At 41.3% G+C, this 144179-nt stretch overlaps 1 long non-coding RNA gene and 1 other non-coding gene across 2 annotated transcripts; one reads left to right on the top strand and one right to left on the bottom strand.

Annotated features, from left to right (window-relative positions):
• Positions 1-50850: 50850 nt before the first annotated feature.
• On the bottom strand, positions 50851-139958 carry LOC138824558 (uncharacterized). Its single transcript, XR_011371133.1, has 2 exons — positions 139899-139958; positions 50851-50944 (listed from the first exon to the last, which is right to left on the bottom strand). It is a non-coding gene; the product is annotated as an uncharacterized lncRNA (long non-coding RNA).
• LOC138824916 (U6 spliceosomal RNA) lies at positions 95324-95430 on the top strand. Its single transcript, XR_011371228.1, has one exon. It is a non-coding gene; the product is annotated as a U6 spliceosomal RNA (small nuclear RNA).
• Positions 139959-144179: the final 4221 nt, after the last annotated feature.

Genomic DNA, 144179 nt, shown 5'->3' with positions numbered 1-144179 from the left:
TCTCTTCCATTTCTTGAAGAGATTGTGTGGCAATTTTTGAGTCTGCAACTCCCTGGACATCATCCTACGTCAAAAGAAGAGAAAGAAAAAAGAAAGAAAAGAAAAGAAATGCTTCCAGGTACTGGTGGCTCACACCTGTCATCCTAGCTACTCAGGAAACTGAGATTTGAGGATCACGGTTCAAAGCCAGCCTGGGCAGGAAAGTCCCTGAGATGCTTATCTCCAAAAAAATCCCGAAGTGGAGCTATGGCTCAAGTGGTAGAGACTATCCTTGAACAAAAAGTAGCTCAGGGACAGCACCCAGGCCTAGAGTTCAATCCTCAGAAATAGAAAAAAACAAAAACCAAAAAACCTTGCTGTTGGCACTTTCCTCCTGTCGTCTTTCTCTTCTCCAAACACTGACGATACATATGGGTAACATAAACCCAATGGTATTGTCCATTACTGCCTATGAATGACATCAGCCATGAGCTCTACTATTTTAAGTGTACTGGTACTATTTCAGGTGTATTCTTTCTCTTAAAGGCTCAGTAGCAAGACCACTCAGACAAAACAAACCACCAGAATGGCAACACCACCAACAGAAACCAGATACAGCATTACAATTAAAATCTATTAAAATCCAGGCATTGGTAGCTCATACCTGTAATCCTAGCTACTCAGGAGGCTGAGATCAGAGGATCATGGTTCAAAGCCAGCCTGAGTACATCTATCTCTGGGCTACAGGTTGCAAAAATGATTGTCACTTTTTGTCTTGCACATTGTGACCTTCATCTTCAAGAAACATATTTTGTGGCCAGGTATGGTAGGACATCTTTGTAATCCCAAGAATCAGGAGGCTGAGGTAGGAGGATCTCAAGTTCTAAGCTAACCTGGGCTAGCAGCTAGTGACATACTACTGTCACAGGCATACAAAAGAAAAGAAAATGTGTTTTTGTCCATATTTTCTGGGCTTTTCTAAGACTTGGCTCTCTCTTTTTTTTCACTCTAGTTCCTCTTGTCTGGCTTCTGCATAGAGTCAGCTGCATGTGAAAGATGTATTTCCAGATTTGATCAAACACAGGGAGTCTGCATCTTCCTCATTTTTTCTGGGTATTTCTGGGCAGAGCCGATGCTAAGTTAAGCATGGATGGGAATCTCTTCTCCTATTCCCCTCAGGTGACTGAGCTTGTGTTTGCACTACCTACAGAACAATAAAACCACCAACAACAGATCGTAAACCAACACAAGGGCAGTTAAATGACTTTCCAAGCTGTAGGTGTCAAGTTTTCTGATCTTTAAGGGAGGGCTGCCTTCTTCCAGTTGGATGCTACCTTGAAGTTCTGCAAATCCACTGAAAATCAATCACAACACCTGTAGTGTTTTGTCAAGTTAGAGGAGAAGAAGGGATGTCAATCTGAAATCTATGAGCCCCCTGGCTCTCTTACAACCTTGGGCTGTACTTCAGAGAAAAATACACCTTGCAGTCAGAGAATCTATCAAAAGATACCTTCGTCTTGATTGAGTAAAACAGTGTTTACTCTCTCCACAACAATTCTGCTGTTTGTTCCTGGCTTAAATTATTAAGACAATTCTACCTACCTACCTCCTCTTTTTTTCTTTTTTCTTTTTTTTTTTTTTTTTGGTCTATGTTGACATCCAAGGAAAAGCTCCATGAGTGTTCTGGAAATACATTATCACAAGCACTTTTTAAAAAACTTCCCACCGAAGTTCCTGCGCTTAAGCTCATTAAGTGTGGTTTTCCAACTGCCAAGGGAAGAGTAGAGTTTCAAAAAGTAAAATGATGGAGTGGAGATGTAGGGAGCTGACTTAATTACCAACACGATGCAAGGTTCACGGTATTAAACATTTAAAGGCTAAGTCACTCTGAGCAAGAGCTTACTGCTTACAAGGATGTGACCACATTCTCTGTATTTAAAAAAAAAGAGTTGTCATTAAATGAAAAGGCAAGAATTCAGGAAAATGAAAAATGACGTAATTATCCAACAGCCAGTGGTTATATTTTACATTTCCAGTAAGCAGTTTTGGAAAGGACGAGATAAAGTGTATGGGTTACAAAGCTGACTCTCTTGGCTCCCAGAATTGGACACAATGAAGAGAATAATTTGTCCTTGGTCAATAAGTGTAATGGGCTGTGACTTCCCACTCCGTGTGGGGGAGGACTTTTATCGTTTCTCTGCAATGCGAAGGCTTTCTCTGAAGAGTCTGTACAACATGTCATGCAATCAGAAGAAAGACACATTCTGAAAAACTAGACCTGCATGTTCTGCTGTAGGGGGTAGCTTTCATACCAAAATAAAAATAAAGAAATAAAAAAACTAGACAAATAGTTGTCATGTCCTTTGGCCCTCAGAGACACTAGCCAGGTATAAACAACCTATCAGCTACACAGGGAATTCCCTCCATACAAATGACAATACAGCCATGACCATCCGTGATAAATCTCACTCACTGCCTACTATAAAACTTTTGAAGCTGCCCTGGTACTGATCTCAGTGCACCACATGGCTTTAGAATCCAAATGGGACATCGTAGCTTAGCATGGCTACAGAAGACTGCCCATTGCCTGATACAAGCAAAGGATGCAGAGACCATCTGAGATAAAAGCAGGGCTTTGTTTGAAACAGGGTGTATATATCAAACCCCACTTGGGATCCCATGCCTTTTAGGAAACAGAGAAAAGGTTTTATGTCTGTATGACAAGTTACTATCTGAATGACTTTTTTCCCAAGAGTTCCAAGAACACAGTACAATATCAAAATATGTCAGCCAACATCCTGTAGGAACTAAATGCCGCCAGTGCCCAAGCCCGCAGCTCAACTCACATAGGAAGCTTTCACTCCAGATGTTCAAATCCATCCACCCAGCCTCCTCTCATTTTATGACCTGGACAAAGCTCAGTTCTAATGCTAACCCATTTTTTTCTTTTTGTGCTGCTATTGCAGGTTGAACTCGAGGGCCTGAGCACTGTCTCTTAGTGTTTTACCACTTGAGCACCAGCTCTACTTCTGGCTTTTTGGAGATAAGAATCTCACAGACTTTTCAGCCCAGGCTGGCTTTCAACAGTGATGCTCAGATCTCAACCTCCACATAATTTAGGATTACAGGCATGAGCCACCAGTGCCACTGAAGACTAACTCTTCCAGCCACTCCTCCTTCATCCCTCCTTCACACCCAACAAAGAAAGGACAAATCACCCTTCTTGAAGAGGCCACTGGACTTTGGAGAAAACTGTTATGAAATGTGTTCCATTTGCATGCAGTTATAGTGAGACTCTTTTGCTTCCTCAATTATCTCTGTTTGTAGATGGATCCTGATTGAAGACTAAGCCAGGTTTTACTTATAATTCTATTCCACCAGGTGAACCCGGTGATATCATTGTCTAGGAAGAAACTTCCAACCAAAGAAGTTCCATTTTGAAAGGTAAACAACACAACTGACCAGCATGTCGAGTTCTTACTGATCAGCATCAATCTAAATGATCAAACTCAGGGCCTAGAAAAGTGCTGAATAAAATGAAAAGGGGCAACAGCATCTTCAACTGGAGAACTGGATTCCTTCAGAGATTGAGCAAGAGGGAAAAGGAGAGAGAAAGACACAGAGAGACAGAGACAGAAAGTGAAATGGAGAGGACCTATAGATAAGGTTATACAGTACCTAGGTTCAATCTACTCACACTCAGAGTCTGGGCCCCATCAGCTGACAAACATTTCAAAGGAGCACTAGAAATACTCTAAAAGACCTTTAAAATGCAACTACTGAGGCTCACCTTCAAAGAAAACCACACCACCCATTTAAGAAACACAGATTGTCAAGGAAATGGTGTCCACTTCAGATCACAGAAAAGGAGTTTTCTATGATTTCCCCCAAAGAGAAGGAGAGCAGGTGTGACACTGCAAATTTCATGAAGTAGTTAGAGAGTGCTTCTGATTTCCTGGATTCATACAGTGTCTTCTGGAATTCTGAGGACCAGGGGAAGAAAAATGAGGTTAGCTGAGCAGCAGGAAGCCATGCTCCTCCAGGACCCCACTGCCGCTCTCCGGCCAGGCAGCTCTCATTCACAGACCTGTGGCCATTCATGTATGCCACTAATCACCGCAATTAAGGACAGAAAGAACTTTATTATTGCTGCAGGTGGACAGCAAGAACAAATTGTCTTAAACATCTGTCTTAAACATCTTCATGTCATCATTACTTCTCAATGACAATCTCTGGCCAGGTGCCCGTGGCTTGCACCTGTCATCCTAGCTACTCAGGAGGCTGAGATCTGAGGATCGCAGTTCAAAGCCAGACAGGCAGGAAAGTCATGAGGCTCTTATCTTCAATTAACCACCAGAAATCCAGAAGTGGGGCTGTGGCTCAAGTGGTAGGGTACCTGTCAGCCTTGAGCAGAAAAGATCAGGGATAGTGTCCATGAGTGCCAACCCTAGATTCAGCACCAAAAATAGAAAAAGAAAGAAAGAAAAATGGGGCTGTGAGCATGATTAGGCAGGAAAGGTATCTGTCTAGCAAGCATGAAGATCTGGGTTCAAATAAATAAACAAAGAGTACTTCTCTCCATTAAATGCTGGTGGAAGTGATATATTGAACACATCAACACATATATGACATATTAATTAAATGTAGATATCCAAGGAGCAGACAGATTTGAGGTTGATTTCCGTATGTTCAAGTGAAAATAGAGAAAGCAATGACAAAAAAGAAGAATTAGTAGAGTCCTAGAATTAAAGATAAAAGAGCAAAAAGAAATAAAATACAGCAAAGAGGCAAAAAAAAGTAAAGAAGAAGCAAGAAAGGACTAATTTTTCATCTTCCTATTCCTGTGTACATTTATGTCCTCCCCAAGAAAAAAAATCCAAAATTAGAGGTGTGGCTAAAGTTGTCAAACATCACTGGCCTTGAGCAACTAAAACTAAGGGACAGTACCCAGGACCTGAGTTCAAGCCTAGTACCAACACATAAAGAAATAAAAATGTAGCTGGGTGCCAGTGGTTCACATCTGTAATCCTAGCTACTCAGGAGGCTGAGATCTGAGGATCATGGTTCAAAACCAGCCCAGGCAGGAAAGTCCATGAGACTCTTATTTCCAATTAACCACCAGAAAACCAGAAGAGTCACACTGGCTCAAGTGGTAGAGCACTAGCCTTGAGCTGAAGAGCTGAGGGACAGCGCTCAGGCCCAGAGTTCAAGACCCACAACTGACAAATAAATAAATAAATATAAAAATTTTAACCCACTGAGTTAAAAAAAATGAAAAGGATGACATTGATCAAGGTATATTTTATTCATAAACTGCTTTGTTAAATGGCAACTCCTTTTTACAACTACTTAAAGATAATATATATACAAAAATATACATATATACTATATATAGTAGATATAAATATATATATATATACATATAAATTGAAGCAAAGGGACAAAATTTCGTTAGAAACAGTTCATTCTTCTTGGTGTCCATTATGTTCTCTCATTCAATGCTATTTCCACTTCCTGTTGACCTCAGTAAGAAAAATCCAGTCTCTCTGCCAGACAGATTTAACACAGTGATTTCTCAGAAGTATAGGAAATGAGAGGCATGAGAAATGGAAGAGGTAGAAAAGAGGCCATGAGAGCAAACACACCGAAAATGAGCTCAAAGGAGCCTAGAATGAGATGGGAGTTCAGCTTCTAGACAAAAAGTGATCATTCTAGTCCTGACAAAAATAAGAACAGGACAGAGGCTTTCAGAGAGGAAGCTGAAAGTGAATTATAAATAGCCAAATAACATCATTAAATTTTAATCCCTCATACACACCCCCCCCCCACACACACACACATATGCACACAGAGAGCACCACATGTCTGTCTATAAATACAGTGCCTGGAGGTCAAGAGAAAGAGATTCATGTTTGGGAGAAATTTTAGCTCTAAGAGAAACCTATACAGACTTCCTATGTCCAGTCTCTAATTCCTGCCTTTCTCCATGGGCCGGTATCCTTCTTGAGCTGTTGCATGGCCTGTCATGAGATGGACTCGTTTGTGACTCCCCTAGCAGCCATCAGCACTGTCCAATCGAACTTCTCGAATATCAAGAAGGAGCCCTTAGACTCCTCTGCTCTGGCCTGGCTCACTTTCTGGTGCCCAGAAACTCTGTTTTCTTTTCACTCACAAAGTCTGCATGTGGCACTTTCTTCCCCTAAGAGACCAATCAAACATACAAGTGGACAGGGACTTCCAACCAGATGCCCGACTCTTACCTCTCTTGGCTTTGTAAGAACAGTAGTTACCTAGGTGTAGTAACACAAGCACTGTCTATTTAGAACCAAGCTATAGAAAATGCACAGGAGAGACTGGGAAGGTGCTCAGTGTTAGAGTGCTTGCCTTGCATGCATGAGGCCCTTGGTTCAATTCTTCAGCACCACATAAACAGGAAAATGCCGGAAGTGACACTATGGCTCAAATGGTAGAGTGCTAGTCTTGAGCTAAAGAGCTGAGGGACAGTGCCCAGGCCCAAAGTTCAGGCCCCACGACCGGCAAAAAAAAAAGTAAGAAAGAAAGAAAGAAAATGCACAAGAGCTTTAGTATAAAATCCATGGAAACAACAATTAAACATTAAAATCTCCCAATGCAGCTGAGAGGAACTGGGAGGATGGAGGGGTGGACAGAGAGTTAGGAGGAAGCAAGCATACAGGATATGTAGAGAACAAGTTCCACTTCATTAAGGACTTCTTAACACAAATAAAGTTTCCAGCCATTCACACTTGTAAGCTACTAGGGATATATATTACTTTTGTGAACATAATGCCCACATTTTTGTGTAGACATGCATCTTAATTCGAGTAGATTCCCAGGAGTGAAATAATGAAGGCCTGTGGTAACTCTGGGGTTAACAGTGGGAGGAAGGGCCAAACTGTTTTCCAAAGAGACTCCATGATTTCACAATGCATCCAGCAATGAGGGAGTGTTCCAATTCTCTCCAGGGAGTTTTCACAAATATATATTTTTGGTCAATGGTGGAGCTTGATCTCTGGGCCTGGGTGCTGTCCCGGAGTTCTTTCACTCTAAACTAGCACTCTACCACTTGAACCACAGCGCCACATTTGGTTTTCTAGTGGTTAATTGGAGATAAGAGTCTCACAGACTTTCTTGTCCAGATTGGCTTCAAACCGTGAGACTCAGATCTCAGCCTCCTGAGTAGCTAGGATGACAGGCGTGAGCCACCAGCGCCTGGCCTTAACTGTATTTTTAATTGAAAGATTATATGTACCTGCCAGAGGCTGAGAATAACACAAACCATTCTACTTGAACAACTCAGAATCTGGGTCTTATAACTCACAAAAACTCAACAAACCCACTTTGAAATCTCATGATTAAAAAAAATGTAAAAACGTATCTTTTACAGAAGCCCTTCTGGGAAACAATAACAGCCCTGTGATGGGAAATAAAGGTAAAAACTATCTTTTAGGGGAAAAAAGTAATAAGTAAGCAAGTAACTTAAATATCAGGAAGAAAATGCAAGGTTAGGCCACTTGGAAGTTTGTAATTTATTTAATATTAAGATCTCAAAATCAATGTTATACTTTACCTTAAGTTAGAGAAGTTATCACAGCATAGGGGGGAAATATTGAAAAGTTTCCTTTCTCTAAGTACTATAATTTCACTCACAGAACACTTACCTAATGGCTGACAAACAGCAAGGAGTAATGCAAAGAATTAAGGTAATAAAGGTATCGGAAATGCTATAAACACAGCCCTGAGGGGATGGAGGGCTGAGAAAACGCTGGCATTGCACCCAGGTCTGATGCAGAAGCATTTCCATAGGAGGTCCAGCAGAACCACCACCCTCTCCCTTCCCCCCCACCACCACCCTGAGTCAGCTCCAGAAAGAGTTCATTTGCCATTGACTTATATCTACAAGGACTACCAAGGAGGCTGAAATCTGAGGATCATGGTTTGCAAAGTCTGTGAGACACTTAATCATTAAAACTCCAGAAGTGGATTATGGCTCAAGTGGTAGAGCACCAGCCTTGAGCAATAAAAACTATGGGTCAGCACCCAGGCTGTGAGTTCAAGCCCCCAAACCAACACACACACACACACACACACACACACACACACACACACACACACACACACACACACACACACACACACACACACACACACACACACACACACACACACACACACACACACACACACACACACACACAGCACAAGGAAAGGATCTTTTCCATTTTTGTTCTATCACCAGAATATTCATCCAGATAATATCTGGAAATAAAATTCCCTGTGCTGTAACTTGAGCTAACACCATAATGGCAGGCGTTGGGGAACTGAGGACAGAACTCTCCTCCCTGTTTCTGACCCTTTCTCTCTTTTTTTTTGTGGGGGAGACATTAAAATATTTGTTCTATTTTATTTTATTGAAAGTTGATGACCTGGGGGGTCACAGTCACCTAGGTGAGGCAATAAGTACATTGGTTTTTCATCATTGTTACACCATCCTTCTTTATCTTCTACTTACCCCTCCCTCTCCCCAACCCAAGTTGCAACATCCATATCCAACGGAGTGTCAAGTAAGTATCAATGGTGCTGTGGTTCATCCATTGTGCTGCTGTTTCCGTGATTCCCTTTCCCTTTCACAAATTGCATCATCTATTATGCAAAACCCAAGGTACAAAAAACTAAGAGAAATGAAGAAAGGAAAAGAAAAACAAGAATGGAGATAAAAATGACCCTTTCTCTCTAATGTCTCTTTCAATCTCTCTTTCTCTCTCACTTTCTCTCTGTGTTTTGTGCTCTTCTTCTAGTTGAGATCACAAGGTTTTGCTATCACTTTATTTTTTTATTTTTGATACTTAATACTTACGCACTTGTCCATCTTCATCCTGAAAGTTCACCAAACACACCAGGCTGCCGGCCCTAGAATGGCAATTGTGGTGAGTTTTTGGCTGGGTGCTGGTGGCTCACACCTGTAATACCAGCTATTCAGGAGGCTGAGATCTAAGGATCAGGGTTTGAAACCAGCTCAGACAAAACCAAAAATGTCCCTGATACTCTTCTAATAAACTACTCCAACAAAAGGCAGAAATGGAGCTATGGCTCAAGTGGTAAAGCTCTTGTCATGCACAAAAGAAGTACAGGGACAGTGCCCAGGCCCTGAGTTCCAGCCCCAAGACTAGCACACATACCAAAATAAAAATTAGTTTTGGTTTAGAGCAATGACATGCCAAGATAGAACCCCAAGGCTCATTAGCAACCAGCTTTTGGTATTTCCAAAATATAATGTCAGTGCTCTATAATACCTATTCAACAAGACTTACATTCTAATTAGTAATTGACACTTTTAGACATCCTATGTTGCATCCTCATTGATATAAGGGTATCTAAGGAGAAGTATGTCTTTAGAAAATGTTTCAGCTGATTTTAAGAATAAAACAATGTGGTTAGTTAATTAACCCCTTCCTACTCCCATCATAAATTTCTTAATCCAATGCAGCATTTGGTATCTCATTCTAGTACATAAATAGTTCTATTAACACAGGTTTTTTTCCTTTGTAGTAAGTTTATCTCCTTCATTAGATAGAAAAACTGATTGATGAACAAAAATGTACCATCTACCTCACAACAATATGTTTAAGATGCCTAGGCATGGCTGGGGGAAGGAGCTGTAAAATAATTCACAAGTACCTTGTTGGAATTAGGGAAACCCATGTACTATAACTCACCCCAAATATATCCAATTAGCAATTGTGCATCTAGTTGCTTTTGGGGTATAACAACTATAGGTAATGACTAGTCTTTGTAGCCAGAAAGAGAAATTTTCATCCAGATTTGTCAGATGCAAAAAATAACTACCTACCCCAATCAAAAAAAGAAGAAGAGTAACTATGAGACATCTCAGAAAACAGGTATCAATCCTACATGAAATTGTGAAGAATGCCACATAGGATCCATTCCTTACAGAAGAACCAGATTGAACAGGTGAAATGATAAGAGTCCAAATGCGTATGTTTCAAGCCTTCAGGTACATTTTATTTATAACGTTTGAAAGTTTGAGGAACTAAACATCACGAGTTTTCTGATTCATTGATGCCTATTAGTTTTTAATTCCATGCTAGTATTTGCTCTGTTTCTAAGTTTAGGCCAAGAGAACTTAGCAGGTAGATGAAAATACAATGCGATGAAGTAATCTTCATAGATATCCCACTGCAGAATGTTGATGTCTAGGTGTAAGATACTGTCATTCATAAAGGTGAAGGCCCATCAGTGAGGTTTTCTGAGATTTGCTTCAGCAAACATCTAAGGCTACTGCCAAATGCTTCACGTCTGGTACAAGCAAGACATGGCTCCTCAAAATGTCTCATTTCCAAGGATTCCATTACCTTTCAAACACTAATTCATTCTGATGTCCGCAGTTGGAGCCAATGTAATATAACCTGTACTCATCCATAAAGTCAATGAGTTAAGCTAAAACTGTGTGGTAAATTTATATTCAATTCTTTAGACTATCTTATGAAATGGAAAACAAATATGGTTCCTGTGTACCCCAAACTCTAGTCATCTTAAAAACGCAAACATTAACAGGATATAAAGTAGCCAGCGAACTTGATGGTTCTAGTCAACAGAGCGTTAAGGTCTCATAAGGATGTAACTCATTGATCCACATAGAGCAGCCATTTTGAATTTTCTCCAAAAAAAAAAAATATTGTTTTCTTCTCTTATGCTCCAGGGGTGAAAACTCATGGGCAGAACAAAACAATAATAACATGGAAGAAGGACTAAAGAAACCATAACAGCTATCATCAGCAGGAATGAAAGGGGAAAGATCTTGTAATGTCAACGGAGAAGTGAATTCCCCAAGAAATTATCCAGTTAAGTCAAGATTTGTGGTTCATTGTTATCTTCACCAGCCACACCATTCATTCCTTGGGAACTTCAAGGAGATACTGGAAGAGAGCTCTACCAAGCCCGAAAATAAGTATCTGTTCACATCCCATACAATTGTCTTCTTTGGAAACTATTTCTCAAAAGGAGAAAACACTCACCATAGAAAGCATCTCTGGGGAAACCAGGATGTGTTCCCATTAAATGTTTCTCTGTTTAAATAAATCATTTGCATGATTCCTGTGGAGCCTGTGAGCCTCTTACCAAAAGCCATCCTTATTCACCATGATGTTTCTTAGACTGCTCCGGAAGGGTGCCAAAGAAACCCAGGTGCCCAAAGCAGATTCACTTGATGCATGATTTGCATTTCATGTGGAAACAGCAGTGGTAAAGATCAAAGGAATTCATTCTGCTAAGAAATAAAGGCCTTCTTCGTTACAAAGTAGCACTCCTAAATGACATAACTGAGACAGATGGCGCTCTGGGTATCTTTACTTGACTCTTGATGGAGTGGGGGAAAAATGAAAACACCATGAATAGAAAATGTAGAATACAAAGTAAGCTCGAAGTCAGGGGCTACCATCTCAGTTTTTTCAAATAATTGGGTGGCCTTGCAGTGTCATCATCTACAAACACAGGAGTATTTGTACTTTGTCTCCCACCACACCATTAACTGAAACTGTATCTGTACCTGCATCAGAACCCTGGGCACAGGCTAGGCCTTGGGACCTGTGGCTCCCTGGTTGAGCTGCCTGTGTTAATGAGCTCGCTCAGAGACAGCTCAATGTAAATGCATAGGAAAACGCAGAGGTAACTGTAACTTAACCTCTGTATAGTCACTTTACAATAAAGAAATACATATTTTTCTAAACTCAGCAAAGCTCAACAAATAATTGTCTGGAAAAGAAAGCCATTGAGACTATAAGACATCATCTAGAGAGGCTGACAGAGGACACAGTTCATTCAAGACCTTGAAGGCCATAGAAAACCTGTTTGTTTTTTTCCTTTATTCTAAATTGGTGAGAAGTTCCTTAATGGTTTAAAGTAGGGCAGTAACAAGAATCCATGAGCCAGTTTCAAAGAATACATGAGGAAATAAAGTCCTGATTTGTGTGGTATTACCACTTCATTTAAAGCTTATTAGATATAATATACATAATATATATTTAAAGTTTTAAATTCACAGAAAATTAACATAACTAACATGTATGGTTTGCAATGTGCAGGATATATAGTTATATAACTAGTGGAATATGTGACACATATATAACAGAGTTATATATATAGGTTATATATAATTTTGATATATATCTATATATTAGGCATTTTTCCCTTCTTGCCTGGATGCCCTAAGAGAGTAACAAGCAATCCAAGCCTACATTTTTTTTCTTAACCTTTTTCGTGCCTTCCTCCTTGAATAAAACTTGATTGATGTATTAATGAGCTGTTTGTACCCAAATCTCCAAAAGGAGGCCAGAGAAGACTGAATTGTTTTCTCACACTGGAGCAAGACTCACTGTGTAAAGAATGCATACCACTATTATGTTCCAAGAGAAGAATTCCGCCCTGCATCTCCTATATACATTTTGCTAGTTTGGGGAGGGGAAGGGAAATAACAAAATGTTTAAATAAGGATACAAGTTGGCCCATTGTAACAATGAGATATACAAGACACTATGTTAAAAAAAAAAACTAACTTTACAACTTTGGTGGGAAGGGAGGAGTTGGGGAAGTAGGGAAGGAAGGGGACGGACGGTAGGGGAAAAACAAAGGAGGGGGTAACAATGCTCGATAGGAAATGGACTCATTACCTTACTCATGTAACTGTAACACCTCTGTACAGCATCTTTACAATAAAAATGTATATTGAAAAGGAGAAGAATTCCAGACTACTCTAAATTAAGATATAGGCTAGAGGACTGAGGGAGGTAAATTTCACTGACAGCTTCAAGCTAAATCAACAACAAAGAAACAACAGGAAAAAAAAATCCTGCTTCACAGGCTTCCTCTGTGCATGTAAACAATAGAGATGATGTCACAGTATGCTTTTAGAATCAACATCATATGATACTTTCAGCAACAAAAAAAATTCACTTTATGGACAATCCTTTGGCCCCAGCCCTGGCCTGCTTTACAAAGTCCCACTTAATTTATATATAATGTGCTATAAAGTCCCTCTTATTTACAACCAATGTAGGTTCCGTGTAATGATTCCTGTTTTCTTTTCCTCCAGTTTCATTGCCAAATACTCCGGCTCCTTAGATTTAGTGGACATTTTCCCAATTGCTACCTAGCCTGGGAATGGGCCCCAGGTCTGAGCTTTTTATTTGGCTACCATTTATCACAGCTTAATACACCTTTATGTCCTAGAACTCTTAGTTTCAAAAGTTTGACTGAACACACTTTCTTCTCTGTGAAATGAATTTCCATGGTACAGCAACAAGCCAGTACTATACAATGTCTCTGTAGGGTCCTCTCCACCTGTGGGGTTTGGGGGTTTCTTTAATTCCTTTGGCTGCCATCCATCCTTCTTCTCACGATGTCATTAGCACCTCGGGTACGCTGATCATCTTCCTGATGCGCCTCCCCGCAGGTTCTTTGAAGCCTAACGAGGACCTATCTCTGGATATGCCCAGTGAAATTCAGCCTTAACAAGACACCTGCGAAGGCTTCTTGGAAAGAACGCTTCTCACGTTGAGCCCTCGCCACATCTGAATTCCCTTCCTCCTCCTCCACCATGCCCAGGCCATGACCGCTCACTCTGGGCTGCCTTCAGCACAAACCTTGTCAGCTCCTTTTAGCTCTTACGCTCCCTCAATTTTCCATTTACTGACCTACTTCTTATTCCTTGGCTAAAATTCTCACTTTTTCTTATTGTATCTGGAGTTGACCCAAGTCTCTCTTCTCCTCTACAGACCCCACCTTGCAGGAGACCCTATATCTAGGGTAAGAGTCCCCATAAAGAAAGCTGGTCTTGTCATGTTTTAACACATGTCCTAAATACGGTACTTCTTTAACAACACACAGAGACCCTGGGGCATCTTCCAAGAACCAAGACAATCTTACTCTTTGAAGGAAAAAAGAACAGCTTATAGCTTCTACTGGCTTTTATTTTTTGAGGCAAGTTCTTGCTAATGTTACCTATACTAGCCTTGAACTCACAACCTTCCTGCCTCTGCCACCCAGGTGCAAGGATTACTGTATGTGGCACTAGCCAAAGAGCAAAAAGGGAAAGCTTTATAATTTCTGATTAGGAAAGATAGAACCAGAGGAAGGCCATTTAGATACATTTGATATGAGATCATGCATAGAAGAAACAAGAGGAATCTTCTGGTAAAATACTCTGGGCTCAGCATATATTCAGTCCAATGTCATATCAGCATTGTTTCCCTGTTTGGTGAATCTGACAGAGCAAGCCACCAGCAATATTTGTTAATGATGAGAAATCTGAAAGCTCCGAAACCTTACTTTTTAAAAAGTTTTAATTAAGTGGTTGCACAAACGGTTTTAATTCAACACATTGGTTGATGAGTATAGTGCAACTTGATCAATGTCACCTTTTATACAAAACCCTTCAGCCATCATGGATAATGCATACATTGCATGAAAATGTATACATCTTTTATTTAATGCAGAGAGAAAAATTGAGACTTTACCCAGAAAAGAAAGATATCTAAGATTTCAATAATGTAACTGAACATTTCAGCTTTCAAAAACACCCCACTGAACATAATAAGCCTTCTTGTTGATCTAGATCTTTTTCTGTCTATGAACAATCCTATTTCACTGTCAGACATAGATATATTCTTTGGAAATATAGATTTTAAAACATTCTATTGACCTTTTCAAAAAAAAAGAAAGAAAAATAAGTAAGATTATAGGAAAATAAAATTAGGAGAATTCAACCTGCCATTGGACTAAAGAGACCTTATCATGAATTCAAAGATCTAGCAAACCAATGTTGTATTAAAAACTGGGCTCATGTGTTTACTGTTTAATCTGTGACAACAAGTTTTTTCTGGAACTTAATTTAGAAGAAACTTTTGTAAAAAGCAAAAATCCACCCCTATTTCATTTCCCCTTAGTAACCAAAAGTGTTCCACTGAAAATCTCCACTGTGTACTCCATATATTTATCCTGGGTATCTTCAGTGTGTTGCTTTACCCCAAAGTCAATGTGGATTTCCATTTGCTGTAATAGGCAGTGCTCACAAAGCCTTGCATGTGAAAAGCTACCCATTCCATTCACCAAGATGACCAACCCAGGAGAAATTTTACCGCCACTCTTAGATCACAGCATTTTTAATATAATCATATTTTTAGAAAAGACTCAGATTCATGGAAATAGCTGATACATTTAAGGCTCTTATTTTAAATTTGTTTAAAGATTTATTGATACAATTCACAGTCCATACAATTTACAAAGTGAATGGTTCTTAGTATTTGGGATTCTGCAATTGCCACCTCGACCAACTTCAGAACATCTCTGTCGTCACCTTCAAAGAGACATCTAGGGTCCTCTACCCTCCCTTTGTCAAGCCTTTGACAATTATCAATCTTTTGGTCTATAAATTCTGGGCATCTCATATAAATGCAATCAGCCACATAGTCTTTTACAGTGCTTCTCTCATTTAACATAAGGGTTATGGAGTTTTTCCATATTTTAACATGTGTATGGCCCTTCTTTTCTTTGTGCTGCCAAACAGTATCCCATTGTGCAAATGACCCACATTTCATTGTCTCTTCATCAGTTAATGACATCTGTGTTGTTTCTTCCTGGAGCTATTGTGAACAACCCTTCTAAGAAAGTCAGTGTACATCTTCACCTGTAGATGTCAATCATTGTGAGGAAAGTGTGCAAGCCTGGTTTCTAAGATGGCTTCAGCACTTTGGGTCTCACTAGTAGTGTTCAAGGGTTCTAATTTCCATCTGAGAAGATTTCATGGTATGCTATTTTTCTGTTTATGTTTGGAAATACTGACCGTAAACTTAAGGTTTTGCTTCAACTATGCACCCCTTGTCCTTTTTGCTTTTTTTTTCCAATAAAGTTCTTTTCAATAATTCATTCCAATAACTTTAAGGTTTATGCCCTGGTCAAACTACAATGTGATCCTCCTATTTATACTTCTCATGTAGCTGAAATGATAGAAATGAGCCATCATGCCCAGCTTTCAATGACTGAGATGGGATCTCCCTAACTTTTTGTCTGGATTGGCCTTGATCCAATATCTTCCTGATCTCTGTCTTCTGAGAAGCTGGAATCACAAGCAACAGCCTACCTTGTCTGGCCTGCCCCTTTTCATAACGCCTTGTGCATCGATGTAGAAAATTCAGATGCCCATCTAAATTTCTTTCCTTTGCAAATAACCTAAGCTTCCTGTCTAAACCTTGTATGATTTCTTTTTCAAGATCAAAAGTAAGGATCCTACAAGTTATATGTCTTTTCTTGTTAATTTTGCCTAGAAATCTAGAAGAGCACTAAAGGTTAACATGGACAAAGCTTTTCAGTTTACAAAGACCATCCGTATTCATTCTCTCATTGGAACAGTGTAATAGTCTCATTGTTTGTTCTCTCCATCTTTGTGATGAAGAAATCCAGCCTCAATAAGGCAGTGACTTCCTCAAAATATCAGAAAGAGAAATGATACTGTCCTGATTCCAAATTTGTGCTCTTTACTCTATTCTTTTATGACCCTACTGTGGTATGAATGAACCCTAATACGATTTCTAACTTTCTTTAAAATAACCCACCCACTGGGTCAGGTAGAGTTTAAGAGGCAAATGATGCAGGATGTGTCTGATCATTACCTTCATAGCTCCACGGTCTCAATCCTTTTAACAGTACAGATATGGCTTCAAGGCAGCTGAGAACATAAATGGTTCACAAAAGTGGATTAAACTTCCCGTGTCCCACAGGAGATGAGTATAGGACATGAAAAGGTAAGAGGGCAAATTTCTCCAGGGTAAATGTATTCACAGACCTAGAGGAAACTTCTGAGATCCTTAGTGAAATGAGGGGAGCTAATGTCTTTATTTCATGGAAGGAAAAACTGCTCCAGAGAGGAGACAGTCTCTACCTGGCAATCACATTACAAAATTGATATCATCCTAACCAGTCCCTGGCCTTCCAAAGCCACACTGAAAAACATGCAGAATAAGTTTTAAAAATATTTTTTAAATATTAAAAAACATTAAAAATCATCTTTGGTTCCTCTACTTAGACACTGATGATTCATTCAAACTATATTCTCTTTATTGCAATATGGCTGACAAACCTCCTCCACCTCTTCTTCCTCTTCCTCCTCCTCTTCTTGCTACTCCTCCTCTTCTTCCTCCTCCTCCTCTGCTTCCTATTCTTCCTCCTCTCCTTCCTTCTCCTCTTCCTCTTCTTCTACCTCTTCCTCCTCTTCTTCACTCTTCTTTTCATGCTTGAGAGTAAACTCAGGACCTAAATCCTGCTCCAGTCCTTTTGTTTTTACTTTATTTTTTAAGATAAGGTCTTTTGCCATGCTTTTGCCCAAGTTAACCTTGCACTCTGATCCTCCTTTCTCTTCTGTGTGTATAGCTTGGATGACAGGCATGAATCTAGCAACCTGGCTTTTACTTGATCAACAAGTGACTCTCATGATGTTGAAGGAGGATGGCATAACCCTGTGACAGAACTAGAACTCAATCCCAGATACTGATATGGTGGAGGAAGTAAAGATGGAATATAATATTTGACTTGGATTGTGTAAAATGGATAATGAATGATTTTAAGATATAAATGTAAGTGTGCTGTGGATAAGACATTCTGGTAATTAGCTATTTTAGCTAGTAACTGTAATTGTAACTCTGTAACCCTGTAACCCTGTAATTCTGTAACTCTGCTTTTGCTATTTTCTGAGCAATGTGAGCCATAACCCAGCAGAACCATCACCACTCTTTGTTCTAGTCCCCTGCTTCCTGCCAGCAAGACCGTGGCAGGAAATTTAAACTTAAGGTGCAAATTTCTTGTAACAATCATTGACTAAAACCAACACCCAACCTCCCCCTTTCCCTGCCCTAGTCCAAAATGCTTAAAAGCCACTGTAGGCTGGCACTCGGGGCTGTTTCCTGGGATCCTGACTCCAGGTACGATCCTGGCACTTCAGCACTTTTCGCTCAATAAAATCTTTTACATTTTCACTGCAGACTGAATGGTCTCACTGTCCCTCCCCACTACACTACAATGAAATATCCAATCCATGTTACTAATCACCACTACACTAGCCCCTTTACTATGTTGCTATTTAGTAATTTACCTCAAATATTACTTTTAGAAACTCTCCCTCATTTTCCAAGTCACTAGCATTGCACTCCCAACCAATTCTTCACTTTCCATAGCTTATTCACCACTGCCTACACACACCGGCAATTAACAGTCACACACATACACTCATACGTGTATATGTAGATACATACACACATGTATAACGTCATTCCTCAGCAGACATCCATTGAGAATCTACTACATGCCAAGTCCTGTGTTGGGCATTTATTTCTCAGCACACAGAAAACATTTGATACTAATTTGTTTCTAAATAAATAAAAGCTCTGAGTGGATAGGTAGACCAGTAGGGTTACAAAGTATTCCTGACTTGTTAGACAAAGCTCAAGACATCTAGTATTGGTGTGGGTTGAATTTCATACCTTAAAAATTCTTGCAAGGGGCTGGGAAGGTGGCTCAGTGGTAGAGTGATTGCCTTGCATGCATGAAGCCCTGGGTTTGAGTCCTCAGCACCACATAAGCAGTAAAAGTCAGAAGTGGTGCTGTGCCTCAAGTGGTAGAGCACTAGCCTTGAGCTGAAGAGCTGAGAGACAGCGCCCAGGCCCAGAGTTCAGGCCCCACAACCGACAAAAAAAAAAAAATCTTGCAAGTCCTTGTAGGAAATGAAAGAAAGAGCACATTGCCTTTCTCTCCTAACATAGGGTGAGAGCTAACAGATGTGCACAGGAGCACGAGACTATAAAAATTAGACCCATTTATTCCTACTAAAACAATGATTTGGACAAATAATTTGAGAAAGGAAAAGACTTTGCTTCAGCACCCTAACATTATTGAACAATGCTCGGTAATGGCTTTGCAACACACTGTGGGGGTTTCTGTTTTGTTTTGCTTTCTCATTCTGCATGACTTGTAAGGGCCATTGGCGGCTTCTCAGCCTTGACTAGAGCCCACAACACAGACGTGGGCCAATGAAGCTTTAGAACTTCAGATTGTATAAATCATTTCTCCCCCTCTCCTTTTATCACAAATAACTACCAAGCTGGGGGATCTGGCAAACGACCCAGAGCTAGAGACAAAATGGCAGACAGAACATTCTCCAGTTACTCACAAGAACATGGACAAAATTCTTATACTGAGAGGCCTTACCCAAAGAACTTATTGTAAAGACTTTTACTGAACGTAAGAAATCAGGTTCCTTGAAAAACTGCAAAATGCCCCAATAATGTCCTGCCCGTAACTCCCCTAGCAATAGCCATCAGTAGATGACAGGAAGATACCTAAAGCTCCAGATGTTTCTTAAGATAGCAGTTAACATAGTTTGCTGCTTAACCTCTTAGCCCACAAGCCAGTAAGATTGTTACAAGATTCACTCACTAAACGTCAACCAATCATGTAACCGCTAAGTTGGAAACCCCCTACCCTTTCTGTAACCATAATGAAAACCCTGCTAACCTGGAAGTCAGGTCTCTCAAGTCTGACTGGCTGCATCGGTGATGGGTGTGAGTCTAGGCTGGAGCCTGTAACAAACGAGTCTCGTGTGCTTGCATCGGAATCAGCTCCTTGATGGTCTTTGGGGATCCTTATCTGGACATAAGAATACAACTATTCCTTTGGGGATTTTTTTCTTCTTCTTCTCTCTATGGTCACGAATAAGAAGCTGCACAGAGAGCGTCTAGAGAATAGAATGTTCTCTCTAGCCTCAATCTCTTACATCACAGGGGTGAAAGTTACTGAGAACATCTGAAGAAGAGGTGGGTCATGCCCCCCACCCTCACCCCAAAGAAATCTTCACATTCCCTTCTGAAGAAGGTATGCTGTGGAAGTAGCTCAATACATCACTCTCCCTCCCTGAGAGCAAATACAAAGGCCACAGTAAGAACCACCCACCTTGCTCACCGGGGTTGCATACACAAACCTAAGAGAATAGTCACCCCAGGAAAGAACAACTTGAAAAACAGTCAGGAAAGTAGAGGCGGGGGCTGGGTGGGGGGTGGATCACAAGCCCAGAAACAATGTCACCACCTCAGAAAGCAGGAAGCCAGGCTAGAATGTCAATGTGTAGATATTAGCGATTAAAGATGTCTCCTGAGCCCAAGTACTCCTTGGAATATACAGCCAGACAGGGAGCATTGTTCTCCCCTGCACAGGAAAAGACAGAGGCAGGACAGCCAGTAAATTCACAACTTTCTTCAACAAATGAGAAGTCTGTGGCCACAGAACAAATGACAAACCCAAAATGTCAGCAAACCAGGGGCCTGTAAGGACAGACAGAGCAGGATAGTAACTCCTGCTGACATTTCTGGTCCTGTGTTGGGTATATAGATACTGTCAGCTACAGCCACAGCTATCCTGAGGTACTAACCAGATTCCTGGACAATCATGGTTTTCCCCCAGGTACCAGAGCATGTGTCTTACTTTTGGATAAACTGGATCCATCTCATCACCCCATCAGCATGCATGCTGCTCCTTCTCATCCAAATCATAAGGAGACGCATGGACTTACCGTGGTCCAGGATGACGATTCTGTGAGTCCTCCAATGAATTGCATTCTGGGAAGTTCTGGCTCTGTCAGCCTCATTTGCTTGTTCTGGCAGTGCCTGCGGACCAGTTCTTATACATTGGGACTAAGATGTTCCAGAACATGCAAGAAAGATTCCCCTGTAATCATTAATGCACACTGGAAAAGGCTGAGGGTAGCCTAGTAAGAGAACATGGAGTCCTTGGGAACAAGAACGCCTCTTTATGCTCAGGCTTCTCTGCTAGAAAATGATAAATCAGAGTCTTGAGAAAGCATCCTTTGAGCTTTGAGCCTGAGAAAGAAAACAGGAGCCCTAAGGGGGGAAAAAAGACCAAAAACTGGAGATTGGGCAGTAAAGACTGTCACCAGCACCACAATGTGCCTTGGGGGTCTCAGGCACTAAGCAAAACTGGAACCATTCGAGATCATCGTTACTTAATAAATCTTAAAACCTGTAAGCCAAAAGAGCCAGTTTTACAACGTGTCCACTAGACAGATAAGTTATCTCCTAGTTCCCGTATAAAAGAGCTCTGACTCAACCTGTGGCCATCTGGAGGAAGCCAGCCTCTGTCCTTCTCAGGGATGCAGCATGGCCTTCTCTAGTGACAATTCAGGAAGTTCAGCCATACCTTGGGCAACCATTGGTCCAAAGTGGACAAGACTTCATGAATCACCAACAACCTCCCTAATTTTTGTACCCACTTTCAACCAAAAACCAGCCAGGGAAAGCCATATCTACACCCCTTTCCAATCGCACAGGGTCCCCCATTTCCAATGAGCCTGCCTCCAGTCTTCCCCTTACTGACAACATCCAATCAGAGCAGCTGTAGCCCTACTTTCTCCCAACTCGAAGGATTTCCCTTCCGCTTACCCACCCTTGTGGCTTTGCTAAAAATAATAATAATAATAATATAATGTGGCGTGGCTGATTCCCTGACCCTAGCAGGCTCAGAATAAATAGATTGGTTGGTCTGAATTTCTACACAAGTTTAAGATAAACTCAGCTAGTAATGCATTCATGCTTCTTTCCCAATGTGTTGAACTAAATTTGACATCTTGTCCTAGGCCTCGGCCAAACGAGTTGTCATTAGACCCAGCTTGCTTAGGAGGAAGGAAGATGTGGGAAGAACAAGGACCCAAACTCCCCTCCACCAGTGAAAAATTTAACTGGACATTATTCATTGAAGGATCGGTGTCGTGTGTTTCTTTTTGGCAGAGACACGATGAGCTGTAGGGGATTTGAAAACCTTCAAATACACAAAATGCATTCTTTGTGCTGCTTGTCCAACTCCCTATCACCCAAGTTACAATTCGCTTGGAACCCGGATAACGAGAGGGGGAAAAGATGAAATTATGAACGTGCCTTTGCCCTAAATAATTCATTTCATCACGGGGATAAAATAGTAGGAAAGTTGGTTTAAAAAGGAAAAACAAAGATGCTTCCGCTGATAGTAATTGATATTTATCTCTTCTGTCTTCCTCACTATTAAAACCTGCTCATAACACTTATTACTGTCACCGAGAGAAAGAATGTTTAATTCATCATAATTCCCGGTGATTTATATGTAGACGGTGCAGGGGGGAATTCTGCTCGCTCGCCATTCACAAATTGGTAGGCTTACCATAAATCACCCCACACAGATTTCCATTCACGTGGCCTGTTCCCCGTGCTCTAGCTGGGAAAGGAACGGGTCCTTGAGGTGATGATCGTGCCTCACACCCCCGTGGGCAGGATTGGATCCATGTGTCTGTTCTCCATTCAACACGTCTCAGATCTGAGTCACTATTGCCAGGCTCCTGCAGACGTTCAGCCCTGCATCTATCCATGAGCAATACAAGCTCCCCGGCCCTTCCCTGGTATCAGGGTATGGAAGAACCCTTTTTATCCTTTCTTAGTAACTAATATTTTACCAGCTCAGTCACCGATATCACTGACACTGAGACTCACCATAGAACACCAGCGCCCAGGCCAAGAATGATCTACCCAGCCCAGGGTTCTCTAAATCCTCAATCTCTAAGGCAACAGAGGGAATTCTCTCCTCCGGGCCTCCTTTCCCATATTCTAATTCACACACATGCTACAGATGGACGGTGACTCCTCCAAAAGCCATACAGTTAAGGTCCCAGGCAATAAATAGTAAGAAGAGGCGGAGCTCTGGGGAAGGGACCAGGTCACCAGGGCTCCCTCCCTGCAGAACAAGGCCAAGGCCCTGCGCACAGGACCTCACTCAACGTCTGCGCTCCTTTCACCTCCTCCTTCTCTTCCAGAATATGAGGAACCCTGCTGTTCTCTCCAGCAGATGTAGCATAAAGGTGTATACATTAGAAAGAGACACTGCACTGGACAGAGAACCTTCTAGAACCTTCTAGCCATGTGGGCCTTGGCCTGGCTAGCCTTCAGAACTGTGAGACATAAATTTCTGTGGTTTGAAAATCACACCCAGCCTGTGGTATCTTGTTACCAAGGCAAGAAGTTAGTAAGATGTCGTTGCCTAGACAAAATTGACTGCAGTTCTTGTTAAAATGATTCGGAAGACTTCATCCAGGCTAGCCCAGTGGACAGGAAAACAAACATAAAGGGGAGAGAAGCAAGCACAACCAGAAATACAATTGCTATCCAACCAAAGAATCAGGACCGAGATGCCCCCTGACTGGGAGGAGATAATACAGGTAGAGGGGTACTTGTGTCACTGACTTCACAGCATTTCTGCTGGATAGACATACAAATACCAAGTGATCACATCCAAAGGGCAGTATTTCTCTCTAAACTGACTTCGTAGATTGTTACAAATGGCAGAACACAGAGGAAGGTTTGGGAATGAAGTCTGGTCCAAAAAAAGTGGGCTCAGAAGAGCCTGTTGAAAGTTTAGTCAGCAAGGAAGTCTTTATTACATCCAACCAGCTATTTGTCCCCCATTTCTCACAAAGTCCCTTGTAAAAAATCACTGCTGCCCCAAACCAGGACAGGTGAGACTCTGCTGTGCTTTTTATCTGCAAATCTCTTCTCAGCAACTTAAAAAAAAAACCTAATGCCAAATGATTTCTCGTGGCTCATCCTGCAGTTCACCGAGCCTACACACACACACACACACACACACACACACAGAGAGAGAGAGAGAGAGAGAGAGAGAGAGAGAGAGAGAGAGAGAGCCTTTAATTTTCAAAGCCAACTAACTTGCCTTTCATCCTGGCCTTGCTCCTTTTCCCAGGACCAGCCAAAGTGCTCCACTGCTCTCTACTACAAACCTGCCATTTGCAATGTTCATGAGCCCAACTTGCTTAAGACAATTGAGAACAATAGAAGGGAAAAAATGGCCTTTTTCTCTTCAATTCTTTTGCAAAGTATATGAATAGCCTGGCACTGTTTTCCACCTAGCCATGTAATTTCTGATATTCATAGCATATTCGCATGAGTCATCTCATCAGAGTCTGACCAAAAGTCTATGTAAGAAAAAAAAAAGGCACAGTATGTACTTCCAACACACGGAGGCTCAAGAGGCTGAAGCCACAAACCAAATCCACATTTGAGCCCAAACTAGACCCTGTCTGTCTGCCTGCAGAACACTTCTTTCCATTATAAATCACATACGCTCTTTCTCAACAAAGCCTCTGAGTTGTGGCCCAAAAGCCTTAAAATATCAAACATATGCCCCAAAACTTATGGTTGTATTTCTTTCCCCCTTTGAAATAGGATATTTGGATTTTCCATGCAAAGAGGGGAAAAAAGAAGATGAGATTTAGAGGAGAAAAAAAACTTAATTCTTAGCATTTGAGGAATCTGAAGACAATTTTTATGCCGCTTGAGAGAAATGGGACTTCACAAAATTACTGCTATTTCCTTACAAATGTACCTTACTGTGGGATCACGGTGCATCAAAATCATGTAGAGCATTCAATAAAAATAATTCCTCCAAAGTCTTGCTGTATCCTAAGCTGTACTTTGTCACACAGATTTTTGAATGTGTGTGTGTGTGTGTGTGTGCGCGTGCACTGACACTGGGGTTTGAATCATAGCCTGCTCTCCCTTGGCTTTTTGCCCTGACTCTACTACTTCCATATCTGGTTTTATACTGGCTAATTGAAGATAAGAGAGACTTGTGGACTTTACTGCCTGGGCTGGCTTTGAATCCTGATCCTCAGATCTCAGCTTCCTGATTTCAGGAACTAGAGACTTGAACCACCAGTGCATTAGCTTAAATTTACTTTTTTAAAAAACAATGATAATATGCAACATTTATTGTTCCTCATGTGTCAGGGACTGCATTGTGCTACCTCACAATGCAAGGCTGCATTAACCTTGCACGGTTTTATTAACATCACTGGTACAAACAGATTTCATTGTGTTAGTTCCATACCTGCATATAATGTACTCATCAAATTCACTTTTTATTAGTCTTTGTTATTTCTCCTTTCTGCGTTACTAAATAATTTTCATGGGGTTCATTATTCTATTAAAGTTACTTTTAAGAAATCCCATACATTCCACAGTTACATTTTTTAGCAATGACCCTGTGACATAAATGGAATACTAAACATCTTCCTCCTAATGTCCCTGATTTACATGTTGACTTTTGTTTTTTGTATCCTGGAAAAAGAATTTCTTTTTTGTAGCTTTCAGTCTTTTCTTCATAAAGAGAATGAGTAGGTATTTGCAATTCAAAGCCGATAACCTAAAATTAAATGTTAAACACGGTTATTCCTATAGTGTCCACAAGGTGGCAGAAGAGGCAACGTGGCAGTCGTGATGAAAACCTTAACAACGCAAGGACCCTGACAGACTCAAGGGAAGCCTGGCAAAACATTTGAACTCCACAATTGGTCGTCTGTACAGTGGGACACATTCTGTGTACTCAGCTGCGAATTTATCCTGGGGCATGTGGCGAACGCCTAGCAAAAAAAGTACCAATCATTATCTTCACCTGAAGAGTCAAGGGTAGCGCACACAATGAAATAAAGTAGATCCACTTCCTACAATGTAAAGCTGTAAGGATTTTCATATTCTTTTCTTGATGAGCTGGAACAGATAAGATCATCTTTCCTTTTGTTTCTTTGGGTTGGTGGGAGTGTCCTATGAGCTCATACTTCCAGGATAAAGAACATCTGGCCATGGTAACATCTGGAATTTATCAGCTTTGAATTTCTTTATCAAAGCCTACCAAATGTTCACCAAGGACTTACAACTATTCTTCAACTGTTGGAACACAGACAGTGTCTCCAAGACAATGTTCTTAGCAAGTAAACCAAGAGCACTGAGACTTAAGTCTACAGGGCTCATGATCTACCAAACATTGTACTAAGATTCACTCTCTCTCTCTAGTAATGCATGTGAAACACAAAAGTCCTTAGCCTGTCTTTCACAAAAATCCTACTAGGCTAATTTACTGAGAATCAATTGTTTACATGAATAGGAAATAATATCAGGCAGAAAGTACAGATTTAAAGACTAGGAAACTGGAGCTAGGGGCGTAGTTCAGTTGGCTTAGCATGTACGAAGTCTTCAGTTTAACCCTCAACGCTGTAGAAACAACCTAGAAAACTGGAACAGTTAGGGAAAAAAAAGTAGACAAGGAAAACTCCCACTCATTGGTTGGTTACAAGAATTTGGATTACTGATGTTCCTAAAGAATCAATACACACAACCTCAGAAACACAATTCAATAATGGAAATTTCTCTGTTAAAGGGAGGAGTGAATATGATTCCTCAAAGCAACAGAATATAATAAAATATGGGGAAATTTGACATTGATTGTTCAATCCAGAACTCTCTCTTGGCCTCATAAACTACGCTCAAAGCATGAAGAAAACTTTAAGTTATCCAAGAAAAGAAACAAATAATGAACTGGAGGGAAGCAAGCAGCTGGCTTCACAGGTTCACACAAGCGACATGAAACAGTATGAATTTTCAATTTATGACAGCACATTAATATTCGATCTGGAGAATGCAAAATAAACCTAATAAAGAGTATATTCCTATGTTTATTGCACCATATCTGAAATAGAATGGTTTCTAATCGATGACTGTTTCCACAAATCCTTTGACTTCGATTATTTGGGAACATGAATGTGCACGTGGTAGAAATGGAAGGTTCACTCACTGGCCCATCCCATTGCTTTTGAGAGAAAGCGCATGCTTCCCGGGTATGCCTAGGGAGCTAGACAAAATTTCAAGGTCAATCAGATATCATCTGAGAATAAATTCATTTCTTACAGTTGCGTTCATTTAATTCCTGAGGCCAAGGATTGCCACATCTTCAAAAGGACAGTGGCAAATACTCTAGGCTTAGCAGTTGCAAATATTCAGCTCTGCTACTGGAAGCCACAAGTGGTCCTAAGACAGTAGGTGAGTGAACAGAATAGAGCTTGTGGACATGATAAACCTGGCCCCCAAACAGGCAGCAAATTAGAGAGAATGATACTGGGCCATTTGTAAGGAAATGGAAATGGCCTATAAACCCATCAGTGAACACCCTGGGTGGTATGCAAGCAGTGATGAATGAACTGAAATATGGTAGATTCGAGGAAGAATTAGTAGAGTGTCATTCCTGAGAAAGGCCAAGGGAAGGCCAACAAAATAAGCACCAAGAAACAGGTACTTGCAAGAATGAGGTGGGGTGAAGGGAAGGCAGGTGGATGAATGAAGAGAAGGGGGAAATGCAGTCATTGTATCTACTTCAAAATGAAGGGAAGTAAGGGAAGGGGTGGGGAGTGGAGTGGGAATGTTGAGAGGGAGAGACACTGGTCAGGATGCACTGTATTCGTAAACGACTTGGTTAAAGGGCAACTCCTTCGTGTACCTCCTTAAAAATAATACAAACCAAAAGAAAAAAAGAAAATTTAAAAACAAACAGATGGCCAGTCCAAGGCCAGACCCATAAAGCCCATGGGTAACAGTCATTAGTGTACACGTGCTCCTGAGTCACAATTCTTGCGCAAATGTTTCTAGCCTTTTCCAAAGATACTCAGATCCCGTATCTACATTTTCCCTTTGGGGCTGGTGCCAGTGCCCGGAACTCAGGGCATGAGCACTGTCACTTAGCTACTTAATCCATACCTTCACGTCTCTTTTTTTTTTTACTGGTATAATTGGAGATAAATGGGCTTTCCTGTTCAGATTGGCCTCAAAAACCTCAATCCTCAGACCCCAGGCTCCTGGGGAGAGCTACAGGTATGAAGCACAGGTGCCCAGGATCTACATTTTGTGATACTTACTTTAAAACCACGTAAAAAGTTGAAGGTTCAGAAGAATATTTCGAAAAGAGAATAAAAATGATCCATAGCAATGTGTTTCCATCTTTATATGTGTGCCTCTTTTCAAATGATGCTACATTTATAGGCTGAATACTGATGTGCTTAACATACCCAATGTTGTCACATAAAGAGCTCCCATAAAAGTAAACTTTTGTCAACCTGATTTTTAACAGATGCATCAGATTCTATCATACAGCCAGCTCAAGATTTACTTATTTATCCCCTTTCCTTGAGTATTTGGTAATTCAACTTCATTCCCTATCTACTTCTAAAATGCTCATCTTTGTACTTAAGATTCTCTATCTCTTAAGATTTCCTATCTCTAGCTTTATTTATATTGATTGATTGATTGGTTGCCTGACCTGGGGCTTGACCTCTGGACCTGGGCACAGTCTCCTGAGCTTTTGTGCTCAAGGCTAATGCTCTACTACTTGAGCCACAGCTCCACTTCTGGCTTTTTTGTGTGTGGTTAATTGGAGATAAGAGTCTCATGGACTTTTCTGCCCAGGCTGGCTTCTGAACCCTGATGCTCAGATCTCAGCTTCCTGAGTAGCTAGGATGACAGGCGTGAGCCACCCACACCGGGAACTAACTTTTGTTTTTTCCTTTTTAGGTACAGCCTCACATACGTAAAATTACAGAATGTGAGCATTTTCATGGCACACAACAAACTTGTCTAAGTTCCTTCAAGCCTCCTGTGTATGGCATTGAAGATAAAGTGATATGATCCCATTTCACATTCTCTTCTTTGGGGGATAGAAATCCAGGTTTACACATGGATTGCTCACACGCTCTGTGTCAATAGAGGCTGACTACCACTGGGTTACGGGAACTTTTTAACTGTTTCTCTATGGCGGGACAGGTAGCATTTATTAGCTTCCGATCGGGGGCTGCAGAGGCCCCGCACCGCTGGGAAAGGTAGACACGCCATTCATCAAGGCAGACGTTTTCCTGCCAGAGACATAAATCAAAAGGCAAACTCTGTCCCTCCCTGAGTGATATGGAGTCAGCAGAAACATGGAGAAGAATCCGATGCTTGTCAGCCGCTGATACGTACTTTTCATTTCTCCCACAAATACGTAGTAGAACAGCACCCATGAACACTTTCAGCCCTGTGATTTATTTCCTCTACTGAATATTACTCAGCTAGAAAGGGAGGGGAGGGAAGGGAAAGCAACAGAACTATGCTCCCAGCCTCTTGGATTTAAAAAAAAAAGTATATATACTAACAGATAACAGAATCTAAATACTCGTACCAATCTGCCCAGGGAATACATCAGGCTTCCAGTGATCCTCGGACAGGCTGACAATTCAACCACTGAGAAGGGTTGCCCATCGCAAACAGATGGGGAGGAGAGGGTCTCTTGCAGGTTTTGAGCTGATGAGAGGCGGAAGGCAATACAGAAGGCCCACCCCTGAGACCTGGATGTGAATCTCACGGCCGCATGGTATTGACACGTCATTTGCAGCACTTTTACCCCTTTTAGCCTGTCTCCCTGCCAGGGAGGAAAGAACCATTCTCATAGATTAATCGATGGTCGAATGAGTCAGAAGCTCTTCCTGCATGCAGATAGCCAAAAACATCTTATTTTACATCCATCTGTAATAATGCAGTGTCTCTCTTCAGAGGAGTAAACGTAAGTGACCCCTTTTTATGTCACTGAAAACTGTATCCCAAATTCCTACCGTCCTGATTGGTGAGTCTTCAGGAACCCTTTTTTCATTCCACTGAACACAGCGCCAGAGAAATAACGCTAAAGCCTTGTCACAGGGTTAGGCAGCTATGAATGTCTCTGTTGCTCCTGGAAACATTGCTGAACCTCTTTGGGGGGTGGAGGAGATCCCCCTAGCCACCAGCTACCTGGGAAGCCTGGGTGTAGAACAAACGAAGGCAAAGACACAGCCCTTCTTCCCCACGTCTACTCACACATCTTTAGACAGAGCACAGGAGTCTGGCATCTTCCGTAGCCTGCAAACGAATAGCCTTCTCTGGAGACTTCCAGAGAACACGGGCTCATGGGAACGCGGCCTTGTTTGGTGGAGTTGTGGCCTGCTTGGGGACCCCTTAGGGAACTCTTGAAGTTATTCTTCCTGGAACCAGCAATAACTTCAATTATCGTCATTTAGAAACTGGCAGACTCGAGGTGTTGGTTCTGGCACTTTCTAATGTTTTGCTTTATGGCGTGAAAAGTGTGCACTCCACGGCAGCATATGGAGGATAGGAATGTGTTCTAAACACATTGGCGAAGGGAGGCTTGGTCACAGCTTAACCTCACCCCCAGGATCTCTGCTCAGGGGTTTAAGCCTGTAAAGGAAATAGTCTAGTTCCCTTCTAACACACTTCATTTTCTCTCCTCAGGAACCTTTTGAGAAGTGAAAAAGTTCAGTTTAATCTGGCCACTGGTGGCTCATATCTGAAATCCTAGCCATTCAGGTGGCTGAGAGCTAAGGACAGTGGTTCAAAGCCAGCCCGGGCAGGAAAGACTATGAGACTCTTATCTCCAATGAAACACCAGACAAGAGGAAGTGGCACTGTGGCTCAAAGTGGTAGAGCACTAGCCTTGAGATGAAGAGCTCAGGGACAGCGCCCAGGCCCTGAATCCTGAGTTCAAGTCCCACAAATAATGAAAACAAATGCATTGTAAAGAAGTGACTAAGTATATTTAGAAATTATCTACAGTTAACATTTCTGACACTCTCCAACTCTACAGAAAATACAAACTTATTTTTTTGTTGGAAGAAAGTTCTGTTTAAATAATAATAATATTGCACAAGAGCCCAGGCAGAAAAATCCATAAGATTCTTATCTCCAGTGAACTACTGAAAAATCTGTAATTGGAACTGTGATTCAAACAGTAAGGCACTAACATTGAGTACAAAAGCTCAAAGACAGTGCCCAGGCTCAGAGATCAAGTCCAAGGATTGGCAAATTAATAGTAATAATAATAATAAATTAATCCCCAACTGGCCACTAGGTGAGGAACACCGTAGCTGATGGAGAAAGGACAATGCAGATGCTTGAAATGTACAATTTCATTTGTGAAGTGCTGAGATGGATGTAATGGATGCATGTAATGTCACGGTGGTTCCTTCTTCCCGTTATTTTCTGCTTCACATTGAATCCAGAGCTTTGTTTGCAAGGACTGGTCATGAGTTAACTTGTAAAATGTGACTGGTTCTGTCATTTCCTGCTACACACTGCTCCCTAGCCACCGATTCATGTACACACAGGTGCAACATCAATTTGGTTTGTCTGGGTGGCTCTTTGGCACAGTGTGGGAAGTCTGGTGAAATGTCATCATCCCTAAACGGGGCCTGAACGTTCCCACGTGTTCCCCTCATCACCACAATTGCGGCAAGGTCACGGAGACACCTGCGGCAAGGTCACAGAGCCATGTGGGCCTCCGCCTTCTCAGCTCAATATAACTGACCTAAGGGACTGTGAGTTTCTTCCCATTCCTAACATCTCTGAGTTCTGAGTAGGTTTAGCTGGCCTGATATAACCCAGGAATGCTTATTATTTGGCATAGTCTTACTCAATGATAATCAAGGTGAAAATATTAACCAATCATTTATAGAAAAAATAAGTTACCACATTTCTTTTTTTTTTCCTTATTTGACTTGCCATTTACATTCCTTCTTTTTTTTTTTTTTTTTTTTTTTTTTTTTTTTTTTTTTTTTGGTGAAAATACCGTACAGAGGGGTTACAATTACATGGGCAAGGTAATGAGTACATTTCTTATCAAGCATTGTTGACTCCTCCTTTGTTTCCCCTTCCTGTCCCTTCCCATCTCCCCCCCCCCGACCCCTCCACACACACACACACCGCCAAAGTTGTAAAGTTCGTTTTTCGATGTAACGTCTTGTACACCACATTTCTTATACAGATGAAATACTGTTGATCCGCTCCAAATTACTGGAGAAATCATACAGAGGCCTGCCAAACTGTTAACAATAAAGACACAAAGATATTCTCTCTCATTAGTCCTCACAAGATAGCTTATAACCCCCATCCCCTGTATGGCCTATAAAATCCGATTCAGGGCCCCTATTAAATCAGATGGAATAGGTGGTGGCAGGAAATCTCAATTTGTAACATTTCTCCAAGGAATCCTGGGGTCATACCAAGAACCCATGATTTAATCTAACCCATCCTCCTCCTCTCCTCCAATGGCCCACAGGTGAAGAGATGTGGGGGGTAGAGGTTAGATCTCCCAGTGGTCCAGGTCCTGAGCCTTTACACTATTCTACACAGCCACCCTACATTGTCTTAGCTTGTCTCAACATTTGGATACAAAAAATCGGTCCTAAGGGGTGCTGTTGGCATGTTTTCCTGCCTCACAATGCTACATGTAGGGTCTTGTGTGGACACAGGAGAGTGTAAGCCCTGAGCAAAGACTGAGGACACAGAACATGAAACACAGAGAAGAATTACACAGCACTTGTCCTTAGCTCAATATAACTTGGCATCTACATGGTTTACTTCAATCTCTTATTTGTAGCCAGCTCTGGTGGCTGACACCTGTAATCCTAATTATGCAAGAGGCTGAGATATGAGAATCAAGGTTCAAAACCAACCCAGGCAGGAAAGCCCATGAGACTTATCTCCAATTAACCAGCAAAAAGTAAATAGAGCTGTGGCTCAACTGGTAGAGCACCAACCTTCTGCAAATAAAAGACAGTGCCTGGGCCCAAAGTTCAAGCCCTAGTACTGGCATGCGCGCGCGCGCGCACACACACACACACACACACACACACACACACACACACACACACAAGAAAACAAAGAATCTCTTATTTGTAACCCCTCTAACTTTTCAAAAGTGTTAACATTCATTCAATTGCCAGAAATGTCAATTAAAATAATAAAGGCAAGCAAGGCACCAGTGGGCTTATGACTATAATCCTAGCTACATAAGAGGCAGAGATCAGAGGATTACAGTTCAAAGCCAGCCTGGGCAGGAAAGTCCAAGAGTTATTCATCTCAAATTTAACAGCAAAAACCTGGAAGTGAAAAACCTGTGGCTCAGGTGGTAGAGCACCAGCCTTAAACAAGAAAAAGCTCAAGGACAGCATTCAGGTCCTGAGTTTAAGCTCCAGACTAGCACCAAAATAATAATAGTAATAATACTAGCCACTTTATACAATGATTTTTAGTATGGAAAATTAAAAGGGAATTTATATAGAGAATAGATGTAATATTCCAAATATCATCTATCCCATGAACAAAATAAATGAAGAGGCTTCAGTGTGCAATGCTAGCATGTGCCTTAAGATGAAAATAATCCAGATATCCCAATTTCTGAACCTGCGACCCCTGGATTAATCTGGACACAAAAGATGTGTTGTTAGTCCTATCTGGCTTCATGGGAACATACAACAAAGCAAACAGGAACGCTGGAATGCTGTTTATCATATTTTGTTTCATACACACACACACACACATCTCCTTCAGCTTGGCTTCTTCCTTGTAGAAAGAGGAGAGAGAGAGGAAAGGGAAAGCGCTGCAGAAAGAAAACAAGGCGACTTCTCCCACCATCAGAACCTGAAAAATCTAAGATCTCGGAACCAAAAAGACTCTGCAGCCAATCCAAACAGCAGGCTCTACTAATTGAAGCATTTCATGGTCACTTGTGCTAGAGCTTAGCAATAAATCACAAGCTGTGAAAGAGCTGGAGCTTTAGAACTCCAGGTCAGAGGCACCAGACCAGATTAATAGGGTTCCAGGAAGTGAGCTAATTAAATCAACATTCTTAACCATCTCAGAAGTTTATTTCTGATTTTTTTGAGAGACCAAGTATGGAGATGCCTGACTCACAAGTCCTTAGAAAGAACAGTAGCTAGGTGCTAGTGACTCATACTTGTATAATCCTAGCGATTTAGGAGGCTGAGATCTGAAGATCACAGCAGGAAAGCCATGAATAGCTCCTATGAACCAGTAAGCAAAACCAGGAAGCGGAGCTGTTGCTCAAGTAGAGCACTAACCTTGAAGGAAAAAATAAAACTCAGAGATAGCACTTGGGCCCTGAGTCCAAGCCCCAAGACCAGAACACACACACACACACACACACACACACACACACACACACACACACACACACACACACACACACACACACACACACACACACACACACACACACACACACATATTGCCTGGACATATTTAAACAAAAACACACCTGCCCGAGGCATCAAACAGGAACAATTACATGAAAATCTCTGTAAAGGTCCTCTTCAATACAGCTTAAGGAAGATTTATCTCACTAAAAGTGAACGACACACCAACATCCAGTCCTATTTCTCTGCCCTGTGCAACATCAAGATGCATTAAAAAATGTGGAGGAGAGAGGAAGAGTCATGCCTGGCCAAGAACCCAGCCTGGCCTGGGACATAGACTGCAGGGCCTGCGTTAGATGTTTGACCTTGGTCAAGTCTCTTGACCTTCCTGTAGAAGGAGAACTTTAGTCATCTATAAAAGAAGTCTGCCGTTTTTATTTATGTCATAAGATGTTGTAAGATTAAATCACTTAAATCAGTACTTGTTGCACAGTAAGTACTAACATAACCTCCAAACTTCTCCAGGAAAAAAAGAATAGCAGAGTGATCCAAACATTCTTCAGACTGCCTAATGAGATCTGCCTAATGATCCTGCAAACACTTACCTTCAGATATGAGGGAAAGGGGGAGGGTGGGGGTGAGAGGGAGGGAGAGAAAGAGAGAGGGTCAGGGAGAGAAGGAGAGAGAGAGAGAGAGAGAGAGAGAGAGAGAGAGAGAGAGAGAGAGAGAGAGAGAGAACAAAAGTACCTGTATTAGCCAGGTACCAGTGCCTTATACCTGTAATCCCAGGTACTTAGGAGGCTGAAATCAGGAGGCTCTCAGTTGGAGGCCAGCCTAGGAGGAAAAGTTTATGAGGCCCCTTCTCACCCCACGGCTGGACATGGTGGCCTATGCCTAACATCTGTGAGAGGCTGAGACAGGATGAACCACACCTTCAGGTCAGTCCTGGCAGAAGATACTTAGAAAGAAAGAAAAATAAACAATGATGCTCTGGTGTCTGCCTGTAATGACTGAGAAACCTTACAATAGACAAGTTTCTATCCAGGCGCATTTCTGGGTGAGAAGCTATACCTTAGCTCAAAAAGAACCAGTGCAAAGCAGAACCAAGGCACCATTGAGTGATACAGTGTTTGTCTAGCAAGCACAAAGCCCTGAATTCCAACCCTACTACACACACACACACACACACACACACACACACACACACAATGTGTACCTTACTGGTGGACACACCTGTAATCCCAGCACTTGGGAAGCTGAGGCAGGAGCATCATGAGTTTGAAGCCAGCCTGAACACAAAAAAGTATCTAAATGGTATGACATGGTATGAGCAGGGGCTTCGCAGAGCTGCTGGCTCAACCATCCCTTAATCTAACAAGAGGCGACTGGCTTTTCCATTTCAGGTGAGAGAGGTCATTGTGTTTGCAGAGGTCACAAATCCGTTCTCCAGCGGGAGGTAAAAGGAGTTCAGTCCACTAAAGAACTGGTCAAGCTTGCAACTGCACACCTCAGCCATCCCTGGGAGAAATGGGGCTTTCATCAATTCACGGCGGCTCTCTCCAGCACAGATGGGAAAGCCAGAGGCATCTTAATTATAAGCATCTTCCCAAATTAATCTCCATAATTCTAATATTTCAGAAATTAACCTCTTGTCCTGAGAAGGGCAAGGTAAATGTCAGTCCTGGATAGAACCCGGAGGGGCATTCAGATCTCCATCAAACCCACAGCTGGGCACATGGCTGTAGGGGCTCCTAGAAACTGCCATCGATCTTTCCAAAAGCCCAAATCTACAGATGTTCAAAAACAAACAATAGCACTGAGGTGGGATTCTTTTTTTGTGTCTCTGTCTTAGTCAGAATGCAGCTGAAAACTCAATAAGGGACAAATCTCTGCTTAGCTCAAAGCCTCTTTCTGTGGAGATGACAAGAGGTACTTACAGGTCAATAGAACAAAGAATATTATCTGATCTTTGCTGATTTAATGGTGTTGCTGTAGCTTGCTCATTGGCTTAAGGCTAAAAGATGAATACTACTTTCCTAACTGTGAAAATGAAGAAATATATACATTAAACCTTTGATTATCAGCAAGAAAATTAGGATGTACAAAACAATATAGCTGGGTTGGACACAGTGCCTCATACCTGTAATCCCAGCTACTTGAGAGTAGTCATAGAGGGACATAGTTTGGGGCCAGAAAGTGAGCAAGTCCCTACTACAACGACAAGCTATACACAATCCTACATCTCTACAATCCTCACTACACAGAAGGCAAAGGAAGGAAGATCACGGCCCAAGACAGGTCCAGGCAAAAAAATCTTGAGACCCTAATAGAAAAATAATTACAGGTAACAATGCTAAGGGTGTGGGTCAAGTTGTCCGGCCTCTGCCCAACAAAAACAAGGCTCTGAGTTCTAAAGCACAATGTTACATACATACATACATTCATACCTACATACATCCATGCATGCATGCATGGATGTATAGACAGACAGATAGATGCATATCTATCAGACAGATAGATACATAGATGATGGACAGATGGACAGAGACATAGATAGATAGATAGATAGATAGATAGATAGATAGATAGATAGATAGATAGATAGATAGAGATGTTCCTGTGTTTAGGAGTTAAGCATCTCAGTTACATGTATCAAAGTAGCTATCAGGTCAAACATTTGTGATGAGACCAGACCATCCACTATGAAAGGAACCTCATTTAATCATAACAAGTATTTGTTTACTGAGATGGACCCTTTAAAAACACATACATTTTAGGTACCATCATTCACCTGTCAAGAATGAAATGCAAATCGCAGGAATGAACACGAGTAATATCACTTCTGTGGTTACCATGACAAAGACAGCCAGAGGAAGCCCCAGCCCCCTGCAGAGGGGCCTGAACCCCCCCAGGCTGCCCTCCCACCAACTCTACAAGAACTTCCCTGTCACCTGCCCGATTACCTAGCCCTCATAAGTAATTTGCACAAAATTTAACGGAGTTTAATACCTTCTTTTCAACAATGGAAACTCAAGGCTCAGCCAAGTTAAGGCATTTGATGGGTCATCGGGAGGGTTTTCATCATGCTCACTTGAGGGCTCAAACTCCCACCGTTAGCTGATGGAAGTGAAGGATCTCAGGTCTGACAGTAGAGCTCTACCCCAGGAAGGCAAACTTCTTTGAATACAACACTCATCATTTTTAGTAGCATTTGCTGCTTATGCTGCCAGGGGACCTGATTTCCTTTATCTCATTAAAGCACCAGCAAAGAAAGGTAAGGGGCAGCACCCAGGCCCTGAATTCAAGCCCCAGTACCAACCATCACAATATAGACAGATAGGTACTTAGGTAGGTAAGTAGATAGACATAGATATATATAGAGAGAGAGAGATATATATATATATATATAAAAATTACACAACTAAATATATATAAAACCATATGTGTTATTATATATCATATATGTTATATTTAATTATATATTATATATATATACAACTATATATTAATTATACATAAAATCAATTTAATTATATATAGCTATATAACTAAAAGAGTCAGAGCTTATGGAGATGAAGATGTCCCCTGCTTTATAATCCCCCAATGAATTGCGCCTGACATAGTCTATGATGCTTGCATTTAATTTATAACATGACAGAGACAGTATGCAAACACACTTGCAGCTTATTTTTAATAAGTGCTAATATGTTCATGCCATTCTTGCTAGACTCCCCCATACACGCAAACATTTGGCTTCCCAGATTATATCCATGAAAATTAATGATCTGCCACCGGCTCGCCTCCATCCTAATGAAGTGGTTACTCTGAGTGACTGAAGCCAGGTGTGCGACTCTTGCTGTTCCTGAGCATGACAAAGCCCTTTCTTCATTCTTTGCACAAATTTAATTAGGTGAAACCAAAAAAAATTAATTACTGCCACACAATGATTTTGCATTTTTCAAACAGTGAAAAGGGGGCTTTGTCGGCCTGTGAAAGCCTTTTCTGCACAGAACTGGCAATAAACAGAAGACATACCTATCAAAATTTCAAACGTGTTTCTAATTTCTTTGCTTTGTAAGAAGCCAGATATTGGTGCCTATCTTCACTAAACAACTTATAAATAGAAAGGTTTGGTTAAAAAAATGCCTGAAGGACAGAAGGAATGTCTGAAACTAAGGTGAACCATTGGGGAAGGCATTTATTCCAAAGGGAAGGCCTTCCTTCAAAATCTACATATCAAGCCCAGCATGGTGGCTCTTGCCTATAATCCTAGCTACAGCAGGCTGAGATCAGAGGATCTCAGGACAAGAAGATCCATGAGACTCTTCTTTACAATTAACCAGCAGAAAGCACTAGCTTTGGGCAAAATACAGCTAAGGGATAGCACCCAGGCCCTGAGTTCAAGCCCTAGTACAGGAACAACAAAAAAACAAGAAAGGAAAGGAATCGAGGCAAGGCGGGAGGAGAGGAGAGAGAAAATTAAAGTCTATATGTCACAAAGATCCAGCCCTGGGAAGGTACAGGAGAAGAACCAGACAGAGGAGAGACCCAGGGTGAAGACCCCAGAGGTGGGGGCCATTCTATCCCTCTAGGCAGAATTTGACAACTGTTGGCACTCGGGCTGGATAATTTGTCACTGGGCATTTTCCTGTGCATTAGGACCTGTTTGGCAGAATCCTTTCCCTTCCCCAATAAATCCCCTTTTTGTGGTCATGACAATCAAAATGTCTCCAGGAATTGCTAAATGTCCATTTACCCATCTCTGACACCCTCCCCTGCACAGCAGGGCGGCATAGAAACACGGTAATTGAGAAACAGTGCATTCAAGCAAAAGCCCAGATCATGCAGGCCGTGCTCAAGATAATGAGCAAGGGAAAATTAAACTCTACAGCAAGATGTAACATGAAGGCAGAGCTCATCTTTCCCTGCTAGCCCCACCCCAGGCCTCCTAAAGCTGAGATCCTTGATTGGGGATGTGGTCGCAATTCTACCACCAGCTCACTCTGGGATGGTTGTAGTCTGACAGAACCATGGACTTATGTGTCTCCAGGAACCAGGGGCCACCGGCAGTGTTGGCTGTCCTGCAGCCTGTGTACTGTGTCAGCATTCCTGTCTGCCCCCTGTGCCCCTGTACCAAGCCCCGGGCTGGGGTTTAGCTGAGCTGTCCTTCGCCAGCTCTGTCTTCAGCTCTGTGCAATCCATTATTAGCCTGGGTTGCTCTGCAGAAAAGAAGACAAAAAGAAGTCTCCCAGATGTCAAGAGTGGTGAATGAACCCAAGCTTTTAGGAAAACGATTTCATGGAAATTAAAGATTGTTGAGGGTACAGTACTAGGGTTAAGGATTAAATCATGAGGGGAAAGCTGGGGGAAAGCAAAGGAAGGCATGAAATTGTCCAAAACAGTAATGTACTCATTACCTGGCTTATGAAATGGTAACCCCTCTGTACAACACCTGAAGAATAACAATAAAATGATAGTTTAAACATATTAAGTACAAAGAATTAAATCACCAGCAAATAAGGACTCCACAATTCAATTTACATCGTGTGCATATTTTGTAAACTAGTTTGTTTCTTTGGATTATCTATTTAATCACCAGACAGGTTTATTGAGGGGAGCGAGGAAGGACTGCAAAAGCATGACCCTAACTATGCCAAGAGAAATCACAGAGGAACTGGTGGAAAGGAAGCAGAGAAGAATGCAATGTGGTGACCATAAAGTAAAAAGATAATTGAGCCGGGCACTGGTGGCTCATACCAGTAATCCTAGCTACTCAGGAGGCTGAGATCTGAGGATCACAGTTCAAAGCCAGCCTGGGCAGGAAGGTCCATAAGACCCTCATCTCCAATTAACTACTGAAAAGCCAGAAGTGGAGCTGTTCCTCAAGTTGTAGATCACTAGCCTTGAACAAAAAAGGGCAGGGATAGTTCTCAGGCCCCAAGTTCAAGCCCCAGGAACAGTACTAAAAATTTTAAAAAGAACCCAGATTCTCCCAGAATATATGAGACTATTACTTTACATACTACTGGCTCAAGATAATTCCAAAGAAGGAATGTTTCTTCACTTTTGTTTGTCAGTATGGATGCACATCAAATCAGAAGCACCAATGTCCAAAGAGTCAAAGGACTAAAGGCAAAAAAAAAAAGGCATTTAGGGCACACAAAAGGAAAACAATCCCTGGCTATTGGGGTTTGATGATCTCCACCAGATTGTATCCACCATTATGTGGTAGATTTCTGTCTCTATAAATGTAATACACAAATCACAAGTTATTTATCCAATTCATCAGGGGCAATTTCTAATCAGACACCTGTTCCACTGATACCTCCTTGGTTCCTCCTGACAGAACCCAACACCAAGCACACGAGACTTCAGCTTCCAGAAGTCCTTCTCTATCCCAGCACCCCATTTCCTGCTCCCTGGACCCTCAAGACTACTCATGCAACATCCTTTTTTTTTTTTTTCATTTTCCTCCATTTATAAACCATAATGAGTAGACAAGATCTCTCAACAGTTGTATTTCAGCTTTGGAAAGCAATGAATAGCAAAATACTCACTTTCAGCCTTCAAACCAACATATGTCCTAATAAAGGAAACATTACAGGCTTCCTGTGGGCGCGGCTGAAGTCCTAGTCAGCATTAAGAAAGAATATCATTTGCATATAATTAGAGTTGAGAAAGTATTCAGGGCTGAAAGATGCTATCTATACATTTTATTTTTCAAGTGTTAATGTTAAAAAGAAAAGCCAATTAGCAGCTATCATGGACTCCTTTACCATTATTTGTTTTAATACCCCTGGATTGCCACAGTCTGAGAACCTGAGAACCAGAGAAAGGCTTCTTGCACCTCTTGCTAAACCAATTGTGCTTCAGTTGCCACACGTATAAATGACTAATATTGCAATAATGCTTCGGCCAGAGAAGGAATAGCTGAGGGTTATTAGGTGTTTCTAAAATAATAGGGGAGGAAAATTGGGAAACAGAAACTTGAAGAACATGACAATCCATACATAAACTAAGATGGATGAGGCTGACCTGCAAAACCCAGATCATGTTGCAGCTTCTCCATTCATCTTCACCATGCATACCCCTCAACCATCCTGTTCATCTTAAACACACAGGTCTGCCCATGTCCCAACCAGGGCCTTCTCACTAGAGACAACCATGAGGAGAATACACTGCCATCTCAGTGTTATTATGCAACACATCTCAATAAAGACTACTGACTCAACGAACCAAAATAATCCAGTCAACACACCAATGGAGTTCCTATTAGGCAAATGGTTGAGTATAAGTTATATATGGAGAATAGAGACGCAAGCCTGGTGTTTCTAAACTAGTTTCATATGGGTTATGGAATAAGACGATACTGTTAAACAACCACTTCGACGTGTGGATTCTCTGCTTGGAATTCTCCTGATTTCCTTTTTGACATAAGTAATGCATATTACAGTTAAAGTCTCAGGTAGATCTCCATTTCCTCCAGGGCCTCCTCTCCTTAGCCCCAGCATCTCCTCTGCCAGGAGAGGAACCCCTATACAAAGCTCACCACAATCAAGGATCCTATTGGATGGATTGCCCATATTTTTTTTTCCTGCCCTTATTTTTGACATGACTATTATCAGAGCACATATTCCCCTTTTGATGGCAGAGGCTGCCTTGGTTTGGGGACACTATGTGTCCACGTTAACCTAAATAGGTGATACAGGCACCTTTGGAATGATTTGCTGAATAGGAGAACAAAAAGTCCCATTCCTGTATTGACAACTAACAAGCAGAAACACTCACAAATCAAACTGTTCCAGGATCTCCATGACCTACTGTAACAAACGTAATGAAAACACTAACTTCTATATGTTTATTCTCTGCCCCGATCAGGGGCAATGACAGACAGCCAAGAGAACCAGAGGAACAGATCAACTGCATACACTACCACCAGAGCATACCAGGCAGGTGGAGGCAAAATAGATCTGATCGAGGTATTGGGGTATAAGAGTGTTTCTGGAGTAAAGCCACCCACCACAGCTCTGAAGGGAAAAAAACCAAGGTACTGGTGAGTCTATCATCAGTTTGCTTCTATTAAAGAAAGCCAGGGGTTAAGCAATGTTCCCAGATACTACATCACATTTCTATTTGAACCCAAGAAGGCTCTCTCCCCCAAGAGCACAGTCTTCAACCTCAGCATGGGAAGGATTCTGTTTCTTCATGACTAGGTGTTCTTTCTCCATCCTGGGCTCTCTCCTTAGCCAGGAATTAAGGGATTCGGTGAAGGTAGAGCTAGGCTGCAAGGAAAGCCTTTTAGCATGGTATCATTTGTCATAGCACCATCCATTTTCATCATCAGCTTTATGTCTCAGCCCACTGTTGGAGCTGCCTCTCAGAGTCTCTCAGAAACTACAGCCTTTTTGTAAGTATTGCAACCATTGCCACATTGGATGGACTTTTACTCACCCATCTCTGTCTCTCCATGAGTACCTCAAAGGCTGCTGGATGAGGTTCTTGCATGTGTGGCCAAGCCTTGGGTGGTCTTCACAGAAGCAGATGAGGCTTTGAATACTAGCCTTGAATCCCTGGCTATGCTGATTACTCAAAGGTCTACATTTTCTTTCTGCAAGAGAAAAGATAGTAAACATTTTCAACTTAGAGGGATAGAAGGGCTCTGTCCCAAATACCAAACTCCACACACACACCAAAAAAACCCTAGGCCTATGTGTAAATGAGCATTTCAGTGTTCTCACAAAATTTTAATCAATAGAAATTTGTATTTCATATAATTTTCATGTGTATTAGTTAATACATTTTTTCTAGCCATAAATAAATAGGAAGGAAGGAAGGAAGGAAGGAAGGAAGGAAGGAAGGAAGGAAGGAAGGAAGGAAGGAAGGAAGGAAGGAAGGAAGGAAGGAAGGAAAAAGAAATGAAAGAAAAAAACTAATTGGACACCAGAGGCTCATCCTTAGCTACTCAGGAGGCTGAGATCTGAGAGATTTTTATGTCCAGAAAACCAGCAAAAATCTAGAAGTAGAGGTGTAGAGCTAGTGGTAGAGCACCAGCCTTGAGCAAAAGTGCTCAGGGACAGCACCCAGGCCCTGAGGTCAAGCCTCTAGTATTGGCACAGAGAGAGAGAGTGAGAGAGAAAATGGTAGGTATAGCAGGTCCCTCTTTGGGAGTTTTAGTCTCTAAGAGACTAAATCCCTAATCCCTCCCAAGGGTCACACCTCCCAATCCCATCACCTTGGGGTTGGAGATTCCACAAATGAGTTTTTTAAGAGGGACGCACACATTCAGACCATGTTAACATTGTAGACAACATTCATTGTTCAACGCACTGAAGTAGCTGATTTATTTGCTTATTTATTGGGGGTGGTCAAAGCAACTCTTGGGATAAGTATTTTACAAAAGACTGAGAAATCCGTGCATGTTACTCTCCAACAATCCACGACAGCGGAGCTCTGAATGGTCAAGCATGGAGAGCCGCTGGATCTCATTTGCAGAATGACTGCTTCCCTTCTTACTAGCAGCGTCATTCCAGCCCACTCAAGCCTTCTGTCCCTGCCCCTTGGTTGGACTCCCCACAAGACAGCCATGGGGGCTGACGGTGCAGTTGACAGCTGATATCTGTCCGGGGAAACACCTGTCTTGGTCCTTCATGTCCACAGCAGTCCGCGTTATCTGATCTTTCGCTTACGGGAGAAGCCACAAAAATCTGATGTTTCACAGTCAGATTACCAGCATAGAATGGCCCATAATCAAACTCCCTGAGCAATGGCAAAACAGATGGAGGCATCTCTCCTTCCAGGTTGATTGTTATTGCTATTATGGTACAATTCGGTCTCACTCCATATCATTATGTTTGATAGCTGTCATAAACCTGAAATCACTGCTTTTTGGTGTCGGCACAAAAGTCATTCCCTGAGACGAACCAGGCCAGCCCAGATCAGCAAGGCCTTGTCAGCGTCCAGTCCCACGTCTAGGTAAGTAACCTGCCTACTCAGTCATTCTGCCTAACACATCAGGTACTCATCTGGTCTCACAGCCTGGAGGAAACAAACTCTGCCCTTCATCTCTCTCATGAAGGGAAATCCACAAGGAATGCAATTTTCTTCATCCCATATTCAAATTTTATGTCTTGAAGATTAGAACAAAATGAAGGTATTTATAGAGAATCTTAAGTGGAATTTGGTTGTGATCCTTAGCTTTGTTTGTTTTTTTCTCAAAATCAGTGAAGAGTTGAGTTGGTTTTAGTTCCAGTGTTCTAAAGTTTACAGTCTAAGACTCAACTCAATGTTCAAGACACCCTGTGGCTCTGTTAGCAAAATCCCAGAGAAAAGCTCTAGTCCTCAGTACAGAATTCATTCATTCCTTCTCTTCCTACACCCCCTGAAGAGAAAAACCTATGGTTGTTGCAAGAATATCACATGCCCAGCAGGAGAACAGGTAAATAGTGTCATGTGGTCAGAATTTGCCTCTGTACAGATAATGCAGGTGATAGATTCAAGCACATACTAAATGTCCTTGCTGCCATTGTGTATTTCCCGTAGAACATCATTCAGATCGTAATAACCAAAATCAAGAGCATCACTTCAAGGTGTCAATCTGCTACTTAAGTAACCAAATCTCTACTCAGCTTTACCATGCAAGAACTCAAAAGAGTTGTTATGATGCTTTTCTGTCTCTCTCTTCAAAATGTAAAACTAGAACCTTGGAGACATGAGCTAAAAATACAAGCTGTGATATAAGACAGATCTGGATTTAAATCCTGGCTCCATGGCTTTCTAGCTGGATGACCTGGTACAAGCTTTCAGCCTCCTAGGCCTTGGTTTCCTCCTGTGTAGGAAGAGGATAATATGTGAGACTCCCTGAGTGGATGGTGATATGGAAATAAGATGAAGCATACAAAATTCTTAGAGCAAAAGAGAAAGAATGAAGCAGAGACAGGCAGGGAAAGACAGAGAGAGGGACAATAGGCAGAGACAGAGATTGAGAGGGCAGAGATGGAGATAGATACAGAGAGACAGGCAGACACAGAGTGGCAGAGAAAGGGAGGCAGAAAGACACAGAAAAAATGCAGAAAGAGATGAAGAGAGAAACAGAGACACACAGAGGCAGAGAGGCAGACAGAGAGACAAATACAGATACACTGACACAAAGAGAAATAGGTAAAAAGACAGAGATACAGATTTTTATTTTTTTCAAATTAAGCCATACTCTCAGGGTCCAAATTCTGATCCTGTCACTTCCTTACTGTTTCATCTTAGAACAATTAGTAAAATATCTGTGTTTCAGTCTCCCCATCTATAACACTAAAATAGTGTCGAAGGTGCCAGATCATTTGGGGAAATAAATCAAATGTATGCAGAGTGCCTAGAGCAGAGCCTGCCCCTTAGCAAATTCTATGTGTTACCTATTACAATCTAAACCCACATTTCCAACATTGTCAGTCCCGGCTGTTCTTTCCAGTGAGGAATCCAAGTAAGATGACCTAAAATGCACTGATGGTGTAGGAATCTGGTGTCCTAAATACCCTGTCACCTTGATGATTTAAGGTCACAATAGGTATACAACATAATTAGAGATGTTCAATAAATAAAACACAACTTTGGGTCACTTAACATAGAAGCCTTGAGAATCCGAAAATCACGGCTTTGGTTAACACAACTTACTGTTTCATAGCAGCCTGAAACATGGAGAATGACAGACATGTGTAATGGATACTGTGGGTCTCACCATATATCGCTCATCTCAGAGTCTGTTTCCAGGGAAACTAACCTACCATAAGTGGTCCAACAACCAGAGCTAAGACCAGATAAATATTGTGATTGAGCCATAGCATGTACGAGGCAAGCAACAAAGAGTCTAGTACAAGATACAAAAGTGAAATAACTTCTTACATGATGAGCGCTGACAATAAATACTGCAAGGTAGAAATAAGCCAGGTAAATAAGCCAGAGATCAGAAGGGATCCCTTAATGGGAGATCAGAAGAATCCTTTCCAGGAGAAAAATAAAAGTTGTGTTTTTTAAAATTGGTCACCAAAAAACAAGCTTCAACATTGATCGAGACATCTTTTTCCCACAAAAAGAAAATGTACCTGTTCTTGACCAATAAAATCAAACGTCTGAAGTGGCACCAAAAAAAAACCTTGTTGCTTGCCTAAAAGCCTCTGATTATAATTGAAACTAGATGATCTGTCCTTAGCTCTGAACATGGCCTTTTCTGAGAATGCACTAAATGGCTTTGGTCATCTATAACCCACTTGGTTGCCATTCCAAAAGACTGGCTGAGTTCTCATTCTCTCATCCAGGCCCATGGATAACACTGTATCTCCAGCTGGATGGTAAAAGGAGGACGTGGGAATTCTATACGGCACCACTATGCCTCATTTAGATCTTTAGGCAGTAATTCCCTCTGTCCCATGTTTTTGTTCCACATTGACTACAACACCCCCTGTCTTCCTGAATCTCCTCACTTCTTTCTGGATAACAGGCAAGGCTAGCCGATTCAGAGCTAAAATATGAGCAAGTCCAATTGGATTCAAATACCAGGCACCATCTTCACTAGCTAACATGATTTCTTTGTCATATCTTAAGAGACACCTCAAAACTCCCATAGTTACAATGTTAAAATCCTTGTTAGATTCTGAAATGGGAATTCTGACAAGGTTATGACACTAAGATTCGATGTAGGCTGTCACATTACATTTCTGACACCTTTAAACATGGCAATACAAGATCTGACAACTCTCGGGGGGCATTCAATTTTCATACACATGAAGATAGAACCTGGCTTCGTATTAACTATGCTGCTTTGTCTCCACTTTGAAGATTAAATATCTCATAGGATGTTGGGACTAAAGGGGAAGGCGTAGTGAATAGCCAAGAGAAAAAAAAATTTAAGTAGTATATCTTAAATCTCGGAGAGTCCAAGGAGATGAGCAGACTTATTGGTCTCATGGACATGATTTTCAGGAATGACATCCTCATCCAGATAGCCTAGAAATTATACAAATCATCATTTATATGGTCTACTGCACTCGTAAATAGCATTTCTCTCTTTTTCTCATTCAGATTTTATAGAAGGCACATTCCCAAACAGAAATCAAACCCCATATTTCCTCTGGGAGGAGTTTATCAATAATGAAGCCATCCTCAACAGGTAAAAGCATTTCTTGAAAGCAACCATCGTCATCATAATCAACCCTTCTAATCTAGCAGTGACAAGGTGGAGGTATCTTTGTAATTCTCCAACTCTCTGCAAACGAGAGCTTTCCAGGACCAAGAAATCTGCTCAGTGAAGTTAGTATTTGTGAGAAATTTTCCTTCCTCATTACCCCAGTTATAACAAAGGACTGATGAATATTTTGCATTTTATCAATTACTTCTGTGTCATAACTCACTTAGCAAAGATTAGGGTCTAGGGTCCGGATGACCTGGACTTCATTTCATTTATTTTGCATCCTCAGTAGTTTTCAGGACCATGTATGCCTCGTCACTTACATCACAAAGCCATCAACAGCTCTCCTGTTTTCTCTAGTAATGACACCAGGGTGAGTCTCCTTGCCTCTCTTCTTACTCCCCGTTAGCTCAGTCTCCACACAGATCAGACAGGTCACATCTAATGAAAGACGGTGGAAGAGAAAAGGCAGCCCTAAAAGGGAGCAATGGGCCTGAGCTAGCAGCCTAGCACTAACGAGGGGACCGGGGGTTCTCCTGTGACCCATAAACAATCTTACAGAACGCTCACATCCAAGGAGGCTGCCATGTGGTGATAAAACACCTCTCCCTAATTATGTCTCAGCACAGACACAAGGCAAAGTGACAAACCAAAGCAGAACCAGAGAGTTCCCAATCCTGGATAACGTACCGATGGCAATCCTGTCTTTACCTCAGTCGTCTCTCATAAATTAAGATAACCTCTCCCACCCCCACGAGGGCTCCCCTTGAACTTTCTTCCGTCTTTGGTAATGCCAAAATAAGGCATTTAAGCTAATTGTTGAACTAACCAAGAGCGTGTTTCTAGTTTTCTTCAGGTTCACAATTAAGCTAGAAAGAGGGAAAGAAAGAGGGAAAGAAAGAGAGAAAGGAAGAAAGAAAGAAAGAAAGAAAGAAAGAAAGAAAGAAAGAAAGAAAGAAAGAAAGAAAGAAAGAAAGAAAGAAAGAAAGAAAGAAGGAAAGGAGGGAGGGAGGGAGGGATGGAGGGAGGGAAGGGAAGGCAGGCAGGCAGGCAGGCAGGCAGGCAGGAAGGAAGGAAGGAAGGAAGGAAGGAAGGAAGGAAGGAAGGAAGGAAGGAAGGAAGGAAGGAAAGAGAGAGAGGGAGAGAGAGAGAGAGAGAGAGAGAGAGAGAGAGAGAGAGAGAGAGAGAGAGAGAGAGAGAGAGAATAGAGTTCCTGGGATCAAATCCCACATCTACCACGTAACTCCCCATCTCCCCACATATTTCCTAAGGCATCCTGCATCCTTTCTTTGACCCTTTGTCAGAGTTTCCCTGTCATGTATGTCATGCCTACAGAAGGCAGGATTTAAAACCCACATCAGATCAAATCACTCCTGCTTAAACTGAGAGCTGCAGTCATCACTGAGACGTAGAAGACCCTTCCTGTTGGCTGCTGCCACTATCATCAGCCCCATGGCCACCTCCGTTTTCTCCTCTATGATGTGGAGCAATAGAATCAATGCCGCTACTACCATAAATAATAATGATAATAAGAATAGAGATAGGGGCTGGGAAGGTGGCTCAGTGGTAGAGTGCTTGCCTTGCATGCATGAGGTCTTAGTTCAATTCCTCAGCACCACATAAGCAGAAAAAGCCAGAAGTGGAGCTGTGGCTCAAGTGGTAGAACACACACCTTGATCTGAAGAGCTGAGGGACAGCACCCAGGCCCAGAGTTCAGGCCCCATGACTGACAAAAAAAAAAAAAAAGAATAGAGAATAATATGGACACAGATGCTACCACAAAGCTATGGTAAATGTCCTAAGTACTGTTGGCTGTGTCTTTGAAATGTTTCTCAACACCACCACTTCATAGGGATATCATATGTTGTTTTTACCTTCCTGCTTGAACAAAGTGCTAATTCTTTTTTTTTTTTTTTTTTTTTTTGGTCGGTCGTGGGGCTTGAACTCTGGGCTTGGGCGCTGTCCCTCAGCTCTTCAGCTCAAGGTGAGCACTCTACCACTTGAGCTATGGCACCACTTCCGGTTTTCTAGTGGTTTATTGGAGATAAGAGTCTCATGGACTTTCCTGTGCAGGCTGGCTTTGAACCCCGATCCTCAGATCTCAGCCTCCTGAGTAGCTAGGATTACAGGTGTGAGGCACCGGCGCCTGGCTACCATGGCGTATTTCTCATGGATGCCAAGACACACATCAACACACACAGAGAACAGAGCCAGATTCACCCACGTCTGCACACAGAGAGGCAGTGTGGGAATAGTACTTATAGACACACTAATGACAAGCTCTTGAGAAGATTGCACTCTCTCCTGCCTGAATAAGGCTATCAAGCCATACTAAATAATTTTGTTCTTAACAATCCGACTTTCACCTGGAAAAAAAAATTCAACCACACATCATTCAGCATGCTTCTGATTTCACTGGCTGAGATGTTGAAATACCATGAGCTGTTGGGGGAAAAAAGTGTTGATGATACCAGAAATGACATTGAGAGATGTTTTGATAAGCACCTCAAAACATGGGTGATGAAGCAGAGTTTCAAACTCTCAGAGGTGATCTAAACCAACCCTGTCACTGAAAAATAAAGAAACTAAGGTCCAGAGAAAGAACAGAGTTTATTTATATCCAAATGCCATCTGTAGTACAAGTACTAGATGATAACTGATGATCTTGGTCTCTCAAGTCTCCTTTAATCCCCTGAATGTTCAATGTGCCTCATTTTAATTGAGATCTAATTGATTTGCAATGACACACACACAGCCAAAGGGAGGAGATTTCTAGTAAACTTATAATCTAAGTGATCTACTAAAATTAACAATAATATACTGGTGAGTTTTTTTTTAATCTTCAATGGAAACTGGGTGCTAATGGCTTATGCTTATAATCCTAGCTACTCAAGAAACTAAGATCTAAGAATCAGGGTTCAACGTCAGCCCAAGGTAGAAAAATCCATGAGACTGTCTCCAATTAACTGCTAAAAGGCCTGAAGTGCCAATATGAGACTCAGTGCCAGAGCACCAGCCTTAAGCAAAAAAAAAACCTCAGGGATAGCATCTAGGCCCTGAGTTCAAGCCTTAGTACCAACACACACACACACACATACACACACACTTAATCTTCAATGCAAACATGATTAAGAAATACAATAAGCAACACAGAAGCTAAAGTACAAGTCAATGAAGGCAGAGAGATTGAAATCCATTTTCGGGAAGAGTGCCATTATTAAACCTGTTCAGATTGACGATTACATTTCACATTCTTGTTTATGACCACAACTCATCGTGATCAATACCACCCTAGCTAGCCAGTTCTAAAATTTTCTCAAAAGGTTCCACTGAAGGTATTAGTTCAGCTGTGGTCATTTGAAGGCCTGGTTAGAACTAGAACAGTCTGATTCTAGAATGGTTTGCTCACACACAAGACAGGTTTACCCTGGATGTTGCCGGGAGATCTGGTGACATGGACTTCTTTGATTAGATTGTTGGAGTTCACTAGAGCAGGGGTGGAGGGCTATTTTTCTGCCAAGGACCATTTGGCTCTTTATAACATCATTATGAGCCATACAAAATTACCTAAAGAGACAGGTGAACCAAGAGCAGCTGACAAGAAGCGTACATGTCTATCCTGTCGTGCACAGACATTTCTCCATCCTTATATTGCCTGACAGGCCTGTAGAACCTCCAGGTGAACAAGCCAAGAGAGAGCAAAAGAGAAGCCACGAAGCATTACATAACTTACCCTCAAAAGTCAGTCCTTCATTTCCATAGTACTGGATTGGTCACCCCGGGCATCTCTATTCAGTGTGGGTAGGTTCCACAGACAGCTGTGACTTCTAGAATCAAAGAGAATCATCTTAGGGCCTGGGTACCACATGGGGGTTAATAAAACTGAGCTAAAGTCCCAGCTCTGGAATTTGTTAACTATCTTTCCTAAATATCTCAATATCTTCCCTTGGGGCAACGTCCTTCATCTCAATGATGAGAAGGAAAGCAGCAAAATAATCTCCAACCTTCTTCCCACCCGCATTAAGAGTCCATACATTCTTTATGACAAACCCCTTTTAATGTATGATTTAGTGTGTGCCAATAATTTTTAAATAAAAAGTATGTGCATCTTTTAGCATAAATAATGGCTTTGGGTATCTCTCTTAGCAAGACATATCTTGGGGAGGGGTTAATCCAAAATAGAAACATAAGAAGGCTCACTCTCTTACCTCTTGTGATTGAAGAAACTACATATTGAGGGTGAGAAAGGAGGAAGGTAAAAGATGAAGAAAGGAGGGTCAAGTGTTATCTATCCCAAACGGCTTATTGTCCAGAAAAAACAAATGTCATCTCCTTCAGGGAAGGGATGACTTTCCCAAGTCGGCTTTTCACTAGGCCAGGCCTGTGACTTGCTTTAAGAAGCCGTTTATAGTTGCAATCACAAGGAGATGTAAAAAGCTGCTTGTTCCTTTGATGTGTCTTCTGGTCCCTACATAATTATGTGAGAAGAGTCTCCTCTTGTAGTTCTCTGTGCTGGGGCTGCACAAGAAAACTTGTTGAGGAAAGCTGAACCCTAGTGCTACTACATGAAGCTGGGTCACTCCAAACACCTGTGGATGGATGAGACCAACCCAGCAAAAGCTAGTTAATCTACCTAGCTTTACAATCACCGGATAATGAAGCCAGGTGGTGCCAGTGTCTCACGCCTGTCATCCTAGCTACACAGGAGGCTGAGATCTGAGGATGGAGGTACAAAACCAGCCCTGGCTGTGAGACTCTGATCTCCAGTTAACCACCAGAAAACCAGAAGTGGTGCTGTGGCTCAAGTGGTAGAGTGCTTGCCCTGAGCTGAAGAGCTCAGGGACAGCACCCATGGCCAGAGTTCAAGCCCCATAACTGACAAAAAAAATCACCTTATAATGTTTTTTAAAAATGAGATTCCAGGATACAACTTTGAATCTACAGATTCAAACTCTTTCCAAAGATGAAACCCAAGGAGCAAACAGTTTCCCTGCATGATTCTAATACAGGCCATCCCCCACTGTGTTAAATAACAAGTGCTTTAAAACAGGTCTTTAGTAGGTAGCCCACAAACAACCCACCTCAAAACTAGGAGAAGAGCAGGATTCATTAATTTCTTGGTGAATATGATAATAATACATCACAAGTATGCACAGAAACACATCATAGGTACATCCATGCATAGAAATACTAGCTAAATAAAGTGTTTTGGGGATTACCATGAGAAAGAAATATCCATTTATCTTAACCTATTCCAGTCCAGTGACTCAGAATGAAAAGCTTTCTTTAAAAAGTTCTAGAAGCCATTTTTTTTTACCAAATAAGAAAAACTAAAAGGCCATAACGTCTTAGCTCTAGGCTGTATCACCCTGCTGCCCTCCAGTGGTAAATAAAGCTTTGCATGTTGTTCTGAAAACTGGGTTGAAGCCAACATACTCTAGGCATCTCACATAATCAATGATTTCGTTTATGATAGCAACAGCTGAATGGCATTAATTCCATAAAATCCACACGTTGTGGAGAGATAGAATTGATAGGATGCATTAACATACAAAGTATCAAATTTTCTCTCACCCTGATATACCAATATTGGAAATAAGGGACCGTGTACAGAATAAAGAACCCGATCAATGATGATGGCGGCTAGCAAACTAGAGTCGGCCACCCTGGCTAGCCCAGCATTCTGTGTATGCATTTCCAAGCAAGCCTGTGGAATTTCACGAATCCTACGGCCCATTAATAATGCAAGCTGTTTTGTGAAAAATCGTGCAGTGAATAATACATCAGATGGAGAAGATCAGAAACCCAGAACAAAGGACAAAACTGGGAGAACTTCAGGTGACTTGAACTGAAAGCTCCCAGCTAGCCAATACTGCTAATGTTGACACTCCCTAATCCAGAGTGTATTCTAAGGAAGAAGGATGGAAGGAAGGAAGGAAGGAAGGAAGGAAGGAAGGAAGGAAGGAAGGAAGGAAGGAAGGAAGGAAGGAAGGAAGGAAGGAAAAAGGGAGGGAGGGAGGGAAGGAGGGAGGGAGGGAGGGAGGGAGGGAGGGACAACAGCTTTAATTTCTTTTTTTTTAATTTAATTTTATTTTATTTGTGAACATACTGTACAGAGGAGTTACAATTACATGGGCAGGATAATGCGTACATTTCTTACCAAGCATTGCAGCCTCCTCCTTTGTTTACCCTTCACATCCCTTCCCAGCCTCCCCCCTCCCCCCCAATCCTAATCCTTCTCCTTCCCCCCCCCTTCCCCCCTCTCCCGCACTGACATTGTAAAGCTCGTTTTGGACATGACAACTTGTACTTCTCATTGTTGCAACAGGTCCACCTGTATCCTTAAACAACTGGTTTTTCCCCATCTCCTCCACAACTTATACTGACATCAAATATAGTGAAAGCAGGGGTTATACTATGGGGGAGGGACATACAAAGCAACAAAGAGATAATCTTATAAATAACAGCTTTAATTTCTTAAGACTTCAAAAAAGAGCAATTCCTGTTTTAGAATTATTGATGAAATGATGCAAAAGAAAGCATCATTGGAAGGATTGTATTCCTTGGACAGCCAGATCGTAAGTTATCTGTGAACATTAATTTGCTGTTCTTCACCAGGCCTGAAGGAGTCAAGGAAAGCAATCTACAGCAATATAAAAAGAATAATGTTGCTATGGTTTCTGTAGCCATCTATAGGGAAGGAAACATTTGCTGCCTATCTTTGGCGATGGCTGGCTGAGTATGTATCATGGTTTAGAGTCGCTCATTTGCTGTCTTTTGCTTACAGACTTAGCCCTGGCTAAGGACATGGCATTTAACCCAAGTCCAGCCAATGCCAGGGCTCCCACTCCTCTGAATGAAACAACTGATCATAGTCTTAACACTAAGGCAGAGCCAGCCAGACTCCATCTTTCTATGTCCTGGGAACTTTCCATTTTTTAACTTATATTTTCCTGTAGAGTTCTCTAAACAGAGGGCAGGTGAATCTGGAACGATATGCAATAGGGGAGAGGTATTTTGCTGATGAGTTCAGAGAGAGAGCGAGAAAGGTTAAAAAAAATGGAGACTTGATGACAGCCTTTGGACCCCGGGACCCAGCCACACCTGATGCAGCCGTGCGAAAGATTAAATGATCTCAAGATTCTTCCAGATGTTGGATCAGATCAAAATTCTCTTAAGTTTTTAAACTATATGCAATGGGAAAACCTCACAAATACACTAGAGGCAGAGGAGCCCACAGTGGAGATGTCTATTTGCCTAGTTTACATGAATACTGGCTTATTAGCTTGGGAAAAAGAAATGGATTAAGAAACAGCCACTACTGATAAGCAGTGAAAATAAAATCACAAACAAACATAGGAAGGAAAATTCAGAACCTGCTTAAAATTCAACCAGACAACTTTCATCATTCTTGAAGGAGAAGTAAATGTGTTTTAAGTTTACCAGCCTCCCCTGAAGAGACCAGGATGTGGAGCAATAATAACAATGTGACTATACGGACAGAGCTCCAACGTTTAATTGGTGAATTACTAAGATGGAGGATGAAAGGAGGGAGAAGGGAGGGGAGGAAGAAGAAACAGGCACAGAGAATTCAAATAATTGGCCCCACCCAAATCACAGAGCTGCTAAGCGACAGAGACAGGATTTGCACACGAAGAAGCAGCCTTTAAACACTAGTCTATACACCCCGGAAAGCACAGGACAGGGCAGCACTGTGATTGAAATCCGAGCTATTGTATTCTGTTTATCTGCCACCCCCCCCTCCCGTTTTACCTCTCAAAAGCAATGTCCTATGTGGTCCAAATGAGGAAAGCAAAGGGACTACATTGTCTTTCCTGTATGCATTCCATGACAGCTCTCCAACCCAACCCAGCCATCTTCTCACAGAGCCCGTAACCCCTTGGTGCATCGTTCCTCGGCTCCTCTCCTGGATTTGCACTGCCCAGTCATGTCCCTGCCTCTCGATGGTGTCCCAGGAAACCCCCTGTCCAGCATTTCCATCCTAAGCCAGGCCCGCTCCTCATCCCCACACTGGGTGGCCCCTCCCCCAGCCCACATGCAAGGCAACTTCATTTCTTCACATGCAGGTCCTCTGCCAGCCTCCACACAAGGAAGGCAGCGAGGGTCCCAGGACGCCCCTTTCCTGTGGCATTCTGGACGCCTACCTGGCAATTGTAAGTGAATTGTTTGACACTCGCCCCGCCCGCCACCACCCCCCATCACCTGTACTAATGAATGCCTCTCTTCCCAACCTTCATCCAAAGCCTGTAGAGACGCAGCCTCAATTCAACTTGTCAGCCACGTCTGCTGCTACTGACCCCACATTCAGAGTTCCCTCCCACTCCCACTGTGGTCCAGCCCCGTCTCCCAGTGTGTGGGATGTCCATGCCACCCACACCAGAGGGGCAGAGCACTGAAAACAGGCAGGAGGTGATGGCAAACAACCAGGCCCTCATCCATTCCTCTCTAGGAGCTGAGGGTCAACTCTGACAAAGGATGCTCTCCAAAGAGGACGCAGTGGCGAAGTCTTCCTAAAAGGTAGGGTCTTTCAATCCCTACAGAAGAGCATATCTAGTCTGTGAGGAGACCCCCCCCCTAGAATCCTGAAGTAGCTAGCATCTGTAGAGTGGGAGGGAAGGAAAAGGAAACATGAAGAGCCAGGGTTGGGAACTTTTTATTTTTTTGGTTGGTCGTGGGGCTTGAACTCTGGGCTTGGGCACTGCCCCTCAGCTCAAGGCGAGCGCTCTACTGCTTGAGCCACAGCGCCATTTCTGGTTTTCTAGTGGTTTATTGGAGATAAGAGTCTCACAGACTTTCCTGCCCAGGCTGGCTTTGAACCATGTTCCTCAGATCTCAGCCTCCTGAGTTGCTAGGATTACAGGCATGAGCCACTGGCAGCCGGCTTGGGAACTTTTAAGAAAATAAATACCTCCATCCACCATGGCCCAGATGCTGCCTAGCTCTGAGCACTCATAACCCTGGGTTTTAACTCATGTACCCAGATATATGTAATTTGGTACATGCTAGCAGAGGAATAAAGTCAATAAGAACTCTGGCCAGCCAGATGCCGATGGCTCACACCTATAATCCTAGCAACTCAGGAGGCTAAGATCTGAGGATCATGGTTCAACACCAACCTGGGCAGGAAATTCCTTGAGACTCTTATCCCCAGTCAACTACTCAGAAAAAGCTGGAAGTAGTGCTGTGGCTCAAGTGGTAGAGAGCTAGCCTTAAGTACAAAGTGCCCAGTCCCTGAGTTCAAGCCCCAGTATTGGCAGGGAAAAAAAGAAGAAAAGAGAAAGAAAGAAAGAAAGAAAGAAAGAGAGAGAGAAAGAGAGAGAGAAAGAGAGAGAGAAAGAGAGAGAGAGAGAAAGAGAGAGAGAAAGAAAGAGAGAAAGAGAGAGAAAGAGAAAGAAAGAGAAAGAAAGAGAGAAAGAGAAAGAAAGAAAGAAAGAAAGAAAGAAAGAAAGAAAGAAAGAAAGAAAGAAAGAAAGAAAGGAAGGAAGGAAGGAAGGAAGGAAGGAAGGAAGGAAGGAAGGAAGGAAGGAAGGAAGGAAGGAAGGAAGGGAAGGAAGGGAGGGAAGGAAAGAAGGAAGGGAGGGAAGGAAAGAAAGAAGGGAGGGGAAGAAAGGAAGAACCAACGAACCTTGGTTATCTCTGCCTCTGTATGTGTCAGTTACCAAAGAAGCAAAGATTTCTGATAACTTGGGGAAAGATTGTGGCTAGACCCACTACACTTAAGAAAATTTAGACTATGGGCTTCTCAAAATCAATCACTTCAACACACTTCACAGGAGATACTTGAAAGCCAACTTCGCTGATGCTAATGTGGCCTTCATGGAAACAGAATATTCTTTTCAGACTTGACATGCTCTGCACAGTGCCCTAGACATCACCACTGATCTTCGTATGAAAAGACAGTCATGGTAGATGTCAGGTGAGTAGAAACATATGACCATGACCTGCTAATTACACAGCCAGTAATGTTGACTGCCAATGTTCAACATATTCCTCAAATACACATTCAGGTCAGATAAAGCATTAGCCCTGTCTTGCCAACCAACATTCATAGAGAAGAGAAATATCAAACTGTCAAGCCCAAACTTTAACTGAAGTCACTAGATCTGAAAGAAAAAAGTAAGTAGGGGTGGGGAGGTGAGGTCTCATAGTTCTCAAGTTTCAAATCCTTGATACATTCATCCCAGGAAAACTCATCTGGCCTGGTATTAACTTGAGTGTTAAATTGTGGCAATATCTCTCTGCAGCTAGTTCCTTTCCCACCCGAGCCACACAGATTTTGCTAAGAAATCAGAGAGTGCTTAGTGTCTGTGAGAAAAGCCCATAGATCCAAAAGATGTTTTGAAAATATGTGTCTGCCACAGAAATCCTTGTTATGTGGGGATTCACACTCTAATGTGACACCATAGGTTTCCTGAAATAGAGTAGGAAGCCAGTGGAGGGAAGTGTTGGAAATATTAATAAGTAGAGTGTTATAAATTCTCTTGGGTTTTGCAGCCTTGATTTCACAGTAAAGGCAATAACGTTTCCTACTTATTCTAGGCCTCAGTAGTCTGTATCTGCCTGCCTTCGGACACCATTGAGTGCGGCAGTAAAAATGAGTGAAGGATTAAGCTTTCCGGTAGATAATATGGCCAGGAAAACTATCATTCCAGAATGCCTATGTGTAGTAGAAGAGACAAATGTGAATGTATGTCTCTATTGCCCGTAACAAAACGGAGCTAGAAATTATATAGTTGTTAGGTCCTACAGAGAAGATACAGGAGGTCTGCAATCCGGACAGAACATCACATTCATTCTTACAAGTATTTTCCTGCACTAGAACGCTTATATCTATAGAGCATCTGCAGAGCTGGAGAGAGGGGGAAGAAACCTGAAGAGTAAGAACTGGGAAATTCTTTTTTGTTTGTGCCTCTCCTGGGGCCTGAACTCGGGATCTCATGCTTTTACTTTTGTTTTAACTCAAGGCTGGTGCTCTACCATTTGAGCCACACCCTACTTCCAGCTTTTGAGTGGTTCATTGGGAGGGGAGGAAGGAAGTATTATGGACTTCAGTGGCTCAGGCTGACTTTAAACTCTGATCTTAGCCTCTTGAGTAGCTGGATTAAAAGCATGAGCCATGGGCACCAAGGAGGATTAGCAAATTCTAAGAAACCTCCATTGACTATGACCTGGAAGAAGCTGTAGAGCCTGTACCTTAACTGATATTAAACTCAGCCAGTGCTTCACTCCAAGAAGATGGCATTGGAAGTAATGATTCTAGAGTGATTTTAAAAAAACAGGATGTTTCCTTATACCTTCCATGTACAGGAAATCCATTTTCATATGGACCAGTAGTTTCTTTTTGCATCCATAAAATCTCAACCCGTGCACTCATTCTAGTTTGAAACAAATTTCCAAATGAATAACTAAATATTCCTAAAGGCATTTTTTTTGTTTGGGGGTTTGTTTGTTTTTGTCAGTTGTGGGGCTTGAACTCTGGGCCTGGGCGCAGTCCCTGAACTCTTCAGCTCAAGGGGAGTGCTCTACCATTTGAGCTCTACTACAGCACCACTTCCTATTTTCTGGTGGTTAATTGGAGATAAGAGTCTCACAGAGTTTCCTGTCCGGGCTGGCTTTGAACCACAATCCTCACATCTAAGCTTCCTGAGTGGCTAGGATTACAGGCGTGAGCCACCAGCACCGGTCTCTAAAGGTATTTTTCAAACACGTTTACTTGCTGCAAGTTACAAGATGGGGTCATCTATTTCTAGACACCACTGCATAAAAAAGTAAATTTCAGAAGATTATAGTTTGCTAGTTCTAGGATATTAAGGCTTTGTACTTCTCAGTTTGTTTATGTTTTCCTGACTTGGGCCATAATCCTTACTACATTAGAACAGCTTGCTTAGGAAATTACTTAAGAGCAAGGTCTCTTGGGGTAAAATGCTAGGTTAAATCCTCCCACTCCCCCTCATTAGCTGTGTGGCCTCCAACACAACAGCCAAGCCTTCTAATGTGTCAGTCTCTCCTTCTGCAAAATAGGATAATAATAAAACCTAACTCAAGATATTGCAAGGAATACTATGCACAATGCGCTTACATTAGAATTGGAAGTGTTGGGTAGCTCAGATAGACAGGGAAGATTCTGGGAGACTCGCATGAAATAATACTAGTTTATTAGCTATTTACCATCCAAAGAGTAAGACATCCACTTTTAAATACATGTGAGTGGTTTGTTACCTAAATCTGAATCAAACATATGTTTGCTAATTACCCTCTCTTATGTTTCGAGAAAGCTAGCTCATATGTCAATATTATTTTAGAATCACGGCTCCTTATGTTCCCTCTAAATTGGGGGGCAGGGGGAGGGGGGATTGCGGTGGCAAGGGAAATGAAAAGCCTCCATTAAAATGCCAAGATGGCAAAACAACATCACGGCATTTGTTCAGAAAGGTTTCAAGGAAGAAGAGTGATTCCCAAACTAGTCTGAACTGATCTGGCATCCTACCCTTCAGAAGGCCTTCATGGCTCCTTGCTGTCCACAACAGACAAAATTCCCACCCACACTTTGGTCAAGGATGCAACCATCTGGTCTACCTATTGCGCATGCACATCACCCACTTGGCCCCCTGTTCTTATCCAATTCTGAATGTACCATTTACCTTCTCTCTGCGCCTTCATGTCAGCTAGATGTCTTGTTGCTTCCTTACTGAATTTGATCCACCTTTCTGTCTATTAAAAGTCTGACTACAGAATCTACCCCCAGACTCTTTTATTAGAGTCTTGGTCCCCCAGATGGAACTATTGGGAGGTGCTGAAAACATTAAGAGGTCAGGAGTTAGGAAAGGTAACTGGGTCTCTTGGGGATATACCTCGAAAGCACAGAGTACCTGCCCCATCTCTGTCCCTCCCACTTTTTTTAATCTCTGTTCAACCATGAGCTTCTATTACATTTTATAACTCCTCCCAACCACCAAAAGTCCTGAAAGCAATGTGTCTGCCCAATTTGTTGAAAGGACCCTCCAAAACTGCAATCAAAATGTATCCTTTCTCTTTATAAAATGATCTGTATCCAGTATTCTGTTACAGTCCCAGAAAGCTGACTAACATACTGTCAAATGCCGCCTACATGCCCCCCCCCCCCGTTCCCAAACCACATGCCATCTTTCCTACTCTGAGTTTCCATAATCTTTGACTGATGCCTTGCAGGTGCTTCTATGCCAGTGAATCTAGTGAACACTGAGCGGGGTACTGGAAACAGACATCTCCACTGGAGCTGGGAAAGAGATTCCTGTAATTCCCACACTGTTACAACATACAGAATGTGGAAGAATTGAGAAATCCATTCTGCGTTTGCCATCTCGGGCTAGAGAATCAAATCAATTCCCTCTGGCTTAATCAATGGCTGAATTACACCATTCGTTTAAGAAACTAAGCGTGCAAGTCCTGTATTCTTAACAACAAAAAGAGTCCAAAGTAAAATTCTGTGCTGGCAGCTGTAAACCCATGCAATCAGCAGGCTCAGAAAATCATCAAGTCTTTTTAATTATTTACCCTAACTGCTATGATTTGCAAACCAAAAGCCCTTTTTCCTCCTTCAAGCAAGCTCAAATATTAGTACCTGGACTCCGTTCCTTTACCATTCCTTTTTATTTCTTTCTTTCATTTATTTATTTATTTTTATTTTTTGCTAGGTCTGCCCAAGTCTGCATCATTACCCATCTGTCTTTCATTTCTCCCATTCCTCAGCTTAAATATGAGTTGCTCTGAATGAGCATGGGTAATTCACATAAAATATAGTCCTGTTACTTTCCTTTTCTTTAAAAGGAGCATGATAATTGCAAACTGCAACAAACGGAGCTGAAAATAACTCCCCGGGCAGTTGTGCATTAGGAATTAGATTAAAATGAGCCCAATTTATTTTTAAATGACCTGGCAATTTGTAGGAAAAGATTTAAGCTACTTAAATTTTCATCAGTTGGAAAACCAGGAGGCTTGGGCAAATCAAACTCATGGTCACTCAGCGGCCAGAGAAGAAAGCCTTTCCCCAGTAGTCAGAGAAGTGGCCTTGATCAACTTGTTGAAGGGTTTACATTCAAATGGCAACAAGAGAGGAAAGCCCTAGTTAAACTTGAATCTGCTTTCAAAGTCTAAAAGGAACTAAGTTCAATGTCAGCTCGCAAGTGGAGGTTTTATAGATCTATGCGTGGCAACTAATTTTCTGATTGGGATTTGACATTAAAGTTGTAGGATTTAAATTTTTTTCAGGCATTTTGAAGGCCTGCATCTGTGGCATGAAGGATTCAGTTTTCACTCCAAAGAATAAGGTGTCATTAAGTTCTCTTGTGCTCACTACAAAACTGAGATTTGGTTGGAGCATGAAGGCAGCCTCCTCATCGTTTCTCCTTCCAAAGCGATTGGGCAGAACAATTCCCATAAGGCTTTCACTGAAAAGTACTTCTGCTATGGCTGGTCCCCTCATGTTCACACAATCAGCTATTATAGTAATGTTGCCTGCACATCAAGGAGACTGGCTGAATGTGATTAATTCTACCACAGAAGTTACTAAAGTCTATCAGTCCAAAAGATTTCATCACCTCCCTTCCTTGGAAGGAGACTATGACAGTGCTTCTAATTATGATGCATATAACTTAGTATAAACATCGAAGTCCTTCAAATGAGCTAACTACAAGTATCATAGTCTCATATAATAGTATTATACTATTCAAATCTTTTCTTGATATATATAACTACCATCTGTCCCTCTCTTGTTGACTACCAACCATTCCTTTGGGCTTTGAACCCTGTCATAGATACATTGATAGGCAAATGTTCATGTATGTGTGTATACATACATGAATGTATACACATAGATTCACATAGATATAACGTATTTCATGTAGCCACAATCAGAAGAAATAGTTTGGTTGTTGATACATCACTCAAGTCTTTGAATTACCCACTTTAGGGAGAAATAGGCTACTTGAAAAGAAAAGAGAAGGGCTGGGAAGATGGCTCAGTGGTAGAGTGCTTGCCTTGCATGCCTGAGGCCCTGAGTTCGATGCCTCAGCACCACATAAGCAAAAAGAAAAAAGCCGGAAGTGGCGCTGTGGCTCAAGTGGTAGAGAGCTAGCCTTGAGCTGAAGTGCTGAGGGACTGCGCCCAGACCCAGAGTTCAGGCCCCACGACCGGACCCAAAAAAAAGAAAAGAAAAGAAAAGAGAAATACTCCATGATGATTTAGCTCGTCGTTACCAGTGAGTGTAAACACACACTACCACAAGCTTTTAATGATGCCCAGAACAAGTGAGACTCAGATAAGGCATAAAAAATTTTGAAAGATGAACCAATACTGGACCATAGGTAATCCTTTGATTCTGTTCTCTACCACAGAGACACTGCAGTGCCTTGCAATGCTGACATCTCATTATTGCATCAGTGCCATCAACCCTGATTTAGCAATGCTTTTGGCCAATGGGCACCCTGGCAGAAGACCAGAGAGAAGGAGATCCATTCTCAAGCCTGAGAACACATCCCTCCATGGCTCACTCCACTTTTTAAGGCTGCTGATCACCGGCTCTCCTATTTGTGCTCCTGATTCATGCTTCTCCTCATCTTCCCCCCTCCTGGAACTGGAAGCTCCCGTGTGTGGCCCACTTTACTTTGGTATCTCTTGTGTTTCCTTCTCAAACCTTTGCAATTGTTCTTTCTATAAATAGAGCCTCGCCAAACGATCTTCATCTAAGTGTGCCATCTGGTTCCTCCTACAACATGGCTGACTGCAGGTGGCATTCCTGTCTTCCCAACTTTTTAAGTCGGCTTAAGGAAAAGAGGAAGATTCCACATAATATGAACAGCTGCCATGAAGTAGATGCCAAAGCATACATACAGAGAGAGAGACAGGGACAGAGACACAGAGAGAGAGACAGAGAGACAGACAGACAGAGAGACAGAGAAGGTAGGGTTCACTCTGAGAGATTAGGACCTAAAAAGGTTGAATGATCTCCTAGTGGCATTTGAACTGGACTTTCAAGCACTCTTGGAGAAGAGTAGTGGAAGCCTACAAGGCACCAAAGGAAGAATCAGGTCTGAATTCGAAAAGCAGCAAGATGGCAGACAACTTTCAGAGATAGGTAGGTATCCAGGTTAAAGAAGGAGGGGAATGATGGGAACTGGGGACATGCGTTAGAGAAAGCCGAACTTCAGGCTAACCAGACCAACTCTATTCTGGAGAAAATGGAGAGCTTCTCAGAACCGTGATGCGAACAAGAATCATGGGCGAGTGCTCGCTGGCCAGGGATGCGGTCCCCAGGAAAGCGGTCCTTCTGGCACTACCTTGGGTCAGAACTGTGCCACAGTCTCTTCAGAGACTTGGGTTGCTCCAAATCTCGTCGTGGCTCTGAATGGACTCTTGGTGGCAAACTCAGCTCCTTTGCAGCTGGATAGTGTTCCTCATCAACATCTGTCTGTCAGCAAAGTGGTGACATCATTTCACTGTGGTAGCAGGGCCACAGCTCCACATTCCCTGTGGTAAACACACTGATCTGAGCTCCAAGGTAGTTTTCTTCAGCCCGTGATTGAGAAGGCCTGCTCATCTTTGTGCTTGTTAGGTCTGAATAAGGGGTGTGTCTCTCTCTTTTTTCACATGGTACAAGGAAGTCTTCTTTTCAGTGGAAGGTTTATTTAGAGTCATGATGTAAATGGACGGGTGTAATGGTTCACACATTCATTGCTGTTTGCCAGGTGTAGGTACGGGAGTTTTGTCTTTTTTGGAAAATGGAATTCCTTACATCGCTTTTATGATATATAACATGACAACAACCAGACTATGTTGGAAAAGAATCTTAAACTTTGGAAAGGGTGGGGGAGGGGGGAGGGGAGGGACAGTGGGAGAAAAACAAAGGAGGGGGTAACAATGTCTGACAAGAAATGTACTCAATACCTTACTGATGTAACGGTAACCTCTCTGCACAGCATCTTTACAAGAAAATTTAAAAAGAAAAAGAAAAGAAAAGAAAAGAAAAAGGGAAAGGGAAAGGGACAAACACAGCAAAAACACTCAAATGTGCACCCATGATCAAAAGAAGAGAGAAATGGAAATTGAGTCTGGAGGGAGGGAATGGACAGATTGGGAAGAATGATGGAAGGGGTGACTCTGAACAGGAGGCACTCAACACTTAGATGATCACATTACATTGTAATCTCCTTGTACAACATTTAGAAGTTCTGAAAAAAATTAACTTAACTTTAGAAAAAGAGAACCTGACTTTAGAATAAAAAGATCCCTAGAAATGAGAAATAGCCACCTAAATTGTTAGAAACAAAAGACAAATAAATTAAAAGTCCATGACTGGTTTTCTTGACGCCACTTAATCTTTCTCTTCAAGCACATAAAAAATATATACTTGATTTGCTTATGATATTCCCAAGTTAAATCACAGTGAATTTATATATTCAAAATTATATATATATATTTGAATTATATCTTCAAAATTAAATTGTAGTGAATTTGAAAAGGTTTGATAGCCTTTATACAAGGTAGTATACTGTGTGTTTTATATAACTTAGTTAATTTCATCCTCAGAGCAATGCTGTAAATTTGATGGTATGATTGGCTCTTAATAATAAGAATCTGAGGTTTCGATAAGTCTAGGAAATTGTCCTGAATGGTGCAAACTTAAAGCCCTACAGCAATATTGGTCTGATCAGATCTGAAGTCTACATGATTTCTTAACTATTTCTTGTTTCTGAATAAGGCTTTAATACTATGTGTGTGAGCCCATTTGCATACATGCATGCATGGACATGTGGGTGTACTTAAAAACATAAGGGAAAATTTCAAAGTCAAATGCAAATGAAATCATAGATCATCCATTTTTCCACTGGTAGCTAAGTGATACTGGAATAAAAATGGAACAAGACTCATTTTCCCAGCATGCCCTGGGGGTGGGTCAAAGTGTTAAGCATCCAAATTGGCTTAGTTAACAACATTTACAAATTCCAAAAGCACTCAATGTTTACATTTTGCAACTCCCATTCCCAATAGTTCTTTAAGAGATAAATCTCTTTTCAAAAACTAATCTCCACCAACTAATTAAGTTGATACTGAAGGAGAAGAACTCAGTATGATTTATATTTGCTAATATATTAATGTATCCTTTTCTATCATCATTTTCCCCCCCAGGCAAAACAAAGCAAGTACAACACATTTTAAAGTCATTTCACAGATCAAGTCACTCAGAGATATGATATAATTAGTCTTATGACAGTACACATTTAATTAAATTAGGGAGGAATAATTAATTAAATGACAAAAAGATGAAAACATCAAAAATTACCATGCCATTGACATTAATCCGTCAAAATGAGAGTGTCATGCTGGTACAAATATTTAAACTAATAGGATTCTCACAAAGAATAAAAAGTGGCTGTTGCAAGCATTCTGACTATGGCAGAATTAGAAAATATTTTCAAGTTACAGGAAACATTTTGCAAGTTAATTTTTAAAAAGGAAATATCTATACTCTTAATCTAGGAAGATTGTGGGGAGAGTACATATTTTCCAGAACATTCATTCTACCGAATTTTTATATTCTTGAGATCATACATGCTTGAAAGATTCAATGTGCATAGCCACAGTCTCAGCTCAATAAAATCTCACATCCTCATACTGAATGAGTTAGTACCTGTAAGCAAGAACTGTACCAATAATCAGCAGACTCTGCAAGTTACTGTTATTGAGAAGTTCTAATGACCTAAGTTGACAGGTACCTAATAACAAAGAGATCTAACATGAATTATAGACTTACATGATACTCAAGAGTAGAATGAGGCAGGAAGATATTAAAAAAAAAACTTTAGCACTTTCTTTTGCTTTCCAATCAAAGATCTGAAATCATCTCCTCCTCGAGAAACACCTTGAACCACCTAGTTCTATGTATGGATGATTTTCCTATTTGTCCCAGGAGAGACAACTTGCTTTAGAATATCTTACCTTTTTTTCTATGTTATTATTGGTAGAAACCAAATAAATTACTTCTCCATAAGAAAGAGTGTTTCTGCAAAAATTACTAAATGGGCAAAGGAGTTAAGGAGAGACTTCTCAGAAGAAGAAATAAGAACAGTAAAGAAACACTTGAGGAAAGGTTCATCATCCCTGGCCATAAAGGAAATACAAACCAAAACAACTCCAAGATTCCATCTTACCCCAGTAAGATTGGCCAACATTGTGAATTTGAAGAACAACAAATGTGGGTGGGGATGTTGGGAAAAAGGAACCCTACTGTGTAAACTAGTACAACCACTCTGGAAAGCAGTCTGTAGACTACTCAACAAACTAAACATAGACCTTCCCTACGACCCAGCCATACCACTCCTAGGCATCTATTCCGAATATCATGAACCAGGATATGATAAAGACACCTGCACATCCATGTTCATTGCTGCACTAGTCACAATAGCCAAGATAGGGAAACAGCCCAGATGCCCCACAATAGATGAGTAGATCCAAAGAATGTGGTACCTATACACAATGAAATTTTACACAGCCATTAGAAAAAAATCATGTTGTCTGTGGGAAATGAACTAGAACAAATCATGTTAAGTGAGGTAAGCCAAGCTCAGAGAGACACAAACACCACATTATCTCCCTGATATATGGAAGTCAGATCTAAAACTCATGGATATGACAGATTACTCAGGATTCTACATACTCACGTACAGTGAGACCAAAAGAGGATGGTCTTAGGAGAGAATCACAGAGGTACATTGCCTAAGCACCTCTTTATATGTATATAAAACAATATACATACTGAAATGAATTCCAAAGATATGGAAACAAAATATTTTTAACTTTTTTGTTCCTTTTTCTGATGATTCTGCATTCTTTGCTGTATATACAGTGTGTTCACATGCACATCCCTGAGAAGAAGAGGAGGGGGTCACAGAATCTGAGGGAAAAAGGTAAAGAAGTACAGCAGTAGAGTGTACTGAACATTGATGAAAGTGAACTATGCAATTCATGAATGAAGATTGGAAGGAAAGAATGGGAGAGAATGAGGGAACAGGTGACACTGTATGAAAGGAAATGTACTCACCACCTGATGCATGTAAATGTAACCCTGGTGTGTACCACCTCTATAATAATACAAAGGTAAACTTTTTAAAAAGAAAGTTTTATGCTCTTACACAAAACTTATCTACTTCTATATAATCATATTGCTATTACCCACACATTATTAATCACTGCAAGTGATTAATTAAAAACTGCAAGTCTCAAAAATATATAAATCCTTGTCTCCACAATTTAGATATTCTTTTGCTAAGCATTCTTTTCCACTTGTGCCATGTAATAAACTCATACACTTGTTTTATTTGTATTTTAGATATTAATTACATTCAAAACAATCATTGTCGTGATGTCTCATAATTGTAAGAAACCTAATAATATTAATTTTCTCTTTAAAAAAAGGAAAGAATACTTCAGAAGCACCCAAAGAAAATCAAGAAAAAATGTAGAGAACTACTATTGAACAAGAATCTCAAGGAACAACAACCAAAAGAGTGAAATATTCATAATCAAGCTGGCAGTTTAGGAGTATAATACCCTTAAGACTTTCTTTAAGTATCTTTTTCCAATAAATTATCCCTGGGATTAAATATGGATTAAAGAAAAACAGTTTCAATCCAAGAGACACCATACCACATTACCCCCTTAATAGAATTCCAACTGAAGAATTAAAGATGGCAAAAGTGTATAAGACAAATGCACATAAAAAATCTGTTTTAACATTAAAAAGATAAAATATAATCCAAAAGCATTAATCATGGAAAGTAGAGAATATTTTATAAAAGAGAACAATTCATAATAAAATTAATCACTGTAGATACTAAGAATTACAAAGCCTAGTAGGAACATTCATAAACTAGAAATTGTGTAAATAAGAATGAACAAACAAAGCAGAATTTCATTAACTCCTTTCAATGGCACATCAAGTGTTCAAAAATGTAAGAATGCAGAACACGTTAACAGAATAATTAATAAAATCTACACAATAAATACCTAATGTTAAATCCTGCAAAGAGAAATTCTGCTTTCTTTTCAAATATAATAAACATTAAAACTCAAATATACAGCTGGATGAGTGTGTATCACACCTATACTTGTAGCTAGTCAGGAGGCTGAGATCTGAGGATGGAGATTCAGAGCTGGGCCAAGCATACAAATATGAGTGATTCTTATTCCCAGTTACCCAGCAAAAAGTAGAGGAAAAAAGCCAAGGGAGTTAAGGAGAGACTTAAGGCCCCTAGTTCAAACCTCAGCACAAAAACAAACAAACAAAACCCTGACTGTACATGATGCCATAGAAAATATCACATGACCTTTAGAAGAACAAACAATAATCTTGCCTACTGTGCAGTAAAACCCATAAAGTCAGAAGAATCCCTTTCACTTAAAAATTAAAGATATTGCTCTTAAGTCCCTGGAAGGAGAGACAGTAGCTACATTTACAGACTTACATTTAAAGAAATAAAAAAGCATGGAAGTCAGTCCAGAGGAAATTTAGTCTTCAGGACAGCTGTGGTGGGGATTGCAGATGGAGTCTCTCAGTTCTGGAAGTTTGGATTCATGCCTGGCACGGACGCCATCTCCAACTTTGCTGCTCCTCCACCCCCAGGGCAAGGGGCTTCTTCCCTTGGCTATTCCTCCCTCCTCAACCCTGCTTTACTAAAAAGACAAAAATCTTCACTAAATTGTAAAAGAAGAAATGGCCAATGAGAAATGATATATCAGGCAAAGGGTTCAACATCTTTCAGGCAAGAATGTGGGAAAAAGAAACCCTAATACACTACTGATGGGATCATAAATTATTACAACCACTATAGAAGGCTGTATGGAGGTTTCTCACAAAAACAAAACAATAATAGAACTACACTACGATCCAGGAACACCACTCTCGAGAGTCTATCTCAAAGAATGTAAGTCAAGACATAGTCATGGCTTCTGCACATCCATGTTTAATTACTGCACTATAGCCAAGTTGTAAAACAAACAAACAAAAAAAAAGCAAGCCAGATGCCCTACAACCAACTAACCAAAAGAAAATGTGAGCTATGTACGTGAGATGTTCAATCGCCTATGTCATTATAGGTTAGAGAGATAGATATAGACATGCAATGGAATTTTATTAATTCATCCATCAGGAAAAAGAATATTATGTCATGTTCAAGGAAATGGATGGCGCTAGAAAAATCTGATTAAGTGAAATAAGCCAGGCTCAGAGAGACAAAGCACATACGTTTTTCCTCCTATGTGGATGCTAGCCTAACATATAATCATACATACATACATATATATATACCACAAACAGGGTCATATGCATATATATTCAGATCAACTAAGTAAGAAATGGTAAGTTCAGGAGTGAGAAGCCATTTGAACAACTTAATAGACAGTTTAACAAAATAAATATCAAGAAGCTGAAGCCTCTCTCAACTGAGGAAGGGGTGTCCATGGATGGGAACTAAAAACACCTTTCAGATATCTGAGGAGAAGCAGGAGGAACACATAGAAGGAACATAATGAAACAGATAAACAGGAAACAATAGAACTAAGAAATGAATCCCCAAATTTTCAAAAGCAGTCATTCTTTGAAAATAAAGCAAAATAAAGCACTAGCTACAGTCCAAAACACTTTGACCCAGTAATTACACCTCTGGAAATAGGTAAGTAAATGTCTCAGGAAATAGCCCTAGGAGATTATAAATGAATGGTTAGAAATTGTTTCATCCCCGGAGAGAAAACAAGCTAGATTGAGTGAATTGTTTCTTGTCACGTTCAAAGGCAGATGAAATTTCCCAGCCACCACCAAATGATATTCAATACACATCCTAGGAAACTAGGACAATTGAGAGGAATGATGGGGTTGGGAAGGAGAAGAGAGAGTGATAGAAGTGATACCGATCAAGATGCATTGTACTAAACCGACATGTTGAATGATAGCCCTTCAGAACAACTACTTAAACATAATTAAAAAAACTTTAACTTTTTAAAAAGAAGATATAAGTAGCTATAAACAAGAAAGTAAACAGGTCCCAACGCAAAGAGTGCTTCACTTTTAATGAATGGCATTCTATGCAATCCAACAATAAAATTCACTTCTGAAAGCCCTCTAAAGTGAAGTATTATAAGATGCTTCTAGTTGAGGTTTTTATCTCAAGCCCTGGGGCAGAGATTTTACTATCATTTTAACACAGGTTCAATTCTTATTCAGGAACAACAAATGTCCTGATTTGGTCAGGTTTTAACTAATAATGGAAGCCAGATCATTACACCAAATGAATAAATATTTAAAACCAAAAAAATAGGAACTTAATATCTTTGAGATATATATATACATATATACGTATATACTTATACTTACATCTATACTCTTTTAACAAAAAAGGTTATTTTGCCAATTCAAAAGCAAAGTTAATACCAACCATAAGATTACTTTTCTAAACATAGAGATGTCTAACCATTATAGAGATATAAGGCAAAATGTATTACCTCTACTAATTAGAAGCTAGTACCACCCACCACACCAGTTGGGACAACCGAAAAATGTCTCTGGGCAAAGAGAAGGGAAAGATCAACTGCAGAGAAACCCACTGGGCATCATGGGGCCATGTTAGATTCTGCTGTCCCCAGCTATAGTATGTGTGCACCTTGCCCTTCCTGTGAAATATTTAAAATCAGCCTTAGATGAAGCAAGATGAACCAGCTCCTGAGGGCATTACCTGCAATAATTGTGAGAGATGTACAAAATAGAGTATGCATGTGTGTCTGTATTTGTATATGTATTTGTATGTGACCCAGGACACCTGACGAATACAAGACCCACTGTGGGAGGACATCCCAAAAACGGAATTTGGATCAGAGCACCAGTGGCTCATTCCTGTAATCCTAGCTATACAGGAGGCTGACATCTGAGGTTCACAGTTCAAAGCCAGCCCAAGCAGGAAAGTCAATGAGAATCTTCATCTCCAATTGAGCACCAAAACAAAAGCCAGAAATGGAGCTGTAGTTCAAGGTGTAGAGCAGTAGCCTTGAGCACAACAGTACAGGAACTGTACCCAGGCTCTGAGTTCAAGCCCCAGGACTGGTGCACACACGCGGAATTTGGGACTGTTTGGGCTTTTTATCTCACAGGGTTGTTTACATGTCCCTCATGAACTAGCAACTGGATACAACATACCCAGTCCCCTCCTAAAGCTGCCAAGCTTAGCACCTAGCAAGTTTGCCGCATGACAGATTCCATTTTTATTATTAATATAGCCATAGCAATGTAATTTTTTATCCTAGTGCTTTCCAGTCTCGGAGTTTGGGTGGTTGTTTTTCTTAAGCCAAATCCCTCTGTACAAACGAAAACCAAGTAAATATCATTTTCATTATCTTTTTAATATCAGAGCTCTTGTTGATATCCTGGCTGTCTCTTGGAAAATCGATGCCAATGCATTGCCCTGTACAGTCACACACAGCAGCTACATCTTCATTCAGATTTATCTTGGACCTCCTCACCCCTGTCTATTCACAAACTGGATCTAAGAAGGTTAGATTTGGACACAAAGTAAGCACCTACAAACCACCAAAAGTACTCTGCAGACTGGGTGCTGGTGGCTCATTCTTATGCAGAGATCTGAGCAGCACAATTTCAAGCCAGCCCGGGCAGGAAAGTTCATGAGCTCTTATCTCCAATTAACCATCAAAAAGCCAGAAGTAGAGCTATGGCTCCATGGTAGAGCACAAGCCTGGAGCAAGAAAAGCTTGGGGACAGGCCCTAAGTTCAAGCCTCAGGACCAGCACACGTGCACACACACACACACACACACACACACACACACACACATTCACACAGTACTCTGCAGCATCATTTTTGTATGTACATTCACTACTTGGGAAAACTAAAAGCAGAAATGCCTTCACCATAAATAACAACTAGTCCATGCCATACGGCTTCACAGCTGCAGAATGGTTGGAGAACACATCATTAGTCCTTGCATTAAACTTGCTGATTAACAAGGGAGTGTTGCTCTCCCCACTTGGGAATTTTAGCTGTGGATGTCAGCAAGATAGACCAGGTTGGGACAAGCCCAGAAGTAAAACAAGTTTAAAAAAAAAAAAGAAAAGAAAAGAAATGCCCCACAAATGGTTTGATGTGTGCCCATCTGAAACCACATGAAAACTATAAGTGACACAGGATTCCTTCCATTCCAGCTAACCTCCTAAACAAGCTTACTGCAAATCAATCTCACCAACCAGCCAATGCTGATGGAGGTAACAGCTGTGCACATTCCTTTCTAGAATTGAATTCACTTGTGTCATCTTTAGCTCAAATCTCAAATAAAATCACCTTTGCTTCTGAAAAAGAAAGAAACTCCAGAAACCGAAGTTCTGTCGCAGGACTTAGGGCTCGATTTCATTTGCAGCCAGGCACCAGTGACATGCTTCCGTCAGTCAAGATACTTGGGAGGCTGTGACCAGGAGGATCGCACATTGAGTCTAGCCCAGGCATAAACACCCAACCCCTGCTCAACCCATAGCAGGTGCAAATACATGCGCCTCTCGTGCCAGCTGTGCAAAAAGCTATAACAATCATAGTCCCAGGCTACTGCAAGACAGCATCTCAACAGAAAGAAACCAGACATGTTGGCATCCTCTGTCATCCCAGCTACATCAGGAAACCTAAAATAAGTGGATCCTGGCCCAGGTGTGTGCCCAGACAGAAGGCAAGACATTCTCTTAAAAAAAGAAGGTGGGTCACCCCAGTTAGAATGGCTATAATCAAGAACTCTAATAACAACAGATGCTGGAGGGGATGTGGACAGAAGGGAACCCTACTGCATTGTTGGTGAGAATCTAAACTTGTTCAACCACTTTTAAAAGCAGTATGAAGGTTCCTCAAAAGACTCCACATAGAGCTCCCCTATGAACCAGCAATCCCACTTTTGGGCATTTACCCAGATGATTGCAAACAAGGCCATACTAAAGCTACCAGCACAACTATGTTTATTGCAGCATTATTTACCATAGCTAAGATATGGAACCAACCCAGATGCCCCTCAGTAGATGAATAGATCAAGAAAATGTGGTATGTATACACAATGGAATTCTATGCCTCCATCAGAAAGAATGACATTGCCCCATTTGTTAGAAAATGGAAAGACTTGGAAAAAATTATATTAAGTGAAGTAAGTCAGGCCCAAAGAAACATAGGGTCCATGGTTTCCCTAATTTGCAATAACTAGTATATGTCTGAACAAGCAGAAAAGGTCAGATAAGTTGATGTTAGGTGAAATGAACCCCAAGATAAGTATCCAAATGTTTTTTTCTTTCATGCGATTGTTTCTAATATATTTATAAGATGATTTCTTTGTTGCTTTGTATGTCCCTCCCCCACAGTATAACCCCTGCTTTCACCGTATTTGATGTTGGTATAATTTGTGGATGGGAAGGGGAAAACAAATTGTTTAAATAGGGATACAGGTGGACCCACTGCAACAATGAGATGTACAAGTCATTATGTCGAAAAACAAACTTTACAACCTTGGCCAGGGGAGGGGGGGATGGGAAGGGTTGGGAAGGGGAAACAAAGGAGGAGGCAACAATGCTTGGTAAGAAATGGACTCATTACCTTGCCCATGTAATTGTAACTTCTCTGTATGGTATTTTCACAATAATAAATAAATAAATAAATAAATAAGATGGGAAGGTGGCTCAGTGGTAGAGTGCTTGCCTAGCATGCATGAGGCCCTGGGTTTGATTCCTCAGCACCACATAAGCAGAAAAAGCCAGAAGTGGTGCTGTGGCTCAAGTGATAGAGAGCTAGCCTTGAGTGGAATTGCTGAGAGACAGCGCCCAGGCCCAGAGTTCAGGCCCCCAACCAACAATAAATAAATAAATTAAATAATAAAACTGGTATATAATGGGACATGAAGAAAAGAGGGAATATGAAGGGATGGAGAGAATAGAAAGATATAACATATGTACATGTATGTATATACATTATGTATATAGGTATGTATAAATACAACATAATGAAACGCACCAAATGCTGTTTAAAAAGTAGAGAGGAGGGAGAGAAGGAAAAGATATATGATGGAGGGGGTGAATTTGTTCCAAGAACACTGTGTGTGTGTGTGTGTGTGTGTGTGTGTGTGTGTGTGTGTTAATATACTAATAAAACCCCCTATTACTAATGTATATCAACTCAAAAAAATTTAAATTAAAATATACATATCCAGTACAAAAAGGCTGGAGGTATTACTCTGAAGTAAATCACCTGTGTAGTAAATTGGAGGGCGTAAGTTCAGCATTGGTACCACCAAATATAAATACATAGATAGAGAGCTCTTACTACTGTGAGCTGGGACTATTCTAAGAACTGATTATGTATTAGCACACTTAAGCAGCACCGCAGTGAATGTGATATTGAGTTCCTACTATAATCCCATTCCAGAAGTTAAAAAAGAAATAGAGTATTGAACATATTGAGGAATGTGATCATCTGAGCAGCGTACCTAGAATCTGAGTGGTGAAGTATGTTTCCAAGTCCACTGACTAAAGCTCTGGAATCAGGACTTCCAGATAAGAATCCCATTCCCAGACACTCAAGAATAACCATGACACACCCTGTTAATAACAAAGTTACTGGCTATTCAAACCAGACAGAGTCTAAACTTGGAAAACAGACTGTTGTTTTACTAAATGGGAATAATGGTGATCCTTACCAGATCAAGAAATCATTCATGGGCTGGGAAGGTGGCTCAGTGGTAGAGCCCTTGCCTTGCATGCCTGAGGCCCTGGGTTCGATTCCTTAGCACCACATAAGCAAAAAGAAAAAATCCGGAAGTGGTGCCGTGGCTCAAGTGGTAGAGCGCTAGCCTTGAGCTGAAGAGCTGAAGGACAGCGCCTAGGCCCAGAGTTCAGACCCCACGACCGGACCCAAAAAAAAAAAAAAAAAGAAATCATTCATATAAGAAATTGCAACACATTTCTAAAATGATATTAGGTACTGACACATCATAATTAATGCAAAGATTTGTTACAAGGTATATGGTGGCTATTTTTTCTGCATATCAAATCACATACTACCAGGAAGAGAACAAGGCTGAATACACACAAAAAAATATGTATGTCTTAATATATTGCAAATAAAAATAAGTCTAGACACAAAAATGTTGTGAAACTCACACACACACAAATATATACGAACTATTTACATATCCAAACTATACACACCCTTTTAAAGATGAGAAGGGTAGAAGGGCAAATACCAACGATGGTTATCTGTGCATTTAAATTTTCTTTATAGACTAGTTGTTGAATCATAATTAAAAACATAACCGAAATGGCTTGTTTTTAATTTACATCCATTCATTGAAGGCAATAAAGTCTCCTAACCTGGGAAATCATTTATTCTGCAATCAGAATACCTGGGTAATCGAGACGCCACTCTCCCCCCCACCCCCCGCTTTTTTTAGACACCATGTGGGAAGCGAATCTCACATTCATTACAACACAGCCTCCATTCTCAGGGTTCTCGAAGTGATCAGAAACGAAGCGATCTTCTCTGAGAGGGGAGAAGCGTTTCACTGAACTGGCAATACACGGGAGAATACTGCCTCGGGTTTGTTTGATGTTCAAATTGTCCTGGCTCTCGACAGAACCTGTTCTGCTTGCAGAAATTGTCCCTAGATCATCATCAGAAAGGAGAGGACTCTCTCCTCCTTCCTGCAAAAGTAGGTCTGACATCTCAACACACTCCTGTCTGTTCATTTTTCTCTGGCTTAAAATAACCTGTGCATTTGATGAAAACCAGGATGTGCATTTGGGGGTATCCTGTCCCTCCCTGCTGCAATCAGTTCTACTTCCCTAGAGTACCAGAGCAGTTAACCTGCCATCCCTTCTCTACTAACTGCCTCCAAGGAGCTCCCGTACCTGCCACCGCCTGGGCACTTCTGCAGGTGACTCCCTCCGCCCTGCCTCTCCATTCTCCTCAACCCCATGGCCCACATCCCAACCCACCCAGGGCTTCTCACTGCTTTCTGGTGTCATTACATCATTGCTCAGCTCCCATGCCTGGGTTACTGGAGGACCTTTCACTGGAAATCTCTTTCTTCCTCCACATGTGGGGCCATCAAAATCCTACCGTAGCCTCAAAGCCCAGTTCAGACAGGCAAATACAGTCACAACACTCAATGTACGCACGTGAAAAGGAACCAGAACCTGAGGGGATGCGTGGACTGAGAGAGATGAGGGAGATGATGGTGATGGAAGGGATGGAATCTGTTGATAGACAGCTGTCTCTTAAAGACACAGATGATCTTTCTTTCCCCTCCTTTGAACCTTCCACACAAGGTGCTAGTGCTTTTCTTAAAACATATGTTTTTCAACCCAGTGCTGTTTGCTCTAGCCACTCGGGAAACTGAGAACTGAACATTGCAGTCGGAAGCCAGCCCGGGCAGCCAAGTCCATGAGACTCTTATCTCCAATTAACCACCAAAAAGCCTGAAGTGGAGCTGTGGCTCCAGTGATAGCATGACAACCTTGAAAGAGGAAAAAGAATACAACTCAGGGACAGTGCCCAGGCCCTGAGTTCAAACCACAGTACAGAGAAAAATATTATAGAAAAAAATTTTAAAGCCCAATGTCACTGCTGTCTCTTCTTTGGGGAAAGGAAAAAAATCTTCCATTCCTTTAAATCTTCAGCATATTGAGCTTGTTCTTTTTTATTCATTTGTTTTGTTTAGTTTTATTGGTCATGGGGCTTGAACTCTGTCTGGGCGCTGTCCCTGAGCTCTTCAGCTCAAGGCAATCACTCTACCACTTGAGCCACACATCCATTTACAGCTTTTTGGTGTTTAATGGAGATGAGATTCTCATGGACTCTCCTGCCCGAGCTTTGAACCATGATCCTCAGATCTCAGCCTTCTGAGTAGCTAGGACTACAGGCGTGAGCCATCAGTGTCTGGCGTGCTTATTCTTTTCTTAAAACACTTATTTCTCAGTTCTACACAGTGAAGGGTCATCAGATACTAGAACTTCCACCTCTTTGCCGTTCATAAGGCCAGTTACGTCACACACGTTTCATAAACTGAATGAACACAGACAGGGAGTCCACACAGGGCATTTGACACACAGTTCTTACACAAGATTCTGTCATGTTATCCTCTCAATCCTATTGGACAGATGCATTAACGTCCCCAGTTTTTAGAGCAAGAGGCCAAACTCACCTTATTGGGGAGACCTTAGAATTTGCAAACAGTATTTCTCTCAAATGGATCTTGTAACCTTTCGCTTTCAGGTAGTCCTTTGCTTGTGCTCCATGACTGCTCACCTAGCACAACCAACCTGCTTCCTGGAGAAGCTGGCCCTGGCTAGGTGGGGCAACAGCTTCTCTCTGAGTCTCCTGAAGGAAGTCTGCAGAATGTTCTCTTTGCCTGCCTCAGCCAGGTTGGCACAGAAGTTTTGTGCCCCTGAAGCTCACACCTATCTGCGTGGCTGTGAAGTTCGCCAGGCCTTTCTAGAACTTCACATTGGTTCTTCTAGACACCTTTAAGTCACCTCCCAGGGTGGGGAAGGGGGGAGGGTGGGGCCTGGGACAGGTGGCTGGGTGCACAGCTGGTTCAGAACTCTGAGCACACCGACATGGTCCAATCTGAGGAGATAGTGATCCCATTAGCATGTCCGTTCATCTTCTGGCCGAGAAATCTTTCAAACTATAGGCGCTCCTTTGGAGCTATCACAATCATTCATTCAACAAACATTCCTCTATCACTTCTATTTATGACCAAAATTACCATGGGCTCTGAAGATTCAGGGAGAATGCACATGGATTGGTCTTTTGTCTTTCCAGAAAGATCCCTTCCCTACACCTGACTACATTCCTAGTATCTTCGTCTGTGAGGAGCCTAGAGGAAAACATGACAGACTGGATAGCTTATTCAAAACAGAAATCTATTTTTCAAGAGGCTAGACATCCAAGATCAAGGGCCTTGTAGGTTCACTGTCTAGTGAGGGCCCGCTTTCTTTTTTTGCTTCACACAACATCTTTACTCTGGATCCTCATATGACAGAGGGGATAGCAAACTCTTCATCCTATTTATGTGCATATGTGTGTGTATGTGCACGCATGCATAAAATATTGACTCAGGTCCCCCTGTGGCTACCAAAATCATCTTGAGGTTATTTATAATATGAAATAAAATGAAAATTCTCTATGAATAATTATTATACTACTTTGATTAGGGAATAAGTACAAAGGAAAATATCAGAATGATGATTTTTTTTCTGATGCTTCTGATCTATGATTGGCTCAACAGATGGATGCAAAGCCCATACAGAGAGAGTTGGGATAGTGTGGGGCAGGGCGGGGGGGAGGGTGGAGAGACATCAGAGAGATAGAGACAGAAAGACAGAGAGACAGGGAGACAGACAGGCAAGATGCACAGGACATTCCAAATGGTTTGCGATTGCAATGAAAGGTGCCAAAAGGAACAGAACCTAAAACTAAAGAAGAGAAGGATGTCCCCAAAAGACTTATCTGACTCATCACTGTGTCTTAACTTTGCTGCAAAGGAAATTCTGGGGGTGAAAGGCCAGTTTCATTCCACCTCTTCAGTCCCAGTCTCTACCCTTGAGGGGGAGAAGAGCTAGCAATGGAAGTGTGTCTGATGGTCAGCTTGCCCGCCCAGGTGCTAGCGGGCTGACACCACACGGCATTTCAGAGGCTGCTCATCAGCACCCGGTTACTCTCAGCCTGAGTGGAAGGTAAAGTTGTGCCTGCAGGACAAGACTCTATGAGGTCAGTAACTCACGCTGGACTTCAGAAGTCTACTGCACGAATCAGCTATCTGTGGGAGAGAGGGGAGTTGTCTATCAGAAAGCCAATGGCCTGCATTCATTCCTGGCACCAAATACCCTTGGCAGTGAAATCTCAACTGAGATTTATTTATGCCAACAACTTCCAATTCACTTGCAAGGCCTCTGGATCCATAGCTAGGTAAATCTGTCATCATAATTTCTAGCCAATCTAGCCACGGTTCTAGCCAATCTTACTTTACTCTCTAAATGAGAACTGATGAAAGCAGGATAATAAATATATTACCAGATTTCTCCAGAAAACATACTTACTGTATCATCTCTCTGACATATTTTTACTCTCTCAAAGGATCATTGGATAATGGATGATTTGATCTTCTTTTAAGTAGATATGTTCCTATGATAATTTTATTAAAATAATTAGGTAGTTTAATTATGTGTGCTACAACCTCATTTAAACAGCATGAGGTAATACTTGCAAATATTCTATTCAAATGTACTTCTATGAAAACACCTGGGTAGATAATCCATAAATAACGCCAAGAAGATGGGGATTTGGGGACTGTGCGGCTGTCCTTCACATTCTAATGAGAAAGGAAAACAGCAAACAATTTATCTTAACTCTGATTAATTAACTACACTGTATTGAGTACAAGCCCCTAGGTAAAGGAAAGAAACAAAACAAGCAATTAGGATTCTCTCAAGAAAAAAAAATTAAACAAAACTTTTTTATACGTGTGTCAATTTGTTTTGTCCTGTAGCCAAATCCTTAGTGAAAAGACACTAAATAGTGAACAAATAACTTATAAAAGGAAACTTAAAAATTCAAAAACTACTGATTTATTTTTAAAAAATCATTTGTGTGTGTGTGTGTGTGTGTGTGTGTGTGTGTGTGTGTGTGTGTGTGTGTGTGTGTGTGTGTGTGTGTGTGTGTGTGTGTGTGTGTGTGTGTGTGTGTGTGTGTGTGTGTGTGTGTGTGTGTGTGTGTGTGTGTGTGCGCGCAGATACTAGAGTTTGAACTTAAGACCTGGGTGCAGTTTCTTAGCTCTTTCCCTCAAGGCTAGAGCACTCTACCACTTGAGCCACAGCTCCACTTCTAGCTCTTTGGTGGTTAATTAGAGATAAGAATCTCAAGGACTTTCCTTCCCAGGCTAGCTTCAAATCTCGATCCTCAGAGCTCAGCTTCTTGAGTAGCTAAGTTTACAAGCATCAGCCACCAATGCCCAACATATGTATTTGTCTTGAAACAGAAAACTCAAGGATTCTATATAGCCAAATAAAGTATCCAGCACTTACCTCCTCTTCCAATGGCTATCCGTTGGGGTGCCTAGCTGTAAGGAAATGATGTAATCTAGCAAGAGAGAGTGTGGAAGCCTTGGAAGACTTGGAGACCTGAGACAAAGACAGGAAGTGGAAGAAAGTTCCCGAGGAATGGCTACCCTGTCTCCACCGCCATGCATTGGTGAAACCGCTTTTCTAGGAAAATGATGAATGAGAGAGTTCCAGAGAATTCATCTAGCACCAAGGTTGGCCATCATTGCTACTGCAGAGTTTCATAGTCCCTGCGGGTTGTTCAGCCTAATTAGAGGGCTTCCTTCAAGGCGCAAGGGTAGCCTTGCTCTACAGAAGGATCTCATACCATCCCTCCCTGCCCCTCTCCAGCCCTGGCTATTATAGCCAGGAACCATCTTGAGAGGGTAGCTGCTGCCTGAACTGGTGGTACCCTAGGGGTTAGACAGACACTCCACCCCTCTGGAACAGTTCAGTGGAGCCTCACAAGCTGGACTGGACCCAGCAGCACAGTGGTGACCCCAGGACCTCATCAGGGCCCTCCATGGAGAGCGATGGGTGTTTGGCCATAGATGGGAGAGGAGGATGCCAAGCTCGAGAACTAAGAGGCCAGAACGTTTTCCTCAGGGACCAAGGTCAAGGTGCTTTGCCCGGACACCAGGATCAAGGCAGGCAACTAAGATGTCCACCCTGCTTCTCTGCTCCAATAACCATCCCCCGGCATGCACTCCTGTCAGAGCTGGAAGTTGGTGCCGTGATGTTGTTATAGATGGGAAATCAGTCGTGAGATACAGAGAAGCCACATTTTGAGAGTTGGCTTGGCGTCGTTATTAGAGAGCCGGTGACTGCGGGTGGACACACGTCCCCCAAAAATCCTGTGCAGCCTTGAACACACTTCATATTGTTAGAAGACTGAGCCACAAGGGTCATAAAGCAAAGAAAGGGCAGAAAAATGTTCTCAACAAACCAAATCAACTCTAATGGAGAGCTGAACAGGGATGCCATGGTGGCCTGGGGAGAATCAGGAGACAGAAGGCATGGCACAAAATGGCAGCTGAGCTGGTCCGGGGCCTAAATACCATCATGGTCAGGGGACAGTGTCACAGGGCACTCAAGAGTTCAAAGAGTCTCCCAAGTTCATGGTATAGGCCTGGCAGATCCAGGAACCTATTACCCAAGCCACCGCCCCTGCCTCTAGGCACCGGGGCACAGCCATCACCTGGGGCACAAGCTCACTATCCACCAAGAAGCCAAGATGGTGCCAGTTAGACCCAATTCCCTATCATCCACCATGCTGCCAAGATGGTGCCAGTTAGACCCAATTCCTTATCATCCACCATGTTGCCAAGATGGTGCCAGTTAGATCCAGTATCCTTGTTTCAGTTTCTATACCACCCTTGTGCCATATCTGAGCACAACTGCTGTCAGGGCTCCTGTGAAAGCAAGCCCACAACCTCACGCTGCATCTGGGCATGACATGATCGATGTACTAAATAAACTCACAATCACGTAGAAATGATAACTACATAAACAAATAGTTGTAATCATATGTATGAGGTACCAGAATAGAAGAATGAAATCCCTTTGTACAACTAAAGGTAATTTTTTAAATAAAAGAATAAGCCAGGTATCACTGGCTCATGCCTGTAATCCTAGCTACTCAGGAGTCTAAGATCTGAGGATAGCAGTTCAAAGCCAGCCTGGACAGGAAAGTCTATAAGACTCTTATCTCCAAATAACCACCAGAAAACCTGAAGTGGAGCTGTGGCTGAAAGGCTAGTAGAGCACTAGCTTTGAGTGAAAAAGCTCAGGGACAGTGCCCAGGCCCTGAGTTCGTGCCCCATGACTGACCAAAAATAAACAAACAAACAAATGTATGTTCCCCTAGAATTAGCAGTTGTATGGACTTTGGATATGTGAGCAAAGAAAAAGAGAAAGCTCATACAGACAGAGGCAACATCTCAGATAAAAGCTTGGCATGTTACAAGAGCTAAGAATAGAGTTTCAGATACTAGAGGCATAAAAAAAAAGCAGGCCAATGTCAGGAGACCCTAAAAAAGCCAACAAAGATCCCATCTCAAACAATCCAGTGGCACCAGCTCCTTCCAAGGTGGTACGTTTGGAGGGTATCAATCGGCTGTGCATGTAAAAGTAGTCATTAAAAATTCCACCAGTTAATTCCATTTCTCATAGTCATTCATTCATTTCCAATATTAATAACTGGTGATTTGTGGCCTGAGATCCGTCCTTATCCAAACCCTTTAGAGTCACACCTTAACGTATGAAATTGAATTTATGGCTGGTGAAGGGTAACAGATTAATAGCACCATAAATTAATCTAGTCATCCCTATACTAAGAATAGAAAACCTAAAAAGGCAGTTCAATCTAACACTATCTATTACTATGCCTTAAAATTCAAGCCCAGGGAAATGAGATAAAAATTTATAACCCAACACCAAAGAGCAGGGGGGCATGCAATGGTTGTAATGCTTGATTCCTAGAGCTTTCCCAGAATGACACTTTGAGGCAGAAAAAAAATTGATTACCTTCATATATATACATATATATGCAGATATCTGTATGAATATATATCTGAATATATATGAATGAATATCTGCATCTATATAATCACCCTGATAACATACAGTATATGCATTGGTGAAGCACCTTTGAACACTTAGCAAGCACTTTAACAAAAACACAGATTAGGAAGATGAAGCATGTCTTATTGAGGGTGCAGGTACTAGTTTGGCAGGCGGGAGGATAAACAAAGAGGGTAAAGCAGGTGAATATAATCAAACTACTTCACATCCACGTGTGAAAATAGGACAATACAGCTTGTTAAGACTACTCTGGGGGGAAGTGGCGCTGTGGCTCAAGTGGTAGAGCGCTCGCCTTGAGCTGAAGAGCTGAGGGACAGCGCCCAGGCCCAGAGTTCAAGCCCCATGACCGACAAAAAAAAAAAAAAAAAGACTACTATGGGGAGGAAGAGGGTGGGAGCGACATGGGGATGAAGGGCATTACTCTGATCAAGGTACATTGCATGTGTATATGGACTTGTCAGTACAAAACCCCCTTGTACACCTAATAAATGTTCATTTAAAATTGGAAAATAAATTATGCTACCTTTTTGTTAAATCAACTATCAGTTTCATCATGTTATTGGTCTACCTGAAAAAAACATTACAATATGATTCATCTAGGCCGTAGTCAATGAATAATTAGATGATGGTAGTAATAACAAATAAAAACTAAAGAAGCAAAGGACAGGCAGTACTTTTTAAATGTCTTTTTTAGGAGGGATAAGACTTTCGTGATATTTCTTTGGCCACAGAGCTTAGGCCAAGGTCATCAAGTGAATACAACAGAGCCAAATGATACCACCTTCCTCTCTCTTAGAGATGGAGGCCTCCCTCTTGGATGGCCACCTGTCATCAGTCTTTCCTCTATCATTTCCAGCCGGTCGTCCCACACTGCCATTTAGAACTGAAAACCACATGATGTCAGCGTGTGGTCAAAAGAGATTCCTTCCTTTTTCCGACCACACCAGATCTTTTCCATTCAAATCCATTTGCCACCAAAGCCACAGCTGTCTTCCTAAAACTCAAGGTGGTCGTATTGTGTACAGTAAGCCAACTCATATTTATGGTGCATTGCCTATGGTTTGGACCAAGTACAAGCCAACGAATGATAAATGATGGGAGGAGGGATGGGGGGGCAGGATGGAGGAACACGGAGGAAAGGGTGATATTGCTCAAGAAGCATTATACTCACAACCTGGCTTGCGGCATTGCAACCCCTTTGTACAGCTATGTAATAATAGCAATAACAAAGAAATAATAAATGTAAAGAACCAAAAGAAATTTTAAAAGCAGCGTTTGAACTTCCCACGTGTGCATCTCAGTGGATCTGGCGAAGCTTCCGGTACCATGCTACAGGTAGTTGTGTTTCTATCATGGTGTGAGCGGCTGAGTACTTCCCTTTCTAAATGTTGTGAGTATATACCTCCAAAAAAGCTAATGGTACCCTCAGAGCAAAAAAAAAGGCAGCATGATGTGCTTCATTGAAGCGCCAAAGTGAAGATTTCAGATGGGATGCAAGGTCATTTGTCCTTAATAAACAAGTATCCACAGTATTGGAGATCAAGAGCATGCAAAAAGATCTAGCTTTTGTTGACTAGTATTATGGTATACCACAGTCATTTTGTGACAGTGATATAGCCCCCTTTATGCAGTTTCAAGCTATTGATACCTGAACCTACTGTTCATACTTTATAGGTAAATGTGTGTAATTAAAGAGGACTGGATTCCATGCATCCTGAACACTCACAATATTTCCTCAGTGATGGCTCCACTGGAACCATATACCTATGGATACCAAGAATTGAATGAATATAATATTTTAGCCCAGAATACCTAACAGAACTTTTGTTGGTGGTGGTGGTAGTCAGGGGCTTGAAGTCCGGGCCTGAGGGCTGTCCCTCAGCTCTTCAGCTCAAGGCTAGTGCTCTACCACTTGAGCCACAGCACCACTTCTGATTTTCTGGTGGTTTATTGAAGATAAGAGTCTCATGGACTACTTTCCTGCTCGGGCTGGTTTTGAACCACGATACTCAGATCTCAGCCTCCTGAGTAGCTAGGATTACAGGCATGAACCACTGGCGCCCGGCTCTAACAGAACTTTTTACCACATATACTAATGTCACCTTTTTTTCTGCCTTGCCTCTATTCCCTTCTCTGACACAAATCACAATCAGCCACATAAACCATTCCCTCAGATACCCAAAGCCCTTGAATAACATCTTGACTTTGCACATGCTGGTCCATTGCTCTTTTTATTTTCATTTTTGTTCTTTTTTTTTTTTTTGGTTGATTGGTTGGTTTGATGCCAGTCCTAAAGCTTGAACTCAGGGCCTGGGCACTATCTCTGAGCTTTATTGCTCAAGACTAGTGCTCTACTACTTGAGCCGCAGCTCTACTTCTGGCTTTTGGTGGTTCATTGGAGATGTGGACTTTCCTGCCCAACCTGGCTGCAAACTGTGATCCTCAAATCTCAGCCTCCTGAGTAGCTGGGATTATAGGCATGAGCCACAGATACCTGGCTCCATTGCTCTTCTTCTTCTTCTTCTTTACCTGGTAAATGATTCTGCATCCTGCAATGTGCAGGACAAACATCCTGTCCCTGGTGATCCCGTCCTGTAGTAAGTATCTAGCAGCATCCATTTCCAATCAGCCATATTACATCCCTTCCCCACTCGCAGCACCTGGAACTCGGGGAAAGTGATGTGGCAGGTCAAGTGACTTGAGCCTGGTCAGTGAGAACAGCATTCTGGAACACAGATACTGCCTTACAGCTAGACATGTGGCACCAGCCGTAAGGAATAGGAAAACTTCTCCCCTTGGAGTTCTCCACAGCACTAACAAAGAGGCACCCCCCCCCTAAAAAAATCTTATAAAATACAGTCCTCTCACTATCACAGACCATTTCCAACATAACATAGGAAAAGCCTCCAGACAAATTAAGCCTTCAGGAAGAAGTCGACAAGACAGACACTGCCAGAGGCCTATTTCTGTTGAGCTCTGGGTTCTTTTTCTAAATAGTTGGCATCGAGTTTTTGTTCCAGGCCAGAGGAAAGGACCCAACTGATATATTTGACTCAGGCTGCCCAGGAAGAATTACTCACTGGATCCTTTGCGCTTCCATAGATCTCTGTTTAAAGTGCTTAGAATAGCAATTATCATGTCCTGTTGTAATTTATTTGTTTACAGAGAGTGCTGGCCATTGTAAAGTGAGCAGTGGTTGGATCTTATTCATCCTGAGCTCGGCAGAGTCATTAGAGATGTCTGTTAAATGGACAGGCCAAAGTCAAAGGAGATGGCTGTTGAATAAATGGGCTGAAGAACAAAACCCATCCCACATTTCCAGTACCATTGCCCTCTCCAAAGAAGCCTGGGTCACGCAAAAGCCACCAATGGGTCCCACAATTTCTCCCGTTTTCCTCCATAATTTCCAATGAAACAAAAGGTGGTAATATTTCCAGACTAGCTTGGAAGTCTCTCAGATCATGAATGTATTTATGACAGAAACTTCCATAGAGTTAAGTGTTCTAAGGAATAAAATACTAAGGTTGTACTTGGCAGGTAAGAACTACAAAGAAAACTAATGTATAAAAGTCAAGCAAATATTTTTGGCAGGCAGGACCACGAATATTCTTCTTGGTGGTGGTGTTGTTGTTGTTGTTGTACTGGCCCTTTGAACTCAGGCCTCTGAGCTCTCATTTGGCTCTGACTCTCATTTTGCTCAGGGCTATTGCTCTACTACTTGAGCCACACCTCCAATTCTGGCTTTTTGCCAGCTAATTAGAAATGAAATTCTCTCCAGCTGACTTAGGCTGACTCACAGGATCCCTAGATCTCAGCCTCCAGAGTAGCTAGGCTTACAAGCATGAGCCACCAGCACATAGGGACCCCCCCTCGCCCCACCCAGATATCCATAAAAATCTAGAAGGGTACATGCCAAAATATTTAAAGAATTATCTCAAAGCAATATAACATCAGATGATATTTAAAATTTTTCTTGTTTACTCCTTTCTGTGCTTTTAATTGCATTCATGAGAAGTATGAATTCATATTCTAGTAGGCACATAAAAACTCCTTTCATTTAAAAAAAAATAGAGTTATAGTCCATAGTGTTTCTCTTAGGGTTTGCTACAGAGAAAATGGAGGAAATACATCTTTACATGAAGCCAAAACTCAACGCTGATATCACACATACTAGTTCTGCCTCAGACGCTGACATTTTAGCAGAATCACAAACAATGGTGGCTATTCCCGGATGTGTTTGTCTATACAGATGACACCCTGGGCCCCTCCTTTGGGAAAATATCCCCTTTGAGCGACCTAAGCAACAAGGCCACTCCCCATATCTGTTATTTTAGAATAGTCACTCTCCACAGTTTGGAAAAATTAAATGTGAAGCATGATATAGCCATATGGCAGTCAAAATGAATCACATTTGCAATTAAAATTTCCTGCAGTCACTCATGGCCTGTGCCTTGATGTTTCATCTAAAAATAAATACCAAAAAAAAATTAGTCAATCTCTCCCTCAGCATTCCATTGCAGGTATGGCCAGCTTCTTAAAAGAACTAAGAAACTTGAATATAAAGTAGTAGCTCCTAAAGAATATAGGAATAAAATATGCCAAGTCTCACATGTTGCTTATTAGAAAAAAAAATATATATATATATATATAATGCAGGTAGGAGAATAGTGGTTACCAAAATGGCCAACTATGACCTCATCCTCAATGGAGCAGAACTTACATGTTCTCGATGCATACGGGCTTACCAAACCTCTACCCAGGCTTCCATGCCTTTCCATCTCAGGACTCAGACTAAACAAATGCTCCAAAAACTTGTCTTTTTCCTAAGTGCCACCTGAGTGCCTGGAAATGCTAATGCTTATACATCTTCACTGACCAACTCTGATGGAGTAGTGAGGGCCTGGCTTGTCCCATTGGCCTCTTTCCATGATCAATTCGTCTGCCATGATGAATGCCAAAGCCACCAACGGGATGCCGCTGAGCACAAGAGTTGAGAAGAAGCACCAAATAGACAATGAATATGCAAATAATGTAAAGGGCAGAGAGGACAGAAATAAAAAGATAGAAGAAGAATCGGGAAGTGAGGGGTTTTGAGTACTTATGGTCTCCATTTGTGAGATAATTAATTATAACATATAATAAGAGAGTACCTCACAGCTGATTTCTCATGTTTATATTCACGACTACATTTAATCGCAATCCTTCCTACTCATAAAATGCTTTCAGATTTAACCTCTAGCACTTACAAGTCCTAATGGTGAGCCAACTCAGTAGTATCAGGTCTTAGGATAAAGTTGAATAGGAATAAAATATGGTTTCTGCCCACAGGAAGACCCCACTCCAGAAAAGCCCTCACTCTCAGAGGAGAGAGAGGCATGTCAAGGAGTGTGGAAAGCGCTAAGTGGAGCTCTCCGTGAAACACAGAAGGAACACACAAGCCTGAGGACAGATCGGGGGAGACATTCGGGAAATGTCTTGCAGAAGATGTAGCACACGGTCGGAGTCCCACCGCAGCACAGACATGGAAGAGGGAGCGTGCACAACACACAGTAGAAATCCATGCACCCTCGCCCAAGGAACTCACACAGACAAGAGTTCCAAGGCAGGACAAAAAGCCAGATGCTTTCTGAGAATCTTGGAGCACTTGAGGCACAGAGATCATGTGAAGGAGAAATAAGAACGAAGGGATCAAATCCTTATCCTTGCCCCCAAGATAATATCAATATAAAAGTGAACGTCATAAAATTAAGGAGCTGAGCGTGTTGATACACACCTGCAATGCCAAAGCTAAAGAAACTGAGGCAGGAGGATTCCAAATCCTCTCTTAATTGGATACCCAGCAAGTTCCCACCTCAGAAAAAAAAAGAAATCTTTTCTATTTTTTAGGTGCAATGAAGAATACTTGATATACAGCACTGTATTGACTGTACACATTATTGCATACATTATATATTTGGATAGATGCATCCATGATTCCATCATCAGAAGTAAGCTACTAAATATACACTTCACCTCCGAATCTTTACTCACGTTGTTATTGGTGGTGGTGTGTGTATGTGTGCTATTGTTGTGATTCTCTTTTTCTTGGATAAGAACATGTATATTAAAGTTCATTATATTGTCTATTACAGGTTCTAAATTGCACAACAGATCTCTAGAGCTTTTATTCTCTCACATAAGAGAAACTTCTTACACATTGAAGAATAATTGTCCATTTCCCTCTGTCCTCAGAACTTGACAGTCACCAGTCTATTCTTTGCCTGCATCTGACCATTTCAGAAGCCGCCTGTACATGAAATTCATGTAGTGCTTGTCTTGGGTCTAGCTTATTCTACATAGCCTGGTGTCACCCAAGTTCACCTTTTATGTTACTGAGGGCAGGATTTCCTTCTTTTACTACGGCTAATAGAATATTCTACTATCTGTACATAATTACCTTTTCCCTACCCATTCATCCACTGATGAACATTGAATTGTTTCCATACATGGCTATTATGTGCAATGCTGAGCTCTGAACACAGGCGCACAGATCTATCTTCAAAACTCCCAACTTTAATTCTTCTGGATCTATACCCAGAAAAGGAATTGCTAGATCATATGGTAGTCCTATTTCAGAACTCAAAATAGATAGCTCCTAAATAGATTATTATATCAAATTCAATAAGCAGTTCAGTATTTATCTGCTGTTTAACAGGCTGCCAGAGACAGAGAAAGTTACTTGGATAAATGAAATTTCAACAATGGAGACAATACCATACCCACTTTTAAACAGCTCACAAAAGCCACATCAAGCAGTAGTAAATGAAAAACTATTTGTGATGGACTGAACGCTTGTGTCCCCCAAGTCTGTATGTTGGAATGCTAAGCTCAAGATGATGACATTATCAAAGGGCAGCCTTTGGGAGGTGACTGGGTGGAGAATGTAGAGCCCTCATGAAGGGGACCCAGTCTTCATAAAAGAGACCCAGGAGAACTAGCTAGGCCAGCCACCAGAGGAAGGCATCATCCAATAGCATGAAACACAAAATCTGTAGTAACTTCCAGAACCATGACAAATAGCTTTCTACTGCCTAGAACCCACCTCTTTGCAGTATTTTGTTACTGTGACCCAACTACGCTAAGATTCAATGTAGACACTCTTGTAGCTTGAATATGAATACATCAAAGGGGTGGTCATGGAGATACCTCCTAGATCTCACTTCAGTCATGAAGGGGTCTCCCTTGAGTGCTGGAATAGCCCCAGAGGTAAGTACTCAACCGGCAGTCCCATTTGATAACTGGTCTCTACTATTAGAAGCAGCCATGTTAGTATCTGCGCCCCATCTCAAGGAGGCTGACATCCTCTTATGCGGGCCAAGTGCTCTAACTCTGAGCTACTTTTCCCCTTTACTACCCAACATAGATCCATCAAGTGGGAATCAGAAGGAGACTGAAAAAAGGTACTATTGTGTAACCCCAGTGTCATGCGAACAATGCTTTCAAGTAAGCTTCATCCTTTCAGAACACATTCCCGTTACAAAAACTGGTCATGTTTCCTCTATGACGTGATAGGGACCCGTGACTCTAAATGAAACCAGGAATATAAGAATCTTTAGGCTTAAAGCAAATATCTTTGGAGCCGTTCTTGTCCCTTTCCAATCTATAACAAAACATGTTTCTGCGCATAGTAACCTTTGTCAAGATAAATTTGATCCTCCAGGCACCGGTGGCTGATGGCTATAATCCTAGCTAGTCAGGAGGCTGAGATCTGAGGATCCAAGTTCAAAGCCAGCCTGGCAGGAAAGTCCGTGAGACTCTTATCTCCAGTTAACCACCAGAAAACCGGAAGTGGCGCTGTGGCTCAAGTGGTAGAGTGCTCACCTTGAGCTGAAGAGCTGAGGAACAGCGCCCAGGCCCAGAGTTCAAGCCCCACCACCAACAACAAATAAGATAAATTTTATCAGTTTTCCCTATAACTCCATACCATGAAATACAACCTACAGAATGCTTGAGAACAGTGGCTCTCCAACCATGTTCCATGAGCTTCCATGTTACCTGGGAACATATGAAACACAAATGCTCAAGTCCTACTACCTCATTCTTACTGAGTCCAAGTCTGTGGGCTGCCTTAACAGCCCTTCTAGAAATTCTAAGTATATTAAAGTAGAGAATCACACTGCAACAGAATTATCTGAGAATAATTTAGAGATGAAAAGTGCCATTTAACCCAGGGTAAATAAATATATTCTGTCAGCATGCAGCAGAATCACTTTAACTTTAGTCTGAACCTTTCTTCCAAAAGTCATAAAAAGAAAATGGTTGACAACTTTTACTTTATTTTGCAATTTAACGGCCTAAGCAATAAACCCAACCGCCTGAATTATCTGTCTTTTCAGAACAAGGCAGATTCTGTTCTGGTGAGATATACAGTGGCAACCACCAGATTCAAAGAAAGTCAATATGCAAATCAATACACCCAATTCCCAGTCTAGTCTGTCAAGACTTTCATATAAAGCAGCTTAATTAGGAGCTCAGTGAAACACAAGATGGGGCCTAACTCAGTATTCCATGCCAAAGCATTATCAATAATATATCATTTTCTAGAAGATGGCCCAAAGGATCAATAAGAAAGCTGCTTTCCCTCAGAAAATGGAAAGGTAAACTCAGAGACAACTTGGTAATTCAACCTACCATATGTCAATAAATAGGAAGCAGGGGAGAAAGAGGAGGGACTTTGTGCTTCAATTTATATAGACACATTGTCCCCCAAAAAACTCTCACAAATATAGAGTATAATTTCATTATCAGAGGTTAGCAGAGGAAGGGAGGGGGACAACGGTACGTTACAAGACACAAAACTTACAGATAGGGTTCAAGTACTATAGCACTGTACAGTGAGTCACTCGACAGCTAGAGGAAAGGATTTTGCATCTTCCCAACAGAAAGCAATGATGCATGACTGAGTTGAGAAATCTGCTAATTACCCTGATTTGATCATTGTATATTAAATATAAAAACATCACTCTCTTATAAATATGTACAATTAATACATGTCAATTATAATTTTTTAAGTTCAGCTGAACTTCTAAAGACAGAACTTCTGAAGATTATATCTCCAAAAACACAGAGCCGGGCACCAATGGCTCACGCCTGTAATCCTAGCTACTCAGGAGGCTGAGAAGTGAGGATCGAGGTTCAAAGCCAGCCCAGGCAGGAAAAGTCTGTGAGACTCTTATCTCCAATAAACCACTAGAAAACCAGAAGTGATGCTGTGGCTCAAGTGGTGGAGAACTCTCCTTGAGCTGAAGAGCACAAGGACAGCACTCAAGCCCAGAGTTCAAGCCCCACGACCGACAAAAAGAAAACACAAAATAGATCTCAATGTGGGCTATAAGGGAGGACCATAGACAGACAGACAGATAGATAGAGATAAAATTTAAAGATGGATAGATGCTAAAGAGATAGATATATACATAGATGATAGAGATGATATAGAAATAGAAGATAAAGGGAGATAGATGTTAGATACATTCATACACAGACAGATAGAGATGATATATAAAGATAGATGCTAGATAAAGAGAGATAGAACAACAGACAGATAAATAGACAGATTTTATATAAAGATAAATAGATGCTAAGGATAGACAGACAGTTGAGATATAGAGATAGAAAATAATAGACATTGATGATAGATACAACAAATATAGAAATAGAAAGATAGGCAGATAGTTGATAGATAGCTCACAGATAGAGAGATAGGAAGATATGCAGATAGATGATAGATAGTTCAGCAGATAGACAGACAGACAGATAGATATAGAGAGCTCACAGATAGAGAGATAGGCAGATATGCAGATAGATGATAGATAGCTCAGCAGATAGGTGGAGAGAGGGGGGAGGAAAAGAAGGGGGAAAGAGAGAGAGAGTTAGGCAGATATATAGATGATAGATAGATGCTAAATCAATGCCCATAGCAGTAATGGTGAGAGCTTACCCTGTACATGGTACAGAGATTGCCCTGTAAGTTGATACTGTGAGAAAATTCCCTACCCTTTACTATATTCATACTTCTAGGCCTCTATCCCATAGAAAACATGAGACACTATTAAATTTTCACTTACAAAGGTGTACCTGCATTATTCATAAGGGTAACAAATTTAAAACAACCTCAATGTCCAAAGTAGCAGAGTAGTAAAATAAATATGGCACATCCATACAATGGAAATTTTAATGACAAGGAAGACGACTCTTCTGTCATAAAGCAAAAGGAGCAGGAAATAAAACTTGACACACACTATGACCCAAAATATATAAGCACGCACATATGCATGTAGAGCAGAGACCAAGAAAATGGACTATGATGTTCAGGGTTTTTTTTCTGCCTTTGGGAATGGGGACAGATTATTTTTTTTCTTTTACATGTTGCCTTCCAAGTTTTCTATAATTTATAAGAGAAATCCATTCACAATATAGAAAGGTTTTGGAAAAAGTAGATTTATAATTTTATCTTGTGACAAAAGGATTACAACCAAAGTAAAAAAAAAACTAATTCATAAAATTTGCCCTTTCCTTCTCCTAGACAGAAATATTTATATTTAAAGTTGATAAATCCTGAGATCACAGAAATGAGCAGTCAACCCAATAGTAAAATAATGACAATGTTAGCACACCAACCAATGAGCAGTTTTCAGATTTGCACTTTTCTGCAAGAAGGTATTTTTTTTTCAAATTGAAAGTTTAAAGTATTTTATTGCTTTTCTAGGAAATACAAAAAATAGAGACATTACTGGTCCATTTCAAAGTTACAGGTGGCACCCAGAATATCAAAGTCACCAATTTCCTATTGGGGACCTCCAAACCATTAGAAAGCAACTCAGAAACCATGACACTAGAATTTCTAGACTTAAAAGGTTTCCTTACTTAGTTTCTCAAAAGTTCACATCAGAGTTCTCTGTAAGTCGCCACCGAAGAATAATTGTGAACTCTTCCTTCTGAATCACAGGTTTTATGCCTTGATTGAGCAGCCATGCAATGTCCCCCTGTGTTTGTGAATATAAGTTTCTTCCAAAGTGCTCAAAATTCACACCAACCCAGGAATGGACCCATACACTGACAAAGATACAAAGGAGCCTTGGTCCATAAAGGGCCCCTTAGGTTTTTAAAATACAGTTTTTTTAGCTGGGTGCCAGTGGCTCACACTTGTAATCCTAGCTACTTAGGAGTCTGAGATCTGAGCATCATGGCTCAAAGCCAGGCTGTGCAGGAAAGTCCATGAGACTCTTGCTGCCAATTAACTACCAAAAAAAAGTAGAGTCATGGCTCAAGTGGTAAAGCACTAGCCTTGAGCACAAACACTCAGGGACAGCGCCTGGACCCTGAGTTCAAACCCAATAGTGGCACCAAATAATAATAGTAATCATAATAAAAAATTTTTTAAAATAGCTTTCTTTCATACCATGACTTGTGATGTGTATCCTGGAGGAAGTGCAGTCCAGGCCAGCTAGGTTTTCATTTCATAGATTGCTGTTCTAAAGCTGATTTTGATGAGATCCACCCAACTCAAGTGTAAATTAGAGAGCCATTACTTCCACAGGGCACAGAGGACCAACTCTGGGTGGGGAGAGGGAGAGAGGGAGAGTGGGGTAGAATATTCCTCTGCTTCTCCTCCATCTCATTCTGAGCAATTCTGCTCTTCTTTGTCTTTTCTATGAGCATTTCCCATTGTACGCGATTTGTAGGAAGAGAATCACTAGCAAAATTTGGTCATTAATATCATTCCCTTAGAGCTGATCCTTCCTAGACCAGGATCAACTTGCTGAGAAAAGCAAAGGACATCCTCTAACCCAGAAGTTGTTCCCATTAACATTTTATACACCAATCTGTTTTATTCCCTTGGCATCCTTTCAAAACTATAGAGATGCTCACCTTTATCATTTTTATAAAACTTGAAGCATACAATGTAAACTTCATCTGTAATAAACATAATCTTGGATACATTTTCATGGCACTAGATGTAAATCTAGATTGTTGGCCATCTGAAGACTCTGACTGGATGGGTTCAGACATAAAGATACTTGCTATAAAAGTAATTTTCTAGCCGGGCGCTGGTGGCTCAAGCCTGTAATCCTAGCTACTCAGGAGGCTGAGATCTGAGGATTACTGTTCAAAGCCAGCCTGGGCAGGAAAGTCTGTGAGACTCTTATCTCAATGAACCACTAGAAAATGAGAAGTGGTATTGTGGCTCAAGTGGTAGAGCGCTAGTCTTGAGCTGAAGAGCTGAGGAATAGCACCCATGCCCAGAGTTCAAGCCCCAAGACTGACCAAAAAAAAAGAGTAACTTTCTAGCTGGGTATACTGGCTCACCTCTGTAATCCTAGCTCCCAGGAGGAATAGGTGGGCCTCGGAGATATATAGGAAGCTCCAGCCCAACCTGGCCAGTAAAACCCTGTCTCAAAAAGTAATCGTAAGTGCTCGCTTCGGCAGCACATATACTAAAATTGGAACGATACAGAGAAGATTAGCATGGCCCCTGCGCAAGGATGACACGCAAATTCGTGAAGCGTTCCATATTTAAAAAAAAAAAAAAGTAATCGTAATACTTTTCTAAACCACTAAGCACACAGGAAAAGTATTTTGTTGGGTCAGGGAGATTAAGCTTTTCCTCATACTAAAAATCATGGTGTAGACCTATTCTCCATATCTGACTTCATATAAAGCTACCTCTCCATTTTGGTTAATTAAATTTTAAAAAATACTGCAGTTGCCATCAGGAATAGCTGTTTCCACCAAGCATAAGTGTCAGACCAATTTGATAGCCCCAGGTAATTAGTAAAACCTGTCATTATTTTCTTAGACATGGTTAGATGGAACTGTACCTACCAGATCCAGGGCCTCACAATGCTAAGTGATCTCTGAAGGTGAAACAACTCTGAATTCACTCTTCCATGGTGTGATCTCTCGGCTTATGTCTTGAGAACCCTTGATTCCCTCTCCTTTACCAAATTTCCTGGAGGAGCATCCTGATACAGCATTGGTATTTGCAGGAAACCAATCGCTGCACAAAACTACTTCAGCCTTGGCACGCTCTCTCTCAGCAATGGTTTACAATTCTATTCAAAATGACAATGATTCAAGCCTACTCAAAGAACACTACAGAACTCTTGATGGAGAACTTTGTGAGTCTGATGTGCTTGGAAGGCTTGCTCTGGTTATGAATTAAGCACCTCTGGAGAAATTGGCTTCACAAGTGATAACTCTTGAGTATTTTAAGTGAAAAGGTACCAGATTACGAGAGTGAGGACAAAATCTCCACCACTCCCAGCCACCACTAGCCAAGCAGATTCATCCATTCATCAACAGTGGCATTCCCTTGCTTAATATCATTCAATGGTGCCCGTGGTGTATGCCTGCAATCAATCCTAGCTACTCAGAAAACTGAGTTCTAAGGATCATGTTCAAAGCTAGCCCAAGCAGGAAATTCTGTGAAACTCTTATCTCCAATTAACCACCAAAAATCCAAAAGTCAGGCTGTGGCTCACGTGGTAGAATGTTAGCCTTGAGCAAAAGGAGCTCAGAGACAGTACCCAGGACCTGAGTTCAAACCCCAGGACTGACAAAAAAAAAAGCAAGCAAGCAAGCAAGCAAGAAAGCAAGCAAGCAAGAAAGCAAGAAAAGAGATTAAGTAAGTGCCCTTTGTAGGTTACCAAGTCTAAGAACTTAAATTTTGATACAGTTAGCACTCATATAAAACAATGTCACCAATTATTTTACTAATTTTTCTAAACTTGATTCATCTAAATTCCATATGATTGAAAAACAAAGGAGGGGGTAACAATGCTCGACAAGAAATGTAGTCATTACCTTACTCATGTAACTGTAACCCCTCTGTACAGCATCTTTACAACAAAATAAAATTTAAAAAAAGAAGAATTTAAAGAACGATCACTTCATTCAGTGTCATGGAATAGTGAGCATTACATATTCCAGATCAAGCTCTACTAAGTCATAACTTCAGCCAAGTCAGAGCTATTGAAGCCTTGGATTATTTCATCAGAAAATTCTGCCTTTGTACATTGGGGAAAATCCTGTGTAAATTATAAAGTGAAAAGCTTCAGCGAAAGAACCTTCCTTGCCCTGTTCCTTTGTGATGAGACAGTGTATCTTAACACCGACCTTGCTATTCTAAGTTTTTACCTCCTGAAAGCCAAGATCTTATCGTCTCTTTGGTAATACCATATTATCAACTCTCCACGAGTAAATGTAAAGCCAGTGGCTCACACCTGTAAACCTAGCTACATAGGAGGTTGAGATCTGAGGATCACAGTTCAAAGCCACCCAGGAAGGAAAGTCCATGAGACTCATCTCCAATTAACCATCAAAAGGCTGGAAGTGAGCCGGGCGCTGGTGGCTCACGCCTGTAATCCTAGCTACTCAGGAGGCTGAGATCTGAGGATCGCTGTTCAAAGCCAGCCCAGGCAGGAAAATCCATGAGACTCTTATCTCCAATAAACCATTAGAAAACCGGAAGTGGCACTGTGGCTCAAGCGGTAGAGAGCTTGCCTTGAGCTGAAGAGCACAGGGACAGCGCCCAGGCCCAGAATTCAAGCCCCACGACCGACAAAAATAAATAAATAAATAAAAGGCTGGAAGTGGTGCTGTGGCTCAAGTGGTAGAGTGCTAGCCTTGAGCAAAAGAAGCCCAGGGACAGAATCCACAACCTGAGGACCCAGGACCAGCAAAAAAATTTTTAAAAGTTTGTTCTTGGCAGTCTTGACTTGGCAGTATTCTGTTTCTTTTTTAAAATATGTTGATTATATTTAAGTAGTTGCACAAAGGAATTTCCATTCAACAAACCAGTTTATGAGCACAATGCTTTTCCATCACTGCACCCATTCAACATCCTCACCCCTCCCTCCCCACCACCCCTTCCCTCACTTTCTTAATTGTGTAGGATATACGTTGAATTTTGTCTTGAATCTCTACCTCCTTCTTCTCCTCACTGGTCTATCCCCCTCCTCCAGACCCTAGCCCACCCCCTTAAAATACCTATTTACTGGTATATATTTTGTTGAACTATGATTTTGCCTTTCCAAAGAATTACGCTTTTTTGATTTTTCCAAGTTTCTTAATTGTATGACTTTTTTTTAATAAATTTTATTTTATTTGAGAACATACTGTACAGAGGGGTTACAATTACATGGGCAGGATAATGCATACATTTCTTACCAAGCATTGCAGCCTCCTCCTTTGTTTACCCTTCACCTCCCTTCCCAGCCTCCCCCCTCCCCAATTGTATGACTTTTGACACACAAGAAATTACCAGTTAATCCTCAAAGAAACAACCGCCCCATTAATAACTGGGCTAAAGACTTAAAGAAAGACTTCTCTGAAGAGGAAATAAGAATGGCCAATAGACACATGAAGAAATGCTCAACCTCCCTAGCCATAAAAGAAATGCAAATCAAAACAACATTGAGATACCACCTCACCCCAGTTAGAATGGCTATAATCAAGAACTCTAATAACAACAGATGCTGGAGGGGATGTGGCCAACAGGGAACCTTACTGCATTGTTGGTAGGAGTGTAAACTTGTTCAACCACTTTGGAAAGCAGCATGGAAGTTCCTCAAAAGACTCCATATACAGTCCCTTATGACCCAGCAATCCCACTTTTAGGCATTTACCCAAAAGATCACAAACAAGACCATACTAAGCTACTATCACAACTATGTTTATTGCAACATTATTCACCATAGCTAAGATATGGAACCAACCCAGATGCCCTGCAGTAAATGAATGGATCAAGAAAATGTGTACATAAGTTGTCATGTCCAAAACGAGCTTTACAACGTCGGTTTCGGGGGGGGCGGGGGGAAGGGGGAGGAAGGAGAAGGATTGGGATTGGGGGGGAGGGGGGAGGCTGGAAAGGGATGTGAAGGGTAAACAAAGGAGGAGGCTGCAATGCTTGGTAAGAAATGTACGCATTATCCTGCCCATGTAATTGTAACTCCTCTGTACAGTATGTTCACAAATAAAATTAAATTAAAAAAAAAGAAAATGTGTACATAATGGAATTCTATGCCTCCATCAGAAAGAATGACACCACCCCATTTGTTAGGAAATGGAAAGACTTGGAAAAAATTTATATTAGGTGAACTACGCCAGACCCAAAGAAAATAGGTCCCATGGTTTCCCTATCTGCAATAACAAGTATATGTCTAAGACAAACAGAAGAGGTCAAAAGCTATGTACACATGACTGATGCTAAGCAAAATGAACCCCAAGATAGGGACACAAGAGATTTTTATCTTTCTTTATGCTCTTTTTAATGTACTATGTGATTTTTTTTTGTTTCTTTGTATGTTCTTCCCCTCTGGTATAACTCCTGTTGTCACTGCATTGATTCCAGTGTCCTGCACCTTGTATATACATTTTTCTAATTTGGGGAGGGGAAGGGAAATAACAAAATGCTGAAATAAGGACACAGGTTGACCCCTGTAACAGGATATGTACAAGACACTATGTTGAAAATGAACTTTACAACTTTGGGGGGAGGGAGGAGTTGGGGAGGTAGGGAGGAAAGGGATGGTAGGGGAAAAACAAAGGAGGGGTAACAATGCTCCATATGAAATGGACTCATTACCTTATTCATATAGCTGTAACCCCTCTGTACAGAATCTTTACAATAATATATATAAAAGAAATTACCAGTGAAGACTTTCTATATCTTGCCGTGTGTGTGTGTGTGTGTGTGTGTGTGTGTGTGTGTGTGTGTATGTGTGTGCGCATGCATGCAGGTGCACGCTGGTTCTGGGGCTTGAACTCAAGCCCTGCATGCTGTCCCTGAACTTTTATGCTCAAGGATAGAATTCTACTACTTGAGCCACAATTCAAGTCTTTTGATGCCTTTTCATGGAGATGAGTTTCATGGACTTTCCTGTCCTGGCTAGCTTTGAACCAGGATCCTCAGAGCTCAGCCTTCTGAATAGCTGGGATTAAAGGAGTGTCTGGCCCATATTTTACTGTTAAGAGTCTCTTGAGAGATCTTTACTAAGGTTGGAAGAGGCCAAAATAAGAGCTTTGATTTTCCAAGACAAACTTCATAAAGAAACAGCTTCTTTAAAAATTATGAGTGTTTTCCCAACAAGCTGGCATGACTTAAAATCAAAGAAGGGACACATTCCAATGCATTGCTTCACCAACGAGTCACCTTATATAGCAGCCCCTTGATTATACATGACTACTTGTTATTCGATGTAATTTTTTCTGGAATAAGAGCCTATTTGTTTTGTTTTGTTTTTTTTGTGTTTGTTTGTTTTTGTGTCGGTTGTGGGGCCTGAATTCTGGGCCTAGGTGCTATCCCTTAGCTCTTCAGCTCAAGACTAGCACTCTACCACTTGAGCCACAGTGCTACCTCTGGCTTTTTTCTGCTTATGTGGTGCTGAGGAATCGAACCCAGGGCCTCATGCATGCAAGGCAAGCACTCTACCACTGAGCCACCTTCCCAGCCCAGAGCCTGTTTTATAATTATAAATTTAGTTAGCTAACACTGGGGTTTGAACTCAAGGCAAGTACTCTACCCACTTGAGTCACAACTCAAGCCAAAAAGCATTTTTAAACCTATTACATTAGGCTTTTCAATTTTTTCATCAAGTCTAACAATTTCTCATATTCAACTATTTTGTCAGGAGTGACTTGTGTCTGTTTCCAATAATCGAATTCACCTGCGAAGGTCAGCCATTTGCCAGCCATTTGCAAGTGTTCAAGAGAATATGCTGTCACCTCCGGATATATTAACTTAAAAGAATTGCAAAACTGTAATTCTCAGCCTCAGCATCTTTGGGAGAAGTGATTACCAGCTGGCAGCAATGGAGGGAATCTCACAATTGGATATATAAACTCTGAATGTGTTTATTAAATATCGATCACGGCAGCCATTGTAATCGCATGTTTTTTTGCAAATAACAGGGAAATGTTCACCATATAATGGAGCAGGAGAATAAACACTGCATGTTTTTTGTTTGTTTTTTGTCGGTCGTGGGGCCTGAACTCTGGGCCTGGGTGCTGTCCCTGTGCTCTTCAGCTCAAGGCGAGCGCTCTACCATTTGAGCCACAGCACCACTTCTGGTTTTCTGGTGGTGTTTTGGAGATAAGAGTCTCATGGATTTTCCTGCCCGGGCTGGCTTTGAACCATGATCCTCAGGTCTCAGTCTCCTGAGCAGCTAGGATAACAGGCGTGAGCCATGGGTGCCCGGCTTAAACACTGCATGCTTGTCCCTTCAGAGAACCATTACTTACTGAAATCCTGTAAGCTACACACTGAAGCACTGGAGACCTTCTGAGGAACAAGTTCATAGTTATGAACCAGCTTTGATCAGGAACAAAGGTCTTAATTAAATAGCTCCCATTTTGATACATAGGATAAGCCCTGACAGGTCCATGTTATAGAACTAAAAGAAACTAGTAACACACCAGTTTCACACAGAAGGAAATTAAGACACTTATTAAATGACCTAACCAATACAATAGCGGCAGATGGGCAGAGCTAGATCCACAGTCCGGGTTGTTTTTTCCCCCTCTTAACCAATGCTGTGTTCCACTCAGTGCCCATACAATCATGTGTTCCCTCAACTCAACCATAGCCCTGCCTCTCCACTCACTCCACACAAGTCCAAAATGATGGAGAACAGGACACATTGGAGAACAAAAAGATCCGAACCTATTCCTAAAGATGGCAACCATGTTGGACCCTCGAAGCCTTTCTTCCAGTAAATGAAATGGTAACGAACCATCCCAGTAAACTCTGGCACTTCCTCAAAATTCTGTCCTGTCTATTTAATTCCTCAGACTATTTTCTCCTCCTCCCCATGAAGTGCCTTGGAGTCCTAATAAGTACTTAAAGTACTCTAGTACTTTAAGTCACTAATAAGGATGAGAGTTTTCTCTATCTTCAGAAAAGTCCGTAAATCCTAAAAGGTTGTCATATTGAAAACAAGGGACAAAGACTGGGATTAAAGATGCGAATCTGATGGCATTTTGTGTGCAGGAAGGTACAGTTCACTGCCCTAGTGGACAAATCCTGACACCTCAAAGATCAAACAGGATAGACATTTAGTTGCTCCTTATGGAAACCCCAGTGCTCATGTGTCTGATGGCCTTCAACGTGGCCATCCAGGCATCACAGCTACGTCCAGTTGTGCTTGTCTTGGTTTGATGAGACCAGCCTTCTCTAACCCTGAAGGTCTCCAACCAGATGCTGAATGAAAACAGAGCCAAGGAAAAGCCAAGTCTGCTTCTTAATCCCTTCAGGAAATGATCCACACCACCTCCACTCACATTCCACCCAGCAGAGCCAGATTTAGAGACCTGCCTGGTACAAAGGTTGCTGGGAAATGCAGTTCTGGTGAGGAGCCCTCTTGCCAGCTGGAGCAGGAGCTTGAATCTTTGGAGGTCAAATGATATGCTGGCCCCACATCCTAACCAGATGGTTAGAGAAAATTAACGATGGAAAGGTCTGGAAAACAGTCCCACATAGGAGAGAGACGTGAAGAACACAAAGCACAATAAAGCCTGAACAAAGTAAGCTCCGTTAAGTCGTGGAAGATGTATCAGGACACTGGAGAGAAAGAATTGTTTGGCCACTGGCAATGGGGAACAATTCGGTTTCAATCAAAAAGACAGCAGAGAAACAATTCTATTTTAAAAACGATGCTCTGTTTTCAGAAACTGCAAGCTGAGAAGAGGCACACATTGAATTGCTGCGTTGTCAAAAGGACTAACTCCCTTGATTGGGTTGATTGAGTTGGGAAACAACTGGTGAAGAAAATACTTTTGAAAGCCCTCACAGAAAAAATTAATATTCATATCCAGCTGGCCATTTGAAACCACAGGAGGTCGAAGTCAATTATTAGCCTGGCCCGAAAAGTTCCAGCGAGTGGCCTTATGTTAATTTTTTTTTTTCAGATGAGCCTTTCCCTCTTAAATAAACACGTTGGTCATCAGTATGAGATGATGAAAATAACTGGATATAACCTGGCAAATCAAGTCCTCCTGTGTGAAAAAGTCACTCTTTCTGGGAATAGCACACATCTGGAGTTAACCAAGGGAGATTTCCACTGCTTACTTAGAGAAGGAGGGGTAAGATGATGTGAGTCACAAATCTGGTTTTTTAGAATGAAGGGTAACTTTGTTATTATCTGGTTCCACCCAGATGAAGAAATAGAGGTTTTAAGGGATTCTAAAAGTTGGCCAAATGATTTTATTTAATAGTGATAAAAAAAATTATGCCTAGAACAAGGATTTGCTGAACAGGGACTACCCATTAAACAACTGTTCCCCATTTTAGTCTGGCTCTTAGACTGTGTTAGAAGTCCATACATAGCAAGGAAAATAATACAATGAAATCTAGCTTCCAAACAGGCCATTACAACCAGAGAAACTGATCTCCATAATGGACCAGGCCCACAGGAATAATGACAAGGTACTAGACAAAAGTCCAGAAAACAGAAGACTTTGAGGTAGACTTTACTTTGGGAAACACTCAAGCCTATGAATAAACAGTTTCAGTTAACTTCTGATTCCATACCAATTATTCTGGCTAGGCTGCTGACTTTGTCTCTTCAATAAAGGGACTCTGACTCTAAGATCTCAGGTTCTTTCTGATACTATTGTCTGAAACTAAAAGTATCTGTCTTTGATTTATGACATTATTACATTCATCCATCCATTTCATAAAGCTTCTTACTTAGAGTCTAATGGTTAGCTCTAAGAAAGTAAATGGTAAATACTAAACCTATGTTGCTTTTGAGCGGTTCACACCGCAAAAGCCACCACATTCACATCCTAGCCATACCCCGTGATTTTCCTTGACTTGCAATTTTTGGGATAAATGCCCAGGAGTGGTGTCACTGGATCATAGGGTAGTTCTATTTTTAGGGTTTCTTTTGTTAATTCACCTTTCAATTCTAAAATAAACATAAATCTCCAAACCAAGGCCTAGCCTACATACCCACATTGCCTCTGTAACGTAGCCATTACCTTACTTATGTGACTGCAACACCTCTGTACCTCACCTTTACAATTAGAAAAATAAAAAGGAAGAAATTTAAAAATATTTTTGTCTTTTAATACTAAAATAATAAATAATATTTTTTCTTCCTCCTAAACCATTTCCCATAGCTTCTTGGCTTCTGTATTATGAGCCTGCCTCTGGAATATCAAAATGGCTTCAAATGACAAGGGAAATAATGGTCTCTAACTTGTTTTGCATCCAGGTGTTGATGTATGTTAGTTTTTATTTGCATGCTTCTCTTTTCTGTGTGTGTGTGTGTGTTATATAAATGCTTTTTATTGTCAAGGTGATGTACAGAGGGGTTACAGTTACATAAGTAAGGTAATGAGTACATTTCTTTTCAAACATTGTTAGCCCCTCCCTCCTTTTGACTCCCCTTCCCCCAAGTTCATGTCCAACGTGGTGTCCAGCGAGTATGGCTGTTGCATTGGTTCGCCCTTTGTCCCACCATTTCTGTGGTTCCCCTTCCCTCCCCTAAATCAGATAAATAAAACAAAGGGTACTGAAATCAAAGACAGTGGCCACAGGGCATAATCCAGAGGGGGCAAAAGGGAAGAAAAAAGGAAAAACTGCAAACAGCCCACTAAAAATCAATGAAGAAAAAGCCTCTTGTTTCCATATCATGAAGCTCATTTCAATAAGCATCATTTTATACGGTCATACGTACATAGATACTGGGCTATTGTGATCTTCTGCTAGGACCATCCTAGGCATATACTAATTATCACAAATGAGGGAAACCATGGAGCCTGTGTTTCTTAGGGTCTGGCTTGCTTCACTTAATATGATTTTTTTCCGTCTTTCCATTTTCTTACAAATGGGACAGTGTCATTCTTTTTAATGGAGGCATAGAATTCCATTGTGTATATATACCACATTTCCTTGTTCCATTCATCTACCGAGGAGCATCTGGACTGATTCCGTATCTTAGCTGTAGTAAATAATGCTCACACTTCTTTTTTTTCTGAATAGGTTGGCTCAGGCAACACAAGTCAGTAGGATGCCATCTCCAAAGTGAACATCACACACTAAGCCACGGTTATTTTTTCCAGAGTTTTCTCTCAGTACTTTAACTTGTAGAAAGGAATGGCAGATAGCCCTCGAGCCTCTTCTGCAACAATTTTTCCTGTGAATGGGGCCTAATCCAAGGTAACAAGTTTGGGAAGTATTTTTTATTTGAAATCAGGTGCCTTAATACAGACAGATAAGAACTGACAGCTCTATTCTGTCTTCATTCCAACATTCTCTGTCACCAGTTACTCTTTACAGGAGTTCTCAACGAATAATAGCCTATTGTTTCCCTCTGGTGATCATGAACTATCAAGCCAATTCATGTTTTGACAGTACCTGTGGATTTCCTACATGACCTTAAGTCCAAGTATGCTTGATCAAGTTTCTCAACACAGAGGCAATACTCAACATTTGGAACACTGTGGAAAACCCAGTTATCTCCCATAGATTTCAGCTTCCAATATAAGAACCTGCAGGCTGTGGTGTGAAGCTGTCTATTCTAGAGGTCCACGGCCTACAAGCCTCACCCTGGAAGATGGGAGAAATGCATGATCTCCAGCTCTGCTCCGTAGCTAACAAATTGTGACACGATTAGGCAAGAATCCCAGGTGCTGTGCATGTGTGTTTCTGTTTTGATTCAGAGACCAAAGCTGGAAATGAAGATCATCGGTGATATTACAAATACCATAATCACTGGACACAGATTCACGTCTCTCAGATTCATCCTCTTTACCTGTCAATTGGAGATAACGACTCCTGTCTCAAAAATATTATGAAAATTAAATGAGATATAGAGTGCAAGTATAGATGACACGGTAAAGGAGACTGGGTGGTACCCTTGGGTCTGAAGAAGATACCGCTCTGAAGAAATGGTTCTGTAGTTGGTTGAATGGTTGTTAGTGCTGAGATTTTAATTCCAGGCATTGTGTAACAAAACAAGAATATAAATAAGAAATGACAAAATAAGGGCCTAAGAAGGAAGGAGGGAAGAGCAGGAAAGAAAAGACTAGGGACAAGACACATAGAAAAGGAAAAAGAGAGGGAGGAAAGAAAGAAAGAAAGAACGAAAGAAAGAAAGAAAGAAAGAAAGAAAGAAAGAAAGAAAGAAAGAAAGAAAGAAAGAAAGAAAGAAAGAAGGAGAGAGAAAGAGAGAAAGAGAGAAAGAAAGAAAGAAAGAAAGAAAGAAAGAAAGAAAGAAAGAAAGAAAGAAAGAAAGAAAGAAAGAAAGAGAGAGAAAGAGAGAAAGAGAAAGAAAGAAAGAAAGAAAGAAAGAAAGAAAGAAAGAAAGAAAGAAAGAAAGAAAGAAAGAAATGAAATGAAAGAAAGGAAGGGAGAGAGGGAGGGAGGAAGGGAGGGAAGGAAGAAAGGAAAGAAAGAAGGAAGGAAGGAAGGAAGAAGGGAGAGAGGGAGGGAGGGAGGGAGGGAGGGAGGGAGGGAGGGAGAGAGGGCGGGTGGGAAGGAGGGAAGGAAAGAATTTTAAGATTACAGCTGTGCCTGGCTGGTCCCCAGGAATGGTCTCATTCTTTTGAACAGTGCTTGACTTGATGAAGAAAGAGCTTTCTTCTAGGTGTTCTTCAATTTGTCTCCTGAAAGTGATTCCCATACTCACAGAGCGGATGTACAGCAAAGATACTGTCCTTATCAGTTCTACCCAAGGTATCTTCTGCCTTGTGCATTCATAAGAGTGTTCTAGAAAATGTCTAGGAGGTTAATAGTCAGATTTTAATCACTAACACTACCTCAAGAGCTCCTGGAAGAAAAGCCTAGAAGTATATTGGGAGAGGGACCACGTCACTACAAGAAAACTGTATGTATTAAGCACATGGCACATGTAACAATTTCTTAGACCGTGCAGACTCCTGTACAGTCTTTGGATAGAAGAAATATATGAACGGTCATGATTACAGAGATGGGAGGGGAGGAGATCCAGGAGAATGGAGCTGACCAGAATTCACCAAGGTATTACATTGGCCAAGCAGACACGTGTGAGCCATATGATTGGTTAAGAGCCATTTCTTAAAGTCAGGTGCACAAGGATTGTTCCTCCCTGCTCTCCCCCAGCTGTGCAGGTAGCTGTGTACAATGAGGTTCTGTACCTATCCAAACAGGAAACCTTTTTCAGGGGTTGATGTGCCAAGCTGAAGCAGTAGGTAGAGCTCTGCAGCTCAATATCAATCATGTCCCCTCCCACACCCTTCCTCTCCTTGGCTTAAACAAACAAATAACAAAGGGCTCTGAACTTGCTGACTCCCTTCACCTCCAATTTGCACAGCAAACACATTACCTCTTGATAATAATATCCCCACTCTGGGAGATATCCCCTTTCCATGTAAAATGCATCATGTCTAAAATAAGAAATCATAGTAAAAAAACTATTACTCCAAATCTTGCAGAATGGCCTTTTTTTCTTCTTAGAAAGATGGGCATAACCACAAATAGGAAATCTCAAGAGTAGGAGGGTTGGAGGATGCTCAGGACGATTGCTCAGCAGTGGACATGGTCATGCCATCTATTTATATGAATCCAGGATGCCTGACAAGGACTTTCATCCTATCGCCACTACTTCACTGATTAAAAAGCATTTAAAGGTCTCTTTGAAGTCCAGTCCTTCCTTTTACAGAAAATGGGACTTCAGGAGAGTTGACCTTAACTCTCTGAGCACCAGATCTCCTTGTGTGCATATGGAGATAACGTTAGCAATCCTAAAAGGTGATTGAGTAGGGACCCACTTCGTGTAATCCCTGCTGTTCAAGAGACCTTCCATAAACGGGAGAAGAGGAGAGGGTGTTCTTTTGCTCTACTGCCTTACTACATAACGATTATCACTACCTTAGCATATTCCCTCTCCCGTGTTTTTCCATACTCACACCCTATTGTAATTATAGTTTACGGTACTATTATACGTCGGTTTATTCATGTTGCTGTAAAATCTTTAGAGTCCTCATTTTAATGGATCCTTTCTGTTTTACTGAGAGTGCTATACTCTGACTGAAAACACCATTACCCAATTGTTAGGCTGTTTTGCAAATATTGCCTTCAGAAATTTTACTGTAACAAACTTCTTTATGCACTCAATTTTATCCACATTTTAAAGTTAGTTCCTTAGGCTAAATTCCTCCAAAATAATCATTTGGGGGAATTGGGGATAGACAGATCTCTCTAAAAATATATTTTACTGTAAGAAGTACTTAAATCACCACAAACTCATACACATAGGTTCTGAAATTCAAAATTATACATATAATATGTAAGTATGTATGTATGTATATATATTCTTAATATGTATATTCAAAAAATAAAATCACCTCTTAGAGACAATGACAGAATATATTTAGATCAAAGTTTTTTTTGGGGAGGTCCAGTTGTGGGGCCTGAACTCTGGGCCTGGGCTCTGTCCCTCAGCTCTTCAGCTCAAGGCTAGCGCTCTACCACTTGAGCCACAGCACCACTTCCGGCTTTTTTTTTTTTTTGCTTATGTGGTACTGAGGAATCAAACCCAGGGCCTCATGCATGCAAGGCAAGTGCTCTACCACTGAGCCACCTTCCCAGCCCCATAGATCAAAGATATTTTAAGGGCACATTTCAACACAATAGAAGCATACTACTTATATGAAATTTGATGAATTAGCGAGAAAGAGCTCCATCTTTAGACACATCTCTAGATGTGTCCCATATGACTCAGAAAAGGAACCATTTGCGAGGACTGGGTTTATAGGGGAAAATCTAATGGTACTGTATGTATGTCGCTTAGTTCAGTCACGAGAAGGAAACTCAAGGCAGACATGGTGACACATTTCTATAATCTCAGCACTCCAGGGGCTAACACAGGGAGGATCATGAATTCAAGGCTAGCATGTGCTACATAGTGAGTTCAAAGCTAGAATAAGCCCTATCTCAAAAAAAAAAACACTATTGCAAAAAAGAAGGGAAACTCAAACATCCTCTAAGTTTGAGTAAGCTTAAGAAAAGTAAACAAAATGGCAGACATTTACCATAATCTGCCCCTCATCCTTTGCTTAACAAACATTTTTAAAGTTTCTATAACACATTTCCTTCTACTCTCCCAGTTCCACCCCATTAACCTTAAACTTGATTATCTAGTATGAGTAAGAGGAGGAAAGGGAGTCATCCTCTCATGAATGAGTCACATTTACTCACTGTACTTGGCTCTCTTTGTACCCTGCCAAACTATCAGAACCCACAGAGCAGGCAAGAGAATGTTATAACTTATTGTGTAGCTGCAGAGTTTCACAGTCGAATAAATAATGTGTTACTGCTTCCTTTCTATGACACCTACTATTTCTTACCTCATACCCAGCAACGGAAAAGAACATGGACATGTTCCTTTGGGGCATATGTTTTCCATTTAATGCATGAAAAGCATATCAGTATGCATACTATTATTCTTCTATAACCATGTATGCCATAGGTATATAATGCTTCCTTTCACTAGTCAGTAGTGATCATTAAAACATAAAATTCAAGATGATTTCTGGTGGCTCATGTCTGTGGCCCTAGCTATTCAGGAGGCTGAGATCTGTGGATGAATAGTTTGGGGCTTGAACTCAGGGCCTGGTGCTCTTGCCTGCATTTTTTTTGTTCGAGTCTGGCACTCAACCACTTGAACCACCCCTCCACTTCTGGCTTTTTGCTGGATAACTGGGGTTTTTCCTGCCCACTGTGGTTTCAAAATAGGATCCTCAGATCTCAGCCTCCTGAATAGCTAGGATTGTAGGTATAAGCCACAAGTGCCTAGCTTTTATTTTCTTTTTTGTCTTGGATTTTTGTCTCTCTCAGTAGATAGGAAACTCCACGTGTGGAGGGTTGAACTTTATTCTGGGTACCACTACAATATCTGGCAGACAGTGATCATTAAAACTGATGTCCAGTAAAAAAAACCATTATATGCTGAGTATCCACTGTAGATCAGACTTTGATCTTTAAGTGTTTTGCATCTATTGATTCATTTATTCCTCATTACAAACCAAGATATTTTGTGTTACTATGGCCACTTTAAAGATACCTTGATGGGTTGCATAAACTCAGCATTGAGTGATGCCAGGATTCAAACCCAAGGAGCTGATCATAATATTCAGATTAGCTGATCACTAAGTTGAATGAACAACAGTGATAAAGTAGATGAACAAAAGGCTAGAGGGTAAAACTAGGTTTTATATATATATATATATATATATATATATATATTCATACAAATATATATATGTACACATGTGAATATAGATGCCCAAACTATATTATTCATATATAGTAATTCATAGGTTTATATCTATTTATATATAAATCAGATTTACATATAAATAAAATAAATTTCTAAAAATAAGAGATTTTTCAGGCTGGGAAGGTGGCTCAGTGGTAGAGCGCTTGCCTTGCATGCCTGAGGCCCTGGGTTCGATTCCTCAGCACCACATAAGCAGAAAAAGCCGGAAGTGTTGCTGTGCCTTAAGTGGTAGAGCGCCAGCCTTGAGCAGAAGAGCTGAGGGACAGCACCCAAGCCCAGAGTTCAAACTCCACAATCAACAAAAATAATGTAATTAAATAAAAAGTTGACCTTTAAAAAAATAAATTAAATAAATAAATAAAAATAAGAGATTTATATATAAATAAAATCATCTAGATTTTATATACACATATTGTTACCTAGTGTACATACATGATATATATATATATATATAAAACATAACCCAAACACTCAAAATCCAATGTGATCCCAAATACCCTGTATGAATCTCACAGTGGCTGTTTTTTCTCCTCCTTTTCAAGCAAGTTCCTTATCCCCATACCTTGCCCGAATTTGATGGCTCAAGAAATTCTGAGATAAGCATGATGTCTCTTCAAACCCATGGGCTTGGACAGGTGGCTCATGGGTGTATTTATTACTGGTGGATAACCCAAAGCTCCCTTCCGGGAGCTCCATTCCTGTCATTCAACTGAAAAGCCAAAAAGTCGGTGGGAAGTAGGAAATGACCAACAAAATTAGCTTTGATTCCCACATTCCCACAGCAAGAACCTCTCCAACATTACGCTCATCTCTCAGTGATCTCAGGGATCATTATTAATTCAAAACAAAACTATATGTAACCTTGGGTGATTCAGAGAGTTCATGGCCGCCTTGAGTCACTCTACCTTAGATGCAGTGCCAGTTTCTACTCCCTGTCCTTTAAAGGAGAGTTCTGAAATGTGGGTGAAAACCAAGAGTTACTTGCAAGAATAGTCATCTAGTAGCTCCCTTGCTATCAGACCTAATCAGACATAAGCCTCCTCTATTCTGATTTCAAAGGACAAAACCTCAAGTCTGTAAAGTAACAAAAGCAAAAATAAAAATATAAGTGAACACCATCCACCCATATTTCACATACATCTATGGGGGTTTGGGGCGGGGGGGGGGCGGGTATTTTGTTTTGTTTTTTGTCGGTCACGGGGGCTGAACTCTAGGCCTGGGCTCTGTCCCTCAGCATTTCAGCTCAAGGTTAGCACCCTACTACTTGAGCCACAGTGCCACTTCTGGCTTTTTTTCTGCTTATGTGGTGCTGAGGAATTGAACCCAGGGCTTCATGCATGCGAGACCACTAAGCCACCTTCCCAGCCCTATGTATGGGGTTTACAAGGAGTTTTAAGTACTCATGCTATTGGGAATCTTTGTGGATAATTCCCAATGATCTGTTCTTACCTGGCTTTTAAAAGATCAGAAGTACCACCAGAAAAGTTGTTGTTGTTGTTGTTGTTGTTGAATTTGTTTGTCATGGGCTTGAGCTCTGGGCCTGAGTGCTGTCCCTGTACTTTTTGCACTCAAGGCAAGTGTTTCCCCACTTGACCCACAGCACCACTTCTGGTTTTCTGGTGGTTAGTTGGAGATAAGAGTCTCAGAGGCTTTCCCACCCAGGGTTGGCTTTGAACTTTGATCCTCAGATCTCAGCTTCTTGAGTAGCTAGGATTACAGGCATGAGCCACCAGTGACCAGCTTCGGGAAAGTATTATTGAGCTTCTACTGTTTGCTAGGTTCCAGCCTTAGGGCTGAGGGCAGGTCAGTCAATGAGACAAATTGTATCTTTGCTCTCTTGAAGGGTGTAGTCTCATGATCGGGATCTAGGAAAAGTCCTCAGTGTGGTGGGGGAGTGAGCGAAGGCATTCAGAGTGATCTGACATCACCGAACCAGGATGCAGGCATTTCCTCGCTCTACTTGCTGACTACCGTGAGGAGAGCTACTCTGCTCTACCTTTGTGGTTCCCAGGCAGGATGGTTTGGAGCCTCTGATCCTTCCTCCCTTTCAGTTGTTTTTGTCAAGTATTTTAACACAACAATGAACTGACTAAAACGTATCTCATTAGAACACTAACTCAAAATAGATCAAAGACCTAAAATTATAATAAAAAAAATTTTTTAACCTCCTGGAAGGAAATGTAGAAGAAAACTCATGATATTTGAGGTGGTAAGGATTTCTTAGAAAGGACATCAAAAGTATAGGAGAAAAGAAGAGAAATAGGACCTTATCACAATTAAAGGACTTCAGCACAATTAAAGAATTCTGTGGCCAGGAGCTGGTGGCTCACACCTAGCTACTCAGGAGGTTGAGATCTGAGGATCATGGTTCAAAGCCAGCCTAAGAAGGAAAGTCCATGAGACTCTTATCTCCAGTTAACCCCCAGAAAGCAGGAAGTGGTCTGCCATGCCTACTCCAGTGGAGTCTGCTTAGCATGGGAAACCATCTATCAGACCTAAGATAGGGGCTTCAGAGACCTATCTCTGAGTTTTGGGACTTCACCGAAGTCTACCTCAGAGAATGTGGCTTTACAGAAACCTATCTCCAAGTTTTGGGACTTCACCGAAGTCTACCTCAGAGAATAGGGCTTCTGGAAAAAGGCTGGCAAGCCCCTGGGAAAGATGTGTTTCTGTCTTTCTTCTCCTCATAAGAGTGCCTATTAATCTTTTACTGTTTCTGCTGTTCATTGTACTTACTCATTGTCAACGTTCCCTTATTCAAAGCTCTTTCTTAAGAGTGTTGACGACTCCAATATCTGATGAGTGTCTTAAAAATATGACTAACTCACCAGAGTTAAGTGCTACCCTGAAACCCCTCTTATGGAGGCTAGTAGACAAGCCATAAGCAAATATGAAAGTATTTGGGGGTTTCACGAAGTCACTCCAGCAGAAGGAATTGTCTGTAAGAGATTTGCAAAAAGCTATAGGCGCGGCTAGAACAGAAGGAATGTATGGCAATTGCTGAGATAACTACTTAGGAGAAAGAACTTCCTGGTACTCTCTTTCATTTACTAAGACACTTGCTAGATCTAGGCCTCCGTGACCTTACTATTAAAGAAGGAACAGGAAAAATCTTATGGGACAATTAAGGCCTCTATAGAAATAAGGTCATGGTTAGATGGTGACAAACGTCGAAACCCATTATATTTCTTAGAGATAAGCCGGAAACAAGTGCCTTTCAGGCCACCAGCTGGTGACCACCCAAGAATGAAGCCCTGCAGCAAGATTGTGTAAACTTTTGCCCTTTCAGGCGACCAGCTGGTGACCATCCAAGAATGAAGCCCTGCAGCAAGATTGTGTAACCTTTTGCCCTTTCTTATGGAGACTTTTGCTATAAAAGTTTGTTATCCTCTGCATTAAATCGCACTCAGCACTCAGCATCCACTCCTCTTGTGTGTGAGTTGTCTGTTTGCCATCTCCCCATCCTATTCCAGGTTCCTCCCCTAGGTGTCCTCCGTCGTCCCGATAGAACCCGGTCCGCGGCAGTGGTCCAGTGGCTCAAAGTGGCAGAGAGGTAGTCTTGAGCAAAAGAGCTCAGGGACAGTGCCCAGGCCCTGAGTTCAAGCCCCACAATCAACAAATAAAAAGGACACAGTGAACAGAGAGTGAGCTGACAACATTTTTATGTGGACTACTACCCCTACACAGGGAAGGCTTCCATCACTTTCTAGTCTGAGTTGGCCACATCTATCATTTCCCAGAAAATTCTCACCTTGGTCATAGTAATAGATTTATTATACTTATCATATCTGGCAGTTTGTCTGGTTATGAAAGCATTATCTGTCCTTTTTCTCCTCCTTCAAAACAGAAAATAAAGCCAAGCACAAATGAAGAAACCCTATCCTCCTAGGTCTCCCACCTCAAACTAACCACTATGTGTGACGTGTGTTTAAATCCTTTTATTTATTTGTACCTTTGACACAATGATGATGCTCTTCTAATAATTTTGTGTTCTGATTTGTGTCTCTCAATATCATGTTGTGAAAATTTCCTAAGTCATCACAGATGCTTAGAATTAGAGACCTTCTGCATCAGCTCCTCATTGAACATCAACTAAATTCCCATCATGGGTAAACCCACCCTGTATGTTGTCATGGAGTTAAAGCCATATGAAGATGAGTCCATAGCTTCAAGCGCTTTAAAAGGTATCACATGTGCTCTTGCATAAACTTCCACGTAATCTCTCAAACCCTATTTTCAAATCTAGCCAATGTGGGTGTCATTGCCACCTAACTAGCTTGGCACAAAAGGTTAATTGAGATAATATACATGAAATACTTAGAATTTCATAGGTGAATAGTAAATGTGAATTCCTTCAGAGAAGAAAGGCTTGCATTTGGAAACAATGACTTATCTCAGAAAATGAAGAACTGAATATTCACTCGGGTATGAGGAATTCTAAGAGAACTTTTTGTAGGCTGGAGTCTTGGTGTTCATTCCAAAGCTGGCCCCAGACCCAAGAAGATATAGTATCACCTAGGAGCTTGTTGAAAATGCAGAACCTAGCCAGGTGCCAGTGGCTACTCAGGAGGTGGAGATCTGAGGATCATGGTTCAAAGCCAGCCTGAGCAGGACACTCCATGAGACTCTTATCTCCAACAAACTACTCAAGAAAACCAGAAGTAGTGCTCTGGCTCAAGTGTTAGAATGCTAGCCTTGTGCAAAAGAAGCTCAGGGACAGTGCCCAGGCCCAGAGTTCAAACCCCAGGACCAGCATAAAAAAAGAGAGAAGTCTAAGCCATCCCCAGACTTAGTCAGAATCTATATTTCAACCATACCCTCTGGGTAATACATGTACCAATTAAGATCAGAGCAGCACTGAGCTAGACAGATTCTTAGTGATGGGGAAAAAATTTAATATTCTAGAACAAAGAGGTCAAGAGAATTCCATATTTAAGGAGAGAAGAAAATGGGATTTTGTAAGCCAAGGTACTGAAATGTTCTTAGTGCTACTTTAAAGTAAAGCCTTGTGTGGAGATACACTCAAAGCTATATGTATAAACCTAGCCTCTAGGATCCATGGCCATAGATTCCACACAAAGAGATTTTGTTCTCTGGTGTAATATGCTTGTACATTTTCTCACAAGTTCCTATTTTGAATACAGTTACAAACCTATAAAGTCATTATTCCTACAGTGTGAGCAAAAAGTATAACAGAATTGCAGATCACTAGCACCACTGATTCCAATTATCTAAAGATGAATACTGAAATCCAAACTTGGGGACCACTGCTGTTAACCAATGTCCATCATAAAGACACAATTTACAGAGAAACCACATTAAAATAAATTGAAACTTCCTTTAAGATCCCATTTCCTAATGTAAAACCAGCACTAGGAAATCAATCAATATGCATTACTTAAAAATGATCAGCCATGATCAACTTCCTGTGTCTTCATTTCCAAAGTTAATAAACTTGGGCGATCAATAACTGTTTATTGAATGAGGAAATAAATGTAATGGGAATCAAAAAGCTAAATAGATGAATATTTCAGAATAACTTTAAATGACATGTATACTTCACAGCTATATTTTATACCAAAAGTAATGATGAATGAAATTATAGTCATATTTTGAAAGGAAAAAATTACAATTGTCTATTACTAAACTTCTTTTGAAGGAGCTAACTGAAATCTAATCAACAGAAAACCAATAAAAAAAACTTTGTGCCAGGCACCAAGTGGCTCACACCTGTAATCCTAGCTACTCAGGAGGCTGGGATCTGAGGTTCAAAGCCATCCCAGGCAGGAAAGCCTGTGAGACTCTTATCTCAAATGAACAACTCAGAAAAAGCAGGAATAGTGCTGTGGCTCAAGTGGTAGAGTGCTAGCCTTGAGCATACAGAGGCTGACAGTGCCCAGACCCTGAGTTCAAGCCCCAGGACCAGCAAAAAAAAAAAAAAAAAAAAAAAAAAAACTTCAGAAAATTAAATTTTTGAATAATGGATGTTGGTAAAATACTGTTTGTGTTACTATCATTACAGTTCCTGTTAGAGCTCAGATAATACTGATATTCTGTAAGTATGGTACACATCAAAATGAGATGGTTAATGCAATTGTTGCAATAAAAACAGAATTGTCAGACACTGGTGGCTCATGCCTTTAATCCTAGCTACTCTGGAGACTGAGATCTAAGGATCGTGGTTGGAAGCCTGCCCAGGCAAGAAAGTCCCTGAGATTCTTATCTCCAATTAATCAGCAAAAAGCTAGAAGTAGAAGTATGGTTGAAGTGATAGAGCACTATCCTTAAGCAAAAAAGCTAAGGGACAGTCCCCAGGCCTTGAGTTCAAGCTCTAGTAGAGGAAGGAAGGAAGGAAGGAAGAAAGGAAGGAAGGAAGGAAGGAAGGAAGAAAGGAAGGAAGGAAGAAAGGAAGGAAGGAAGGAAGGAAGGAAGGAGGGTATTTTCTGGAATATTTTTCTATCAGTCATCTCACATTAACAATTATGGAGTAGGTAAAAATTCAAAGAATTTGGGATGTGTTAGAAAAATGCAGGAGATGAAAAGGAGACTATTTCTTCGCATTAACAATGATGAATTGCAGATGACAAAAAGGAACTCAAGTCACTGCCTGAAACAGCATACTTCCCGTGCTGATTGCCAGACACAAGCAGTGTCAGCACCCCGTTTAGGCAAACGGCTGCTGTAGCTGTGAAGAGCCTGTAGCTGGGAAGTTTCTTGCAGGCCAGGTGAAGATGTTTACCACTGCAAACAGAAACATCCAACCCAACTTGCTTAAGCAAACCTGAAAATGAAATTTAAAAATAAATCACAGTTCTGAAAATTACAGCTTTCTTCTAAATCCCCTTGGCTTTATGCAGAGCACAATTTAGGTCTCAGGCAGTGTTACGAAATACAGAATCACACTCCACTACTCTGCTCCTGTCAATCTTGGCTTCAATCCTGAGCCCATGCAGTGATGGCAAAAATAATTGCCAGCGGCTACAAAGCATCAGCAGGTGGGGGGAAGAAAAAAAAAAAAAGCTTTTCCTCTAATCATTTTAAACCAATTTTAAAGTAGTGAGGCTGATTGGCTGAGGCTGGGTCATGTGCCCAAACCTGAACCAATCACAATAGTTCGGACAAACGTGCTCCAAAAAATTAGGTTCATATATACAACTCTTGCATTGTAGGCAGGGCTTTGCCTAAGAAAAGCCTGGATTCCAAGACCAAATACAGAAGAAAGGGACTCTATCAAGCATATTTACAGTGTCAATTCTATAGGGGGGAAAACACATTGAATAAAAATACAGATGGAATGCAATTTTTAAGAGTGGGATTAGAGGAGGTTTCATTGAGAGAACAGCATTTAGGCAATAGTGGCTCATTCCTATAAACCTCTCTACCCAGAAGGCTGAGATTTGTGGATCCCAGTTCAAAGACAGCCCAGGCAAGAAAATCCATAAGACTCTTTAATGAACTCCCAAAAAGCCAGAAGTAGAGCTGTGGCTCAAGTAGAAGAGTGCCATCCTTGAACAAAAAGCTAAGGAACAGCACTGTGAGTTCAAACCCAAGTAGCAGCACAAAAATAAAAAATATCAAAGTAGAAGTACTGATGTGGAATATAAAGGGCCCAAGGGTGGCAGGGGAGGAAGAGAGGACAATGGGAAGAGGGGAAATTACCACGGGCTGTTATTTACACATATGAAAATGTCACAATGAAACTCATTACTTTACATGATCAATAAATACTTACCAAAAAAAAAAACTATTTCTGCCTACTTGCCAAAAGACTTTACCTACTTTCAATTTCTAATAGAGTAATACCGCAAATTCATTGGAATTTCCATAGTACAATAACTTCATAATGCCACTGGTTTTTGTAAGCAACCAAATCTTAAGAAGAAAGGAGAAATTTTTTTAAAAAACAACATTTTCAGCCACAGTGTGGACTGACTTTTAAAATGTTCATGGGCATTAACTTATTCATCTGAGAATTTAATGGGAATGCCTTAATTACTTGGAGAAGCAAATATCTATTAAGATGTAGGGAAATCATACAATATCTGTGATGATTTTCTTTTTATTACTGCTTTAATAACTGAAAACTTCAACTGGTACCCACAATCATATTACTATTAATGCCTATTTTGTTCATTAGAAGTTGAACAACATCTAAGCAGTTAGCTTGAAGACTTTTTTCATCCTTGGTAATGATAAGCGTTCTTATTTGTGTCTCCCCATCTATCTTGCTTCAACGCAAGGATAAAGAAAAGAGCATAACAAATTCAATTATGTGCGCCATGTTTCCAAGACTGATAAAAAATTTAAAAACTACTCTAATGAGAACACATTCAAGTTCAAACTCCCAAACTTAAGAGTTGATTCCATAATGCACTTTTGTGGTTGCTGTTGTTAACTTCCTAAAATGGTTCCAAAGATTCTGAGCAAAAACAAATTTCTTACAAAGTTTGAAATAATATAACAAATCACAACAATGGTTAATACTAGCTCACTTTTATTGATGGTTACTCTGGTTATTGATGGTTACTTCATCTGTGTGTGTTTCTAGTGAAAAAAGCACTGTTGATATTCCCACTGAACCCCCAAACTACTCCCTAACCAGTTGGAGCTCTGGGGGAGGTACTATGTGATCTTAACCTCTTAGCCATTACAGATTGGATCTGGGAAACACACCTGCTCAAAGCAGGACCAATTAGAAGAACTGAGATCATTACTGACGAAGCGTGGGTAAAACCTCCCATGTCAGAGATGGAGAAGTAGAGAGAGGGTCTCCTATAAACATGGAACACAATAGAGACAGAGTGTGGAGAGAAATCCTTTAGTACCAATAGCTCTCCAGTAATACCTGCTCCTGGGCCCCCCTGACATTGGACCACTTTTACCTGGGCTGACCATAGGCATAATTAATAATACGTTTCCTGTTGAGGTAAATTATGCTACCTGGGCAGGGATCTCTATTACTTCCACTCCTACTTCCTCTATTACATTTATTAGTGTTGACTCGAATTCACCTGAGAATTTAATGAGAATACCTTTAATCAGGAACCTTAATGTGCTCCATTAATCACCAGGGCAATTAGAGAAGTAAAGGTCGCCTGGTCAGAGGCAATGGCTAAATCTGAATGTATTACCAAAGGTCTCAGTATCTCTCACATCCAAATCACCATCTTACCAATGACTCCACGTTCTTTTTAAGAGACATCAACAAGTAATAGTAAACCTTTACATTTCTTTGTGGAAGACATTCTGCTATTTGGGCTTTTTGTTTTTCCCTAGCTAGGTAACAAGGGGTTTGTGGCTGTAATCCTAATTCCTCAGGGGGCTGAGAGCTGAGGATCACAATTTGAAGCTAGCCTAGGCAGGGAAAGTCCCTGACACTCTTCTCTCCAATTAACTACCCAGAAGCCAGAGGTAGAGGTAGGCTTGTATGGTAGGGTGCCAGCCTTGAGTGAAAAATGCTAAAGGACAGCACCCAGGCTCTGAGCTCAAGCCCCGGTAGCGGCAAAAATAGAAAATAAACTACAAGTACGCTTTTTCTTTCTCATTCCCTTCCCCTCTCTTCAATCCCTCTCCCTCTCTCCCTCTCCCTCTCCCTCTCCCTCTCTCTCTCTCTCTCTCTCTCTCTCTCTCTCTCTCTCTCTCTCTCTCTCTCTCTCTCTCTCTCTCTCTCCCTCTCTCTCTCTCTCTCCCTCTCTCTCTCTCTCTCTCTCTCTCTTCTCTCTCTCTCTCTCTCTCTCTCTCTCTCTCTCTCTCTCTCTCTCTCCCTCCTCTCTCTCTCTCTCATACACATACATACACACACCCCTTTTTTAAGATTTTACCATGCACCCACTCTTCATTGGTTCTAATCTCATTGCATGCTGGGCTTCCAATCAAGCTATAATAAAACCAATTGTTTACAGCTCATTTCTCATTCATTGTCTTCTCTGCTGGACTGTGAATTCCAGGTGGGCAAATTAAGGTTGTCTGGAGCCAGAGATGGCATAGAATGGAATCAGGAAATTATTAATTAATAAATCCTCTTCTCCCTTATTATCCCCATTTTCAGGAGCTCAAAGGACTCAAAAGTGTGGACATATCGCACAACTAGAACGTGGCTTTGCCGTGATTTTTGTTTGGGTTTCATTTGGCCTTTTTGTTTTTCCATGCTGCCCACCTGGATTGAGTTCTACCATGGAGCTGCATTCCCAGTCCAACACAGCAGCACTGAGACCCAGTTCTGCCCAACTCTAACCCTAGACTTCATGCTCCTTCCACATTGCTTTCCCTGTCTTTCCAGAAATGTCCATATATTCTTTCTTTAATTACATGAAATTTTACTTTTCAATGGCTATAATATTTTAACAGGCAATATTGAACCTACCACAAAATTCTTGGCAATAAAAGCAGCATTGTAAAAGATGAATACTTCCTCTCTTCCAAAAGAAAATTCCATTATGTTATTGCCTAAAGTTGCAGGGTAAAAATTAGTGATGGTTGGGGGGGGGGAGGCTGGGAAGGGAGGTGAAGGGTAAACAAAGGAGGAGGCTGCAATGCTTGGTAAGAAATGTATGCATTATCCTGCCCATGTAATTGTAACCCCTCTGTACAATATGTTCACAAATAAAATAAAATAAAATATTTTTAAAAAATTAGTGATGGTACAAGACACCTTTATTGTGCATTTTTTTTCGAATCATCTCCTTAAGTTCTCTTTTAATGTGGGAATAACTAAGTAGCTACTAAAACTAATTTCTAAACATGCCTCAAAGCAAGGCTGCCAGGTAGCACTGGAGTGTTTTCCTTCAAATACCATTTTGCCAGATACTCCCTTCTCCTCTCAAGAGAAGGCCATATTTGGACCCTGATATGGCCCAGAAAAGGAATGAAACAAGGACAAAGAGAAAATTAATGGCAGAAATAAAAGTGATACAAATGGTAGGAAGGAAACATAAACCAATACAATATAAATCATCATCACGATAATAATTGCCGTTTGAAAAGAAACTAGAGTGGTTGTATGCAGCAGGCATTGTTCTCTGAATGGTACACGCATTAATCCATGCAGTCATTACAGATATACTATATGCAACAGGCATTGTTCTCTGAATGGTACATGCATTAATCCATGCAGTCATTACAGCTGCACTATTAAGTAAGAGAAATCATTAACTACTTTTATAGAAAGGAAATCCATTAATGAAAATGATTTATGTGCCAAACAGTCTGCATGATGGGGGTTGGGGGAGCTGGGAGAGACGAGAAGAAAATGATAGAAGAGGTGACAGTGATTAAGATGTATAGTGCTCATAAATTATTATATTGTATTGGAACCACTTTGTACAATGACTTAAAGATAATTAAAAATTAAAATAAAAACAGTGTGAATGATACAAAGATAAGTGAACAAAAATACAGAGAGAGAGAGAGAGAGATGCAGAGTGGTCATTTAAAAATAAGAATCACAGCCAGGCACCAGTGGCTCATGCCTGTCATCCTAGCTACTCAGGAAGCTGGGATCTGAGGATCACAGTTCAAAGCCAGCTCTGGCAGAAAAGTCCAAGAGACTTTTATCCTTCTACTCAAAAAAGCCAGAACTATGGCTCAAGTGGTAGAGCTCTAGCCTGGAGCACAAAAAGGCTCAGTAACAGTGTCCAGGCCCTGAGTTCACGCCCAGGACCAGCAAAAAATAAAAATAAGAATCACATCCCAAAAGATCTTACCTGGTATGCGAGAGTTCATAAACTGATAACCTATGGAATAGACTGTGGTTTGAATGCCAACTATCCCACGGGCTCAAGTGTTAAATGCTTGTTTGCTCCCAGGAAGATGGCACTATATGGGGAAGTGGTGGGAATGTGAGAAGCATGCCTTTGAAGGAAAAACCTGGCTCCTGTCCTTTCTTCTGCTTCCTGTCAGCCATGAGGCGAATAGTCTCTTTCACTTGGTCAAATCTGCAGAGCTGTGGGCGGACTATGGGTAGAACTCTCTGAAATGGTGAGTAAAAACAAATCTCTCCTCCCTTAAATTGTTTCTGACAAATGTCTTGTCCCAGCCATAAAATGTCAGTCTAGCACAGATATCTGCATAATGCGGACTTGTATATTGTGTTTTAGAAATCAGATATGTAAGCCATCATCTACATTGCCAGTAGGAGGTGCATGTCTTATTTTCCTTGAGTAATCTGCATCTCTCCAACTGGTCTGTTCCCTCCCAGCTACTCCTTCATCACTCCAGACTCATTCATTTACTCATTCATTGTGTGAGTTTAACATCAGCATCTTCCTAGCTGACGTCATAACACTCTTCCCATATCCTCAACACTTCAGAATGGCTGCCTTTCAGCACAAGGAGGTTCTTCAGATCTGTACTGGCCAATGGTTAACGAGAAAAGGCCCAGCCAACACTGGTAAATCCTCCATGCTCTGCAGGCTGAGCTTCTGAGGGCTGGAGCTCACACAATCAATAACCAACAATAAGCTGTCTTGTATTTTCCCTGTGCCAGCCCTGGAATAAACATTTCTCCACGGAGCCCAGACTCCTTTTATTAAAAAACAGTGTTTCAAAACTAAGCTCTTGGCAGTAAGGATAGTTGATTGCTACTGAGGTGTTAGCACTTATAGGCTTTCCAAGATAAACTGGAGGACTTCATTTGTGTAAAATAACCCAAGCACTAACATGTTCAATCTATATCTGTATCACCTGAAAGAAAGAGAGAGAAAGAGAGGGAGGGAGAGAAAGAAGGAAGGAAGGAAAGGAGGGAGGGAGGGAGAGAGGGAAGGAAGGAAGGAAGGAGGGAAGGAAGGAAGGAAGGAAGGAAGGAAGGAAGGAAGGAAGGAAGGAAGGAAGGAAGGAAGGAAGGAAGGAGGGAAGGAGGGAAGGAAGAAAAAGAAAGGAAGGAAGGAAGGAAGGAAGGAAGGAAGGAAGGAAGGAAGGAAGGGAGGAAGGGAGGAAGGGAGGAAGGGAGGAAGGAGAAAGAAAGGACCATGAGTTCAAATGGATACAGTGGTTTTGGAATTTCAAACCAAAACTTCTGTAAGAAACTATTTATATAGTGCTGTATGTACAGCTCTTCTTACCCTTAGCTTTACAGTAACCAGTCATGATTGAATAGTCTCTGAATTTCCATATGTTAAGTCATCATTTTTTATCTCCACCCATTGGTGGCTCATTTGTAATACAGATATATTTATGTGTTAGAGGAAAATTCCACATTGAGTTCCCTACACATCCTTGTTGGTTCTATTGCTTGCCGGGAGTATGAGAAGGGAATGTCAATCATTACCATAATTCTAAGAGCATCATCCTGTCTTCATCCTGCCGTACCATTCCATTCCTCACTCTTCTCTACCTATTTCAATCCCTTGACTCTCAACTTTTAAAAGCTGTTCATAGTTTCAGGGTAGTGTAAGCTGGGTATTTTTTTTTCCAATTTTTCAATTATCTTTGTGTATGTACCCATCCTGGGCCTTGATCTCAGGCCCTTTGTTACTCAAGGCCAGTGCTTTACCAGTGAGCCAGAGCTCCATTTTTTTTACCCTTTTTTTTGGTGCTTAATTGGAAATAAGAGTCCCACAGACTTTCCTGCCCAGGCTGGCTTTGAACTGCAATCCACAGGCCTCAGCCTTTTGAGTAGCTAGGATTCCAGGCACCCAGCTCAATTTTCTCTGTACTTTGTGTTGTTTCATGAAGCAAGAATGCAGTCAAATGTATCCAGATTGTACATGGATATTGAATCCGAATACAAAGATTTTTGCCTATATTAAAATTAAAAAGAAACATTCTTTTATTTCTACCATTTCTGTGGCTCATTTAGGTTCCTAATCTATTTGTGCATGTTATAAAATATGAATATAATTTTGCCTCTTTTACAAATAGCTACCAAGTCCCAATACTATGTGTTAAAAGACTTGTTTTTACTGATTTCAGATGCCTCTGCTGTCATAATCTAAATTTTGTTTGTATCTGTGTCTAATTCTGTTTCTCTTCTATTATTAGTCTGTTAAACCATACATGTGCCAGAAGTCTAGCATGCTATCATTGTAATTTTCCAGAAGTTTTTCAACTTACAAATATTTGCTTTTCTACGTGAACTTTAGTAACGTTTCTAATTAACTAACTCCATAAAAGAGCTTATTAGAAATTTTTACCAGGATTGTGTTGTCCTTGACTCTTTCTCATACATTTAAAAGACTCTGAGAAACTGTAGGTATGATCTTTCCAACTCCGTCTCTAAAAGGGAAAGCCTGGGTACAAGACTTTTAAAAGTAAATGCTGACAATAGAATTGAAAATTACCCACTCTGTCTGATAAGGAGGGGGGGGAAACCCTACAAAACTAAAGTGGCTTTCAGGATACTGTGCTGGTGGCTAACTTCCTTTAAATGTATTTTCAATGTTCCTGAACCTGACGATTCTCCTTCTTGAGAACTGACTTTGCAGTTGGTCCCCTCTTTGTAGCCACTGTCATCGCCCGAATTCTGCTACTCAGCCTTGCTTATCTTTCCTCGGGCAGCAGCGTCCTTAGGAGTGTCCAATCATGGCCCTGGTCGATCTAAAACTTCAATCTCATTGCTCAATGATATTGCAACTTAAAACCTTGCAATAATTCCTTGAAGCTTTAAGGAAATGTTTCCAAATTGTTTAGTACAGTACTCGTGGCCCCTTATAATCGGACCTAGTTAAATTTTCTATCCCATTTTGCCTCTATCTCCACCAAATGATGCTACCTTGCCTGGTACTGTCATTATCGATCTTCGTGCATTGGCCTAGGATTGGTCCCAGCATTTTCTTCCTTCTCATTCTACTCCACTCAACAGCAGGCTTCCTAGAACACAACTCGGTCATCTCCCTGTGCTATGTACTTAACCTAGCCCCAAACAACAACGCTGAAGAATTTTAGAGGGCAGTTGCCTTCAAAGTTTACCCAGTCTTCAATCCAGCACGGTGACAGAGTACAGTCACCATGACTTTGGCAAACTGATGGAAGGAATCTACAGCTGGAAACGCAAAAATTCACTTGATCCCTAGGAATCTGAAGACAAGTAGAGCTTAGAATAACGTTGGACATTAGAAACCTTGTAAGGCAGAATGTGCCAGGTATGTGTGATGTGAGAGCAGCCAGACAGGGCTGTGGTTGTTGCTGGAGCCTTAGTGGAGACCATGACTTGGAGGAGACAGTCTCGGGGTGTGGTGTAGACATGTCTACACCTATCTGCTTGCATCTCCTTTCTTGACGACAGAGATGGGACCGCTGGTCTTCATCTAGTGGTTGGATAAATGGGATCAAAAGATCCTTTCCAAGATTCTGCACAGCCATCTGCCAGAAAATTGCTAATAACTAGTGTAGGATATCTTGCATAGGCTAATTAATATACATCATTCATATATATTGTTGCTAAAATAGTACCTTGTGATTATATGCGACGTACTATCAAATGTATAGTGCATATTATTGGTATGAATGTAGCCATCGATGGGAGCTACCTTGGGGCTACTACTCTGAGAGTTTGTAGAGAGAGCCACCTGCCCCACCACGGATGTCCAACCCGTCTCTTCCCCAAGACCACTGTCATGGGCCAGCCCCCAACCACACACTGTGACACGTGTCTGAACTGTGATTATTTCTTGTTTCCAGGTCCCCAGAGCAGCTCAGTCTCACACAATAGGCCCCTTGTCACCATGGTGCCCTTTTGGCACTTTAAGATAGGGGGAGGGACAAGGTGGCTTTCTTCTCTAATACCAAGCAGCCTGCCATGCATGAAGAGTCATTGCCACACCAACACACACACACATACACACACACACACACACACACACACACACACACACACACACACACACCAGTTGAGGCACGTGATAGCTGTGGGCTTCTCCTGAGGCTGGTCTGTCACTCTGCTGTGACCTGGTTTATAACGCTTCCTTGCAATTGTAGCCTTAGTTTCCTTTTTCTCCCAGGGAGCCTGGAGATGTGGACTGTTTTCCTGCCTGCATAACCTTTCTGCTCCTCCCCCTCTTCCCTCCTCCCCCTCTCTCTCACTTGCACTTACTCTATCTGCCTGTCTCTGTCTCCCTGTCTCTCTTTGACTCTCTGTCTGTCTGTCTCTGTGTGTCTGTCTCTCTGTCTTTCAATCTGTGCTCTTTCTTTCACTCTTTCGACCCAGTCTCTCCTGTGTTAGCCTGTCTCTTCTCATTCACAAAGTCACAGAACAGGTCTTACCATCCTGCCCCAACACCTGCGGTTTCTTGTGGGTGGTGGTGGTGGTGTTTTAATTGTTTAACTTCATTGACTCTTATTTATTTATTCAGACTTGGATTGTCCCAAAGCTGTTGCTTCTAACATGTGGAGCAAAATTATCTCAGCTACACAATACCTCCCCAGTCACTACCCAGAGAGGCAGATTTTCTTCTCCAGGGGGGCTGGGGGAGGATGGGAAGGGATGGGAAGGGGAAACAAAAGAGGAGGCTACAATGCTTGATAAGAAATGTACTCGTTATCTTGCCCATGTAATTGTAACCCCTCTGTACAGTATTTTCACAATAAAAATAAAATAAAAAATAAAATATTTCTTCACACCACTCAAAACATATTTGTAATCTTAGGACACAAACACACCACACACATACACACACACACAAACACACACACACACACACACACACACACACACACAGAGTCAAATCAATGAAAGAGAAGAAGTATTCCTATTATGGTTTAAGATGCTGTAATTTCACTCATCCTGAATATATTGGATAAAGAAAGTCAAGGATAATATAAGCCCCAATCATACCACATACAAATCAAAACCACATGCTCTTTACTAAGGAATAAGAGGATATTTAACTATTCCATCTCTCTGAGACACACTGGGCAACTATTTTCAATACAGCAGTGTACTCCTTCCCCCTGTGTGGCAGAAACTACTCAATATTGGGAACTCTTCACTCTACAATCTCCCCAATTGGTGGGGCCAGCAATTTGCCAGGCATAAGTATAGCAGAATCGGGGATAATATGATGTGCTCTCATTAAGTACTTTCCATTAAGTAAGTCCAAAGTCATTTCTACATAATCCTGTTCAAAGTCCATTCACAAAATAAAAAAAAAAAATTGAGATTCCTGGCAGAGTTTCCATTTTAAAGAAAACAAAGGTGACAAAAACCCCAACCACAAATGATTTAAAAAAAAAAAAAACAAAAAAAACAAAAAAAAACAGACCTGCCTAGACTTGACTTAAAAGCAAAGACCCTGCCCTTCCGGCAATGTTTACCGTCTCAGAAAATGGCAGATGTCTGCATTCATCAGCCAGAGTCACCTCTGTATTCTCTTCTTTCCTGAACTCTCACATCCAATCCTTACGGAAGGACTGAACTCAAGGCCTGGGTTTGCTAGGCAAGTACCCTACATGAGTCACAAATCCTTTCATTTTAGTTTGCTTTTGAGAGAGGGTCTCTTGCTTTTGCCCAGACTCATCTCATACCACTTTACTCTTACGTCTCCTCCCAAGAAGCTGGGATTACACGCATGTGCCACCATGCCCAGCTGATTTTTTTAGCGTCTCCTTAACTTTTGCCTAGGTTGGCCTTTGAATTATGATCCTCCTTATGATTGCCTCCAGACTAGCATGTATTTTAGGTGTGTGTCATCATACTTGGTTTCTATGGCTAATTTTCCACTAAATCAGAATTGTACAGTGAGCCCAAAATACTTACCATCCAGGCCTTACCAGAATTAACCAGCCCTATCTTTTAAAACGTAAATCAGCTGAGCATCGGTGGCTCACACCTGTAATCCTAGCTACTCAGGAAGCTGAGATTTGAGGATCGAAGTTCAAAGCCAGCCCAGGCAGGAAAGTCTGTGAGACTCTCATCTCCAATTAACCACCAGAAAACCAGAAGTGGTGCTGTGACTCAAGTGGCAGAGCACTAGCCTTGAGCCGAAGAGCTGAGGGACAGCGCCCAGGCCCAGAGTTCAATCCCCATGACCGACAAAAAAAAAAAAAAAGACATAAATCAGCTGAGGTCCACCTCCCCTCCAGTAAAAGCTCAGCAGCCCCTCTCTTTACATTTGGAACAAGATCCAAATTTCTTACTTTAGCGTCTTACCTATGTACGTGTCTCATTAATACATTAATCATAATAAATGCCACCACTTCATCCACGAGGGTTTCTTTCCCACACCAATGGCATCACATTGGAACAATGAGGAATACTGTTATATTACGGATAGGAACTATCCCTTATAGGCTCATGTGTTGAATGCTTGGTTCCTAGCTAGTGATACTGTTTTGGAAGGTTCTGGAAACATTAGGAGATAAGACCTAACTGGAGAAAGTTAAGTCACTGTGGCTATCTCCAAGGGAGGCTGGATATTGTCCTAGCTCTCCCTCTCTCCCTCTCTCTCTCCCTCACCTTCTCCCTGTCTCTTCCCCTCCCCCTTCTTCCCTCTCTCCCCTCTCTCCTCTCCCTCTCTCAATCTTCCCCCTCCCCTCCACCCTCTTCCTTCTCTCCCTCCCTTTCTCCCTCTCCCCCTCCCCTCCACCCTCGACCCTCTCCCCCTCCCTTCCATTCTCTCCTCTCCCCCCCCCTCACCTGCCCTCTCCTTTTCCTCTTCCCTCTCCTCACTTCCCCCCCTCTACTTCTGGCTACCGGGAACCACTTTTCTGTACCACATCCTTCCCACCATGATGGGCTGAAACCTCTTAGACCACAAGCTAAAATGAATCCTTCCTCCATCCCTATAAGTTGTTTTTCTCAGGTATTCTATCACTGTAACAAGAAAACAAACTAATGTAAGTGTATGTCTAAAAAGCCTTTCTTAAGGTATTAGAGGAATTGCTAATTCTCACTAATTCTGCTTCCCAAAAGCCAAACTAGAATAAAGCCACTTATCTCCGAGAGTGTTAGAAAGGATTAAATCAGATAATTTATGTAAACACACCAGCAAAGTATTTACAGACTTCAATCATATCTCTTTCAGACTAGTCTGAATGCTCTTTACTTTTTTAATATCTTTTTTTTTTTTTTTGGTCTGAGATCAAGACTTCAACTCAGCATCTGCGTTTTCCTTTTACTCATTGGGTGGTGCTCTACAACTGGAGGCCAGTTTCTAAGCTCTACTTTTTTACCTTACCAGTTACATGTATTTGAATTCATATTCCATAAGCTATAGGAAAATATATAGGTATATATACTTATATATGTAAATGTAATGTCTCAGATGCAAATTTCATAAGGAACTTTTCCCCCAGACCAACTAAACCATTGCTTCCCCCTAAAATTTGCATCTTTTATGGAAATCAAATACAAACTCCTCTTTCCAATCAGCCAAGATGTTGTTATACATCAATATTTTCATTTCTGGAATCTTATTATCTTTTGCCAAAGGAAACTTGACAAATGCAAAGCTAACAACAAAGCCAATAATGAAGCCAACAGAGGCTTTACTATTGCTTTGGAGCCAAGCAAATGCTTTTTGCTGATATCTATATCACCTGGTAATACATGGAAAATTGGGTCAGATCTCAATTTAGGGACAGACATTAGTGTGGTATGTTATGGTAATCAGTCAGAAAATGCTGTTCTGAAAGAGACTACATTTGTGAATGTGGTTCTGGTTTTGATTATCTGAAGATAGGACTTAAGAAAGGCTAGTCAGCCATCTGCAGCATATACAGTACAGTCACGTTTAAGAAGTGAATATATATATATATTCACATATATTTGTGTATGTATGTTTATATATATTTGTAATTACACTATATAGACACATATATATGTTTATGAGCAGATTTCCAGTTTATATTCTTATATGTCTGAAGAGCAACCAATAAATAAGGTGGGAGCCAAAATGATCAAATCCATTCATCTATCTCTTAAATACTAGAATATTGCCAGGCACCTGTGGATCATGCCTATAATCCTAGCTACTCAAAAGGCAGAGATCTGAGGATGATGGTTCAAAGCTTGCCTGGACAGGGAAGTCTCTAAGACTCTTATCTCTAATTAACCACAAAAAAAGCCAAAAGTAAAGATGTGGCTCAAGTAATAGAGTGCTAGCCTTGTACACAAAAGCTCAGGGACAGTGCCCAGGTCCTGAGTTCAAGCCTCAGGACCAGCATGAATACACACACACAGACACATATGCACATGCACGCATGCACACACACACACACTACACTAGGACATGATCAATTATACAGATCTCTAGGCATTCACACACAGTGAAACCAAAGGAGGATATTGTTATTTGAGGAACACAAAGGTGCAACACCTATGTGCATCTGATCAGATAAAATAATATCTATTTACATTAACTCTAGGAAATGGAAACAAGAGGGTTTTTTTCTTTGCTGCTGTTTTTGTTTTCTTTTCTCTTTACCTTGTTTGTTCATTTATCTGTCTTTGGAAGAGTAAGGGGATACACAAAAATAGTGTGACAAAGGATGAACAAGTGCAGCAGTGGTACTCACTGGACACGATGTTAAAAATGAACCATACAACTTGTGTGTGGGGACAGGAGGGAAAAACTTGGAGAGAGCAAGGGATAACATTTTCCAAAAAGAACTATACTCACTACATGACTTATGTAACTATAACCCTCTATATATCACCTTTATGGTAACAATTTTTTTAATGCATGATAAAAAAGAAAATAGATAAAGGTATTATAGCTATCTAATACATAAAATAAAAAATAATAAATTGTTTAAAGACCTGTAAAATTGACTTATCAGGAATGGTAGAATAATCTGTTTTTCACTGAAAATATATTGGGATTCTGAAGAATAATAAGAATTTTTTGTCAGTCGTAGGACTTGAACTCAGGGCCTGGGCACTGTCCCTGAGCTCTTTCACTCAAAGCTACTGAACCACAACTCCACTTCTAAGAAATGTTTTAATTTTTCCAAATAAATATGCCAAGAAGAAGTGCTTCCAACTCCAAATAGCATAAAAAGAAGGAAGATAACATTTTACAAGACAATCCAGAAATTACATCTTCAATTCTAATGGAATTGAAGTTACACATTGTGAAGCTTATTACAGTTGTTTAAAACATTTAAATTGCGCCTAGAACATAATACATCTGTCTTTTGTATTGTTTTGTTTTGTCAGTTGTGGGGCCTGAACTCTGGGCCTGGGTGCTGTCCCTCAGCTCTTCATCTCAAGGCTAGAACTCTACCACTTGAGCCACAGTGCCACTTCTGGCTTTTTCTGCTTATGCGGTGCTGAGGAATTGAACCAAGGGCCTCATGCATGTGAGGCAAGCACTCTACCACTGAGCCACCTTCCCAGTCCCTAATACATCTGTTTATTACTAGAACTAGAAAACCATTGCTTCAAATTCACAATGTTTTGGAGTTTTTTTCAAAACTCTTTTCTCACATCCGAACACCATTGACTGGCTTCTGGATTAAACAATTTCAATATTCACTAATTTTTAAACATATATTTTCATTTTGCAGATTCATTTATGTTAATTTCTCTTATTAGTGTGATTTGTGACCAAATGACACCACCGAACAATAAAATTTATATGATTCAAACATAAAACAAAGCCCAAATGTCAAATGTCGGAAACAGTAAGGATCCCCTTTTTCAAGCATCTCATTTAACAGATGGTAATATCAACTATCAAAACCAAACATCTTAAATGAGTGATGTTTTCTGCTTTCAATTAAGATTCTAACTTGTTTAAACTTAGGAGTTGCTTCTAGAATCAGGGCTCTGATGCCACCGCAATCAGCCTCAGAAGAAGTTGTGCTTGATTAGTACTGTCTGCCAAGGACAATGCATAGGACAGAAGAGGCCTCTATGCCTTCCCTTTAGGCTTAGCAATAGTAGGACCAAACAGCGCACATGGAAGGAAGGACATAGAGCATCAAGACGAATTCTCTGGCCTTGTAATATGTATAAAGAAACTGAGACCCTGGAGAGGTTCCGGGAAGATGGTGGAGGAGAAGCTGGAATCTGAACAAGCTCTCGCATAGAAAGCAGATTTAGAGTTCCAGTGAACAGTCCTAAGCCAGAGAATCACACCAAGTGTGCCATCACAGGACAGAGAGTTAGTCAAGAGAGGGGAAGCCAAGACAAGGAGACACATCTGAGCGCCTGCCAGCAGCTGCCGCTGCGGCAGCAGGGTCGCTGCAGCGACCACCGCCGCGGGGTCATACCTGAGACACAGAGAGTCCGGGACGAAGGAGCCAGACGCAGCGGACAAGCGGATTCTACTCAACACCAACAAGAACCGACAAGGAGCGGACATCTTCATCCTGCAGTTTGCAGACCAGAGACGACCCAGGATCCAAGACTCGGCGTGAGTACAAGCCCGACGTCCTCACTCCTTCTCAGGGAGCAGAGGAGGGAAGGCCACCCCTCCCCCCCCAGCACCGGTGATCTCCATCTTGGATACCGACAAAGCTCGGAGGAGCTGCCAGCTCCAGCTCAGGCCTTGGAATAAAACGAGTCATTTAGCAGGTCACAAGAACTTAACGGCGAAGTGACCTGCCAGACTCAGCTCCATCCAGGGAAAAGTCACCCAGCTCAGGCGCCAGCCATTGGAGCGGCTTTCCTCATTGGGTAACCAGAGCCAGAGGCTGCCCCTCCCTCTAGCAGCCACCACAATCAATTGAAAAACAGAAACCCTGAGAACGGCTCCAGGCTGGGCACTGTGAGTTTTATCACAAAATAGCCCCAGGGAAAAGGCCTCAACTCTACCCAGAACCTAGACCCATCACTGCATCCCCCTCTTTTGTGATTCTCAAAGCAGATCACCCTCCCAGAAAACTAACCTGGGAGGGGGATCTCAAAATTTTGGGTAAAGCAGAGCACTTTTCTGCCTCTTCCAACAAATTGACTTAAGAAACCAATCAAACCACAGGACCTCAAGCTGACCAGAGACTCCAACAAGAGGCAGGTTACAGAGAAAAGGGAGATACAGGATTCTTCCCACCCCTCCCCCCCCCCCAAAAAAAAGTCAAAGGACTTTTTTTTCTTTTTTTTTCTTCTTCTTCTTTTCTTTTTTTGTTTGTTTTTTGTTTTTTGTTACCATATATATATATATATATATATATATAAATTTTTTCTCTTCTAAAACTTTTATTAATATTTAATTTTTGCCTCTTCTGAAAAAAATAATTGTTTTCCAGTAACTTTTTTTTTCTCCTCCTATAATTTTTATTTTAGGAATATGTGAATGAGCGTTTTCCTTTCTTTTCTTGTCTTCTTTCTCTTTTTCTTTCTTTCTTAATTATCTTTTTGTTTTTTGTCTAGCTCTACTGAACTTCTGATCTTTTCTTCTCCCTTTCCCATCCTTAAGGTTTTTCACATCTCCTCTATGTCCCTCCCTTTCTCTCAACATATTCACATTCCTCTCTAAATAGATGGTCTTTTAATCTCTATAATAACATTAATTTTTACGTTTCTAATTTTTTTCTGGTCTCTTTTCATTCCCCTTTCCGTCTCTTCTTTTTCTCTCTCTCTCTACTTGCATCCTACCCAACCCATTTCCTGCATTGTGATTAGGACATAGTTAACTCTCCCTGTGCCTCCCCACAGCAATCTATTCCTATTTTTTACCCACATCTCTCCCTAATCCTAATAATTTCTGGTTTTCCAAATTCTTTTCTGCGGTTTGAAGTCCTTTAACATATAGTTGTTTGATGTTGAATAGATGTATCTGTTGAACTAGATTGTATCTGTAGACTATTGACTGTACAAATGCAAACTTTGGTTGATGGTTGCCTTTAGATAGTGTTCTAGCACAAAACTGGTGCTATCTTCATCTCAAATGGGCAGAGTAAGCCAGAAAAACACAAGAAAAATGGCAAATTCGGGTATCTCAATTCCCAATCTTGATAATCAGGGATTAGAACAGATAATGAATAATCCAGAGGAGAGTTCCCAAATAGCTCTACAAACACTACTAGCAAACATGATAAATGAGAAGTTCGACAATGTACAAAGGACTCTGTATGAGCGTGATAGGGAGAGAGAGGAGGCATCCCAGAAGTTTATACAGGAATATCATAAGCGTGAGGAAGCTACACAAAAACTGATACAGGATTTGCGTGAACAACTTGATAATACTCAAAGAGAAAGGGAGGAATGGCGTGAGCAGGCTGAGAACACTCAAAGAGAACTGCAGGAATCCCACGAACGCGAGGAAGCTAATCAAAGAGTAATACAGGAATTGAGAGACCAGGTAGAGAACACACAAAGATCACTAAAGGCATCCATAGAATCCATTAACAAAGAGCTGAAGGAAGTCAGGGAGACCACAAAGCGAAAGCTGAATGGAACCCAACAGAAGGAATGGGAGTCCAAAGAAACCATATCCAACCAACTAAGTGATTTGAGGACAAACACTGAACACCAAATTAAGGAAGTAAAGAGATTCATACAAGACCTAAAACAGAGCTTCAACAAAGAACTTGAAGCCATCAAAGCTGACCAATTAGAAGGAAAAGAGATAAAAAACAAAGTAGAGAGTCTTGACAGCAGGTTAGACCATGCAGAAGATCGAATCTCAGGGATGGAAGACAGCCTAGATATTATAGAGAAAGAACATACAACCATCCAAGACAAGTCCAAGAAATATGACAGATCTATTCAACACCTGGAAGACACCATCAGAAGGCCTAACTTAAGGATAATGGGTGTAGAGGAGCACCTAGAAACAGAAGTTAATGGTCTAGGAAATTTGTTTAACAGGATCCTAGCAGAGAACTTCCCAAACATGCAAAAAGATAGGCCTATTCAGATACAAGAAGCCTTTAGAACCCCAAATAGACCAGACCAGAATAGGACATCCCACCGTCACATTATAATCCACACAGGATCAACTCAGAACAAGGAAAAGATCCTTAAAGCTGTCAGGGAGAAAAGGGCAATCACCTATAAAGGGAAACCAATTAGAATCACCTCAGATTTCTCAGCAGAGACAATCAAAGCAAGAAGAGCCTGGAATGATGTGTGCCATGCCCTAAAAACAAACAACTATCAACCAAGAATACTGTACCCAGCTAAACTCTCCTTCATAACTGAAGGCCAAATAAAAACCTTCCACAGCAAAGAAAAATTGAAACAATACATCTCCACCAAACCAGCCCTACAAAAGATTCTTAAAGATGTCCTACACATAGAAAACCAACAAGACCACAATAAAGGCCAACAAACTGCACCCAAACTGAGAATCCAAGAACCATAGGAAGAACCCAGTTTTCGCAGCGCCCAAGAAGGTAGAAAACATGGCAGGAACTCCCAAATACCTCTCAGTCCTATCTCTTAACGTTAACGGACTGAACTCTCCAATTAAGCGACATAGACTGTCTAGTTGGATTAAAAAACAAGACCCTTCTATCTGCTGCCTGCAGGAGTCACAGCTTGCCCGTAAAAACAAACACATTTTCAATGTGAAAGGCTGGAACAAAATCTACCAAGCAAACGGCCCTCATAAACAGGCGGGAGTTGCAATCTAATATCAGATAAAATAGACTTCAAATTAAAATTCGTGAGAAGAGATAGAGAAGGTCGCTACATACTAATTAAAGGATCTCTCCTTCAGGAGGATATTACAATTCTAAATATCTATTCGCCAAACAATGGAGCACCCAAATTTATCAAAGAAACACTACTTTCCCTCAAATCCCATATAGATCCAAAGACATTAATTGTTGGGGATTTTAACACACCACTCTCCCCACTAGATAGATCAACTCGGCAAAAACTAAACAGAGAAACCGCAGATCTAAACAGCTGCATAGATCAACTAGACTTAACAGACATTTACCAAACATTTCACCCAGCAGCATCAGAATACACATTCTTCTCAGCAGCACATGGAACGTTTTCTAAAATAGACCACATTTTAGGCCACAAAGCAAATTTGTCTAAATTCAGAAACATTGAAGTTATACCTTGCATTCTCTCTGACCACAAGGGAATAAAATTAGAACTCAACACCAAAAGCCACCAAAGAAAGTCCGGTATCACATGGAGACTGAACAACACACTGCTGAATCATGAGTGGGTCATGGAAGAGATTAGAAAGGAAATTCAAATGTTCTAGAGATCTGAAACTAACAATTTAATGACACATCTAAACCTCCTTGAAAAAGAGCAGCAAGATAAACCCCAATCCAGTAGACGGAAAGAAATAATCAAAATTAAATCAGAATTAAATGAATTAGAATCCAAAAAAACTATAGAAAGAATCAACAAAACAAAGAGTTGGTTCTTCGAAAAACTTAACAAAATTGACAGACCCTTAGCAAATCTTATCAGAAAAAGGAGAGAACACACCCAAATTAATAAACTCAGAGATGAGAATGGAAACATCACCACAGAAACAACCAAGATTCAGAACATTATAAGGGAATACTTCTCAAAACTTTATGCTAATAAGTTTGAGAACTTGACAGAAATGGACCTTTTCCTAGCAAATATTGACATGCCAAAACTAAACCAAGATGAGTTAAACCAGCTTAACAGGCCCATATCAAACATTGAAATAGAAACAGCAATAAGAGACCTCCCAGCTAAGAAAAGTCCAAGACCAGATGGTTTTACAGCGGAATTTTACAAGGCCTTCAAAGCAGAGCTCACACCAATACTCCTCCAACTCTTCAATGAAATTGAAAGAGAAAGCTCACTACGCAACACATTCTATGAAGCCATCATAACCCTCATCCCAAAACCAGGCAGGGACTCATCAAAGAAAGAGAAATCTAGATGCATTTCTTTGATGAACATTGATGCAAAACTTCTCAACAAAATTTTGTCCAATCGACTTCAACAATTCATCCAAAAAATCATACACCATGATCAGACAGGATTCATTTCAGGGATGCAAAGCTGGTTCAATATACGCAAATCAATTAATATTATTCATCACATCAACCGGAGCAAGAATAAGAACCACAGGATTATCTCAATAGATGCAGAAAAAGCATTCAACAAGATCCAACACCCCTTTATGATGAAGGTTTTGGAAAAATTAGGAATCCATGGAACATTCCTCAATACAATAAAGGCTGTATATGACAAACCTACAGCCAGCATTATACTCAATGGTGAAAAACTAAAGCCATTTCCTCTTAACTCAGGAACAAGACAAGGATGCCCACTCTCTCCACTTCTCTTCAATCTAGTATTAGAATGCCTAGCTACAGCAATAAGACAAGATGCAGACATAAAGGGGATCCAAATAGGGAAAGAAGAAATAAAACTCTCCCTCTTTGCAGATGACATGATCTTGTATTTAAAGAATCCCATAGACTCCACTCCCAAATTACTCAAGCTGATTCAAAACTTTGGCAAAGTAGCAGGTTATAAAATTAACCCCCAAAAATCAATGGCTTTTCTGTATGCCAACAATGAGAAAAGTGTGGCTGAAATTAGGAAAGCAACTCCATTTGTAATAGCCCCACAAAAAATAAAATACCTAGGAATTAACTAAAGAAGTGAAGGACCTCTATGATGAAAACTTTAAAATCTTAAAAAAGAAAATCAACACAGAATTTAAAAAATGGCAAAACCTCCCATGCTCCTGGATTGGAAAGATTAACATCGTGAAAATGGCAATACTTCCCAAGGCTATCTACAAATTCAACGCAATACCTATCAAAATTCCAACCTCATTCTTGAAGGAAATAGAAGAGGCAATCCAAAAATTCATATGGAACAATAAAAGACCCCGAATAGCAAAAACGCTCCTCAATGGAAAGAACACTGCTGGAGGAATATCAATACCAAATTTCAAACTCTACTATAAAGCCATAGTAATCAAAACAGCTTGGTATTGGCATAAGAACAGACCTCAGGACCAATGGAATAGAACTGAAATCCCAGAAATGAACCTACAGACCTATAGCCATCTAATCTTCGATAAGGGAGCTAAAACAATAGAATGGAAGAAAGACAACCTCTTCAGTAAATGGTGCTGGCAAAATTGGTTAACTACATGTAGAAAACTTAAGCTAGATCCTTATATATCACCCTGCACCAGAATCAACTCCAAATGGATCAAAGACCTTGAACTCAAAGCAGACACTCTGAAAACATTACAGGATGGAATAGGAGAAACCCTAGGTCTCCTTGGCTCAGGCCGAAATTTTCTGAATAGAGACCCGGAAACACAACAAATCAAAGAAAGGTTGGACAAATGGGATTGCATAAGGTTGCACAGCTTCTGCAGGGCAAATGACATAGCTAGCAAGATCAATAGAAAGCCCACGGATTGGGAGAAGATCTTTACTAGCCATACAACGGACAAGGGTCTCATATCTAAAATATACTTGGAACTCAAAAAATTAAACCACCCAACAACAAATCCTCAAAGAAACAACTGCCCAATAAATAAGTGGGAGAAAGACTTAAAGAGAAGCTTCTCTGAAGAAGAAAGAAGGATGGCCAATAGACACATGAAGAAATGTTCAACATCCCTAGCCATAAAAGAAATGCAAATCAAAACAACATTGAGATATCACCTCACTCCAGTTAGAACAGCAAAAATCAAGAACTCTAACAACAACAGATGCTGGAGGGGATGTGGACAGAAAGGAACCTTACTTCATTGTTGGTGGGAATGTAAACTTGTTCAACCACTTTGGAAAGCAGTATGGAGGTTCCTCAAAAGACTTCACATAGATCTCCCCTATGATCCAGCAATCCCGCTTTTGGGCATTTACCCAAATGTTTACAAACAAGACCACACTAAAGCTACCAGCACAACTATGTTTATTGCAGCATTATTTACCATAGCTAAGATATGGAACCAACCCAGATGCCCCTCAGTAGATGAATGGATCAAGAAAATGTGGTATATATACACAATGGAATTCTATGCCTCCATCAGAAAGAATGACATTTCCCCATTTGTTAGGAAATGGAAAGGTTTGGAAAAAATTATATTAAGTGAAGTAAGCCAGGCCCAAAGAAGCATAGGTCCCATGGTTTCCCTTATTTGCAATATCTAGTATAGGTATGAGTCAAGCGGAAAAGGTCAGATAATGTGATGTTAGGAAAACGAACCCTTAGATGTGTATTTTAATGTTTTTGTTTCTTTAATGCATGTGTTTCTAACGCATTTATAAGATTATCTCTTTGTTGCTTTGTATGTCCCTCCCCCACAGTGTAACCCCCGCTTTCACTATATTTGATATCAGTATAACATGTGGAGGAGATGGGGACAAACAAGTCGTTTAAGGATTCAGGTGGACCTGTTGCAACAATGAGAAGTACAAAATGTCATGTCAAAACCAGCTTTACAATGTCGGTGTGGGGGGGGAGGGGGGTATGATTGGGTGGGGGGGAGGGGGGAGGCTGGGAAGGGAGGTGAAGGGTAAACAAAGGAGGAGGCTGCAATGCTTGGTAAGAAATGTATGCATTATCCCGCCCATGTAATTGTAACCCCTCTGTACAGTATGTTCTCAAATAAAATAAAATAAAAAAATAAAAATAAAAATAAAAATAAAAAAAAGAAACTGAGACCCTGAGAGGCAAAACTATTTTCTCTGAAATGATCCAGTGACAGAATGCAGATTCTAATTCAGGCCTGTTTACCCTCCAAGAGCCATGCAGGTGATCACTGTACTCTACGGGTCATCCCCAATGACTTACTTTTCCATTAGTTCTTCTCCATCCTACCTCTCACTTGCCTCTGATCGATCTTATCCTAAAACAGCCTTGGGATCCATTTCTTTCCCACTCACACTGTTAGCTGCTGATAGAAAAGCACGTTGTCACCTTGTCAATCTTCTCTTTCGGGTCCAAACTTTGCCATTTTCTGAAGCTCGCCCACTGAAGTCCCCAGCTTTTCTTTTTCCCCTTGCTTGGTTTACTCCTCTATGGAGGAATGACTCACGAGTCACAGGAATACAAACCCAGCTGTGTGCCCGAGATAATTACTTCAGCGTAATTAAAATGAGCTACAGGCTGCCAAGTTAACCACCAAAACATGATGCTGCACTTTCTCTCCTATCTGCCTATCCATTCTCAGTCAAAAAAGAGACTGTGTGCTCGGATGGGAATCCCCAGCCCTAATGCATTAATCTCCACTCCTCAGCTGCCTGCTTAAAGGATCATCTCGGAAGTGAGTCTTCCTGCAGCTCAAGGGGAAAACTCCTGATGCAGAATCAGAGGGCTCCACCGCGACCACTTGGCTCAATTGCTGTTGGTGAAACCCCTCCCTCCCCACCCCTGCCAAATCTGTGACAAATACTTAGATTCAAGCAGAGAGCCACAGGATGTGCAGTGGGGGAAAGGAAGAAAAGGAGCAGGGATGGGAGGAAGGAGCCAGGGCTCCGGACAGCTTCCTAACCTTCCTTAATCCACCATGCTTGTCTCCTGTAGCCCTTTGTCACACCTCAGCATAACTCTTAAGTTCCTCTCCCTCTTAAGTCAGGTGCCCGCAAGCGGCATCTGAGATAGATTCTCCTGCAAGCCATTACTTACAAGAATACTGACCATATAAGATGATGTTAAGCAAAATGAACCCCAAGACAGGGACACAAGTGGTTTTTTCTTGCCTGCTATTGTTTTTAACGTACTTATAATGCACTATGTGATTCTCTTGCTTCTTTTGTATGCTCTTCCCCCACAGTATAACCCCTGTTTTCACTGTATCTGATTCTGGTGCCCTGCATCTTGTATATACATTTTTCTAATTTGGGGAGGGGAAGGGATATAACAAATGCTTAAATAAGGATACAGGTTGACCCATTGTAACAATGAGATGTACAAGACATTATGTTGAAAACGAACTTTACAATTTGGGGTGGGGAGGGAGGAGGGTGGGAGGCAGGGAGGGAAGGCATGGTAGGGGGAAAATAAAGGAGGAGGTAACAATGCTCAATAGGAAATGTCCTCATTACCCCTCTGTACAGTATTTTTACAATAAATAATATATATGGAAAGAAAAAAAGAAACATATATAAGAGTGGCTGTGCATGATAGGAAAAAAAAAAAAAAAGGTGCTTTCCAGGGAGATCTCAGCCTAACGACAGGAGGAGCTCGGAAGTATCCCTTGTAGCACAGAATTCAGACCACAGCCTCAGTTGGTCCACGCTGCATGCCATGCTTGTGTTTGGGAGCTGGATGTACTTCCTGGTATGCATTACTATGAGACAAGAGCAATCCTCAGGAAAGGAGAGTAAGTGTGACTCCTGGGCACCAAACATCCACGACAGCTGGGAGAGGGGGACAGGCGTGGCCCCAGCGAGGGAAATGGGTCTCAATGAGGCACCATCTGCCCCTGATAAGATCTCTTATGGTGTCTTAGGGTGTTTAGACAGAGTTTGTACAATCTGCAAGGAGTCTCAAAACAGGGGTGCTGAATCTGAGGGTTATGGTGGTGCTTAACATAATCACCATGTTTATATGTTAGTAAATCCACTGAAATGCTGTGCAAAAGGTGCATATAGGAAATTGTCAGAACAAGGAACACAGGATTCATCCCAATTCTCTGTAGCATATATTCTCTTCTTGAGTTCAGAAAACTACCTCTGAATCTCCTTGCAGAAAAGACAGAGCTGGTGCGGGCTCTCCTCTGAAGTCTTCCCTGAGATCCTGTGGTGCACATCTCCGAGGTGTCCTGGGGCACCTGAAGTAGACATGAGAGCACTTCACATCTTCCAAAGGGAGAGTGAGTGTGTGTGTGTGTGTGTGTGTGTGTACAAACACACACCTGTGCACTCTGGGGTTTGCAGGGCCTGAGCCTGTTCCTGAGCTTCTTTTGCTCAAGGCTAGTATCCTACCACTTGAGCCACAGCTCCACTTCTGGCTTTTACTTGGTGATTAATTAGAGTGAAGAGTCTCACAGACTTACCTGCCTAAGCTGACTTTGAACTGTGATCTTCAGATCTCAGCCTTTTGAAGAGCTAGGATTACAGGCGTGAGCCACGAGCACATGGTTATTTTTTTTTAATTTTGAAGATGGTGAGGACAGTGATTAAAACTGACCTTTGTTGAGTATATGCTATGGAGCCATTGTCAGTCGGAATTTTGATGTGCATATGTTCTCTCATTTAATTTTCAAGACTATCCTTTGAAGTTTCAAACCAGAAGACTGAGGTATTAAAATTGTATGACCCTCCTGACCCCACCATCTGAGCCATGAACCACCACACCCAGTTTCTATAGATTTTCCATTACCAACGGCCATGCCCTAAGGACAAGTGCTCGAAATACATCGGTTATATAAGTGAATACACTTACTTGTTATATAAGTGATTACACCAAAAGGAATAAGATAAGTTATATAAGTGAATATACCAAATGGACTAAATAAAGTGAGTGCACTTTATTTAAGTGAGGCACTGGTCTTTTTGCCTATCATCCTAGACACTCAGGAGGCTGAGTTCTGAGAACCACAGTTCTAAGCTAGTCCAGGCACAAAAGCATGTGAGAGTCCTATCTCTAATTAACCACCCATAATCCAAAAATGGATCTTTGGCTGGAGTGGTAAGGAACCACTCAAGGATCTTTATCCTTGAGCAGATAAAGCTCAGAGACAGAGCCCGTGTCCTCCCCGAAGATGGGGACCTTAAAAAAAAAAAAAGCTCTTGGCTCCTACCACCTAGTAGGTACTCAACTCATAGCAATATGTTGCCCATTAAAATAAGGAATGTTAGCTGGGTGTCAGTGGCTCTCGCCTGTAATCCTAACTACTCAGGAGGCTGAGATCTGAGGATTGTGGTTCAAAGCCAGCCCGGGCAGGAAAGTCCATGAGACTCTTATCTCCAATAAACCAATAGAAAACTGGAAGTTGCACTGTGGCTCAAGTGGTAGAGCACTCACCTTGAGCTGAAGAGCGCAGGGACAGCGCTCAGGCCCAGAGTTCAAGCCCCACAACAGACCAAAAAAAAAAAAAAAAAAGGAATGTGATGTTTAGCCCCCTTCACCCTCCGACATTCCACAGTGTCTCAGAAAGCAGAGCTGGGGACAAAGTTCCTAAAGTAGATGGACATTTAAAAGGGGGAAATTGCAAAATCAAAATAACAAAGTAAAAGGGGAAAGAAAGAAAGAAAAGATAACAACAGGGAAGGGAGGAACAAAGAAGCCAACATTTCTCTTGCTAGAGGTCCACCCAGCATACCCAGCCAGATGGATACACCTACTGCACGTTTGCAATTGTATTTGAAAGAGTCCAATGTAGCTTGCATCCGTAATTGGATTTCCCTATGCATGCCCAGATCTGAAAGGGAAAACGCTCACCTGAATTGGAAAGGCATGGAATGAGGATGCATATTCATGCCCTCTGCCTCTGCAAGCCACCTGCCTCTCCTCCACACACACACACACACACACACACACACACACACACACACACACACACACACGCACACGCACACACACACGCACACACAGTCTCTTCCATAAATTCTCCCTCTCTTAGCAGTTTTCTCACACACATCTTTATCCCCACAGCGCCATCCAGCGTTGCTGGATGCACAGGAATGAGGTTTGCCTGGGCCGGGGGACCTGGAGGAGATTTTCACAACCCAGCATGCATGAGGGAACCATTCATCAGCCCTGTGACAACCTGAGCTAAGGCAAAATTGCCACTCAGCATTTCAAATGGCTGGCTCCCTCTTCTCTCCTACCCGTTGCCAGGTCCTTCTTCCATCCTAAAGCATTTTCTCACAAGAATAAATGGGTAATTCAAGAAGAAGGAAAGCCTCCCAGGAAATCAGACCTCGTGTTAGCCCAGGCATGGGTTTTCTTATACTTTGACAAAGATGATATGTGGCTAAAAAGAAAAAAAAAAAACTTCAATGGTGCCAAAAATATTTAATGGTGCTAATGACTCCTGGAAGTGACCCTGAGGACGGATGTTACCCACAGCCCCCACCTCCGCCTCTGAAGATCAGCGAGGAGACTATCAGCTGATAAAAGACGATACTTGGCCTTGAGCCCTAAATTCCTGCCAATCGTTACAAAAATAGTTATCTGGATGCATGGTGCTGGCTGAGGGGAAAAAGTAAATCTCTCTTCAGTAACCCTGGCCAGGTTCAATCTCTTCTCAGG

This window comes from Dipodomys merriami, unplaced genomic scaffold (genome assembly GCF_024711535.1).
Source record: "Dipodomys merriami isolate MVZ:Mamm:240054 unplaced genomic scaffold, mDipMer1.0.p SCAF_13, whole genome shotgun sequence".
Taxonomy (NCBI): Eukaryota; Metazoa; Chordata; class Mammalia; order Rodentia; family Heteromyidae; genus Dipodomys; species Dipodomys merriami.
This window is presented reverse-complemented; position numbering and strand designations above follow the sequence as displayed.